Source organism: Halichoerus grypus, chromosome 10, assembly GCF_964656455.1.
Source record: "Halichoerus grypus chromosome 10, mHalGry1.hap1.1, whole genome shotgun sequence".
NCBI classification, from domain to species: domain Eukaryota; kingdom Metazoa; phylum Chordata; class Mammalia; order Carnivora; family Phocidae; genus Halichoerus; species Halichoerus grypus.
The window spans coordinates 110,456,192-110,597,019 of record NC_135721.1 but is presented as its reverse complement, the minus strand read 5'-3'; the positions used below and the strand labels follow the sequence as shown (position 1 = coordinate 110,597,019).

General features: G+C 47.0%; 5 protein-coding genes, 2 long non-coding RNA genes, 5 other non-coding genes and 3 pseudogenes across 18 annotated transcripts; 7 read left to right on the top strand and 8 right to left on the bottom strand.

Annotated features, from left to right (window-relative positions):
- Positions 1-6,695: 6,695 nt before the first annotated feature.
- On the bottom strand, positions 6,696-16,074 carry SNRPB (small nuclear ribonucleoprotein polypeptides B and B1). The gene is made up of 7 exons (XM_036093157.2): positions 15,930-16,074; positions 13,508-13,659; positions 10,971-11,082; positions 8,870-9,022; positions 8,201-8,339; positions 7,744-7,869; positions 6,696-6,974 (listed from the first exon to the last, which is right to left on the bottom strand). The coding sequence occupies exons 1-7, from the start codon at positions 15,930-15,932 to the stop codon at positions 6,964-6,966; spliced, it is 696 nt and encodes a 231-aa protein (XP_035949050.1). The 5' UTR covers positions 15,933-16,074; the 3' UTR covers positions 6,696-6,963.
- A 5,470-nt stretch (positions 16,075-21,544) lies between these two features.
- Positions 21,545-44,869, bottom strand: ZNF343 (zinc finger protein 343). The gene is given in 5 exon segments (XM_078057460.1): positions 21,545-22,429; positions 22,431-22,774; positions 28,143-28,193; positions 44,276-44,423; positions 44,675-44,869. Coding segments are annotated over 5 exon segments (1,623 nt in total).
- A 3,419-nt stretch (positions 44,870-48,288) lies between these two features.
- TMC2 (transmembrane channel like 2) lies at positions 48,289-108,977 on the top strand. Its single transcript, XM_036093195.2, has 19 exons — positions 48,289-48,322; positions 59,386-59,704; positions 62,460-62,612; positions 69,864-69,954; positions 73,177-73,258; positions 73,825-73,931; positions 76,031-76,129; positions 78,408-78,550; positions 80,411-80,558; positions 83,917-84,105; positions 86,878-87,057; positions 88,756-88,905; positions 90,948-91,076; positions 93,434-93,501; positions 94,325-94,564; positions 101,589-101,714; positions 104,384-104,462; positions 105,291-105,405; positions 108,760-108,977. The coding sequence occupies exons 1-19, from the start codon at positions 48,289-48,291 to the stop codon at positions 108,975-108,977; spliced, it is 2,670 nt and encodes an 889-aa protein (XP_035949088.1).
- On the bottom strand, positions 71,800-71,905 carry LOC118536519 (small nucleolar RNA SNORA31; annotated as a pseudogene).
- A 1,694-nt stretch (positions 108,978-110,671) lies between the features above and the next one.
- LOC144379268 (uncharacterized) lies at positions 110,672-119,344 on the bottom strand. Of its 3 annotated transcripts, none has more exons than XR_013441976.1 (3): positions 119,211-119,344; positions 114,218-114,579; positions 110,672-111,366 (listed from the first exon to the last, which is right to left on the bottom strand). It is a non-coding gene; the product is annotated as an uncharacterized LOC144379268 (long non-coding RNA). The 3 variants fall into 3 exon arrangements; XR_013441977.1 differs by having other exon boundaries at positions 110,672-111,017; XR_013441978.1 differs by having other exon boundaries at positions 110,672-112,041; positions 114,361-114,579.
- On the bottom strand, positions 118,574-119,204 carry LOC144379269 (uncharacterized). Its single transcript, XR_013441979.1, has 2 exons — positions 119,076-119,204; positions 118,574-118,827 (listed from the first exon to the last, which is right to left on the bottom strand). It is a non-coding gene; the product is annotated as an uncharacterized LOC144379269 (long non-coding RNA).
- NOP56 (NOP56 ribonucleoprotein) lies at positions 119,216-125,109 on the top strand. Of its 2 annotated transcripts, XM_036093323.2 has the most exons (12): positions 119,216-119,509; positions 119,668-119,757; positions 120,130-120,244; positions 120,956-121,117; positions 121,491-121,689; positions 122,055-122,242; positions 122,319-122,470; positions 122,645-122,745; positions 123,104-123,252; positions 123,483-123,604; positions 123,791-123,928; positions 124,644-125,109. In XM_036093323.2, exons 1-12 carry the CDS (start codon positions 119,507-119,509, stop codon positions 125,016-125,018), a joined length of 1,794 nt encoding a protein of 597 aa, XP_035949216.1. In that variant the 5' UTR covers positions 119,216-119,506; the 3' UTR covers positions 125,019-125,109. The 2 variants fall into 2 exon arrangements, with proteins under 2 accessions (XP_035949216.1, XP_077913155.1); XM_078057029.1 differs by lacking the exon at positions 123,791-123,928 and having other exon boundaries at positions 119,344-119,509.
- LOC118536516 (small nucleolar RNA SNORD110) lies at positions 120,728-120,795 on the top strand. Its single transcript, XR_004917717.2, has one exon. It is a non-coding gene; the product is annotated as a small nucleolar RNA SNORD110 (small nucleolar RNA).
- LOC118536520 (small nucleolar RNA SNORA51) lies at positions 121,803-121,933 on the top strand. Its single transcript, XR_004917720.1, has one exon. It is a non-coding gene; the product is annotated as a small nucleolar RNA SNORA51 (small nucleolar RNA).
- LOC118536515 (small nucleolar RNA SNORD86) lies at positions 122,808-122,893 on the top strand. Its single transcript, XR_004917716.1, has one exon. It is a non-coding gene; the product is annotated as a small nucleolar RNA SNORD86 (small nucleolar RNA).
- On the top strand, positions 123,322-123,392 carry LOC118536518 (small nucleolar RNA SNORD56). Its single transcript, XR_004917719.1, has one exon. It is a non-coding gene; the product is annotated as a small nucleolar RNA SNORD56 (small nucleolar RNA).
- LOC118536517 (small nucleolar RNA SNORD57) lies at positions 123,650-123,720 on the top strand. The gene has a single exon (XR_004917718.1). It is a non-coding gene; the product is annotated as a small nucleolar RNA SNORD57 (small nucleolar RNA).
- On the bottom strand, positions 125,106-130,065 carry IDH3B (isocitrate dehydrogenase (NAD(+)) 3 non-catalytic subunit beta). 4 transcript variants are annotated; one of them, XR_013441975.1, is made up of 13 exons: positions 129,986-130,065; positions 129,777-129,857; positions 129,570-129,668; positions 129,346-129,466; positions 127,628-127,688; positions 127,419-127,551; positions 127,181-127,314; positions 126,986-127,088; positions 126,743-126,889; positions 126,440-126,534; positions 126,253-126,313; positions 125,348-125,550; positions 125,106-125,232 (listed from the first exon to the last, which is right to left on the bottom strand). XR_013441975.1 is itself a non-coding variant. In XM_036093325.2 (12 exons), the coding sequence occupies exons 1-12, from the start codon at positions 130,019-130,021 to the stop codon at positions 125,155-125,157; spliced, it is 1,149 nt and encodes a 382-aa protein (XP_035949218.1). In that variant the 5' UTR covers positions 130,022-130,065; the 3' UTR covers positions 125,106-125,154. The 4 variants fall into 4 exon arrangements, 3 of the variants coding, with proteins under 3 accessions (XP_035949218.1, XP_035949217.1, XP_035949219.1); XM_036093325.2 differs by lacking the exon at positions 125,348-125,550; XM_036093324.2 differs by lacking the exon at positions 125,106-125,232 and having other exon boundaries at positions 125,249-125,550.
- A 1,442-nt stretch (positions 130,066-131,507) lies between these two features.
- Positions 131,508-134,231, bottom strand: LOC144378781 (isoleucine--tRNA ligase, cytoplasmic pseudogene; annotated as a pseudogene).
- Positions 134,232-134,242: 11 nt separating this feature from the next.
- On the bottom strand, positions 134,243-135,279 carry LOC118536483 (isoleucine--tRNA ligase, cytoplasmic-like; annotated as a pseudogene).
- Between the last annotated feature and the right edge of the window lie 5,549 nt (positions 135,280-140,828).

Here is a 140,828-nt window from a genome sequence, read left to right as displayed (position 1 = left end):
GGCAGACGCTTAAAGACTGAGCCACCCAGGCACCCCCCAGCTTCGTTTATTTTTTTTTTATTTTTTTAAGATTTTATTTATTTGAGAGAGAGAGAATGAGAGAGAGCAAGCACATGAGAGGGGGGAGGATCAGAGGGAGATGCAGACTCCCTGCCAAGCAGGGAGCCCAATGCGGGACTTGATCCAGGGGCTCCAGGATCATGACCTGAGCCGAAGGCAGTTGCTTAACCAACTGAGCCACCCAGGCACCCCCAACTTCATTTATTTATGTTCAACTGCTGGACAGTTTCAAGCCCATGAGAAAGCCTGTGGGCTCCCTCCCTTGGCATCTGTGGTCCCTCTCAAGGGCCCCTCACCACAGCCCCACCCCCTAAGCACAATCAAATGGGCCAGTCACCTCTCCCTGCTCTCTCAAGCCATTTTCAGACCTGCTTAGGAGCCTGCCTGCTCTGTCCCCAAAGCCACTTTATGTCAATAATAAATCTTTTGTGTTGCCCCTTGATGCATGTGTAGGGTCATCAGCCCCCGCTATCCAACCAAATTTGTGGGGGGGGGGTCAACATCCCAACAGGACAACACTTGCATTTTATAGATGAGGAAACCGGAGCCTAGAAAAGTTATTTCCCATCCATTCATTCAACAATATGTGCTGAGCGCACAGAGCCATGGGGAAACTAGAGGGGAATTTCCTGCCCTCATCAAAGTGGGGGAAGTGGCTCACAGAAAAATAAACATAAGCTGCTTTTAAATATATGAAAACATCACCAGCGTCTCTTATAACTAAGTATTTACTAATTAAAACAAGAGATATTTGTTTTAACTTATCATATCGAATAAGACCTAACAATGGAACATACACCGAGTTAGCAAGGACGTGAGAAACAGACGCCTGCCTACCCTATTACAGATGCTGCAAGATAATACAGTTGGAGGACTATTTACTTGGCGTATTTAGCAACATTTTAAATATCCCTCCTCTTCCTCAGTAATTTTCTTTTCTTTTTAATTTTATTTCATTGTTATGTTAATCACCATACATTACATCATTAGTTTTTGATGTAGTGTTCCATGATTCATTGTTTGCGCCTCTTTAGTACCCATCGCAGGGCTAACCCATCCTCCCACCCCCCAGAACCCTCAGTTTGTTCTTTTAGGAATTTATACACATCATACAGAGGTATGGTCCCACAGCCAAAGAGGGGCAGGGCTTGACACTTCCTTCTTTCCTTAAATAAAGTGTATTTTATTTCTGTATGGGTCTTCGTAGAAAGTTAGAACAATACAGAAAATGAGGCATCAAAAATCCAACCGACAATCCCAGCACCCGGGCCAGACTGAGCTCATATACCACGGAGCAATGCTGCCTCCTGGTGGTTTTTTTTTTTTTTTAAGTACATTCAGGAGGGGCGTGGGAGGGATGGGGTGGCTGGGTGATGGACATTGGGGAGGGTATGTGCTATGGTGAGTGCTGTGAATCGTGTAAGACTGATGAATCACAGACCTGTACCCCTGAAACAAATAATGCATTATATGTTAATGAAAAATTTTTTAAAAATTACAGATTGATGAAAATTTTTTTAAATGTACTGAATTTTCTTAACTAGGGAATGCACTCACATGGTTCATAGTTTAAAAGTTCTAAATGGTATACAGTGGGAACTTCCTTCCTTTCCTGTTCCCTTCAAACTAGATTCCTTTCCCCACAGGCCAGCAAACTGGCCAATCCCTGTACACAGACCTCCACAAATCATGTACGCATACACCTGCATTGAGGAAATGGGAGCTTCTGTCTGGTGCCTGCTTTTGAATCATGAATCGCTCTCCTAAAAACTTACAAAATTCAAAGAAAAAATATTTCTACACGAAATATTCATTACTGCCTGGTTGTAGTCATGAAAAATCAGATATGAATTCCCAAAATGAGAAGAATGAGCAGGTTATATATATATCCACCTGTAATCATTATCAAGACTTAAATAATAATACGGGGAAATGTCTGTCACAAAAGTTTCTTTAAAGACAACAGCAAAAGAGGAAAGTGATAACTTAAGAATAAAAACAAATCCCCTCCTTGGAAATAAAAAGAACACAATGATATAACAATGACATATCATTTGCAGCAGCCAAACTAGGAAAGTGTATTTCTTCTTTTTCTTTTTTTTTTAAGATTTTATTTATTTATTTGACAGAGAGATAGAGAGCACAAGTAGGCAGAGTGGCAGGCAGAGGGAGAGGGAGAAGCAGGCTCTCCGCTGAGCAAGGAGCCCGATGCGGGGCTCGATTCCAGGACCCCAGGATCATGACCTGAGCCGAAAGCAGACTCTTAGCTGACTGAGCCACCCAGACACCCCAAGTGTATTTCTTCTTGATGACAATTATCAATTTTGAGGAGCATGTTGTAAAAAGTGTAGCCGTGTGTTTTGGAACAGGGCAAATCAATGCAAGTTTTAATGAAGTTAATGAAAACATTTGCAACCTTTAACTCAGAAATTCATTTTGAATTACCTAAATATAGAATGATCTTTATGCAAAAATAGGATCATCACATTATTTGTAAGTGAAAAAGCTAAATGTCCAACTACAGAGATCTGGTTAATAGTGGTAGGTACAATGTTCACTTAATGAAACACTAAAGTCATTATGTTTGCAAAGATTTGGGGGATGTTTTTGATGTTAAAAGAAATAGGGGGGCGCCTGGGTGGCTCAGTCATTAAGCATCTGCCTTCGGCTCAGGTCATGATCCTGGGGTCCTGGGATCCAGCCCCACATCGGGCTCTCTGCTCAGCGGAGAGCCTGCTTCTCCCTCTCCACTCCCCCTGCTTGTGTTCCCTCTCTCACTGTGTGTGTCTCTCTCTGTCAAATAAATAAATAAAATCTTAAAAAAAAAAAAAGAAAGAAAGAAAGAAATAGGAAGTTGAGGATATAGCAAGATCACAAAACCCAACAAGTAGGCAAATGTTCAACATTGAATGTTCAGGGTGTTGGGACTCTGAGCATTTTTTCTAAAGTCATTCTTTAATGAGCATTATATAATAAAGTATTTTTGAAAGAAACAAGCAGAATACATAAACTACAGAAGAGTTTGCATGTGGGTCTGACCAAGCAGAATTTGGATTTAAACCCATAGCAAACCTGACGCTTGAACTCTTATCTTGTTCAGTGTTCACAGCCACAGACCAATTGACCTACTGAACTAACATTCTAGAGGCTTAATATGAAAACCAGAGTAGAGAAAAGCCTACAGGCAGGTCAAAATGCACGTTCAATCCTCTACCCAAACCTCTTGCACCACCGGGGACGTAGGAATTATCTTCAAGATAAAATAGTTGGAATGCCCAGATGTCTGACCGCAGACTTTTCCTTTTGTTCTTTCTCCCTGTTTAGTCAATGGTTCCCAAAAGCAAGTGTGCCTAGGATTTTTCTGCATAGGGTTGTATACACAGAACCATGTAGACCATACTTCAAGGTTTTAATGGATTTTCGAGAATAGTTTTGAGCAGACAGTATTTTTACTTTGCTCATCACTAGGCAATGCGTGACCCTACATTTTTCCTCCGTTGAGGAAAATATTTATTATTTGTGTGATCAAAGAAGAGTCGGTGCCTTTCAGCTCACGCTAAGAGTACCAAACCCTTTTGGGTCACGCCTGACAGGCAAATGGGAGGCTCCCCAGGGGGATGTCTCAGCCCTGCTTTGCCGTTTGTTGCTGCTCACTCGGGGCATAATGTTCCTATGACATTGTCTGAGCTAGCCATTGAATCTTCTGCCAAAAGCTGCCGCCAAGCTCACCTCCCTGATGTCCTTACTCCTCGGCCTTTTCCTCTGCTGAAATATCCTTCCCACAATAAAAAGCCTTGGTAAACTCTTTCCATGAAGAAACTCTTTTTCCCTTCTTCCTTTTTTAATTCAGGTGAAATTCACTTAACATATAATTAACCACTTTAATTTGACCATTAGAACTCAACTGTATTTAGTTGTATTCACTATGTTACACAATAGCCAGCCAACCATCTCTAGTTGCAGAAGTTTTTCATCACTAAATAAAAATCCACTAAGTAATCCATCTCCATTCCCCTTGGCCCCATCCCCATGCCCCGGTAACTTCTAATCCGCTGTCTCTATGATCTTACCTATTCTGGACATTTCAAATAAAAGGAATCCTATGATGTGGCCTTCTGTGTCTGGCTTCCTTCCCTTAGCGCAATGTTTTCGAGGTTCATCTAAATGGCAGCATGTATCAATATTTCATTTCTTTTATGGCTGAATAATATTTTATTGAATGTAATATCCCACAGTTTTGTGTATGCATTCATCCACTGATGGACAGCTGAGTTGTTTCCACTGTGTGGCTTTTATGATTAATGTACTAGAAACATTCACATACAAGTTTCTGTGTAGACATAGATTTTCATTTCTCTTTGGGTATATACTTAGGAGTGGAATTGTTGGATCATATGCTATTTCTGCTTAACTTTTTGATGAACTGCCAAACAGTCTTCCATTCTGGCTGCACCATTTTATATTCTTGCCAGCAGCGCACAAGGGGTCCTATTTCCGTATATCCTCGCCAGCAGTTAGCCCCCCCACCCCGCCCCTTTTTTCCATGAAAGCCATCCTAGTGGGTATAAAGTGGTATCTCATTGTGGTTTTAATTTGCATCTCTTTAAACCAGTGATGCTGATCATCTTTTTCATATGCTTGTTATCTATTTGTAGATCTTGTTTGAAGAAATGTCTATTCCATTCCTTGGCTTTTAAATTGGGCTATTTATCTTTTTACTGTTGAGTTGTAAAAGTTCCTTATATAGTCTGGATATTAAACCCAAATCAGATACAGGATTTGCAAATATTTTCTCTCATTCTGTAGGCTGCCTTTTCAGATTCTTGATAACATCCTTTGATGCACAAAAGTTGTTTTGCTTGTGCTTTTGGTGTCAAATATAAGAATTCATCACTGGACCCCAGGTCAAGATTTACCTGTTTTCCTCCAGTAGGTTTATAGTTTTAGCTCTTATATTTAGAATGTCGATCCATTTCAACGAGTGACGTACAGCGCAAGGCAGAGGTCCAACTCCATTCTTCCACATTAATCAATTGTCCCAGCACTGTTTGTTGAAGAGACTTATTCCAATAAAAAGTTTTAGCCCTTATCAAAAATCAGCCATATAAGCAAGAGTTTATTTCTGGATTCTTAATTCTATTCCACTGGTCTGTATGTCTACACCACACTGCTTTGATTACTGAAGCTTTGTACTAGGTTTTGAAAGCAGAAGTGTGAAACATCCAACTTTGAACATTTTTCAAGATCGGTTTTGCTAATTTGGGCGTCTAACAGCTTCATAGGGATTTGGAGGATCCACCTGTTTCTGGAAGAAAAAAAAAAAGCCATTGGAATTTTGACAGAGATTACACTCAATCTATAGTTCATTTTGGAGAGTATTGCCATTTTAACAATATTGTCTTCCAACCCATGAACATGAGTGGTCTTTCCATTTATTTAGGTTTTCTTTCAAGATGTTTTAGTTTCAGTATACAAATCTTTCACCTCCTTGGTTAAACGGATTTCTAGGTATTTTATTCTTTGGGATGCTACTATAAATGGAATTATTTAAATCTCCATTCCACATTGTTGCTGGTATAGATACACAATTGATTTCTGTGTGATCTTGGACCCTGCAACTCTGCTGAATTTATCAGCTCTAGTTTTCTAATGGGTTCTTCGGGATTTTCTCTACATGGGGTATTGGTCAAGTTTTACTTCTTTTCTAACTTGTGTATCTTTAATTTTGTATACTTACCTAATTGCTGTGGCTACAACTTCCAGTACGAGGGTTAATAGCAGTGGTTAAAGGGGACACCTCTATTACGTTTGCTGTGGGTTTTTCAAATTAACCTGTTGGTCATGTTTACAAAGTTCCTTTCTACTCATGTTTTTATCATGAAAGGGTGTCACAATTTCATCAAATGTTTTCTCTGCATCTATTGAAACGATCGTGTGGCTTTTTCCTTCCATTAATGTGTATTCCATAATGTTGAACCACCCTTACACTCCTGGAGAAATTCCTAACACCCCAGTAGTACATCACTTTTTCAAGGTCTCCTTTGCATTTAGAAATGTCTTCCCCCAGACAGTAACTTCAGAATACTGTCCACTTCATATTTCTGTACCCTTGAATATTGATGTACTAAGTACTCAAGTACTGCTCAGTGATCAACGGAATGTAGACTTTAGGTGGAAGAAATCATGGAGATCCACAACTCAAAAGTTAGGTCATATGCATGTGTGAGATGCTGGGAGAATGTTATACCAAATTGTTCCTCTCCCAGTGGAATTGGTTTTCATTTTTAGTTATCTGCCTCCTACTTTATCATATGAAAATGAATATAATCTCAAGTACTGCACAAGAGGCTATCAAGATGAGTGCCTTCCAAAGAAGATCTGCCAATTCACAACTATTACCAACACTGCATGAGTATTTACTTCAACAAACTAATCTTTGCCAGTTTGATATGTGAAAATGTCTCATAGTTCAATTGTGTGAATTCTCAGTATGCTGTGCATCTCTGCAAATGTGTAGTAAAATATTTTATAAGGGAAGCAGCTGAGATTAGCACTAGCTTTTCCAAGGAACCTTTCTTGACTCTATTAAGCACCCCATTTTCTAAAATTAAACAGACATACCAGATACACTTAAATATTCTTAAGAGTTTATTATAAACTAGTTTCACAGGCCACAAGGAAGTAAAAGGACTATGTACAGCCTTACGGGAAACAGGCAGGGATCTGAGGAGGGCCAAGATGAGTCTAGGGCCTTGGTGGGCGCATTCCCGGGGGAGGGGGCCCTGAAAGGGAAACCAGACAATCCCGTGAGACTCCGAGAACAACGGCATAACAAACGAACAGGTCTGTGGTAATCGGGCCCACGCCTCTGTGGAGCTACTTCCATAACTCTGTGGCCAAGGGTCAAAGAAGGCCTGAAGTAAGAGTAAGTTTAGTCAGTGCCTGATAATGCAACTCAAATCCCCAGCCCCAGCCCCAGCCCCCACCCCCACCCCAGCCCCAGCCCCAGCCCCCGCCCCAGCCCCAGCCCCAGCCTCCCACAGCCCACAGTCACCAAGTGATCAGAGGGACGTACTTAACATATATGCTAACTAGGAACTTCTCTGGTACATATGGGTTCCTATGCTTATAAAACCCATAAACAAAAAACCCAAACTAACTAGAGACGCAGGGGTCACCCACTATGGCTTGGTTCAAAGAACACCAATCTGGGAGGCAGAACACTAAGCTCTCGGGGCCCGTTTCCTTATCTACAAATGAGGGCTAATCTACATCAGCATTTCTCAAACTAGAGTTAAACAGATATATATAAATAAATAGTACAGCAAAGCCCAGAGCCCTCTTAATTACTAGACATTATCAAACCCTAGGGCATAAGACAATCCTAGGGACTTTGCTGGGGACTCTCAGAATGTATTATTTCGCAGTGCCCTGAGAACACTGCCTTGGACACTGAGAAGTTCTCTGGGTATAGGACCACTCTAACTGCTCTAAGGGGGGGGGGGAAGGCTGATCTTAAGAAATGCTTTTTCCCTCTTTCCTTTGTGGACAAAGTTGCCTCTGAGTTCACTTCCCTAGGCTTAAGGCCTAGAAGCCCAGAGGGTATAGTCAAAATCCAACCTTCCCTCCATTTCCCATCCCAACATGCTCTAAGGAAGTCAAGTCACTGCTGTTGGCACTTACCTCGCATGCCTGGGGGAGGGGGCCGCATCCCTGGTGGGGGCATGCCCATCGGAGTTCCTCGTCCAGGGGGGATCCCCATTGGGGGACCCATGGGAGGCCTCATGCCAGGTGGTGGGCCCATCATGCCTACAAGAGAAAATCCCCAAGAATACAGCTCAAGTGTCTGTCTTGAAAAGGTAGCAGGAAACATAACAAAGCTGTCCACCAAGTTCTGAGACAGATGGACCATTCCACCCTCCCAGTCTCTCCTAAGAAACTGGGCCTTGAGCCAAAGAGGTGGGGCTCCCTATGGCTCTTGTCCAGCTAGTTCCACGGTCAGTCAGCCAGGCTGGATCTCAGAGTAATCCTGCTTAATTACACAAACTCATCATCGGTTTCCGTCAACGTTATGTCTCATCATGAATCCAGCTCAGGCATCTCCCATTAGGTGGCCGTGGTCTCCTTATGGGCTCCTCACCTGGAGGTGGTGCCCCCCGGCCCATAGGTGGGGGAGGACCCCCACGGCCGGGCGGGTACTGGGTCGGGGCCCCCGCGATGCTGGCCGTGGCAGCAGCTGCAGCAGCGGCCACAGTCCCTCTTCCTTGCGGGGTCATCACCTACGAGGACACAGGAGCCGAGTCAGGCAGGACAGCGCGGGGTGACGCAGTATCCCACTCTCCCAACTCGGTTAAGACCGAGCAGACACCCCACCCCCTAAGCTACAACTCGCAGCATCAGGCTATGTGAAACCACCTGCCAGAGAAGACCAAGCCTGAATGCTCATTCCCATCTTCCAGGCCCGCATTAGGGAGGCCCAGTCCAAATGAGAGACAGCCCCTGCAACTGTCACTGTAACTGCTAACAGGCTCTGAGAGAGCACGGCTCCTACGCTGTCACAGAAACATTCTGCCCCAACATGCTCGGCCAAAACACCTCCTATGCATCTCTTTACTTCAACAGCAACAAGATAATTTACAATGCTAAGTTTTCCTTCTCACTTGATTCTGGGACTACATAGAGAGCACAACGAAATACTGACAGCCTGACAGTCAGAGGTCACTCCTTCTGGACTCTTCCCCAACTGTGGGCCCTCTCTCTATCCTTCATTTTAACCAGGAGAAGTTGGTGCCCTTCCCCAGCTCCTTACCTGTTGGGATGGCCCACCAACCCCTCGGACTGGCCCCGCCAGTCCTGCGGGAGCCTGGGGCATCGGAACACCAGCTGGGATTCCCCTGCCAGCAGCCCTGCCAATCCCTGGGCCCCCGGCAGCTCCAGCAAGCGGCACTCGGGCAATGCCAGTCTAAAAAATAAAGAAATACGCTAAAATGCTGGGGGCCTAGAGAGGCAGAAGTACCCTTTGGAATACCATTGCCAAGAGAGCCTCTAAGATTTATGGGGCATCAAAACAGCTTAAAAACACTACCCAGCCACCCATCTGTGTTAATACCATTCCTCTTCCACCCAAGATTATGCGTCTAGCTGTCACCCCTACAGCAGGCTAAGAGGAAGTCTAGAGATAACAAACCACATCTCAACCTATATGCATTCCTATGAAAATTAAACCAATGAAGGGCCAGGGCTCTGTTCAGAAGTGTATAGAGGACAAGAGCACTTGACCTGGCATCAAAGAGAAATGAGGTCCAGTCCCAGCTCTGATTCTCACCGGTGGGTGACAGTGGGCAAGTAATCCCACAGTTCTGGGACTGTTTCCTCATCTGTAAATGATGGGGTTATGACAAAACCAGGTGTGGTCATGAAGCCTTACGATGATCTATATAAGAGTAGCGACTTCTACTAGAAGTAGATCCAAGAGTTATGAATATAGACATATATATGCTTTAACCAAAAAATGTGGTAAATCCCTTGCAAACATTTATCATTGGAAAGGCTTCAATGTACAAGTCCAAAAAGAAGGAAATGACTAGGATAATTACTCCATCCTCACTTAAAAGAATATTTTTAACATGACTTTTAAAAAGTATACGAAAACGGGAAAAATGTTTACAATGTTAAGTGAAAAAGCCAAATAAAGCATTACATACATATCATGTGTTAAACACCAAAAAACAGACATATATGTGAAAAAAAGCAAAAATAAGGAAGATTAGCGCTTTGATGACAATGTCTTAAGATGAAAATGGAAAAACCTGCTTAGACGCTCTAAAGTCTGTTCTAAGTGTAGGCTGGTGTTTATAGAACCAAGACTGCCCAGTCAAATGCCAGCCCCACCACGTAATAGCTGGACACTCAGGGATGTTACTAAACGCCAGTTTTTTTAATCTGTTAAGTGCGAATAATTTATCTCAAAAAACTGTTTATAAGGAGTAACTAAAAGATTAAAGTGCTTGGCACACAGCAGATGCTTAATAAATGTTAACTATTATTCTCTAACAGTGTAAAATATATACATTCTGTTGCTTGGATTTAGGACTTTTTTTTTTTTTTTTTTAATTTGAGAGACAGAGCACTCATGAGTGAGAGGGGAAGAGAGAGAATCCTCAAGCAGATTCCCCAACAAGCGTGGAGCCCAACACAGGGTGGGATCCCAGGACCCAGAGATCATGACCTGAGCCAAAATCAAGAGTCGGCAGCTCAATCGACTGAGCCACCCAGGCACCACCCCGCAATCCAGCATTTTAAATTAATGTTCATGAGCCCTTTGGTTTCTTTATCCCCTCTTAACAGAGCTCCCCCACTCCTTTTATAAAGATTGATTTTATTTGAGAGAGAGAGTGCGCAAATGAGCACAAGGGGGGGGGAGGGCAATGCAGGGGTGGGCACGCAGGGGTGGCAGGAATCTCAGACTTCCCGCTGTACGTGGAGCCTGATGTGGGGCTCAATCTAACAACCATGAGTTCATGACCTGAGCTGAAATCAAGAGTCGGACACTTGACCAACTGAGCCGCCCAGGCGCTCCTTGGACTTAAGACTTTTTAAAGTCCAGCTAGAACGCCATCACATTAAGAAGTGACCAGATGGCCTTAAGTGCCTTTTCTCCTGACTCACTGTGTACATCAGTGGAGGAAGAAGGGAGGGCTTTAAAGTTGGAAACCCTCCCATCCTGGTTCCCCATCTCTACTTCCTACTTGTGGGGTAACCTCTTTGAGCTTCTATTATCAGTGAAAGGGGGACAAAAATCAGAGGATGCCTGTGAGTAATGCAGTGAAACGCAGAGAACCTAACACAGAGCCTGGCTCACATCACAGTAGGGCTCCCCCGCCTTATACTGGCCCTCTGCACTGACTTACATCTTTGGGAGGAGGTCCCTCTACTGTCATTGAGACCAGGTTCTCCCCCCGAAGCAGCACCAGACCAAGGACTCGCTTCTCTTCTCTTTCTGCTTGTTTTGAGTTCTTTGGCCTGAGGACGGGTTTAGGAAAAGAAATAAAAAAGCAAGCATTAGAAAAAGGGTAAAGCTCCCATTCACCTGTCTAGGGGCCTCCAAGATTTGTTCTACACTGTTATCTCCCAACTAACGGTACAAAAACTTTAAGACAGCTCCTCTGGATAGTCTTCACAGCCTGAACTCCTCACCCCTTAGTGGTTGTCTCCCACGCCAAGGGGATGCGCCGACCAAGAGACAGGATGAGAATTAAGAAAGCCCAGTCCTGGCTCAAATGTAATTCCTTAACCATCGGGAAGGCCTTTCCTCAGTCCAGTCTTCTTTGACATTACCCTACTCCCTCCCTTCAGCTTAAGGCCTTGTCAGTCTGAGGAGGCAGCCTGAACAACTCAGGTCCACTGAACCCCACTCAGCCCTCTTGCACGCAGCACCCTTCTACTACCAAGTCAGCCCCGCAGAATGATTCACCACAGCCCTCACCTCACCTCGGAAATAGAAGCAATAAAAGAAGAGAATTAACTACATAGAAATTACACCTCTGTCCTCAAAGCACAAAAACAGACATTCCCAATGCAACTACCACAAAAGGAGGAACGAAATATGTAGTTGACCCTTGAACAACATGGGTTTGAACTGTGCAGGGCCACTTGTGTGGGAATTTCTTGATACGGTACTGCAAATGTATTTTCTCTTCCTTGTGATTTTAATAACTTTTCTCTACCTTACTTTATTGTAAGAATACGGTATATAATACATGTAACATACAAAATACATGTTCATCTGTTTAGGTCATTGGTAAGGCCTCTGGACAACAGTAGGCCATTAGCAATTCAGTCTGGAGGGAGTCGAAAGTTATACGTGGATTTTCGACTGCGTGGGGTCAGTGCCCCAACCCCTGGGTTGCTTGAGGGTCAACTGTAAATGTAAACTGGGAAATAAATAACTGCAGCAAGATAGGGGAAGGGAAGAAAAAGTCAAAACCAATATCCTAAAAATAAAGGAAAGACAAAATGCTGATTTTTAAAAACTTAAAGGTTTCCTTTTAATGGTATTTTTTATAATAAATTAACAAGAAGGTTTCTATGGGTGGACATTTCTTCCTTTTTCCTTATCTATATTTTTTTAAATAAAAGCATGTATTGCTCTTTCATAAAAAACAAACAAAACAAAGCAAACAAACAAAACAAAGCAAAAAAACACAAACCAAAAAACCCACACACACACACTCAAAAACCCTTCTGGGTACTGAAATCTTTCTTCATATACTTTTATGTATTTTTAAAATATATTTCCCAATAAACATTCTTAAGTTATCAGAATAGTTTCATTTAAAAAAACAACAGGGGAGAACCATTTGGAATAGTTCTACGCTGATCTGCTGGCCCCTCTTTAATGTGTCCCTGGCACTCAGCCATCCCTACCACATTGTGTCCTGTACTTCTTGACCTCTTGCCACAAAAACAAAACAACAGTCCTAAAGGGAATCAGAAGGAATTCACAGCCGCCAACAACACAACATGGACCAGTGCATGTGGCAAAAGAGAGCTGAATGATCGCTGAAGTCACATAACCTCTTTGGGCCTCAGGATGCCTTGAATGTAATATGCACAAAAAGCTATAGCCCACATTTTTTAATAGGCCAGAAGCTTAAGATCTGTGAGTCTTAAGACAAGGGAGTTATCCAATTACATATGGAATTGTAGAAAAGTAGAAAATATCTCCAATTGTGTCTATAAATGCTAACAAAAATCACTAGCCCCAAACCCACACGGGAAGCTGAGCACTTACCCTGAAGAGGGTCAGAGGCTTCTTAAAGCAGTTTCAGACCAGGCTGCATTGGGAGAGCCCTTTAGGCTACAGCTTTACAAATAGGCAATGAGGGGCGCCTGGGTGGCTCAGATGGTTGGGCGTCTGCCTTCGGCTCGGGTCGTGACCCCAGGGTCCTGGGATCGAGCCCCGCATCGGGCTCCCTGCTCAGCGGGAGGCCTGCTTCTCCCTCTCCTACTCCCCCTGCTTGTGTTCCCTCTCTCGCTGTGTATCTCTCTGTCAAATGAATAAATAAAATCTTTAAAAAAAAAAAAACAAAAAAAAAACAAATAGGCAATGAGGCCAGAAAATCAAGCTCTCCCCCCTTACACACCTGTGGGGAGAACATGAGAGCCCTTTACCCCAGTACCCAGGGGCACACAAAAGTCAGAGAAACAAAAAGCCTACCAGCCCTCCTTACAACTTGTACTCAGCTAGGACTAGAGAGCAAGGCTAGTAAGGGCTAGTAAGGAAGGAGATTTCTTAGAGTCCGGTGTCCCCCTTTAAATCTGCCCTCTAACACAGGAGAGCAAACCAAGGAACCAGCTAGCTACATCACCACCTGTCGCTGGGCCCACCCACCCAATCCACTGCCCTCGCAACTCACATCCCACCCCCACGCAGCCCACTTCTCACTTGATCTTCCTGAACTCATCACAGTCACAGAGGATCAAATTCATATGCTTGTCAAAAGCCTTGAAGGTGCCAATGAAGATGCGGCCGTCTTGCAGGATGCACCTCATCCTGTAGTCGATGTGCTGCAGCATCTTGCTGCTCTTGCCCACAGTCTGCAAGGAGAAATCAGCAGGATGAGTGCAGCTCTTCTGGACCTCTGTATCCCTGGTCCTTCCTAAAGACCAGCTGTGGCCTCCTTCTCCACAAGGCTATCTATCTTTCTCAGTAGGTTCTCAGCTCTGTCTTCCCGCCACAGCCCTTCCCCAGGAATTCTCCCCCACCGCCCTGCGTTCAGCCCTGACCTCTGCCCACAACTGTGATTCCCCTTCCCTTAAAGTTGTCTTTTTCACATTACAATCGCCTGTGTCTGTGCTGTGTCAGTTTCAGGGGTGAGGGTGTGAAGTGTCTCCAAACTAATCCAATCCCCCCCATACCAGATGAGCCACCTGCCACTGTGCAGATTACAGGTGACACCCACAGCCCATTTAAAAGACCGAGTGAAAGAGGAGCTGGAATGATTGGCACTAAAGAGCCAATCAATGAGAATTTGTCAACAGAAAGGAGGTGATCAGCTTGGAGCCAAGGAGAATGGAATCCCTAAATCATAAATGTTAGTGTGCCTCCAAGACTACCTTTGGGAGGGAAACTTTCTGGCGATCAGGGTGCTCATCAGTTTGAACACACAATGGTCTTTAAGAACATACATAACGTGCTATACTTATTTATCAATCCAACAACCTTTTCTGCTTTGTAGCCTGGCTTCCAATGTAGCTTTGCTAAAAGGGAGACTAAATACATCTCACAACGCAATTTGTCAGGTGCCTTTGGCATTATATCTCTCTAGAAATAAACCACCTGGCATTTGATTTGTCTATCAGCCTCCCGTCGGTGTGACTGGTGTGGGCCAGGCATAACTCATCCAAGCGCCTTCTCTGCGCCGGGCACTGTGCTTGCCGTTATCTCTGTGAACTTGGACAAGAACGGGTTTTTGAACCTACCAATGTGTGGATCAGAACCTTGACTGACACCCTGGAGACGCAGGTTATGTGGTCCACTCTCCCTCAAATGACCATGTTAACCGGCTTGTAATCACACAGCTTCTAGCCACACAGATGTGTGACCCTTTATGGCAACAGTTACTGGTCCATCCGCCTTGTAATAGCTAAGTCTTCCAGGGTGCTCCCTGTGTAACAGGCACCGTGACGAGCACTACAGAGCTCATTTAATTCTAGAAATCAGGCTAATTATTATTCCTATTTTACCGATGTAGCCACTGAGGCCAGGAGAGGTTAATAGCTTGCCCTGTCTCACAGCCAGGAAGCTGGGTTGGAACCTGGACAGACTGAATCCAGTGCCTACTCTTCCAACCAATCCCACAAACAATTCCCTGCTTTCAGTTCACCCAACACGTACCAGCTACAGAACAGAGTGCTCTTTCTAAACACAACTAAGTTCATGTCATTTTGCTGGCTAAATCCTTCAGTAGCACGCCTCATCACCAACAGGGCTAGGTAGCATGTAAAGCCTTTAAAAACCAGGTTCCTGCCAATTCCTCCCCTGTCTCCTTTCCACCCCTTCCTCCCTTCCCCCTCCGGGAACTTTCAACAGTGCCACCCTTCATGCTTTGCTGTTGCAGTCCTTCCCATCTATAATACTCCCTTCCATCTTCGCTGGGAAGACACCTCTAACAATCTTTTAGGACTCTGCTCAGGAATCATCTACTCCAAAAAGCGTTCTCGCCCCGCCCCTCCCTCGCCGTTACTTTTACGTAATGCTTAATTACCACTCTGGATTATGGTATCCGTGTCCCCCACCAGAAAGTGAACTGGGTGAAGGAAGGAAGCATTTCATTACGTAGCCCCAGTGCCTGAAAAGTCAGACATACTCAAACACACAGCCATGCTCAACAAATGAGTTGAACTCTTCCTCCAAACATTCTCCTCCACCCACCTACTGGACCCAAGCACGCTCCCTGGTTTCGGCCACGAGTCCTCCCACCTCTTTCCGCAACTCCTTCTCAGACCCTCACCCCGTTTCACAAGCCCTCTAATGCCTGCTCCGAACCCCCAGACACGCATTTATTCTGCAAAAGTTTACTTAGCGCCTGTAGGATCCCAAGCACTGTGGCTACGGCGCCGTGGAGAGCCGCGGTTCTAACCTCGCCACCACCGAGCGAGCCCTGCCCCCGTCCCCCGGTTCCAGCCTTCCCCTCCCCCACCCCGCCGAACGGCCAAGGTCCGGCTCTCCGCTGCCCAGACGGGGCGGCCGCGGCCCGGGCCTTCACCGCCATGAGCGGCCAACCCACGACCTCCCCCAATCAGTCGCGGTCCGCACTCCACGACAGACTCGGAAGTTCCCGCGCCGCCAGCCTGTGCCTCCTCACCATGGTGGCGGTTCTGATGGCTCCGATTCCCGCAGGATTCCCTTCGGCAGAGGCCTAGACGCCCGCCACTAGTCCGCTTCCCGCCGCCGCTACCGGAAGTGCGGCCGGGAATAAAATGGGGTCGGGTAAAAGCTACTTCCGGCCCGGCCTCAGCTCTTGAGTTCCGGCCAAAACGCGGAGCTGGGAGCGTAAAGACCGCGGGGGCTTGGGGCGGGGCTAACGTCCAACTGAACTTGCCGGAGATGTTTGGTCACCTGCCTAGTTGCAGCGGGTTCCTGAGCTGCTCCTCCACGCCTTCCGTCCCGCCCCGGCCCATTACCTCTAGGTCATCATCTCCCACCACTCTCCGCCGGCTCTCTTGCAGCCACTGCCCTAGCTTTTCCGCGAACTAGCTTGCCGTGCCCCTGCTTTAGCACCTTTGCATTTGCTGTTTCCTCCGCCTGGGATGCTAATCGTCCGGCCGTGTGCACGACTCATGCCCTCACTTCCTTTAAGACTTAAGCTCATTTCCCCACCGAGGACTACGCTGGCCATCCCGATTAAAACTGCAACCTTCCCACCCATCCCTGCTTTAATCTTTCTCCTTAACATCGATCCCTAATATACTATGTATTTCTGTTATTTTCTTATTCCTCCCCATTAGAATGGAAATTCTGAGGATATAAATTTTCCTTTGTGTATTTTTCGTTACTGCAATGCCTAGAATACTGCTGAACACAAAACAAGGGTTCAAAACATATTTGAATGAATGAATGAGTCAATCAACCAATCCCATCTAGTCCTCGGACTTGTGAATACTACCTAAATGCTCAGGAATTTCAAATTTATTCCTCTAACCCTGGGCTCTTCATTTAACTCATGGCCTTTTATCTCCAGCTGCCTGCTTGACCTGGAAGTCTAATAGGTATAATAAATTTAACATGATGAAAATTGGATTCTTTTTTTTTTTTTTTTTAAAGATTTTATTTATTTGACACAGAGAGAGAGACAGCTAGAGAGGGAATACAAGCAGGGGGAGCAGGAGAGGGAGAAGCAGGCTCCTGGCTGAGCAGGGGGCCCGATGCGGGGCTCGATCCCAGGACCCTGGGATCGTGACCTGAGCCGAAGGCAGACGCTTAACCGCTGAGCCACCCAGGTGCCCCGAAAATTGGATTCTTGATTGTAGTCACTGTTCTTCCTAAACCCACTTCTTACCGGTGTTCCCCATCTCAGGAGTTTCTCTAGTTAAAAAACAAAAAAGCAAAATGACAAACTTGGAAGCATCCTTGAGTCCTCTCTTCCTCTCCCATCTCATAATTCATCCATCAGCAAATCGTGAGCACCTCACCTACAAAGTGTCTTGAATCTGACTGTTGTCACCTGCTCCATTGCTACCATCCTCCTAGCCACCATCAGCTTGTCAGTTTCCACAAACAAGAAAAAGGAGGTGGGGCACCTGGGTGGCTCAGTCGTTAAGCGTCTGCCTTTGGCTAGGGTCGTGATCCCAGGGTCTTGGGATGGAGCCCGGGATCTCGGGCTCCCTGCTCAGCGGGAAGCTTGCTTCTGCCTCTACCCCTCCCCTCTGCTTGTGTTCCCTCTCTTGCTGTGTCTCTCTCTGTCAAATAAATATATAAAATCTTAAAAAAAAAAAAAAAGAAAAGGAAGGTCATGAATTCATCTGGCCTTTGTTTGGTAAAGTGTTCCTAAGGTTCGGTCTAGATCAGGGCCTGGCAAACTTTTCCTGTTAAGGGTCAGATCAGATAGTACTTTAGGGTTTGTGGGCCACATGGTCTCTGTTGCAATGACTCAATTCAACCATGATAGGATGAAAGCAGCTAGAGACAACGTCACAAATATATGGCTGTCACAATAAAACTTTACAAATACTATTCTTCTTTTGGTTCTTTTTCAACCATTTAAAATATAAAAATCATTCTTACTTCACAAGCCTTACCAAAACAGGGGGCAGGCCAAATTTGGCCTTCAGGCCTGTAGTTTGCCATCCCAGGGTCCAAACCATTGTATTTCTGTGTCTGGGTTCAGGGCCATAGCCCCAGCTAGTATTAATAATAACTTTGACTTGCACTGTTTCTTTGGCTTATCACTGGATTCACTGAATAAATGCAAGTACGAAGTTCATGTCTTTGCCTTTGTACAAAAGCTATACACACGCACATTCCCATCTGTATCAATCTGGGTCCAAAGAGGAGGCAGAAACCACACAGTAATTTCAATGGGAAACTTAACATGAACAATTAGTATGCAGTGGTAGGAGAGTAACTGTAAATATTGAGAGAAAACCCACAGCTGGGGGAGAGTACTCAGAAGGATAAACATGGAAGGAGGGCTGCCTCCCCAAGGCTGGGGTTCAACCCTCACGGGAGAAGATGTGGTTCCAGTCCACGGGATGGTGGAGAAGTTGCAGGGGGAGGCTTTTGCACGGGCCAGAGCCGGTCTATGGCCATCAGGCAGGCCAAAGCTGGGAGGCAGGGTCACAGAGGGAGCTGGATGTGCCCAGGGAGCCAGGGTGATGTGGACACATAGTGTCTGCATCTGAAGGGCTGCAGCAAACAGACTCCGGGGCACAAGTGAGTGGAGACTGATGAGCTGGTGAGCAGAGGCCAAGGTACTGCCGTAGGTGCCGTTGGAAATGGAGGGTGGAGCGCGGCAAGCACCTAGTGCTCTGTGCACAGCTTGAGCTAGGGCAGCTAGGGGTGGCTCTTGGGGCCCCAGTGGCCCATATATGCAGAACTAAGGAGAGGGTCTGGAGAGCAGCAACCAGCAACCAGCTGCACAGGACGAAGGTCAAGTGATCTGCCTGCCAGCCAGCCAGCCCAGTGGGGCCCTAGGGTGTGTGTCCATAGGGCTGAATGGAGGGTACAGGGGAAGCGACCTGGGCTGGGCCACAGACCTGTGCTATTTGGGCTCCCGATTAAGTCACCACTGCCTGAGTGGAGAGCCAGAGAAAACATGGTGGCCAATCGATTGGAGAAAGCTGTGTCCTGCAGCTTCCTCCCTTAGCATGGGAGGAAAGTGCACTGGCCGAGGAGCTTTCTAGTTCCCAGAGGAAGCGGGAAGTTGGAAAAAGAACTGACGAGTAGCAGCGGCAAGGGTTTTATGAAGTCAGCTCTGCCTCGGAGCCTGGTCAGCAGGGTAAGCTGGGACTGCCCTGGTGATCTACATCAGCAGAGCAAAGCCTGTCCCTGTGTATAACCTGACTTTGCGAGCTCTTCCGATCCTCAGCTGTTGCCCCAACATTCAGACAGAGAGGGAATGCTTTTATCCTTTAGAACATTGGTGGATGGAACTCTAGGAATCTGGTTTGTTTTTTTCTTTTTAGGATTCTAGAATGTCATATTGCAACCTGTGCCAAACTTCTCTTTAATTTAAGAGTAAGTGCATGTTTGGCTATTCTCCAAAACAATTTCTAGACTAAAATTAATGAATAGGGTACAGGGCTAGACAAAAATCATTTTATATAAGGAGAACATGGATTTTTAACCTTTATACATATCATGTATATTAGGAGAAAATAAAAACAGCATAGCACGGTATCCTGTTACATTTCCATTAGGAAAAAGATTATGCTAGGAATCTCATTGCTGACAAACAAGGGCAGGTGTACGGCTAGGTTGTCTTGGACCACTGAGTAGAGGGATGATAGAGGGGGTTACTTAGCAGGACTGGACCCGAGGAATGGAGGGCTGAGGGAACATGGTATCGGAGCCACGTTTAGGGGTCTTTAGACCTATGAACTGACACGGGGAATAGCTAAGAAGCCCAAAACAGTGATTTCTGGCTGGAGAACAGTTTGGGCGTGGTTAAAGGACCCAATCCTGGAATCTGGAAGGCCGCAGAGGGAGTGCGGCTAAAGGGTCCCTGGAACCAGAGGACGTGAACAGAACGCCAAGGAACAGCAGTGCTTCCAGAGGGTAGAGAGGGATTCAGCAGAGACCTGAAGAGAGACTGGAAAGAAGGAAACCCTGGGAAAGCTTTCCCAGAAGCCAAAGGGAGATCAGTTAGGAGAGGCGACAGCCCTATGGTGCCCGGGGACGTGGGAAAGCCCTCTCTTCAGCTGGCATGTCTCCAGAACCTAGATCGTCCTCCCCCCGAAGAGGCTCCGATTCCCCTGTAAATCTATTAGATTGATTTGGGACTTCTTGTTTCTCGAGGGTTGAATGCATGTAGGAAATCCAGGTTGTGGATTTGAATTCCTTTCCAGACAGGTGAGAGACTAAGGTACAGAGCCTACGCTTATCAAAAAAAGATTTTACTAGCACAAAAGGACAAGAGAAACTGGGAAAGAATCGGTGTATGAAAATGAAACAACTAGACCATTCCTGGATTACTTAAGTAAAGCCTTCTACATTTTTACTGCATCTGATTACAAAAAAGGGGAAAACCGGGTCTCTGTAGCTGAGAGTGCCATCTTCCCACTCGTCACGACTTCTGAAGTCCCCTCGGGGGTGAATGAGGTAGCGGTCCGTGGCAGCAAGTCTGCCCCCTGGAGGCTGTCAAGAAGACAGCAGGAGAAAGCTGCACCCATGAGCCCTCCCTGAGTGTGTCCTCTGGTGCAAGATGAGGCTTCACATCCTGCTAAAGCCTCCCTCCCTGCCCCTGGAAAGCTTCTCCCAAAAAAGCTGTTTCCCGATGGATACTGAGACACGTTTTTCCTAAGCCCTGGCCCATCCTCCCCGTACACGCAGAGCTTCTGTTCTGTGTACTCTGGGGTTTCTTGAGGGGTGACTTACGGCCAAAACCCTGTCCACATCCCCTTGCACACCTAAGCTACCTCAGAACGGAGACAATGAAATGGAGAGTTGAGTGGTCTATCGGGGAATGAGGGCAGGACCGGGCTGAGGAAGAAGCCCACCTGCAACATGTCCGCAACCAAGATGTCATTCAGTCCGGTGGGGACCTCTGGATCTGGGATGACCCTTTGGAGTTGTCCCGGCTGAGTCAAGCGTTGCGATTTTGTTCTCCCCAGATCAATCGGTCATTGACCAGGAGCCACCGGTTGGGAAGGGGCAGTTGCCCATGGCTACAACAAGTCCTAGTGAGGAAGGCCTCTGTGAAGCCACCAGTAGGAGTCATCTGGAGCGGCAGGGGTGCCAGCCCTGAAGAGGTTATGGGGACAGAGCTCCCCGGGGTGTCCACATACGGATTGTCCTTATGGTGTGTGAAGAAGGCTGACTGAGCACAAGAGTCTCGCCCACACTCCCAGCAAGCAGCCAGCCCTCCCTGAGGGCGCCACATCGTGCCTGCCTGCCTGCCTGTTCTTCTGCTCACTGAGGTCCACCAGTACCCTCTGAACCCACGACACCTCTCCCAAGTCGGCCACTGGATGTTCGGGAAATGTGGATTGATTGCTAAAGCCCCACCCATGGTCCCTGCCTCACACAGAGCGCTTCCCACCTAAGTGCATCCTTTTTGTGCAGTGAGGGCTGACTTATGGCTACCGAGTCGCCCACGTTCCGCACAGATGATGCTCCTCTCCTGAACGTGCCTCGAAGCCTGACGAGGCCCAACACCTCTCTGAAGTGCTACTCACACTCCATGCACGGAGAGGGACTCCTCCCCATCTGGCTCTCTGGTGCAGGATGAAGTTTGACTGACTGCTCAAGTCTTGCCCCTTCTTACTGTATCCTCTGGTGTCCGATAAGATTTGCCTTACAGCTAAAGCTTCACTCACACTCCCTGAAAGCACAATACTTCTCCCCGGAGTGTGTCCTCTGGTGAACAACGAGGAGTGATTTCTGGCTCAAGGCATGGCCACACTCACCGCACAAGTAAGGCTTCTCCCCTGAGTGTGTCCTGTCGTCTATGCTGAGGGCTGACTTATCGCAAAAGCCTTGGCCACACTCCCCACAAATATAAGGCTTCTCGTCTGAGTGTGTCCTCTGGTGTTTTCTGAGGGCTGACTTATCACTAAAGGCTCGTCCACACTCCAGGCACACATAGGATTTCTCCCCCGAGTGTGCCCTCTGGTGTCTGATGAAGTGTGACTTCTCACTGAAGCCTCGCCCACACTCACTGCAGACATGAGGCTTCCCCGCAGAGTGAGTCCACTGATGTCTAATGAGGATCGACTTATTTCTCAAGCTCTGTCCACACTCCCTGCACAAATAAAGCTTCTCTTCTGAATGTGTTCTCAGGTGTCTGTTGAGGTTGGACTTCTGGCTAAAGCCTCGGCCACACCCCTTGCACACATATGGCTTGTCCCCCGAGTGTGCCCTCTGATGATTAATAAGGATCAACATCTGGCTGGAGCCTTGGCCACACTCACCACACACATAAGGCTTCCCCTCTGAGTGTGTCCGATGGTGTCTGATGAGAGTTGACTTCACTTTAAAGCCTCTCCTGCACTCCCTGCAAACATAGGGTTTCTCCTGTAAGTGGGTCGTCTGCTTTGTAACAAAGTCTGATTTCAGGCTACAATCTAGTTCGTGTTCCGTACGGTTGACCACTCCCGATCTTGAGGCTTCTCTCACTCCCCTCTCTGTTTGCCCAGGGTTTTTTTAGCCTTTGGGCTGAGATGGGCTCTGTTTCTACCACCATGGTGCCTTCTCTAGTTCTTGCTGACTGTCCTCGGGGAAGGCTGGGGAATGCGCCTGAGGTCTCTGTCTCCCCCGTCCTCACACACAAGGGTTGGGAGCCACCTTCCCTCCGGTGACCTTCTGTGTTTCCACTCCAGCAGCTCTGAGCAGAATACTGCTGCTCCTGATGCCCCGGCCCGGAATCCCCTGGATGGAAGTGATTCTCTACACATAAGCCCAGGAAGATCTGAAGCACATGTTGGCTGAGGACTTGCTGACAGGAGAAGGCCAGAAGGCAGGAGGCACAGGGCTAGATTTCTGGCTTTGGTTCTGCTGGAGAGAGAGAGTTTTCAGTTAGAGAAGTCCTACGTGGGGCCGCTGGGCAGCTCCACCTTGTCCTGGGACATCTATAACTAACTATACATGTACAACACAATTTGTTTTCACCAATAATTCCTTTACATTCATTTCTGCACATTCCATCTTCTACTGCGATCCACAAAATCCATAACAAAACTATCTTCTACATGGGAGACAGGAGCCTTTCAAGTAAGTGCTGTGTGCTATAAACCGCTTCAATCACTTTAGCCTTCCCCTTCTACTAAATGACCTAAGTCATCGACAGTCCCAGCGATACATACTGTCCACAACTCAGTTCTACTTGGACGTAACAGTCTCTGTGATCTATGTGGAAATCACCTTCGTGTCTTTTCTTATTACAAAACGAGACTGATAGACATAAAAAGCCACTTGGTCTGGAGGGCTTCCAAATGTAGGAAACGGTATATGAATCAGTGGTTAAAGAGATCGTATATGAAATAAAACTGAATGTCAGGTTTCCCATCTACATACAAATACTTGTTAGAAATGTCTAAGTGCTAGGTTCTCTGTCAAGCACTGTGGACTCAGCAGTAGACAAGAAAAATACGGTCCATGATTTCAGGATTCCAGCACCTTATGTCCAAACCAATCCCATCACAAGGACATCAGATTGGCTATAGGATTTGCTTCGGCCAATGATTACTGAAAAGCTAGTGCTACTTTCAAACAAGATTTAAGAGGCACCGTGTGGGTACCTGGGTGGCTCAGTCAGTTAAGCATCTGACTTCAGCTCAGGTCATGATCTCAGAGTCCTGGGATTGAGCCCTGCATCAGGCTCTGCACTCAGCAGGGAGTCTGCTTCTCCTTCTCCCTCTGCCCTTTGCCCCTCTTGTGCTCTCTCTCAAACAAATAAATAAAATCTTAAAAAAAAAAAAAAAAGAGGCACCACATGGTCCTATCATTGCTTTTTTCCCCTCTTCTTTAAGAACCCCATGACTCAGATGAGCCTGTTCCTTTTGTCTGAATTCCAGAAGCAAAAAAAGCTGAGCCACAGCTGAACTTAGACAACAAGCAGTATAAGTGAGAAAGGAACATTTGCTATGACAAACCACCAAAGTCTGAGGTGATTTGTTATCACAGAATTACCTAGTCTAAGCTAACTCAAAAACTCCCCCTAGGAAAGCTTTAAAGATTATTTCAGTGGAAATTGGCCCACTTATGTCTAACAATACCCAGGAAGAGGAGACATCATGAGTATGTGAAGAATGAGAGGGAAAAAAAGCTGATTTTGGGACAAAAACACTATGACCTCAATTTTTGACAAGTCTGAGAATAAACTTGTGCCATCTTAACCTAACAGAAATATAACTTAATTTGTGCTGTGTAACCTAATAGAAATATAAAGATAAAGCAGAGGTGACAGAGAAAATGGGTTTGTTGTATGTGATGTGCAAAATCATTAAAGTTCACAAATTGTTTAAGGGTGTGAATAGAGACACAGAAAAAAAAAAGTATGTGACACCAGTCCTCTAGATCAGCCCAAGAAAGGAGAAAGAAATAAGAGAAAAGCCCAAAAGAGCCCATAAGAGGCTGGAGAACTGTAGAATATTATGTGTTGAGCAAAATAATCAAGGCTTTCAGTATTGAGAATAATCTAAACCAGGTCATTTTAACATTTTCCTCTGAACCCATTAAATGCATTAACATAGAGGAAGAGAATAATAGGACAAGAGGAAACTAAAAATAAAAACACAATCTAGTGAGGCTGACTAGCTAAGGCCAAATCAAAACACACAGAACCAGACTGAAATGGACGAACCCGTCCTTAGTTAGATGGAACTCAAAATAGATGGAATCAGATCAAAACACATGGGACAAGATGGAAATGAAACAAAGAAAATGTGATTAATTCATATAAGGGAAAGAGCTATGCCATTTGAAGGAAACTGCTGACGAAACTTCTGCCTGAAACTAGTTTGTGTCTCCAAAAATGTGACCCTTCTCTACATACTTTATCTAGAAATTTAGGAATATGTAGAACGGCACTCTCTAATACCGTAGCCACTAGTCACACGGGTTTACCTGAAAGGTGGCTAGTCTGAACGAAGATGTGCTCTCGGGGTGCCTGGGTGGCTCAGTCATTAAGCGTCTGCCTTCGGCTCAGGTCATGATCTCAGGGTCCTGGGATCAAGCCCCGCATCGGGCTCCCTGCTCAGTGGGAGGCCTGCTTCTCCCTCTCCCACTCCCCCTGCTTGTGTTTCCTCTCTTGATATGTCTCTCTCTGTCAAATAAATAAATGAAATCTTTAAAAGAAAAAAAAAAAAGATGTGCTCTCATAGCACATTGAGATCATAGTGTTTTTCTTCCAAAATCAGCCTTTTTTCCTCTCATTCTTCACATACTCAGTGTAAAATACACACCAGATTTTCAAGACTCAGTACCAAAAAAATCTAATTAACTTTTCTATATTGATTACATGTTGAAACGATAAGATTTTTTACATACTGGGTTAAAGAAAATGTTATTAAAATTAATTGCATCCATTTATTTTTACTTTGTAGAATGCGGTTACTAGGAAATTTAAAATTCCCCACCTGGATCGTAGGCTATTCCTACTGGACAGCACTGATCTAGAACAACGGGGCCCTCTGTTTCTGTACGGTCCACAACTTCAGAATGATTTTTGAATTTTTAAATAGTTGGAAAAAAAGTCAAAAGAATAAGGATATTTTGTGATACATAAAAATTATGTGGAATCAGGGACACCTGGGTGGCTCAGTCAGTTAAGCGTCTGCCTTCGGTTCAGGTCATGATCCGGGGTCCTGGGATCGAGCCCCACATCGGGCTCCTTGCTCCAGGAAGCAGGTGGGGAGCCTGCTTCTCCCTCTGCTTGCTGCTCCGCCTGCTTGTGCTCGCTCTCTCTGACAAATAAATAAATAAATAAATCTTTAAAAAAATATTATGTGGAATTCAAAATTCAGGGTCCACAAATCAAGTCTTATCGGAACATAGCCTCGCTCATTCGTTTACATGTTGTCTGTGGCAATTTAGCACGCGAAGGGCCAACCCCAGAGCAGTTACAGAGAGACCATACAGCCCCACAAAACCTAAAACACTTGCCATGTGGCCCTTCACAGAAAAAGCTGGCCAACTCCTGATCCAGAGTAATGTCCCAATTGAAAGTGTTTACCAATCCAGTTTTAAACAACCGATGTAAGTAGCCCTGAAGAGCCTGGATATGTGAGAAGTTGAACTCGTTCTTTTCAGAATACACCGTTCTCTATATCAAGTTCTTCTGGGCTCCCCTAGGCTTTGTGTTAAAATCTGAGGAGCGCACAGCTGACACATAAAACCCATTCCTGGCCCTCGGACACTAGGGATTTCACTGGAGAAATGATCTGCGAATCCATCTGCAAACCTCAAGCAGTCCCCTTTGCTATAAGTAAGGCCACTGTCTACGTGTGGGCCTATTTCTGGACTCTCTTCTGCTCCACTGGTCCACCTGTCTGTCCTTAACACCAATACCCCACTGTCTTAATGACCGCGGCACCCCAAGAGATCTTGATATCTGATAATACAATTTCCCCAGCTTTGTTCTTCTTCAAGAAGACCTTGGCGATTTGGGGGCCTTTGCATATAAAAACAAACCATGATGAAAAATGAAGTACAAATAGTACCATAAATGAATCCCAGACATAATGTTGATCAAAAAAAGCCAAAAAGGGGGCGCCTGGGTGGCTCAGTCGTTAAGCGGCTGCCTTCAGCTCAGGTCATGATCTCAGGGTCCTGGGATCGAGCCCCGCATCGGGCTCCCTGCTCCGCGGGAAGCCTGCTTCTCCCTCTCCCACTCCCCCTGCTTGTGTTCCCTCTCTCTCTCTGTCAAATAAATAAATAAAATCTTAAAAAAAAAAAAAGTGCTTCTTACCCAGAAAACTGCTTAGGCTTTGCAATGTCTGCCCATAAGCAGTGGTACACAACGAGGGCACTTTTAGCTTACGCCCAATCTCGAGAATAGTGGCAGCAGGTCAATGTGCAAAAGGGGGAAATGATGTGATCCACATACTTAAATACTCCATAAACTAAGTATCCACAATTTAGATTTTTGTAACAAGAAATTCAGTAGGTATTTCACTTTAAAATACTGGAGACACATTTGACAAGAATGTTTTTCGTACCGAATGTTCCTGACACAGGGCCTGACAGCGACAGTGACGTTTGAGGGCCACACACAGCACGTTACCACTTACCACAGATATTACAGACGGAGGCAGGCGTAAGAGGAATGAGGGGTTTGCAATGTGTACCCCTCCTGAAACTCAGAACAGTACAAAGACCACAATTTTAATTCTCCATAAAGTTACTTCTTTTTTTTTTTTTTAAGATTTTATTTATTCATTTGACAGAGAGAGACACAGCGAGAGAGGGAACACAAGCAGGGGGAGTGGGAGAGGAAGAAGCAGGCTTCCCGTGGAGCAGGGAGCCCGATGCGGGGCTCGATCCCAGGACCCTGGGATCATGACCTGAGCCGAAGGCAGATGCTCAACGACTGAGCCACCCAGGCGCCCCCCTAATGTTATTTCTTATAACCTAAGCAGTGGTGCTCTGTGATCACACATTGGCCTGGGCTCCCTCAACTGCAAGTGTATTTTAACTGTCATACTAGGGCAACTGGCCTTTCTTTTGGGTATCTAATTTCCTGAAAAAGCCCAGTTGGTCTAATGGACCTGCCAGCCTCCTCTTAACTGCTCACCACCGAAATTTCCATTGTTTTCCATAGCACACTGAGGCTTCAACTTCCCTACGCTGTGTTGCAAACAAAGCCAGGCCCCTGAGGGAGCACCAGGCCAGCTCAGTTCTTAGGTCTGCCGCTCCCCCAGGGCAGGACGTCCCAGGCACTCCGGAGCTGGGAGCAAGATCAGCGGCCCCTGCTCTCAGTAACACTCCTGCTCCAAGAGAGGGGTACCAAACAGCCCATTTTTTTTTTTTTTCCTCAGCTTGCCCCTCCCGGCCTGGGATCCCTGCCCTAGGAGCAAACTGCAGAAAAGGCAACAGGCCCCTCCAGATTCTTGACCTCCTATGCCCAGGACGGAGCTTCTATCCTACAACGAGGGGCCGGTGGAGGAAGAAGACCCCAGACGGCTTGGCCACACTTGCCTGCAACATTGAGAATTGCTGGTGGCCTGTCCCTGCCGGGGGTGGGGGTGGGGGTGGGGGGGGGGGGACGACACATGAGGTCCCAGACTGAGAACTGGGGGGGAGAGAGCCCATCTTTTTGGCTGCACCCACTGGAGTAGAGAGCCTCCACGATACCGAGCTGGAGGTGGAACAGGAGGGAGCAGGCAGGGGGACAAATACCATAGACACTTGCTTTTCTTACTGAGACTTAGGAGATTTCCTTGAATAAATGTTTCTCCGCTTGCTCTATGTCCTTAGGACAATTTCCAGACTTTACATGGTTATGCTTCTTGTCATTTTGGATGTTTTGCTGGGGAGAGGGTCCACTAAGAACCTCACACCACCATTCCAGACGTGCTTTTCCTTTGGGGCGCCTGGGTGGCTCAGTCGTTAAGTGTCTGCCTTCGGCTCAGGTCGTGATCCCAGGGTCCTGGGATCGAGCCCCGCATTGGGCTCCTTGTTCAGCGGGGAGCCTGCTTCTCACTCTCCCTCTGCCTGATGCTACCCCTGCTTGTGCTCTTTCTCTCAAATAAATAAATAAATAAATCTTAAAAAAAAAAGAAGTGCTTCTCCTGTGTCCTAGGAGTCTGACTGTCAGTCCACTGCCAGGGGCTGGCCACTGGTTAGAAAGCTGGAGGCTAGCACTTTGCCTCCACTCTTACTATTACCATGATGGAACCATTTCAACCACGACAATAAAAATCACTGTTACTGCCATCATTTCTTGTCTTTACACATTTTTCCAAAGAACTCGGAGGCTCGAGAACAAGGATGGTGTATTTATCAACCTGTTGGTTAGGCTTGCAGAATCTCATCCCCATCCGTGTGAAAGAATGCATTACATTTCTGGTGGAGAAGAGACGACTGGGGGTTTGGATCGGGGGTGAAACACTGTATCTAGAGAGAGCATTCTACAGGAGTCATCCATCAAATAATGATGAATGATAATGGGATCGAGACCGGAGGGCTCGGAGGGCTGGAAAATATGCTCCCACATTTTTAGATGGGGATTTATGTAAGAGCAAGAAGGCTATTCAAGGGGCACCCGGGTGGCTCAGTAGGTTAAGCAGCTGCCTTCGGCTTGGGTCATGATCCTCAGGTCCTGGGATCGAGCCCCATGTTGGGCTCCCAACTCAGTGGGGAGCCTGCTTCTCCCTCTCCCTCTGCTCAGGAGCTCTCTCTCTCTCAAATAAATAAATAAAATCTTTTTTTTTTTTTTAAAGAAGAAGGCAATTGAATACATTAGAAGGTGCAGGAGCTGGAGAGGCAGAGCCGTCGAACTCCTGGCTCCACCATGTGGAAGACCAGTGTGGCCATGCACAAATCACACACCCCTCTGGGCCGGACTTCCTCCCTCTGAAACAAATGGTCTCACCACCACCGGCAGCATCCTCTTCCAGCTGTTGTCGAGAATTATGGAGGAAATGCTATCGTGTCTGAGACTTGTCTAAAATAATCCAGTGAGGGAAGTGAGGGGTAGAAATGACGTAAGACTGGCCATTGTCGGGGATTATTGAAGCTGGATGATGGGACCTGAGGGCCTGTTATTACTCTGCTCGCTACTTCTCTATATGTTCCAAATTTCCAGTGATAGGTGAATGGATAAAGAAGATGTGGTGTATTGGGCGCCTGGGTGGCTCAGTTGTTAAGCGTCTGCCTTCGGCTCAGGTCATGATCCCAGGGTCCTGGGATCGAGTCCCACAACGGGCTCCCTGCTCGGCGGGAGGCCTGCTTCTCCCTCTCCCACTCCCCCTGCTTGTGTTCCTGCTCTCGCTACCTCTCTCTCTGTCAAATAAATAAACAAAATCTTTAAAAAAAAAAAAAAAAAGAAGACGTGGTGTATATATACACAATGGAGTATTACCCAGCCATCAAAAACAGTGAAATCTTACCATTTGCAACGACATGGATGGAGCTAGAGAGTATTATGCTGAGCGAAATAAGTCAGTCAGAGAAAGACAAGTATCATATGATCTCACTCATATGTGGAATTTAAGAAACAAAACAGAAGAACATAGGGGAGAGGGGGAAAAGGAGAGAGGGAAACAAACCATAATGGACTCTTAACTATATGGGGTGCCTGGGTGGCTCAGTCCGTTAAGCAGACGTCTGCCTTTGGCTCAGGTCATGATCTCGGGGTCCTGGGATCGAGCCTCGTGGCAGGCTCCCTGCTCCGTGGGGAGTCCACTTCTCCTTCTCCCTCCGTGCCTCCCCCCACCTGCACTCTCTCACTCATGCTCTCTTTCATTTTTTTTTTAAACAACCAGTTTTTTTTTTAAGATTATTTATTTATTTATTTGACAGAGAGAGACACAGCGAGAGAGGGAACACAAGTAGGGGGAGTGGGAGAGGGAAAAGCAGGCTTCCCACTGAGCAGAGAGCCCAACGTGGGGCTCGATCCCAGAACCCCGGGATCATGACCTGAGCCGAAGGCAGACGCTTAGTGACTGAGCCACCCCAGGTGCCCCTCATGCTCTCTTTCAAATAAATAAATAAATAAAATCTTTAAAAGAAAAAAAAGAGAGATGCTTAACTATAGAGAACAAACTAAGGGCTGCTGGAGGGGAGGTGGATGGGGGAGGTGAGGTAATTGGGTAAATGGGCATTAAGGAGGGCACTTGTGATGAGCCCTGGGTGTTATATGCGACTGATGAGTCACTGAATCCTACTTCTGAAACCAATATCGTACTGTATGTTAACTAACTAGAACTGAAATAAAACTTAAAAAAAAAATTCAGTGATAAAAAGGTAACAAGATGTCCAGTGCACAGTATCCTTAGCTAGGGCAGATACGGAGTAAAACTTAATAGTACACTTAAAATTTTTAATAATCTGTTTTTCAAAAATACCACTTATGTTCAAGAGTTTCCTGGACTCTTCATATTAATCTCGGGTATATTTTTGAGCAAAGAAAACCCAACACACAGATGACCAAGACAGTCCTGACACAGACATGAACGACTGCCTTTCCCCTTTTCAAGAAAGAGAATATCCGCTTATTCTCTGGGACACAAGCCAGTGTTTCAGGGGGGAAAAGAAAGTAAAAGTAACCCAGCTCACCAGCATTTGGGACTGGTCCTCCATTCCTTGGAGCCAGTCAGTAGGGCGAGAAGGCAAACCTGGGGGAAGAAGCAGCAGCTCTGAGGGGCCGGGCCACCCAGGCTGCTCCCCGAGCAGCTCCTCTAGGCCTGGTGGGGAGGAAGGGGTGCCTGGGCACAGCCGTGTTCACTGAACCCAAGCCCCTGCCCCCAGCCCCGGTGCCTCTCCAGACCCAGACCAACTCTCACCTTCTGCTGGGTGATTTTAAGTCCGGTCCTTCTGGTCTCTGCGTCTTGCTCATCTTCCCTCCAGAGGCAAAACCTGCCCCCAGCCCTGCTCTCGGCGGGCAGAAGGATCAGGCAATGTTATGGCCCCAGAGTCAGCCCGGTGTCTGCAGTGACTTTCTGCTAGAGGGCCAGGTGTAAGTTACTTCACCTGAAGATCAACTTCTGCCGCCTGGGGGGACTTTTTGGAGCCTTACTTGTGAAAGCCCATCTTGCTTCCGTGAAGCCAGGACGTGTGCAATTGAGAAGCTATTCATTGCCAGGAGCTTTACTGTGGCCCCTGAGCCCATGCCTCCTCCGAAGGGGCCCTGTCCTCTCACACCTCCTCATTCAACATGGCGCCTCGAGCTCCAGGGCCTCCTTGGATTTCTTTCCGTCATCCCTTTCCAGCCTGTATACCCTCAAATCTGTCCCCTGCCACTCTTCCTTATCTGTCGAAATGTACAATTACTTCCCACCCTCACCCTCAGATTCAAACGCCACATGTCTTATGGTGGAGCCTGAGTCAGAGTGAAGACATGGCGTAACGCCTGTGGAGAAAGAGGCTCAGAATGTCTCCTTCCAGACCAATCTGGGCAACCAAACCCAGCTCCTGACTCCCCTGGCCCTAGGTTCCAGCTGTGTTCCACCCCGTGTCCCTGTACTCTGAGGACCTGGGGTCTCAACAGAGTCCTTCTTCCTTTAGGTCAGGCTCCAGGCCTCACGAGGATTCTGTGAAGGTAACCCCGACCTTCCTACCCACATGGCCTTATCAGAACTGTGCATTGGTGTCTCCAGATGAACCCAAGTGAGAGTCTTCCACCCATGTGGCCCCAAAGGAGGCAGGTGGTGTTGGAGCTGAACCACCCTGAGAAGCACCTCAAACACCCTGTCCAAGATCTCAGCCCCAAGGACTGCAGTCATACTGTTGCCAGGTACCCTTTGGAGGCTCACTAGGTCCATCCCTTAGTTCCACAGGCAGAGATGGTCACTCCCTCAGACAAATCCAACCCGGGCATCTCACCTTACTCATGCTATGTTGCAATTTTTCTCTTTATTTGTCTATCTTTACTAGATTAAGAGCTTCTGGTAAGAAGAAATACATCTCAGTCATTTTGCTAATCCTAATGAGTAGGCCTTTGTGGTAGATTTTACCATTGTTCCCAATTATTTATTTCTCTATAAAAAGACTATACTTCCCTGCCCCTGATATCAGGCTTGGTCTTGTGACTTGCCTTGGGTGGTGGTATGTGACTGAAAGGGACAGTGCCACTTCTAAGCACTACATGATTCCACCAGCTATCTTGTTCTGAGAGAAGCGTGTCCCCAAGAGGGGCGTTGGTCTACTGTAAAAGGTCATGGTGCGGAGCTACAAAGCAACTTACAAAGGAGGAGGAATAAGACTGGGGTTAAGGGGTGCCTGGTTGGCTCAGTCGTTAAGCGTCTGCCTTCAGCTCAGGTCATGATCCCAGGGTCCTGGGATCGAGCCCTGCATCAGGCTCCCTGCTCCGCGGGAAGCCTGCTTCTCCCTCTCCCACTCCCCCTGCTTGTGTTCCCTCTCTCGCTGTGTCTCTCTCTGTCAAATAAATAAATAAAATCTATAAAAAAAAAAAAAAGACTGGGGTTAAAGCTAGCTTGCTGTGTGGGGCTCTGAGATCTGGGGCGGGGGGGGTCATGTGTTTACTGCAGGACAACTTGGCCTCAGCTAATAAATCTCTATAAATCTCTGCTCCTAGTAATACTAACATCTATAAAACGAGTATTGTCCAGAGTTCATGAATCTTCACAACACAGCCAAGGGGTAGACACTGCTATTCTTTCCATCTCACAGAGAGGGAAACTAAGACACTAAGAGGTTGGTTGACGTGTCCTTAAGATTGTAGCTATGAAGTGTTGGAGCCAAGCCTGAATCCAGAATTCTCGTTCCAAAGCCCATCCCCTTCACCATGGTCTACAATAATGCCCAGCAAACAAAGGACTAAATGAAAATGCCAAGAGTAAGCAGATGTCCACAGGGTTCAGAGTTCACCCTGAAGAAGACAGGACCCTCACAGTGAAGGGGAGGGGAGGTCTGTATCAGTCAGGATGGGTCAAGTTCTTCTGTAATGATGAATACTCCCCCCACAATCTCCGTAGCTTAAAGTAACGAAAGTTTCTTTCTCGCTCCAGCTCCCTGTCCATCATGTGTCATCTGTAACTGGGCTCAAAGCCGTCTTCACTCCGGGACCAAGGCTGCTCCTGCAGCCTCTGTCTGGAACATGGTCAGGAGGAGTGATAGAGGAAAATGAAAGATGGAGAATCATACTTACAAATTTGACCCAAAATGATACCTTAGACCACAGCTCATTAACAAATCAAGTTACATGGTCACTTCTGAGTTCAATAGGGTAGGGGCACATACTTATAGGGAGAGGCCACACAGGAGGGATGCTAGGATAGCCAATGACCAAATGACACTACTACAAGGTCAAAAGGCCATAAACTGACTCTCCCCCAGCCCCAGTCCCTGCTGTCGATTGGGACTTCAGTGCGCTAGGATCTGGGGCTGTGCCCAGGACATAAAACTAAAGGGCATGTGCCAGTCCCTACACCTGCCACACCATTAAGAACAAGCAGCGATACTGACCAAGAAAAACCTAACTCAGCATAGAAAGACCAAGACTCTATCATGGGAGATCTAAAGCAATGAAGACAATGCTGCTCTTCAGAGCCTAAGGTGAAGTCTGACCATCCAGCCAAGAAGCAACACTGTAGGCAAAGGGGACAGTGCGATCAAGTGAGAGAGGGAGGGAGGGGGGAGAAGGAGAGACAGAAAAGACCAGAAGAAATGGGTGATTTCCTAGATGAATAGAAATAGCCTAAAATCAAGTAAAAAAAAAAAAAAAAGGAAAAATTGTTAACCAAAAAAGAAAACGAAAAGACAAAGACCTCTCCCAAAGGCATTGGCCTCAGACAATTAAACTGGGCAACTCTAGCAAAACTTTGAGGAACAGGTCACTCTGTAATAAAGATTAAGAGCCCCAAAGCATTAAAACATGCTTCCTAAGTCATTCATCAAGGACGCCAAAAGTAAGCAAGGGCACTACAGAAAAAAAAACCAGGGATCAATTCTACTTATAAACCTAGGTGCAGGGGGGCACCTGGGTGGCTTAGTCGTTGGGCGTCTGCCTTCGGCTCAGGTCATGATCCCAGGGTCCTGGGATCGAGCCCCACATCGGGCTCCCTGCTGGGTGGGAGGCCTGCTTCTCCCTCTCCCCCTCCCCCTGCTTGTGTTCCCTCTCTCGCTGTGTCTCTCTCTGTCAAATAAATAAATAAAATCTTTAAAAAAATAAAAAATAAAAATAAATAAAACTAGGTGCAGGGGCGCCTGGGTGGCACAGTCGTTAAGCGTCTGCCTTCGGCTCAGGTCATGATCCCAGGGTTCTAGGATCGAGCCCTGCATCGGGCTCCCTGCTCCACAGGGAGCCTGCTTCTCCCTCTCCCACTCCCCCTGCTTGTGTTCTCTCTCTTGCTGTGTCTCTCTCTGTCAAATAAATAAAATCTTTAAAAAAAAAAAAACTAGGTGCAAAAATCCTAAATAAACATGAGCAAACTGAATCCAGCTGTACCTTAAAGAAATAATAATACATCATTACCAAGTAGACTTTATCCCAGGAATGGACAAGATGGTTTAACATCAGAAAACCTACTGTGTGAAGATAACTTTAGTCTTCTTTTAGTAAACTGATTGTGTGTGTGTGTGTGTGTGTATTTGTGCCGAAATATATGTATAAACCTATAGTAAAATATTTCTACCTGAGAATCTCCTTATTCACATGTGACCCAACTGTTAACATTTTGCCGGACTGGCTTCATCACATCCATCCATCCACATAGGAGGGTACACGGATACTCGGTGTAGCAAACCTTTCAACTTCTCCACATGCATGTAAAATGTCATAAGAAAATGTTGGGGAAAAGATAGGATCCAAAAAGACTTAAATATTTACAATATATATAAATGAGTGTAAAAAACCAACTTCAATCTGCCTATTGCTATTTCCCAGAGAAATCAATTTAATTATTTTCACTGTCTTATTTTCCCAACAGTAAATAAATCTCTTACTCCATTGTAAGAGACCTCAGGAATGAGAATCTATCTATGGCTATAAAGACAATATAACATGAAATCTGCAGAAAACAAACATTTGTAGGCACAACTTGTGTCACAAAATCCTACATCTCAACACCACCACACGGACAGGATCCTCGGGCAGTGCCATTTGATTGTTAATAGGTGTCTCAGAGATGGCAAATGATACAATTTATATATGATACATCCAGATTCATTTCACTGTCCTTTTCTGTTTGCCAAGCCCACTGTGACACATCTATTTCCTTATAAAAATACAAACATTTGGGGGCACCTGAGTAGCTCAGTCGGTTCAGCGTCTAACTCTCGGTTTCCACTCAGGTCACGATCTCAGGGTCCTAGGATCCAGCCGAGTTGTGGGGCTCCCTGCTCAGCGGGGAGCCTGCTTCTCCCTCTCCCTCTGCCCCTCCCCCGGCTGGTGCTCTCTCGCACTCTCTCTCAAATAAATAAATAAAAGACACTTTAAAAAAATCATAATTAGGTCAGTTTTTTTTTAAGATAAAAAAGCTAAACCATAAGGTTTAGAGATGCATACTTAGGTGACTGACCTTAGTGAAACTCAGGAAAAGGTTACTTTTGGAAGGAAGGGACAAAGTTGTGATTGGAATGCAACAAATGGGAGGAACATCTGGGAGACCAACAAAGTTCTCCTTTTTGACCTGGGTGTTCACTTTCTTCTCATTCTATACTCTTTTGTGTGGCTTTGTTTCCTGTGTTGCGTTTTATAATCAAAAAGAAAACATATAATGGCACAAAAAATAAAACTGTGGTGTCAGAGCAGCAACAGACAGTAAATGGAACAGAACAGAGAGTCCATGTGTCTTTGGGGGTTAATGTATGGTGAACGCAGCATCTCAACAGAGCCAGGAAAGGACAGCCTCGTCCCAAAGAGTGGAGACAAGCTGCTATCTGATTGGAAGTTAGATTCCTAGCTCATGCCTTACATAAAAATAAATTCCAAGCAGTGTAAAAGCTAAAGATTAGAAACAAAAAAATATGAACATTTAGAAACATATAAGAGAATATACGGAGGACCTTGGGGAAAGACAGAAGATCTTCAGAAAGAAAAAACATATATATATAAAATCCAGAAGCCATTAAGGAAGAAGTGGATAAATCTTACTACATATCGATTAAATACTTCAGTTTAACCAAAGACACCTTTAGGAGAGGTGGGGTGGCATAAACATGTATGTATGTGTTTAATCTTTGAGTCTTTTCATAAAAACAAAATACAGGGGGCGCCTGGGTGGCTCAGTCGTTAAGCGTCTGCCTTCGGCTCAGGTCATGATCCCAGGGTCCTGGGATCGAGTCCCACATCGGGCTCCCTGCTCGGCGGGAAGCCTGCTTCTCCCTCTCCCCCTCCCCCTGCTTGTGTTCCCTCTCTCGCTGTGTCTCTCTCTGTCAAATAAATAAATAAAATCTTAAAAAAAAAAAAAAATACAGGAAGGATACATAGAAAATTAATAAAACTGATTATCTATGGGAAATAAACCTGTCTTTATTTACATTGGCATGAATGTGTCCTAGAATCCAAAAAACCAAAACAAAACTTGAAAAAATGAATTTAAATTTAGCAGGGTGGAAGGATATAAAGGGTCAACTACAAACATCAATTATGCTTACAAATACTGGTAGAAACAATCGGAAACTTACATTTATTTTTTTAAAGATTTTATTTATTTGAGAAAGCGCACGTGCACACACGAGTTGGGGGAAGGGCGGAGGAAAAGGGAGAGAATCCCAAGCAGACTCCGTGCTAAGCATGGAGACTGATTCGGGGCTCGATCTCACATCCCCAGAGATCATGACCTATGCCAAAATCAAGAGTCAGATAAACTTAACCAACTGAGACACCCAGATGCCCCTGGAAACTTACATTTAAAAAGCATTTCCCAAAGCATCAAGAACACAGATGCATAGGAATAAACTTACAGAGAAATGTTGCTGGGGCAAGGATGGTGGCAACCTGGTCTGGGGTAGTATTCTCCGTAAAGGCCCTGCCCTTATATCAGTCCTGGGATCCTAGGGAACCAAGCAAGGCCTCTGAGTCTCAAATGGGACATTGCAGGACACAAGATGTCAGAATAAGCAAAGGAAATCCGCCCGTGGTTTGGAGCTCAGAAAGCACTGTAGGAATGCAAAAGGTGGGTGGTCTGCACCTGAAGGTGAGCTGTCAGGAGCCCAGAAGTCTTCTCTTTCTCCACCCAGTCCTCTCTGTGCAAACAGGGATATATAAGCAGGTGGTGAGGATGAAAGAGGCAGCGTGAGCTTCAGGACCGTCTCCTGGCCCCCAGATACCAGGCTAGAAATCCCCAAGTTTAAATGAGGGATGCTTCTCTTCCTTTAAAGCAAAAAGAAAGGCTCAGATCTCTCAGAGAAGAACGTAAATAGCTTCTAAGGGACATAGTCAGCTGTGGGCATCAGACTACAACCTGCCCTGATATGCTCCAATTAAATAGGGAATTAATCTTTTTTAACGCCTCTTGGCCTCAAGTTGTAATATTATCAGGTATAGTTACTATTCACTAAACTCTTACTGTATACCAGAGACAATTCCAGGCACCGTACAAATTTCACCTCTTGAAGACCCCATAAGCTAGGTCTTGTGATACATTGAGGCAGTTATAAATCTTGCTCAAGTTGACAAAGCTAGAAAGTTCCTAGATCTGAACTCTAGCTGTAGAGTGCCAAGCCATTTGGGTCAGGGGTAATGTCAGCAGCGGTCCAGCCCTGTGGGCTGTAACAAGTGTTATCCACACACAGGGTTGAGGGGATGTCTATGAAACAAGACTGGCTGCCAATTAATAGATGTTGAATATAATGATAGGTCCACAGGGGTTCATTGTTCTACCGGTAGGTTTACAATTTGTCCTTACCAAAAAAACTAAAATAAAATTAAAGTCCTGACACCTGAACCCAATCAGATGCCAGAAGTGATTTGGATGGTCGGCCAACAGCCCTCAAAGGTCCCTGCCCTACCTAATCCCACTAAGTCCCACACCAGTGGTTTGACCCCCGACACACAAGGGGAAAGCAGAAAAGGGGGAATCGGCCAAAATGGCCACTCACATTACAACCAAACCCGAGATCTTTGCCACGAGGCAGCATGCCAAGACAAACCTTGGGACAACGGGTCCCAGAGAAGCAGACCTGCCCCCACTCCAAAAACTGCTTAGATGCCAAGTCCCGGCAGTGCAGTGCACCATCACTGGAGGATGTTCGTCCCAGGCCAAAACCTCCCCCACCCCCTAAAAGCCCCCAGGGACTCCAGACGCTCCCCCATAACCTCCTAAGTGTATATCACCCACACCAAGCTCACCTCCACCCACCCCCCAACAAACCAAGGCACAGGGGAGCCTGAGACGCTCCGCACACACCCCGATTACGGGCCCGGAATAGTAAGCCCCACCAAAAGCAACCAACACAAAAGTTGACATTCACGATCAGTCCTGGGTTTCCACAACTCACCAAGCTGAAGACCCAAGGAAATGCTCCCTCTCCCAAACACACCTGGGCCTTTAGGGCCCAAGCCTCACCTCCACCCCACCACGGGGGATGTTTGCTATCTGACCCTGGATGAACTCATCCCCAGGCTCAAATAAACCGTGAGAATGCACGCTGGGGCCACCCCCATTCGGAAATTGTTTGGCCCAGTTACACTTCTTACAGTCCAAATTGAGACTCAGACTCTGAAAGGGGAAATGTGGACCTAGCCAGCAGGGCATGTGGTGCAGTCTTTGCCTCTGTATGGAAAAGTAGGGTCTTAGCCTCTGGTGTGGGGAGTGGGATCTTCGCTCCTCAAACGGGAGATGGGGACTTAGCTTCTGAAGCTGAAATCTGGACTCAGTCTCTGGAGGGGGGAAGCAGGGACCTAGGTGCTGGTGGTCTCAATCAAAACTGCTTCTGTCTGGGGAAACGAGGGGCCTTTATGCCAGACCTGAAGAGCTCCCCCTAGCGAGTGAGAGCAGCAGGAAATTCTGAGATGAACGTGCTTCTGAGTTTGTTTGCAGGGGTAAAGTTTACAAAGAACTTACGAAGCTTATAAGATTTGTTTGAAATGAATGAGTGGTTTTGAGCTTGATTTCACATAAACTCTTAGATACACTCTAAATTACTCTAAGAATGTCCTTTCAAGAATGCTTGAGTGGGGCTTGTGTTAATATTAACTTTTACATATGAATTATCTTTAAGGGGCAATAAGAAGTTTCAATTGAAATGAATGAGTGATTTGGAAGTTGATTTCACCAAAAGTGCTTCGCATTGAATCTATTTACTCTAATTCCTCCTAACAAGGTAGATTAAGGAATAATGACACATTCCCTAATACCGCTTAGATTTATCTAAATTGATTTTAACTCATTTTTATTTTCTCTTTCTCACCATTAAACGTTTCCTTAGAGGGAAATGTCTGATTCTTAGTTTGTTTACAGAGATAGTGCTCACTTATACGCATAGTTTAGTTTCACTTTATTTTCACTAACTCAACATGTTACTTTTGATTTACTTTACATATAACTGTGTGATGTGAAACTGTTTTTACTTGTGACGCTGTTTTTACTTAACCTACTTAATTTGCTCCAATTCGCACTAAGAATTTTTGAGGTGACGGTGTGTTTCTGAGCTTATCTGCACATGTAGAAATTTTTACATAGCACTTTAAAGCTCATACATTTGATCACAAATGCGTGATTTTGAGCCTGATTTTGATGGGGTTTTGGAATATAGGTGAGGTTCAGTGGGGTGGAGTCCGGAGCCGAGGACTAAGAAAGAATTCTTGAGACATGTTTGGTGCAAAACGGCGGAGCTGCTGCCCCGGGGTTGTGAGGGGTGGCTGATTATATACTATGGGGTTGGGGGCGGTAAGGAAAAGGGAGGTTTCAAGAGACCTTTCATATGCTAAAGAAGACTCACAGGACACCAGAGGCCTTGCCATTGTCACGTCAAGGTTGTTCACCCCTCTAGTAAGGCATTAACATTAAGATAGTTGGGAACTTCCTGGAGGAACATTACACTCTGCCCACTTCAAGTATCTGTCAATGGGCTGCAGGTTATAAAGACATTTAATTGTATCTACATTCCCTTCTGGAAGCTAGGTTATTGATAGAAATGCTTTGTTCTTGTAAATTGCTAAGACATTTGTAAACTGAGGGAGCCTCGTGTCTTGTAGGATTGTGGTCTCTTTAAGTTAACTATTTGTTTTCCTTTCCTTAGCTTTAGGGCAGCCAGGAGTGCCTAAGGAATGTCACATACATCCTATGGGGGGGGGGGGGTTGTGGGGTGTCAGCTTCTGCTTTGTCCTCAGCTTCCCTTCTGTTCCCTCATCAATTTCACAGAGATGCAATATGTTCTAATTTCCCATAGGAAGTTAGGTTAAGGAATGCTACTTAGATTTATCTTAATTTGTTTTAACTTGCAATAAGATATTTAGTTTGAGATGTGTCTTTCTGAGCTAATTTGTTAATTTGCCTTTCTGAGCTAATATGCTCTAGCTCCTGATAAGAAGTCAATATAGCTTAGTCTTAATGTTGACATTAACTGCTTAATTACATTTATATTTGCTTGAACTCAGAGTTCAAGTTTTTTTTAATCAGAGAGAGAGTGAGCACAAGCAGGGGGAGTGGCAGGCAGAGGGAGATGCAGGCTCCCCGCTGAGCAAGGAGCCCAGTGGGGGACCCCAGGATCATGACCTGAGCTGAAGGCAGCCACTCAACTAGCTGAGCCACCCGGGCACCCTGAGAAGTGACTTTTACCATAAAAACAAAACATAGTTCTGCTAGTCTGCATCAGACTTCCAACTTCCTAATGAAAGCCTGTTCTGGGTTCTTATGTCACAATCAAAGCCATAGTAGAACTGATGAGAGAACAGAAGGCAAGCTGAGGACAAAGCAGAAGCTGACACTCCGTAACTGCCCCCCCCCCCCACCATGGGATATATGTGACATTCCTCAGGCACTCCTGGCTGCCCTAAAGGAAAAACAAATAGTGAATTTGTAGAGACCATAATCCTGCAAGACCTGAGTCTCCCTCAGTTTACTTACAAAAGCCTTAGCAATAGCTCCCAGAAGGGAATGTAAATACAATTAAATGTCTTTATAACCTGCAGCCCATCGACAGATACTTGAAGTGGGCAGAGTGTAATGTTCCTCCAGGAAGTTCCCAACTACCTTAATGTTAATGCCTTACTAGAGGGGTGAACAACCTTGACGTGACAATGGCAAGGCCTCTGGTATCCTGTGAGTCTTCTTTAACATATGAAAATCCTTTTGAAAACCTCCCTTTTCCTTACCCCCCCACCCCATAGTATATAATCAGCCACCCCTCACAACCCCAAGGCAGCAGCTCTTTCTGCCCAGGGGTCCTGTCCCCGTGCTTTAATAAACCACCATTTTGCACCAAAGACGTCTCAAGAATTTTCTTGGTCGACGGCTCCCGACTCCACCCCACTGAACCTCACCTATATTCCAAAACCCCATCAGAACGTTGATTTTATTTATTTATTTATTTATTTATTTATTTTATTTTTTTAGGTAGGCTCCCAGTGTGGAGCCCAGCATGGGGCTTGAACTCACTACCTTGAAATCGAGACCTGAGCTGAGATCAAGCATCACACACAACCGACTGAGCCATCCAGGTGCCCCTAGAAAGTTGATTTTAGTCATCCACGTAATTTGTTACTGTTTCAGGTTCTTCCTTTTGTTTTCCTATGAATTCTAAGGAAAATCTATTTGGGAAACTGAATTTCTTTGGGAATACCTAATAACCTAGCCCAGAAATCATCAGCCAAAATAAATAATCACTGACTACAGCAGCCAGTTATTAAAGCCTATTATTCTCTTATCTTGAGAAATTCTAATGTTAAGAATAAAAAATAGGGGTGCTTATCTGGCTCAGTCGGAAGAGCATGCAACCCTGTATCTCAAGGCCATGAGTTTGAGCTCCATGTTGGGTGTAGAGATTACTTAATAAAAACTTGAAAATAAATAAAAATAAAAAGCTACTTTTGAGATCAAAGATCTGAGCCTCTTAAATTATACTGCTCAAAAAAATAAAAAATAAAAAATAAAAATAAATAAATAATAAATTATACTGCTCAGATGCATCTACAGTGGCTCTAACAAGAAATGCTGACCTTGGCAAAGAATTGTGCGATTTTGAGGCTGTTTTCACATATGCCGGTTAGTATCTACCGGTGCTGCAGCTCGCCCAGTCTCCCCAGGCCTCTGCGGAGGCTGGTTCTGGTCCTGGCTCCAGGGTCGGTTCCCACTGCGTGCCCCTGCCCCTGCCCCTGAACCCTGCGGCCTGCGCAATCGCCAAGTCCCGGCTCTGGCCCACAGGGGGCGCCCGACGGACCTGCCAGGACCCGGGCAGGCCCAACAGCTTCCCGGGCCACTTCTCACGTCGCAAGCGCGCGGATGGGAGAGCGGCCCGATGGGCGGAAAGCCCCATGTGCCGGGCTACGCGAGACCCCACCCGGCTCCCCTACTGGCCCATCAGCGCCCTCCCCTACCTGATCCCTCCCTGGCCCGAGGTCTAAGGCGGGGGCATGGGAGGAGCGCGGGGGCGCGGGGAGGACTTTTAGGGGGGACCTTCCTTACAGCAGGCCCGGGAGGCCAACTTCCCCATTCTCCATTCAGAAGCTGAGTCCCTCGCTCGAAGTCTACCTGAAACCCCGCCGACCACTCCCAGTGCTTAGCCTCCCCTCTCCCTTCAGGGGCCAAGACCCCACGGTTTCCTCAGGAGTTCTGAATTGTTCACCCCAAAGGCTAATCCGGAATTTTTAACCAAGGTCAAAGTCCCCACCTTCGGCTCCAGAGACTAAAATCAAAGCCCTCCAGACAATAAAAACAAACATCAAAAAAAGTGAGGACTTATGAGCTCTTACCCAAGTGACTAAGAGAGATAAATGATGTCCCTGACAAACATAAGCATCTTACGTGAAGTCCCTCTGCGTCTTTTCCAGCTTTCTTTGCTGTGGTCCATGCTGGCCAGGCAGCATTTCAACCAACCGGTCTAGTGGTTTCCCTGGGGGGTCTTAAAAGGGAGAATTTCCTGCTCAGTATAAGGACTTTTTCTCCACCTCAACCTGTGCATAATTACCCTGCTGTTCTAGTTTATCAGATGAGCCCTGTCTCCTATAAGAGGGAGCTCTAGAAACAAAGTGGCAGAAGAAAACATCTGCGGAATGGGGCGGGGGGGGGGGAGAGATTCCCGTGGTATAAGTGGCCAAGGATCTTCAAGCTGTTAAAGCCTCCCGGTTTAGGGTTTCCTGCCCTGGGCTCTGCTCTAACCTCAGCCAGTGACCGGCAGGCCGTTTGCACACCACAGCCTGGACTTAGCGCTGCTCCGTGGAATGAGTAGAAACTGCTCCCCTGCAGAGCTAAACGAGCTGGAGGGAGCACGGCAGGGGCAGAGAGAGATGGGGCAGTAATAGGGTGGGTTGGACCCTTCTGCCACTGGGGCCACACCTCTGTGAAGCGGTTGCACACCGTAAAGGGCTTTGTGGCAGGTGCACAGAGGAACTGAGGAAAAGGGGCCGGTCTGTGCCTGATAAAAGTGGGGCCTGCCGTGCACCACGGGTCCACGCCCTGCAGCTGTGAGCCAAGTGAAGGTGGGCAGGCATTCCAGAGACCCCTCTGAACTCCTCGGGGCTTCGAGGTGTTCTGTTTATAGCCATGTTGTCTCCCTCTATGCCCAAAGGACCCTTGTAGGGGTTGTAGCCGAATTACCTCCACCCAACAGATGAAGAAAAGGAGGGTATGGAAATCTTCAGTATCTTGCTTATGACCTACACCTAGTTGGGGGCTGAAGGAGGATTTGTTACCGCCTGTAAATGGGGTTTGACTTTTCTCATTTAACGCATTTGCCTGTGAGAGTTTTCCAGTTGTTAATCACCCTTACTGCGACAGGCAGAAGTAACAGAGCCCCGGAATCCCGGCTCCCAGCTCTCTTGCCCTGACTCTGCATCCTGGGGCGGAGGCAGGAAGAAGCAGACGCAGAGAATCCGTGGCCCATAGACGCCATCTGGCTGCAGCTTTTCCCTCAAGGGCTGTGTAGGAGAGGTGCCTAGACAGGGCTCTTGGTCTGTCTGGCTCTAATCTGGCAGGAACTGCCCCTGCCCTGGGACTGCTGTCCTTCAGATCACAAACACCTGGGTGTGAGTCTCCCTTCCAGACTAAGAGCCCGAAATGGCAGAGACAACTCTCCCAGTTGCTTGCAAACCAGACCCTTCTGCCCCACCTTCAAATCCTAAATGAGAAAAGTCCAGGAACTGAGAAATACTCTGTTCATAATACACACCTGCAAATCTTGGGGAGGGGGGTGGAACATGTGGCCAGTGGCCAGATCTTCCATGGCTTCTGTGCTCCCCGGCACCACAAGCAAGCCCAGCAGTGGGTCTTCGCTGCAGCTTAGCAGGTGGAGGGCTGCGCCCGGCGGCGATCTCAGCTCACACCATCCGGCTAGGTCATTATCGCCTGTCACCGGAGTCTGCATTGTGCTGCTTTACAGCGTCCCGTGAGCAACACTGGAGGTTTTGTAAGCAGATACCCGGAGCCAATTATATATACATATATATTTTTTTTTTTTAAATGGGAGAGAGAAATTTACAATGGCACAGAAGCTTCCCCATTAACAAAGGTTTTTGAGACAAAAGCACCACTGCATTTAGATGCCCTGCAACTTTTAGTTGAAATCCTACATTATTTCTGTGGTTGTCATATTGGACTGAGGGTTTTATTTCTCGGATCAAGCCACACCCAATGAAAGAGAATGATGACAGAGCTTACCACGCTCAACCCGAGCAAGAGAATTGGTCACCGTCCTGGTGAAATATTGAGAGCACACCACTCCAATTATGGCCCTTCAGAACAATGTTTATGTTGAGTTGAATGTCCAATAAATGCAACTCAAGTCTTAAGTAGCTAAAGCCAGAGAAGTCTGTTGGAAAATGTCATTCCAAGTCATATATTTTTTTTTCCGAGTCATTTTTAAATGTCGAATGGCCAGTGTGCCCAAGGCCTTGTCGCAAGTCCTGAGAGCAGTAACCTTCAGAGTTGTGCTCTGGGCAGAAAGGACAGTAGAAGCAAAAGCAAAGGAAAAGCATAGTCCCGTCCTGAGAGCAAGGTGCATTAGTAGGTTGGAATGGGACTGATATGCAGAGGCAGAGGGGAGCTGGAGGGGGCCTTAACTGACACGATAGGGAGTTTGAGGCTGGGGGGGGGCGGTTCTGGGGCAGGGTGTTAAAGCAGGGTCAAGATGTGGTCAGACTTCTGCTTTGGGGGCTCCCCCAGCTGCCATGCAGGAGAGAGACAGTAGGGGCAGGACCAGAAGCCCGGTGCCAGGTGGAAGGCAAATGCAGGGACCTTTGGAAGGAAGGATGTGGTGTGGTCCAGATTTTTCCTGAGAGGTGAAGCGTGTGGAGGCTAGAAGCCTTGCCTAGGAGTGAGAGAAGTCACCAGGGCTGGTCCCTGTTCCCGGGGACTGTGGGGACACATTACTTATCTTAACCTCAAGTTCCTCATCTGTTAAAAAAAAAAAAAAGGAGGAGGAGGAAGAGGAGAAGGAGAAAATGAGACTATCAGCCTCAGATGGTTGGGGTGATAAATAAGTCATTTAAAGGGCTTGGCAAGTGCCTGGTAGAAAGGAAAAGAGAGATCTTTCGGAGAGCTCCCGGCCAGGACGGAGCACACGGCACCATGCAACACATGTGCGATGTGAATAAGAGTTATAAAATATTAATGACATTTCTTTTTGTCACTCCTTGAGCAAGTGGCTCAAACCCAGGTCCCTGTGCCTCACAAGCCCTGGCTTCCCGTCCCCTGCTGCTGCTTCCCAGGAACCCTGAGGGGGGCTGGAGGCTTGGAGATGAAGACAGACTCTCCTTCCTCCCTTCCTCAGGGCAGGGTGACACCCGAGGGTGTGTTCACCTCAGGAGTATTAATGTGAGTGGTGTGCAACCAATAAAGCAAAATACTCCGTGTTCAGTTTGCCTGCCAAACTTGGACTTTGAATTCTCTAGCAATAGTTGTCATAGCCTTAGTTGTGAGAGAGAAGACATTTCTGAATTCCCAGCTTGCCCCTTGTGATGTGGAGCCCCCCCCACTTCCGGCAGGGACAGCAGAAACAGCCCCCGAAGGCAGGGGTCTCTGCTTTAGTCACTGATGGGTCCCCCGTGCCTAGACCTGAGTCAAGCCCTAGTGGGCGCTCGCCATTCTCTGTGGGAAGCAGAGAAGTGGTGTGTTCCCTGGTGTAGACGGGCCAGGTGCTGGATGCAACGGCATTTCCCTCCGGCAACGAAGGTGATGCAGAAAGCCTTCCTCCTCAGACAACAGAGAAGCCGGAAGGGCTGGGAGGGTCCTCACTTGTCAGGGGAGGCGGGCAGGTGAGCTGGGAGAGCCCTCAGCTAGGGGCGGGGGGACGGCGGGTTGCTGCGGCGGGCACAAGGGGCCCTGCAGGGGTTCGCTCTGGCTGCAGGCACACTAGGACCCCCCCCCCCCCCCCCGGTGCTATAGCAAGGAGGCTACAGAATGCAGCAGAGTCCCCTCACTGCCCTGGAACCCTGGGGCTGGGGAGGTGCTGCAGGAACCATTAGGATGAGAGAGGCCAGGTGACAAAAGGAAAGTTCTAGGGGCACCTGGATGGCTCAGTCCTTGGGCGTCTGCCTTCAGCTCAGGCCATGATCCCGGGGTCCTGGGATCGAGCCCCACATCGGGTTCTCTGCTCGGTGGGAGGCCTGCTTCTCCCTCTCCCACTCCCCCTGCTCGTGTTCCCTCTCTCACTGTCCCTCTTTCTCTCTGTCAAATAAATAAAATCTTTAAAAAAAAAAAAAAAAGGAAAGTTTTAAAGCCTGAGCTGAACCGTGTGCATTTCAGCTGCTACCTACCGCATGGGATGGTTCTTGTTCCCCTTCCCTTGACCAAGGTGGCCAGGCCACGGGCCCTCCTGATAAGTAAATAACAAGGTCTAGGAGCAGGTTTATAACCATCATACTTTCAAAGTAGCGATATAAGCATAAATGATACTTTGAGAAGCCCCCCACGGTTTAATGGGCTGAGAAAATGTTTGTGACTTCTCCTGGGGACACAATCACACATTTTTGAGGGAAATGCTGAATGTCAGTTGAAAGACTAAGAAAAATGAAATTGTTATGTCCCCCCCCCCCCACTTTCTGCTCACAGGGATCCCAGGTGAAGAACCCCACCCCCTAGGGCCTGACCCGATTCAGAGTCAGGATCGACTCTGAACTTCTGGTTTCCAAAGCAGCCAGATTTGCCCTTTTGGAAGATGGGCAGCAGTGGGAAGAGCTGCAGAGTAAGTGACAGGGAGCAGGAGGGGGAGCAGCTCATCAGAGGGGACCCAGGACTCGGCATCAGGATTCCTTGGGCGCGGCCCAGACCTACTGATTCGAATGCCCGATGTCAGTCCTGGGAATCTGCATTTTAAGCAGAAGCCCCGGTGATTGATTTTCACCAACATCCTAGGACTTCCCTGGTGCCCTGTCCCGACCAGAGACTCAAGAGAGAGGGAAAGAGCCCTGGACCGCTCCTCACATCCCCCAGGGCAGGTGGCTCATGGCTGGGAGGTGAGCTGTCAGCTCCTGGCCCCTCCAGGGCCCCTCCGTGTGTAAGTGATGCCTGAAACGTGAGGCCACGCTGCCTCTTTGCTGGGGAACCTGAGCGGAGGAGTGTGTGGCCGGATTGAAGGGCTGGGACCTCCCCACCTCCCGCCCACCTCTCTCCCAACCTTCACCTACCTCCAGTTCAATCTCTAACAAGCCAAGGAGCCCTGACTGCTGGCAGGGCCCAGAAAGAGAGCCCGGCCACCATGAGGGAGGAAAGGCATCCCCGGCGGAAGGTGTGTGTGGACCAGCAAGCCGAGTGAGCCAGCGTGGGGGCTGAGGAGCCCCGCGGACCATGAGCCACCAGCTAAAGGGCCGGGGGGAGGAAGGTGAGTGGTCCTCATCTCTGAGGGGCCCACCCACGGGGTTCCTGAGCAGCAGCGGGGGACCAGGCGAGCAGAGGGGGGCTCTCGAGGCACAGGGCCCGGGCATGAGTCCAGGGCCTGCCACTTGCTCTCTGAGTGACCCCAGTCTGGTTATCCAGCCTCTCCTGGCCTCCTCTAGGAAATGAAGGCACGTTGCTTCCTGGCAGGGCCATTGGGAGGATGAAAATGCCGTGCACCACCCCGTGCTGGTGTTGAGCGGCGGCGGCCCTCAGAGCCCACCGGGGCCTTCAGCCTCCTGCTCTCTTGGTTAGAATCACCTTTCCTCAGCAATCCCCTCAGCAGACTTCTCTGTCTGTCTGTCTCTGTTTGTCTGGGGCAGCAGGGTGTGGGATGTTCTGACCTCATGTCTTCTCCAGGGTGTCGGAGATACGTCAGGACCGGGGATGCTTGTTAGTGAAATAATCGGAGCCAGGGCCTGGTCTGAGGCGGCCGTCACCAGCAGAGGGTTCCCACCATGAAACGGGGGTGACCCAGGGAGGGGGACTCCCAGCGGTCAGCCGTCTGTCACACGCCATCTCTTCCAGCAGGCCGTGGAGCGAGAGGGCGGGCGAGGAGCAGCTCTCAGGGCACGGGTGAGGCGGGACGATGCATGAGGTGGGGTGTGTGTGAGATGGGTGATGTATTCCCGGTCCAGCCACCATCGAGAGTTCTCGTCCATCGTCCTTCCTCTCTCCCTTCTTCTACCCCTCCCTCCCTCTCATGTAAAGCGCCCTGGGGGCAGGTGCTAGGCCACCTTCCCATGCGGAATGTGGTGGCCACAGCTCTTCTGTGAGCCAGAGAGGGCTTTACCCGGAGCGGGGCCACCTGCTGCGGGAGGAGCCAGAGGAAGTATAGGCAGGAGACAAGACCTTCCACTGCCGTGAGGAGGGCGGGAGCCACAGGTCAGGCATCCTACACTTCAGGTCTTAGACGTGTTGGAGACACGACACCATTTTCTCCTTGAATCACAGGCGGGGCCTACGCACCCCTCAGTAAGCAAGGAAGCAGAATCTCAGGAAAGAATGGACTTCCGGGGGTGGGGATGGAAGAGAGTCCCCCTGGACAATTCCAAGGGGGAGGGACTTGTCCTGCTCCCACTCAGGCACACTGTAGGTACATGGACGCGCTGGCCAGGATCCACCTCCTTTGTCTCCTCTGCCAAGCTCTTCCCTCCTGTCATCCACGGTTCCCCCACCACCAGAAGCCTGAGTCCTTGCTGAGGCAGCTCCATGACAAAGGGGGAGACCCAGGAGCAAGACTTGTGGAAAAGCCAGGATCCTGGGCAGGAGGGAGGGGCCAGGGAGGCACCATTGGCATCTCAACACCCCTTCCTGCACCCAGAGCTGCCCCTTGGCCATGTCTGTCCTCCCTACCACCATCCCATCATTCCTTCCCTCCAGAAATGGGGACAAGCGTTCGAAAGTGTGCCTGAGTGTGACTGGATGAGAAACCCCTTCCTCATGGGAGGGTCAGTGTTCATGGTGACAGTTGTCTAGATGTAGGATGCTCGGATCTGGTTCTCCATGTTCCATTCTCCTTATAGTTCCAGTTGCTGTCCCTTCTGCACCCAACCTGGCTCCCCTCTGCCCCAGCCAAAGGCACTGGTCTTGGGGATCACCTGTAGGCACATGGTCCTTAAGCAGGACTGAAATGGAAAGTCATTTTGCCTAAAATGCAAACCTTTTCTTCCTGAAATATGCCACTCACACACCATCTCTCTTGTCATTTTTCCTTCCCCCATAAAGAAAGAAGAAATGGGTCAGAATTTTCATTTCAGGGGTCCAGATGGTCAAGGAATACAGCAAAGTTAAATATTGGGAATCCACTAAATGAACTGAAACACAATTACATAAAGATTTTCATTTTAAATCTCCTCTGGAGTCACCTCTGAGGGGACCTGATAGCCTATTCCTTCAGCTTATAGTCTACAAGGAGAAAAAAAAAAAATGTCTGAGAATACTAAGTTATTTTCTCAAAGTAATTATAATTTGTTATTACGCTAGTTGACAAGGAGGGTTAGAACTCTTCCTCCTTCCAGATCATTTGCTAAATGTACTTAACAGGTTAAAATCACCAAGTTGGAGGGTGAGCCAGACCCCCTGGGCCTTCCAGCTTCTCCTCAGCCTATTTTCACCTTGGTTCAGGTGCGTACGCACGAGGAGGCCTGTGACATGTGAAGGAGAGCGCGCTAGGCTTGGAGGTCTTCCTAATGTAGCAGCTGCTTTCCTGGCTCCTAAATTATTCATTATGTGGAGTCCATGGAAAACTGGCTGTAAAGAAAAAAATTTAAAAAGCAGCTCATTTTCTGTGTAGAAGAGGCTTGGGGAAGATTGAAGAGCAAATTCTGGCTTGCTCTCCACATTCCATATGAATTGCGTTCCGTTGGGAAATAAGATTACAACAGGCGTTACAGCCTGTAAAAAATGCATGAACCCCCAGCTTCTATCTACAGTGTTTGAAAGAATGCTTGGTACAGCTCATTACCAAAAAGAAGACCATTTGGTAGCTGATTGAGGACACACAGAGCTCAGAAGAAGATTCAGACAGATATTGACATTCTCACCCAGTCCTTCCAAGCAATATAGTGCCAGGAGGGGATAGAGGTCCAGGAGACCCTTCTCCTTCACCCCTTGCACACACTCTCTGCACTTCTGTTCTCTCTCTCTCACTTCTAGAATTCTCCTAGGGGTCACAGCAGCAGTGACACACACTTTCTCACACTCACTCCCAGGTCTTTGGAGGGAATGGATTTGTTTATGGCTCCATCCCTCCTCCAAGATGGCAGCCGAAGCCTTCCAGAGCCATGGGGAAGAACATCTACGGGGCAAACCCATTTCTCACTGGCTTATACTGATCAGCTTCCTAACTTGGATGAGTTCTCATTATACTTAAATAATCCTGCTTCACATTTTCCGACCAAGATTAGGGCAGGAGTGGGCCAAGAAAACCTGTCCCACGGCACATACAATCACCTATCTTTGCATCTGTAAACAGCACTCACTGCTTTTCAATGTGCTTAGGACCAGTTAGCTCATGCAGTAATTGCCCCAATTAGAAACCGAGTCCCAAAGATGGTTAATGGTGGAGTCAGACCGTTGCTTGGTGCCCTTTTGTGTGCAGCGACTGGGAGCCAGTGTCCATACTCCACAACAACCTCTGCAGTGTTGCTAGCGTGATACCTGGATGCAGACCACATCCTCCAAAACAGGCTCCAGTATCACACCCTCACCCTTCAGATTTCGACCCAGCTACCCCATGGGTATAGCTCTTTGGGCGACCTCCCCTTACCACACTCCCCATCCCCAGCAACTGGATCCCACCAGAGACTCAGCTCTGCCTTTGTCACCCCTACCTCAGACCTCTTGCATTTCCACCGGGGCCCCTCAAAATCCCCTGTTTCCTCTGCCTAGAATCCCCTCACCTTGCTAGCACCACCACCCCTCCCCTTCTTCTCTTGGCAAAATCCTATCCATCCTTCAAGAATCAGAGTAAACATCAGTCCCAATTATACTTTGTCACACTCTCTGTATTTCCATGGCTTTTTTTAATCCACCATTTGTTCCTTCTTTTTAAAAACAAAAATTTGTTTATGTGAGTTATTGTCAAAAACTGGCTTCCTAAATGTCACCAATGCAACCTATCAATAAGACAAAGCTGCTTTATTGCTTACAGCAGGCAAAACTTTGGCAGTGTCTCAGAAAAGGGAAGGGAAGGTCAGAATTTCTTGAGAATTGAAAGTTTGATTTAAGGCAGGACTTCCAAAGTGGGGGGCTTGATTGGGATTGGGTAAGAATTACAGTACAACAGTCCACAATAAAGAGCAAGGCCAGGATTTTGAGGCAAAGCATTCAAAGAAACTTAGGGTGCAAATTGTCTGTGATGCCTTCCATTGAAGAGCTGATGAGTCTTTGGGGAAATCTTGCAATGGCCAATCAAGCCATTTGCCTGGGCAGGGGACTCCTGGAAAAATAAAGTCATGCTAATGAAGACAGAGGGATAGCACAAAGTCATCTTAATGCAGACACGAAGGTATAGTTTGGGTTCTCCGTGTCTGGGATGAGTGTGGGGTAGATGGTTTCAGTTCTCAGTTGGTCTTTGTGGTCATTTTTCAGCCCAAACTGAAGAATGTCAATCCAGATCTTCACCACTGTTTGAGGAATCCTAATTGCATGTCAATTATCTGTGGATAGCTATTTGGACCTCCAAATTTCTGAGGGTAATTGTTTCAACCTGTATATGAGGTTCTCCAGCTCTTTCTTCTGGATGACTCTTTGCTGAATCATTGGACACACAACGGCTGCACAACAGCGTTTGAAACTCTGGGGATCACCCATCTGAACCCTGGTATACAGACAAATGCGAAGAGAAGGATTAGGACCAGAGTTTGTATAGTTCACTTTTCAGCCAGCAGCCAAGAATGCCCAGACTAAATAAGAGAACAAATCTCATGCCCAATCGGAAAAGTCCATAGAACCAAATATGGGATCATTAATCAAAGTTCCCAGTTTCCTGATATCTTTGTTTACTTCCTGGATCTTTTTAGTAATATTAAAGATCTCTGAGAAGTCTTCAGGAATGCAAGTACAACATTCCTCTCCTGAAACATTGCACATTCCCCTAGAAAGGCCAAAATATATCAAAAGCAGCTCTGTTCTAGGCTCAGTCAGTGGAGCATGTGACTCTTGATCTTGGGGTCATGAGTTTGAGCCCCACATTGGGTGTAGAGATTACTTAAATAAATGAAACTTAAAAAATAAAAAAATCAGGCAGCTCTGTTCTAAATCATCACCTGTCCAATTTCGTAAACCTCTCAGGAGATAGGTTCTTGGGGGCATTGTCTACTCACCTGCTATTTTCTTAATCATAACATGTAAGATTCACTTCACTATCCAGACCTCTTGTAAAGTATGGACATGAAAGTCCTGAATTTCACAATTCTCCTACAGTAGTTAGGGCCGGTTCTTGAATCAGGGCCCAATTTTTCTCCTTCTTCAGTGAAACTGTCTACTAATCTTGTTTTCCTATAAGACAAACTAATGGGCTAAAATAGATCCTGGGAATGTCACAGGCAATCCTGAGAATAGGTATTAGTTTACCAAAGTAACAAGTTCCTGTCTGATTTGTAAGAGTAATAGTAGGCTTCTGTACCAGATCTGATACCAGTCACTGGGGACCACATAGTGATCTGGTTTTGGCCAAAATACTCCTATGGGATTGTGAAATAATGCTGTAATTTTTTGGCACTCTTCATCAAGAGTAGTTTGGTGTCGGGTGGTGAATTTTGTAATATTGAGATCATTAGGTGGAACTAAAGAAAAAGAAGAGTAACATGTCTTACTTGTAGATCTGTGAAAGTGAGAGTCTCCAAAAATATACCACCTGTTCCCTGATCTCCTTCCAAATTCTATTTCAGTGAAAGTTCAAAGTTGTGACAAAGATAAACTGTCACAAAAGGTCTGGAAATATTGCTTCAACAGAGTCAAGGTCCTCCTAGAATGAGATGGGGGTTTGGATTTCTCACCACCTGGCCTGTTGTGGAATTTACCATCTAATACATCGCCCAATGGTTGAGTCCAGTTACCCAATGAGCCAACTGATTTCTTACAAGGAACTGGGACCAAAGAAAGCTGAGTGGTTCCCAAGGGAAATAGGTACTTTAGCCAGTTCATGGATGAATTGTAACTGGGTATTGGATTCATTCCAAGGAGTGATTAAGGATGCAAACAACAATATTAGAAATAGAGGCTTATTAATAACCCAATTAAAAATAGCCTTAAGTTAGCACAAGATAGAATTAGATTAAAGAATAGAAAACAGAGGAATACAGGTTACAAAGTGACAATCTGTGGTCTTGTTCCATGGATTTTGGGCACAGCTGTCTATATCCAAAGACTGTCGGCTTTAACCCTCAGCCTGAGGTCACCAGTAGGGATGGTCTTCGGTAATTTGAAGATGGGGATGTCTCTTCAGATGAAGGACATGAATCCAAGAATCAAACCCTTGACAGTTTCACTACTGTGCTAGTTGTTAGCAGTATGCGCTGATGTCCTTCAATCAGGATTCTGAGACAGTCCTTTGGTTGAAGACAAAAACTCTAGCCTACAATCGAGGTTTCAAGGAACTTTCAGAGTAAAACAGGTGGTATCTGTAAGTGACAGAAACTTAAAATGGCTATGGTTAACTTATTACTGATAACTTTCAAAAGTGAAACATTTCATAGCAATAATAAAACTGACCAGGAAATTTGGTCGTTTCTATAGGATGCAAAACAAACGTAATAAGGCAATCAAAAAGTTTTGGGCAAAATGTTTATAACAATTAAGCATGTTTTTACAGACAAGGAACATTATCTCTGACTTATAAAGATGGTTAAACATAATCTTTACAGAGAAAATATCTTGAGGTATAATGTATAATTAGATAAAGACATATATACAACAAAACAAGAATATATCAAGCATATAAGAAAAAGATATCAAGAATATTAAGAGATTCAGTGAGTCCAGAGTAAGTCCTAAGCATGTGTGTTGTTTTTTTGTTTTTTTTTTGAGAGAGAAAGAGTGAGTGGGAGCAGCAGAGGGAGGGAGAAAGAGAGAGAGAGAGCACGCGCAGAGCCTGACATGGGGCTCAATCCCAGGACCCTGAGATCATGACCTGAGCCAAAATCAAAGAGTCAGATGCTTAACCAACTGAGCCACCCAGGCGCCCCTAAGCATGTGTATTTTAATAAAGCTCCATAGGTAAATCTGATACGTATCTCCAGTAGAAAAGCGATGGCCTGAAAGATGCCAGATTCAAATTAAAGACTTGATACCAAATAAACAATTTAAATGACAACTGAATTATGACTGATTATTATACTGTTGCCTAATATCAGGCAAAGCACCTTCAGGACTCTGATTATGGAAACATTACATTATCAGTTTTTGGTGTTCTGTTGTTCGGCATATACATGTTAAGAATTGTTATGTCTTTTTCGGAGAACTGATCTCTTTAACATCATGTAATGTAATGCTTCACTTTTTCCCTGATAGTTTTCCCTGCTCTAAAATCTGCTCTGTCTGAAATTAGTACAGTTACTCTAGCTTTCTTTTGGTGAGTGTTAGCATGGCATATTTTCCTCCATCCTTTTCTTTGTAATCTGTATTTGTCTTTATATTTAAAGTGGATTTCTTCTACACAATTTCTTATTGGGCCTTTTTTACTATCGACTCTGACAATCTCTTTCTTTAATTGGTGTATTTAGACCATTGTTGTTAAGGTGATTGTTGATATAGTTGGATTAATATTTGCCATAGTTGCTGTTTTCTATCCATGGCCCTTGTTCTTTGTTCCTATTTTTGTCTTCCACTCTCCTACCTTTTGTGGTTTTGACTGAGCATTTCATATGATTCCAGCTTCTCTCCTTCTTTTAGCATATCAGTTATACTTCTTTTTTTTAAACTTTTCTTAGTGGTTTTACTAGAGTTTGCAAGAGTTGTATAGTTCACTTTTCAGCCAGCAGCCAAGAATGCCCAGACTAAATAAGAGAACAAATCTCATGCCCAATCGGAAAAGTCCATAGAACCAAATATGGGATCATTAATCAAAGTTCCCAGTTTCCTGATATCTTTGTTTACTTCCTGGATCTTTTTAGTAATATTAAAGATCATCCTAGTCCACTTCCAAATAACACCCACCATACCACTTCATGGGTAGTGCAGGTACCTTATAACAGAGTGCTCCCAGTTCCTCCTTCCTGTCCCTTGAACACTGCTGCCATTCATTTCACTTATCCATAAGCTACAGTCATCCAATACATTGTTGCTAGCATTGTTTTAAACAAACTCTCATCTGTTGGATCAGTTAAGAATAAGATCTCAGGGGCACCTTGGTGGCTCAGTCGGTTAAGCGGCTGTCTTCGGCTCAGGTCATGATCCCAGGGTCCTGGGATCGAGCCCCGCATCGGGCTCTCTGCTCAGTGGAGAGCCTGCTTCTCCCTTTCCCTCTGCCTGCCGCTCTGCCTACTTGTGCTATCTCTCTGTCAAATAAATAAATTAAAAAAAAAAATCTTAAGAATTTAAGATCTCAGGACACCTGGGTGGCTCAGTCCGCTAAGCGTCTGCCTTCGGCTCAGGTCATGATCCCAGGGTCCTGGGATCGAGTCCCACAATCAGGCTCCTTGTGCAGTGGGGAGCTTGCTTCTCCCTCTGCCTGCTACCCCCACCCCCCTTGTGCACTCTCTCTCCCTGTCAAATAAATAAATAAATAAATAAATAAATAAATAAATATCTAAAAAAAAAAAAAAAGAATAAGATCCCAGATCTCAGCTTAGAAGTTTCTTCCTTCTGCGGTGCCTGGGTGGCTCAGTTGGTCAAGCATCTGACATTTGATTTCAGCCTGGGTCATGATCTCAGGGTTGTGGGATCAAGCCCTGCTGCACTGGGTGTGGATCCTGCTTAAGATTCTCTCTCTCCCTCTCCCGCTGTCCCTCCCCCTGCCTTGCTTGAAGTCTGGGTGAAGCCCACCCCTGTGCTTCTTGAATCAGAGAACTGATCACACTGTCTCTTTCACTAACTCAAAACATGCTGAGGGACAGAATCTTGTCAGTCTTATTTGCTGTTGTAGCCTGTGTAGTATTTAGTCAATGATCAACACATGTTTTGGTATGGGTGAGTGAATTAGTGAATAAAAGACCTTTGAGTTCTTGGCCAACTCAGTTGGCCAGGCAGGCGGGCACCTTGTCCATTTGAAAATGCCACCAATATCCTAGTTTGAAACCCAAAAAGAGAACTTGGAGCAGTTTCTCTCTGAACCTCAATGCAAATTCCGTTCACAAATCTAGCATGCTCCAGCTTCCATCACACTTTGACAGATATTATCTCGGTTGGATTTCCCTACCACACTTTGAGATACGTGTCTATAGATCAGGTTCCCTGGAAGCAGAGCCTGAGATAGGGATTCTTTTTTTTTTTTTTTCAGTTGGTTAAGCGTCTTATTTATTTATTATTTATTTGACAGAGAGAGACACAGTGAGAGAGGAAACACAAGCAGGGGGAGTGGGAGAGGGAGAAGCAGGCTTCCCGCTGAGTAGGAAGCCCGATGTGGGGCTCGATCCCAGGACCCCGGGATCATGACCTGAGCCGAAGGCAGATGCTTAACGACTGAGCCACCTGGGCACCCCTGAGATAGGGATTCTTGAGCATGCAATTTATCAAGGGCGAATCTCAGGAGGTGTGGAGTGAGGGAAGCAGGGCAGGGCAAGAGAAGGGCAAGAGAAGCAAGGATGTGGCTATGGGCTGACTCAAAGAGAGGAAAGGGATGTAAATTTCTGGACATTTCCCAGCAAGATAGTTCCCATCAACCAAGAAGGGAGAACCTGTGTGCTATTAGGGCCACCACACACGGCAGCTAGGGGAGGATGGAGTGGCCAGGTAATGGGGATCTGGGTGGACCACCACCAGCACTTACTAGAGTACCTACAAGGAAGCTGACTCAGAAAGAATAAGCAACCTGCCCAGAGCTACCCAGACAACAACCATCAGAACCAGACTTCAAGCCCAGAAATCCAGACTCTGAATCCCCAGCTCAGTCTGCCCAAATCCAGCCCCATTTATCCTTGGCTAGGTCTGGTTGCTGTTTGACAGGGTGGCTTGTTTCTCGGAGTGTAAAATCTCAAGGGTCAGGGAAGCAGAGAGGAAATCTCTCTGGGGCCACCATATTACAGGCACAACCTTGAGAGGCTGGGTAAGGAGGAGGGTAGAGGTGAGAATTTGGGAACCTGGGACTCCACATCCCAGACTCTATCACTGCTGCTGGGAATGGCAGGTGGCAAACTTCTCCTCTGCTTTGCCCAAAGTTGGGGCTTTGGCAATGCAGCTGGGAAAATCTCCCTGCCCTTAGCAGAAAAGCCTAGATGGGGGCCCGTGTGGGCAATGAGAACGAGTGCCCTGCACAATACTGTTTCCAGGCACTGCCCACTCGGATGTGGGGGCTCAGAGTGCAAGAGTGGCAAGGCAGGCTGGAGACAGGAGGGGAGGGGGCCTTTGTTGAGTACTTCCCACGGGCCAGACCTTTTACTGCTGCTTTTAATTAACCATCCCCGCCCCTCAGCCACATAAGGAAATGGGAGCTTCTAGAGCCATTTTACAGATGAGGAAGCTGAGGAGCAGAAAAGTAATTTATCTGTGGTCACAGAGATAAAAAATGATAGAAATGATCTTTTCAGGCAAAGCAGTCTAGCTCGAAACCTGTGTTTTTCCTATAAGCAAAAAATATCTTATTTCTGGGTAAAAGTATTAGGGTAATGACATCCATTCTCAGATGTCAGTCATTGTTCTAGTCACTGTTCTGTGTTCATTAACAAGCTAATGGAGTAAGATGAACATCCCCCATGATAGAGATGAGCTGAGACTCAGAGCAGTCAAGTAACCTGTTCAAAGACCCAGCTAGCAAGCGGTGGAGACGTTGGTTATTAATACCAGAACTGCATGATAATTTCCCTGCATTTAATTTGTAAATGCTTATACAAAGAGTTGTACTTAGTGTAGCTGTTGGGCAAACTGTTGAGGAAATTTCATACTGTCGATTCTGTCCAACCAGGCCATTGGCCAATGCCACGAAGTCATGGCTTACAAACATACACACACACTCAAAGGCAGGGACACGTCAGGCAGCAGCTCCCGGGGAAAGGAACCTGCCCAGCCCTTCCTTGCCCGTGGTCCGGGCTTGCCAAACAGAGAACCATGCTTGGCTGGCCCCGGGGCTCAGGAGATGACTCAGTTCTGACCCCAAGGAACTACACACCCAAGAAGAGGAAAGGCATGTGCCTAGATTTCTACCTGAGGTTTAGGCAAGAGCGTGGTAATGCCAAGTAGTCAGAGGAGGGAGACATTAATTCTCATCCCAAACCAGAGTCTCCAAAGAAGTGGCCTTTGGAGCCAACAAGCTCCAGGAAGCATCTTGGACATCTGATTCCTCACAGCTGGGGGCATTTTCCTGGGGTGGAGGCCAGCGAGGCCAGAACTGTCCCTTTCCTGTCCCTGCAGGTGACAGGTCCGGGAGGAGACCCTCAAGGAAGCAGGCTGCCAGAGCCGAAGGTGCGGCGGGCAGGCGTGGAGCTCAGCCTGGCCAGAAGGAGCCGGCCGGGGGCAGCCCAAGGCCAGGGTCTCCCCGGAGGAAGCAGGCAGAGCGCAGGAGACACCTAGAGGAGCTGGGGGAGCAGGGGCGGAGCTCCGCAGAGAGGACCTTCGAGGGCAGGAGGAAGAGAGATGGGAGGGCTTCCCTCAGGAAGCAGAGAGCTCCCCCAAAGAAGGAAAAGGAGGTGTCAAGGAAGGAGGAGATGTGGAAGCGGCCGAAGAAACACAGGTATGTTGTGATTCTGGTTCAGGTGCGTTTTTTGATGGGCACCCTCCTCTCCTGTGGCCCCTCTCCCTCCCCTGATGAAGGGCTGAGGTCCCCTCCCCTGGTATAGGTGACCCCACTCTCATCTGCTTCTGTTTGTCCCTGCCCTGTCCACTACCCAGACTTCCCCATCTGGGGCAGAAATGGGATGAGGATCTTGGTCATCCCAGGCGGACTGGCCACTGGGTACTCTCAGAGCCAGGGCCCCCTGTCTGGCAGGAAGCACTGAGGGGGGAGGTGACATGGCAGCCAGGTGGGATAAGATCCCAAGTCTCCTGAATCTCAGCTGGTGGCTCACCACAGCTCTGGAAGAGGCACTGAGAGAAATGAACAAAATTGGATTTAGCAGTCATCATAGAACTTAAGCACACCATTTCCCCAATCTGGACCTGTGTCCTCTTCTGTGATATGTGACTTCGATCTAGAGGACCTTCATGGATTCCAATCAGTTCCATTCTTGGCTACAAATTTTGATGGGACATCAGCTTCTCTTGGCCTCCCTTTTTGGCTTTACTCATTTCTTGGGATGTTTTAAGAATCCCTGTTGATAATGGCTGGGGAGGCTTTTGAAATAGTTGAAGGAATTGGTGTTATGGTGAAGATGATGTTCCTTCCCACAGGGCTCTAGGCTCTTCCACCGGACCTCTCCACCTTTACAGTGGGAACTGTGGCCCTCAAAAGGGCCCACTGATTTTTTCTGTCACCCATGCCAGCCATTCCTGGCTTGGTTGGGGCTTTTGTCTACTGTCTGATTGTCCTTGGACATCAGCTGAAGGGGTAAAGAAAGCATGGTGCCCTTAGCAATTTAAAGAGAACTTGAATGCACGTTGATTGGGCCCTGGAGTGTCCTGAACTTTAGAGGGAGGCTGCCCCCCGCCAAACAGACCGCAGATATCTGGATGGCAGATGCAAAGTCAGCTGAGTGCAGTGGCAGGACATAGAGAGACAGAAAAGACTCAGTCCTGTTCCCAGCTGCTGACAGTCTAACAGTGGAGATAGGCCATGGGCATCAGTCATCACAAGACAAGGCAGAAAGCAATATGTATCTGAGAAAGGATTTAATGAAATGCCTTCTTGGGGGGGCACTGGGACATCAAGGTTCCTCCACGGAGAAGGTAAGCATTCCAGCCGGTCGTCAAAGTACAGGTGGCATTTGAACAAGCAATGACCGAATGCTCCCCAACCCCAGACTGAGGGAACCCCTGTGGAAAGACTCAAAGGCAACCATCATGGGATGTGCCCAAGGGTTCCCAGCAGTGAAGGGTTCGAATTCCTCAGAAATTAAGACTCACAGGCGCTGCTGTAAATTGTTCTCTAACCCAAGCCCCCATCCTGGTGTTTCCGTTTATGGAACTTGCTAAGAAGGCAGCTGGGGCCTGGCTTTTTCCTGCACCCCCCTCACCTCGGGGGGCTGGTGTCCCTCCCAGAGTCACTGAGTCTGCGAGTGAAGGATGCTGTAAGGAGCACACACAAGAACTAGGATTTTGTGGAAGGCGAACACATCATCTTGTCTGTGAGATGCTGAGGCTCCTCACATGGGGAGAAGGGTTCCAGCTGGAAGCTGCCCCTCCCTGTGCCGTCCAGTACCGTCCCCACCAGCCGGCGTGCTGAACCCTTGAACTGTGGCCAACTCGACCAAGGCGCTGAATTTCTAATTTCCTTTCTTTTTAATTCAGTGTTAATACTACTGGGTTGACACAAGAGTTTGTGAATTTACTTAACTCGGACAGACAGCTGTAGCTTTGAGATCAATTTAACTTTGAAGCCGGTGCATTTCCTCTTAAAAATAAAAGGCGGGGCACCTGGGTGGCTCAGTTGGTTGAGCGACTGCCTTCGGCTCAGGTCATGATCCTGGAGTCCCGGGATCGAGTCCCACATCGGGCTCCCTGCTCAGCAGGGAGTCTGCTTCTCCCCCTGACCCTTCCTCCCTTTCATGCTCTATCTCATTCTCTCTCTCAAATAAATAAATAAAATCTTAAAAAAATAAAAAATAAAAGGCAAACTGCTTTTGTCAATGCAGATGCAAATGTCAAAGGGAAGTGACCTTTTGCTACTTGACTCATTTGTTGGGAAACTTTTAAGTATGTCTAAAACAACCTGGGTATGTGAATCTACCGTTTCAACTACAAATTTTATGAAATCCCAGATACGGATCAAATATGTTCGAGGAAAATTTAATGTCTGATTTGACACGCACAGTGGTTGTGGGATGAGCACCAGATTTTGAAGACAGTACAAGAAGAATATAAAATATCTCATTAATAATTTTTATATGGGTTACATGTTAAAATGACAATTTTTGACACATTGCATTCAGTGAGATGTATTATTAAAATTAACTTGCCAATCTCCTTTTGTCATTTTAATGTGGTTACTAGAAATTTTTAAATTACAACACGTGGCTCGGGTTATATTTCTACTGAGCAGAGAATTGTGCTTGAATGTGGTGGGTGCGGAGGACTCAGAGAAATGGAGTCGGAGGAGGCAACTGTCCCGGTGTTTTGGGCTACAGGACAGAGCGGTGGCTTCTTCTGACAGGCGAGGGGCGTCACTGAGGGCTTCTGGGCAGGCACGGGCCTCTGAGGGGTGGTCAGGGCTGGGAGGGCCAGGGAACACAGCCCACCCGCCTTGCCTGTGGGCTTCTCTGCATTCCACAGAGCACCTGAAGACACTTGCCAGCTTTTCACTCTCCCTTGCTCTGCCCTGGCTCTGCCTCCAGACCACCCTCCTCGGCCTCCAGTGCTTCTGGAGCGGAGTCTCTGTCAGAGGAGGAACGGGCCCGGATCCTGGAGCAGGTAGAAGACAAGAAGAAGCTCATTGCCACCATGCGGAACAAGCCCTGGCCCATGGCAAAAAAGCTTAGGGAGCTCAGGTGAGTGGGTGGTGGTCGACCAGGGCCTTTTGATGTCCAAAAGGCTCAGGTCCTTCCGATGGCCCCAGAGCCCCTTCACCTTCTCAGCCCCAAGAAGACTTGACAGGAAGGGGGATTCACCCTCCCGCTCTGCTTTGGTCCCTTCGCTCCCCAGCACAAGCACAGTGTGTGAGTGGGGGGCTGTTAGAGCCCAGAGAAGCCTGAGTGGGGGGCTGTTGATGGAGGCCCTGCCATTGGCCAGCACCAAACAGGGTCTGGCGGGAGAGACAGAGGATCATGGCGGTCTGGCCTGGAGCCAACCTTTCCGCGCTGCCCGACCTCCCTTGGTCCCGCACCCCTTCCCCTTCATCCGGTGGCTTCTGTGCCTCCCTCACAACCCAAGACAGACATGCCTTCCTTGGGGGGCTTTCTGTGACGCCCCCCCACCTCAACAAGTTCAGAACTCCCTCGGTGTTCTTTAGGCCCCCGGAACGGCTCCCTGTGGAGCACACTCACCTGTGTGTATGGGGTGGGGGGCCGGGGGAGCAGGGAGTGGGTCTGTCTCAGCTACTCTCGTGGCCCGAGTGCCTGACCCCGGACCAAGCTTGCCATGATGCTCCGTGAATATTGTTCAGGCCTCATACCCAAGGCCCTGACTCCTGTTTTCAGCCCCGGCTTCCATACAAAAGGCCAGCACCCCAAGCATTTTATGAGTCTCACGTCCCTGCTGCGGGAGTCACATTGCTTAACTTCTGGTTTTCTACTTAAAAAAAAACTCAAACAAAACCCTCCAACATTACCATTTCCCCCCAAGTTCCCCCCTGGCTTTTCTGCCACAGGGCTGGGGGGGCACTCCCTCTCCCCTTCCCTCTTTATGAAGCCCTTTTCCCTGGCTCCTCTCACACATGAGTTTCCCATCACTCAAGTCAAATGCCTCACCCTCTATTACGTCGAACAATTTGGCAGCTGTGTTTGGACACATTGGGCCTCACAGTTTGCCCCCGAGAGGCGCCGCTAAGACGCTGGCCGCACGGACACGGGACAGGGTTCTGGCAAACAGAGCCTACTCCATGCCAGCAAGTTATTACATCGTGTCCTACGCAGCCACAGGAAGAAATGCGTCCCTGTGGTGCTCACCGGCCAGCGCGGACCCACAGCGCTGGGCATGATGGGAGTGCTCTGAATCCGAACTAATACCGCAGCCGATAGCCGCAGGTGGCCAGTAAGCACTTGAAGAGTAGTGAATGTGACCAAGACACAGATGGTTTTGGTTTTATTAAAAATAATAATAATAATAATAATTTGTTTCAATTAAATCATCCCATGTGGCTAGCGGCTACAGTTCAGGTGGCAGGGACAGCTCTAGGCAGTGGCTGTCTGCCTTCTCAGCCCCTTTTTCTGAGACTCCTCTCTAGTCCGTCGGGGCCAGGTTCTTCTTCCTGTCAGGGGGGCGCAGAACAGCCATCTGTCACCCTCGCAGAACCTCACCCCCACTCAGGTGTCACCTGAACACATCTTTTATTAACAGTGGAAAAAGAGCGACTGAGGTGCTTATGGAAATGAGATCTCCCACCGGCTGGAAGTTGCAGGGACTGGGAAAGTTCCTGAGGGCTGTCCAGCTGCCCAGAGGAGAAGTCTGACATCTCCTCCAGCCCGAGGGCAGAGCTCCTGCTCTTGGGGTGAGTGGGAAGTGGCTAAAGCCTGGGAAGCCAAACAGACCCATGCATCTGTCCCTGGGCCAGGGATCCTCAGCCAACACTGGCCTCTCCCTGGCAGGCCTCCCTCCTTCCTCTTCCCTCTCCCAAGGCTCCTCCTCCCAGACTCAAAGTCTAAGGCCAGGGAGCCTCTGCATCTCCAAGCAAGCTGGCGCCTCTGCCTAGATCTTTGCTTTCTGCCAGCCCACCCTGGCTAATTCCCACACACCCCATAAGACTCGGGCCAATGTCCCCTCTTCAGGGAAGCTCCCCACTGCCCTCCCCGCATTCAGGCTGAGTTATTTATTGCCCCTCTGATCCCCAAGGCACTGTGTCCTCACTCGACTGGATGCTCTGCTCTGCAGAGCATTGTCTCATTCATCTTTCACGATTCTTTCTTTTTGATAAATTGCCTCCACTTGCTGAGGGCTCCCTGTGTACCAGACACCGTTCTGAGTGCTGGTGTGTGTCACAGCCCACTTAATCCTTACAGCCACCCTGTGATACAGGGACTATTCTTATTGTCCCCCATGTACTGATGAGCAAATTGAGACACAGAGCAATCAAGTCATTTGCCCCTGGTTTGCAAGGTGAGTTAAGTGGCTCAGTTAGCGTTTGAACTCAGGGATTCTGGCTCCGGCCTGCACTCTTCATTGGTAACCGTTTCTCTAGAGTTACTAAACATTCTAGAATGTATCCCTTTGCATCCTCTATGATTTCCTTTTCTGGCAGTGAGGTTTTCCATTGCAAACAGCATTCCCAGACTATATCTTCTTTTTTTATTTTTATTTTTTAAGATTTTATTTATTTATTTAGAGAGAGCTTGGGGAGAGGCAGAGGGAGAAGGAGAGAATCCCAAGAAAACTCGCACTGAGCGCGGAGCCCGACCCGGGGCTCGATCTCACAACTTTGACATCATGACCTGAGCCAAAATCAAGAGTTGGACGCTTAACTGACTGAGCCACTCAGGCGTCCCTACATCTTTTTTTCAGAAGCAATGGTGTGGAGACCCCAGTCTCTGGCCCACTCAGGCGGCTGGCTGACGTGGGCATAGTTGTTGGGACAACCGAGGAAGGGCTGTAACGCATGAAGAACACCGATGGTGAACTGGGGCAAGCCTGCGCTCCCACCCCTGCCGCATCCAGGTGGCTTTGGCTGGCTAGTCAGTGCCGCTCAGGATGATTTCCTTCCCTTAAGAAGCCCTCTGAGCCTCACCTTCCTCATTTACAAAATGGGAATAATAATTAATATCTACCTTGTAGAGTTGTTTGGACCAATTCAAAATATTTATATTAAGTGTCCAGCACGTGGTGTGCAATTGGTAAATAGTAGTTCTTGCCATTATTAAGGCTTGACCATCTTCTGTGCCAGACACTGTGGGGAGGAGAGAGGAGGAGGGGAACAAAGATGGATCAGAGAAGATATTGCAAAAGGTATCATTAAAAACACAAGATAGGCCATGATGTTGGCAAAAGAGCTTCTAGTGCCCATGAGTCAAGGATGTTTGCTTTAACCATAGAATTAACCAGGTGTGTCCCTCAACTTTATCAGAAGCCTGATATCTTAGAAAATTACCCAAGCTGCTTGCTTTCTTCAGAGAGATCTGAAGAATTCCACTTCCAGGAAGATGGGGTAGATATTCTTCTGCCTATTTTTCCCACTAAGTACAACTAAAACCCTGGACATTATCTGTAAAGCAAACATAAGAAGACTCAGAAAGGTGGACAGAAGAAGAGGGTCTCGTTAAGGACCTCAGGACCAAAGGATTGATCAGGCATTGAGTTCTGGGGTTTTCTTCTTGCCCTCCATGTCCCAGACTGGATATTAGAGAAACTGGCAACCCAGAAACACGGACAGACACACACAGACAAAAAAAACACCTCAAGAAAAATCTGCTCTCTCGAGTCAAAGGACCAGGAAAGGGACAGTCTGGCAAGACAGAAAACTCTTAGGCATTAACAATCCTACTCTAGCCAAGCCCCACAAACAGAACAGCAGCCCCATCCCTGCCCCTGGCAGCAAAGGCCAAGTGGGGAAGCCTAGATTTCCTCCTTTGCCAGGTTATAAGTGGTGCCCCCAGGGCCCCCACCAGAGTGGTATCAGAAGAGGCTGAGTGGGGAGCAGGGACTTTCCTCCCCACTGGGCAGTAAGGAACCCTCCCTCTCCCTCTGGTGTCTGTGCAAGTCACAAGGCGAGTCTGGACATTCACCACCACCTGGCAGTAACAAGGCATCCCTCCTAGCCAGGAAGATGTGAGGAGAACCTGGTTGGAAGCCTGAACTCCCATCCTTGCTCAGCAGTAATGAAGAACTCCTACCCAGCCTCAGATGCCAAAGCGGGCCGAGTGAGGAGCATGGACTTCCACCTGGAAGTAACCAGACAGCATCCCTTTCACTCACTGAAGCAGTGGCAGAGGATTCTGCTAAAGCAGAAGATTTCAACAAGATCCAGAGTCTTATAATATCCAAAGTGTCCAGGCTTCAACTGCAAATCACCCATCGTACCAAGAACCAGGAAGATCCCAAGCTGAATGATAAAAGACAACGAAAGATGCTAACGCCAAGATGACATGGGTGCTGGGATTAGCTGGCAAAGATTTTATTATTTTTTTAAAGATTTTATTTATTTATTTGACAGAGAGAGACACGGCGAGAGAGGGAACACAAGCAGGGGGAATGGGAGAGGGAGAAGCAGGCCCCCCGCAGAGCAGGGAGCCCGATGCGGGGCTCGATCCCAGGACCCTGGGATCATGACCTGAGCCGAAGGCAGACGCTTAACGACTGAGCCACCCAGACGCCCCCGTCACTGGCCATCCTAACCATGTTTTCCAAACTTGTGTTCACTTTACTCACAAAGAGGGTCTTCCAGGAGGAAACGTGGGGGGGATTCTGAAGTGTGGTCTGGGTTGTGTCTGCGCCTGAAAGCCTTTTCTTCAGTAACTTCCTCCTCTGCTGAGTGCTGGAGGGGCCTGAGGGGTTAATCATCACCTGCCAAAAGTGACCTTGAGATCCACACCCCTAAAAGCTTCCTCAAAACAGGATGCTTCCTCTCTTGCCTTTTCACTGCATTTACCCCACACCATCAGGTTTGAGGAAAAAAGAGAGGCGAGTTTGCAGGAAGTTCCCTTTTCAAAGGACACTTGGTGACAAGGAGGGGACAGAAGCACCTTACAGAAGTAAGATTTGCAACAATCGGGAAGCACAGGGCAGGAGCCAATGTTTCCAGAAACCAAATACTCTCTGGTAAGGAAGAATGGGACAGTCTGGATTATAGGTAACACGTTTAAAAAGGAGTTTGCTGAAAAAAGTTAGTTGTTACTATTTCCATATCTTCACTGTATCCAGAAAAGCTTGCTGTGTCCACCAAAATTCTTAAACCAAGTGGGCTTTTCATAGTGAATGGTCCTCAAAGTTTGTACCCAGTGCTGGGCACGGCCCTCTGCTCTCCGGAGGGCTCTCTGGGGGTCTAGACACAGAGTCTGGATATCAAGAAGAAAAGCATTTGCTGCGGGCCCAATGGCTCAGGAACATGAGCTGGCTCTTTGGAGAATTCTCACGTGAAGTCCCCAAATCTTAAAAGCTGGCACATTTAAAGATTTATTTATTTATTCTAGAGAGAGAGACTGGGGAGAGGGGCAGAGGGAGAGAATCTCCAAGCAGACTCCCCACTGAGCACAGAGCCCGGTCAGGTGGGGCTCGATCCCACGGCCCAGGAGATCATGATCTGAGCCAAAACCAAGAGTCGGACGCTCAACTGACTGAGCCACCCAGGTGCCCCAAAAGCTGGTGCATTTAAACTCACAAACTCCAAGGGCTTAGGAGCCTCTGCTCACTTGTAAAATACAGGAAGAGAACAAAAACACAAATTTCATGAAAACACTTTTTTTGTGGCATGGCTGTGTTGGTAGCCACAGATAACTAACTGCTAGGACACGTCCTGCCTTGGGGGCAAACAGGGAGCTGATCCCATTAAGGAGCCTTAATCCCCTACAGACCAGCTTTTGACGCCGGGGGCTCGGGAGCTAGACTGTCAGCCTCATTAATAGGGAGACATCGGAATAAAACCAGCTTCAAGATTAACCTGAGGTTAGAATGTGACTTCGACGCTTGATCTGCCTGCACATACACTTTGGAGGTGGGATAGGGATCGTGTAGCAAACAGTGGGGGCTGCAGCCCTAGCCCCGACACGCAGCTCCACAGCGCCCTCTCCTGGCCACCCTGCAATGAATCCTCCTCCATTTGTGCGGCTCTATCCAGGGGCTGCTGAAAAACTGGCTCTCTGGGGGCTGCGATGAAGGGGGCCTGATTTGCAGCCTTTGCTGATTTCCATGGTCTAAATACTCCCACCGTGGCCAATTTCAAGCTACCAACAGTTTAACAGCTGGGTGGCCAAGTTCCTGAATATTTAACACTGGGTACTCAGGAGCCCGTTCTCACCAGCCCCAGCACACCACCCAGAATACGTAATAGACAAACTGATCCATGTGTTTCTCATCCAGCCTTCCCGGGATATATTCACTCCCTCATTCAACATTCATGCAGTCCACAAATGCCTACTGAATGCTGTATTCATTTTCCTTTTCTTTACTGAAGTAGAGTTGACATACAGTATTATATTCATTTCAGGTGTGCAACAGCGTGATTCCACTTGTGTATACATCACGCAATGCTCACCACAATAAGTCTAGCTACCATCTGTCACCATTCAACGTTATTACAATATTATTGGCTATATTCCCTAGGCTGTACTTTACATCCCCATGACTTATTTATTTTATAACTGGAATTTTTTACCCCTTCGTCCCCTTCACCTGTTTTGCTGTGTCTGTTTCTATTGCTGCTGCAACAAATGGGCCACAAATATAACTGTTTAGGACGATACTCCTTTAGCTACCAGCTCACAGTGGGCTGGTCAGAAATCCAGCTGTGGCATGGTTGGATTCCCTGCGCAGGGTCTCACCCCGCTAAAATCAAGGTATCAGCAGGGCTGAGGTTCCCTTGTGGGGCTAGAGGTCTTCTTCCAAGCTCGCTGGTTTTTGGCAGAATTTGCTTCCTTCTCTTGCTTTCCATGTGGCTTTCTCTTGAGGGACCCAGCAACAGAGGGTGGAGATTCCTCTTGCTTCTAATTTCTCTGACTTCCCCCTCTGCCACGTCTCTCTCTCTCTGACTCTCTCTCTCTTCTTCTGGGTTTAAGGGCTCATGTGATTCCTCTGGGCCCTTCCAGAGAATCCGGGATAATCTCCCTATTTTAAATTCCGGAATTTTCATTCCATCTGCCAAGTTCCTTTTGCCATTCATGGATGTGCCACCAGGGGGCGAAAGTCGTGGGGGCCAAAATTCTGCCTACAGGTGCCTACCATGTATTAAGCACTATTCTTAGCATTTGGGAAACTTCCATGAACGAAACAGACAAAATACCCTGCCTTCACGGAGCTTACATTCTAACTAGGGGTATAAAAACACTCAGGCTTTCAGCCACATACACACATGCTCTCTCATAGTTCAGATTTCTTTTCGTTTGGTGTTAATTGAAGTTCTGCCTCTACCACCGCCCCCCCCCCTTTTTTTTCCTAACCAGGGAGGCCCAAGAATTTGTGGAGAAGTACGAAGGAGTCTTGGGAAAGGGGAAAGGCAAGCGACTCTATGCCTACAGGATGCTGGTGGCTAAGGTAGGTGGTGCAGAGGCAGTAAGCCAAACCCTCGGAAGGGCTTGCTCAGCTTCTGAACCCCGGTGACCATCACAGGCACCTGCCCAGGCTCTCCATTTCTGTTCAGCTCCCCCAGAATCCTCAGTGCGAGGTCAAGCTGACCAGCATATTTGTCCAGGAATAGAAACTATCTCCTGTCAATTTCTCTCCATTTATCTGCTAGGACTGCAGTGTATCTGAGATTTGTTTCTTCTCCAGTGAAGAACTGTAAACTCACAAAACTGATGAGGTTAAAGCACTGAGATCTTATTTCCCAAGCCCCAAACCCAGACACATTGTTTGATAAATCATCCATTTTTATATAACACCTGGATAGTTTTTCATGTATTCTTTGTTCATTGGGGTGCATTTGAGTTTTATCTTTTTCTTGGGGGATGTTTGGATATTTCATATTCTTCCCAAAACCCATTCATTCCATTAAGATCTTCATATGTATTATCAAAAAGTTGCAGATGGTGGTCCCATAATTTTTGGAATTACTTTCTGTATATGTTGGGTTTGGGTCTTTTTTATTCCTAATACTATTTTTTTTCTCCTTTTTTCAGTTTTATTGCTTGATGACTATCCATGGGTCATTTTATTAATTTTATCTAGAAACTATTTACCACTTAACTGCATGCTTACGTCTTTTTTTTTCTCCAACTGAGGAATGTGCTCTTCAAATATACCTTCAATAAATAATTCTGTTTAGCAAATAGTTCTAGCTTCTCCCCTAGGAAGAGGATGGCTGTCAATCCTGTCTGTGTTTACCTTCCTTCGTTGCTTTAAATTCTTTGTTTTCTCTCTTTGCATTCTCAGAAATTTCTCAGGTTTATTCGCAATATCATTGAATCCATTTTCTTCTGTTTCAATTATAGTCTTTATTACATCTAATGTTTATTTTCCTTCGATTACTGAGCTTTTAGCTACCTTGTAATCCTTCCACACTTCACTTATGTTCTTTTTAAAATCCCAAATTATCTTTTACTTAGAAACCCTATTTATTGTATCCCAGTAAGAATGGTGAATGATTTCTCAAAATTAGTTATGTAGCCTAAATGCTTTTCAAAAATTGCAGAGTCTTGTCCCCTTTTCCTTGTTCTGCGATACTATTTCTCAGACCTCACTGGGTGTCTCAGTCATTCAGATCTGGATTTCATTCACAGAATGCGTAGCTTGCCCACATCTTGTTCACCCACTATCTGAAATCCTTTTTCTATATAGAGCTGGAGAACAAGACAACTTGCACATTTAATAACCCAGTCCCAGGACTGCAGCTACCATCTCATGTGGCTCTGAGGAAGGGAGCTGGGGTCTTCTCCTGGCCACACTCCATCCCAGTTTTCTGATTCTCTAAACCAATGAAGGATAAGAGCTTCAATGCTGAGCTTCTCCAAGACTTTCTCGGCCTCTGCCCCACCTCCAGGGCATCACTTTTCAGGCCAAGATGCCCACAGCCTCGAGGGGCTGTCAGATGGTTGCCAAGTGATCAACTAACTGGCAGGCTGTCCCCAGGAGCCTCCCTTGGCAATGTTCATTATCCCTCTTGGCCCTCGTTCTTGCAAGTCTATATCCTGTACTGATTTTATCAGCACACTGACAGGGGATCCATCCCTCGGGGGGAAGACTCATATTAATAAAGCTTCTGAGACTGATAGGTAAAACCAGGTGCTGGATTATTAATTTACAAGGAGAAATAACCATGAGAGAACTGGCAATGTGAAGAGTTCACATCAGCTGCACCTTTTATTTTTTTTTTTTTGGAGTAAAACAAGATTTCATTGTTGACAAGGTTACTTCTGAGTTGCAGAAATTCTTCTGGTTTTTCCGTGTACTCCCCCATTCAATCTTGACTGCCATAATGAGACAGACAGAAAGCGCGAGGACACTTTTTTCTTGCATCTCTAGTGGAAACCTTAGCAGCAGACTGCACCTTTTATTTTTTGATAGTAGAGTTACTTTATGTGGGTAGCTAAACCATAATCCCAACTCCTATCTATTAACTTGCAGCCACAAATCACTACCATAGAATCCAAAATACTCACAGCCCAGGTGATGGGCAATGCTTCCTTTATAGACAGACTTACATAGAAAGCCAAATAAGCCACCAACAATGAATTTTGAGCGTGGAATCAGAGCTAGGGAAGGTAGATAAAGCAGTGGGACTGGAATGCCCAATGCCCACCATCTGTTATTCTCCACACCCCTTCCTGTTTTAGGGATAGCTTTGCCATTGTTATCAACCAGGCTTTTGCTTACACGTTCCTCTTCTCTATTGTACCTGTGACTACTGTCCTTTTCGACAGGTGGCTTCCTTCCTTGTATAGCAATCATCCCATCAAGATACTTCAAAGCCTGCAATTCTGGAAACGTATCTGATCCCTTCAGATAAATTTTCATTTTGAGCCTTTAGTGAATTTACACGGGAAACCTCACTTCCTTCATGAGCAAGTTCTTAGACCTTTGTAATAATAGAAACTGATCTTAGGATCTTCTCCCCACTACCTCTTTGTCCGCTGTTTTTTATGAGTTTTTTATTTAAGTTCCAAATGGATGTATTTCCAAGGAGTAGGGTTTTTGGAGAACAACCCCCTTGAGATTGACAAATTTTCACCCAATCAGTAGACAGACAGCTACTCAGGTTTCCAACTGGTACAAACTCTGAGTGTTGGAGCTGGGAAGGGACCGTGGAAAGAAGCAAAATGCCTTCCTAACTCCTTTCAGAAAAACAAAAACAAGAACAAAAAAAACAGGCTGTTGTTCTCACCAGGAAAAGAACGGAAGCCATGGGTTGAGGTTCTACCAATTCCAACATGGCTGGGCGTGCACAACAATTCCTATCAGATTTAGGCACTTGGCTGTCTGCCAAATGTGGATGTGAGAGTTGTGAGATTTCTTTTCCCCCTTGAATGTTTGTTTTAAGATTAAAAAAAAAAAAAAGTTGCATCAGAGGTTGCTAACCCAATTTGATCCCCCAAGCCAAAAGTATATACAGAATTCCTAAGTTCATATATACACTGTCCAAACGTGAAATTTTATCAGCGCTACAGACAAACACAGGCATTATGCTGTGCTGGCTTCTCGCTCACCCCGCTCCTGAACTTTGGTGTTCACACGTCAGCATCAGCATGTCCCCCCAGTGTGTCCCTCCAGGCCCCAAGGCAGCACGTTAATGAACTGAGTATATTACCTGTTTAATTTCAGAAGTGGGTCAAGTTTAAGAGAGACTTTGATAATTTCAAGACTCAATGTATACCCTGGGAAATGAAGATCAAGGACATTGAAAGTGAGTATTTTGGCGTAGCTGTGTTTAGCTGGTTTACTAAAGAGCTTTCCAAGGGCTTGGATTGTGTTCTTGACCCGCTGGTCAGACCATTTCACAGGTCCTGTGGTGTTAGAAAACAGAATGGGGGCGCCTGGGTGGCTCAGTTGGTTAAGCGACTGCCTTCAGCTCAGGTCATGATCCTGGAGTCCCGGGATCGAGTCCCGCATCGGGCTCCCTGCTCGGCGGGGAGTCTGCTTCTCCCTCTGACCCTCCCCCCTCTCATGTGCTTGCTCTCTCTCATTCTCTCTCTCTCAAATAAATAAATAAAAAATCTTTAAAAAAAAAAAAAAAAGAAAACAGAATGGGCTTTGAGCTAGTCAGGCCAAGATTTAAATCGTGTTTCTTCAATTTCTGATTGCGGGAGCATAGGTAGTTTGGTTAGCCCCACATAGCCTCAGGTTATTTATCTGGACTATCCGTTCCACAGACTGACGTGCAAACTGAATCCATCACACTCACGAAGTGCTTGGTCGTGTTACCTTCCTCCATCCACAACATGTAAATCCTGCTGCCTTTTCTTATGCCAGGTCACTTTGGTTCTTCCGTGGCATCATATTTCATCTTTCTCCGATGGATGTACGGAGTTAACCTCGTCCTTTTTGGCTTAATATTTGGTCTAGTTATCATCCCAGAGGTAAGACAAGAGCTTCCTAGATCTTTAGGTAGTGTTGAGGCTTATTATGACCACCATCCTCATTTATATTAATCAAATACTCTCTGTTTGACAAAGAATTAGTCATTCATTTTAAGTTCTCTACTCCTATTCATTGCCCAGATAGTTCAGGGCAAAGAATGGAACCAAAACACTTGTGTTCCTTTTCTTTTTTTCTTTTTTTGGAGTGTTCAGCTTTTTTGAGGGCATGGGAGTCTAGAGGGGAGCCCTGGGTGCCTGGGGATAAGGCCTGGCATCAGCCTGGAAGGGCAGTGGCCCAATGGGCAGCCAGGGATAGCATTTCCACGACCTGGGTTTTCTTGAAAGTGGGACTCTCAGCTCCACCCCGCCCAAAGCCTTTGGGCCCAAACATGGCGGCATAGCAGGGATGATTGCAGTAAGGCTTGCCTTCATGCTCAGCATGGCCCCCTGACATCAGAGTCTTTCCACATTTCTCACACTTCCCGAAAGGCTGATGCCAGTTCTTCCTCAAAGAGGTCACCTGCTCAGCCATGCAGCCTGGTGGCCCACCCAGGGTCTCAGGTGGCCCCTGTGCCCCATGGGCGGGGAAGGGCACCTCCAATCCCCTAGGCCAATCCAGCCAAACAAACAGGAGGGGGGTGCTCAAAATATTTGTGTTTCTAAATTAAGAAGTGGATCCTACATTTTTCTATCTTTTGTTTTACTTTAAGATCAGTGGAGAATTAACATCTTAGTAAGTTTTTTTCTTTACCCTGAAAAAAGGGAGAAATAGAATGCGTTGTATCATAATTTATTTTTTTTAAGAACCCTGGATTTAGGGATGCCTGGGTGGCTCAGTCACTTAAGCGTCTGCCTTCGGCTCAGGTCATGATCCCAGGGTCCTGGGATCGAACCCCACATCGGGCTCCCTGCTCAGCAGGGAGTCTGCTTCTCCCTCTGCCTCTATGCTCTGTCTCTCTCTCAAATAAATAAATAAAATCTTAAAAAAAAAAAGAACCCTGCATTTAAATAGTATTCCTCACTATTCCCCCAGATATAATCTTATTACGGATGTAGGTGCATCCCTGCCTATAGATGAGTAATTGAGAGACAGAAAAGGAATAAGCAACTTGTGCAAAGTCACACAGTAAGTTTGTAGTGAATGAGATCCCAGGTCTTCAGAGTGTTGGCCTGGGATCTTTTCCAAGGGAAATCTGACAAATTAGAAGATTTCTGTGAGGAACACCATCAAGCATTACAGGACCAAAATACGACTGAATACACAGGAGGATATGTTCTTAGAAGGGAAAACTTAATATCGTAAAAAAAGAAGTCAATCCTTCCTAAATCAGTATGTAAACTTCATACAATTCTGATTTTTTTTAGAATTAAGGATGCAAAAACAGGCATATATATTAGGTTATTAATAACAGAACTATGTACATGTGAAGAACTGGCAATATTCTAATGTCCAACAACAGGTGATTTGTTAAGTAAATTTATGATAGATATATGGGATTAAATATTTTGAAGTCATTTTATTTTGAGACATACCATAGGCCATAAAGAATTGGTCATAAAATTATATTAAGCTAAATAATCAGACTAAAATATATATAAAACTCAGAAGCAACCATAAGGAAATATATGAATATCTAACAGTCATTATCTTTGGGATATGGAGGTGATAGGGAATTTTTTTTTAAGATTTATTTATTATTTATTTATTTGAGAGAGAGAGAGCACAAGCAGGAGGGGCAGAGGGAAAGGGAGAGAGAATCTCAAGCAGACTCCGTGATGAGCGCAGAGCTGGTTTTGGGGCTCCATCTCATAGCCCTGAGATCACGACCTGAGCCAAAACCAAGAGTCAGACGCTTGAATGACTGTGCCACCCAGGCACCCAAGTGATGGGGAATTTTTTAAATGCTCTTCTGTACTTTTTCACATTTTCTACAATGAGTATGTGATAGTTCTAAAACCAGGAAAGTGATTAATGTTATCTAAAGAAGAAAGTAGGTATTTCCTGCTCTGAGAAGGGAAATGTTTCACCCGGTATATGAATGTCTCCATGTGTTTGTATTTTCTGCATGCTTCATCTTGTCGTTCTGTCCCTACACAAGGTACTGATGGGCGTGCCCTATGGGAGTATTCCCAGAAAGACAGTACCTCGGGCTGAAGAAGAAAAAGCCATGGATTTTTCTGTCCTTTGGGATTTTGAGGTACCATCCCCAACATGCCAATGCACTTCTATCATGTGATTGTAAGGCCTAAAATTTGCATGGATAAGTGTGAAATATTGCATTTAGTCATTGGAAAACCGGTAGCGCTTAACTCAAATGGGGTCCACATATGCCAAATGAACTAGCCAACCATGTCCTCCTAAGTCCCCTTCATGGGTCCTTTCTGCAGCCACACACTGTTCCTTTCTCTCTGCCAGATCCATGTAAGTGATCCTATAGGATGGTTTTCTCTCCTCATACCCACAGGAAGACTCCAGGGCTATCACCAGTTCCGCCATTCCCAAGCTTCACATGGCATCCTCAACTGAATATCCTATCTGCTCCTCAAATTCAACATCTACCCAGCCAAACCCACATTGCGTTTTCCCATCTCCTTTACTGGAACCACCCCATTCACCCAATCATTCAAGTGTGAAACCTGAAAGTCATCCTACACTTCTTCCTCTTCCTCACTACCACCCCCCACACACACACACACAACCAATCAACCACTAACTCTATCTTGATTCAGTCCCCCTTTCTCTATCCCTCTTGCCTCTTCTTTGAATCATGTCCCCACCGTACCAGGACCATGTCAGAATCTTCTACCTCTGCTTCCTGCTTTGACTCGGCTCCTAAAAATCTTCATTCCCTCTGCTGCCAGAGTGATCTTTCTGAAATGCAAACCTGCCCGCATCGCTTCCCTACATCTGATATTCATTTATTCCCATTCCCAAATGGAATAAAATCCAGTGTTTTAAATCAGGTTTAAGAAAGAACTGTTCACCACCTGGCTGCTCCCTCCCTCTCCAGCTCCATTTCTGTCTCAGACCTCATACTTTAAGTTCCAATATTTATCAAGTTTGGGGGAAGTCCCTGAATGCATCACATACCAGTGCCCCACTGCTTTTGCTCAGGACACGGCTTGGAACACCCCTCCCTCCTTCTGAGTCTCCTCACCCCTATGCCTTTGGGGACCTCGGTCTGCAGCTCTAAGGAGTTCCTGAGGCTGGGAAACCTGGCTGTGATGGTTCAGGCAACAGGTCATTGTTGCTGCCATCGTTCATGCTCAGGTTCAAGTTCAGGTCAGGTTCATACTTCTCAGGTATGTGTGGAAGTGAGATGGAGTATTTTTCCAAGTCATTTGGAGTAAGGGTATTCCAAATAACTACTACACTTCTATACTACTAAGTATTATATATGCTACTACTACTGTGTACTACCACTAAGGATTTCTTTTATTCTTTATTTTGCTCAAGGACCCCTATGGAAACATCCTATCTGCCCAAAACAAACTGAATTTATTCAACAATAATCCTCTGTTTTGTTGTTGTTGTTGTTGTTGTTGTTACCAATGGTAAATTTTTTTCTTTTTTTTTAATGTGTTTTTTTTAAAATAATCTCTTGGGTAAAGTAGCATCTGTCAGAATTCTCTACTGCAAAGTTAGTATTTTTCTCTTTTCAATTACTCAGTATTTTGGGGAGTGCAGTGGATTTTAATGTAACAAGGTATGACAAGTTTATTATGTGATTCAGGTTCCACATTACAACTAATAGGGGACGACTATTTATTATTGAGTTTAGGTATATCAAAGAAGAAACAGCCTCAAGTATATGAAAAGACTATTAAGATTTGCCTCCCCTTTCCAACTCCGTATCTGTATGAGGCCAGAATAATCCCGTTTTACCTTCAGCAAAGACGTAAAAGAAACGCTAAAATTCTAAGCTAATATTACACCTGAAAACTCTGATTATACCTAAACCAATTATACCTAAAAACCAAAACGAAACAAAACTTAAGATTCAGATTAGACTGTAAGCCTTGTAACCATATCATTTTCTTTGTAAGTTTTGTACTGAGAAATCTCACAGACTCCCGCCTACTTCCAGAGTGTTACAGTAAGACCCTGGAAATGTGAGGGGGAAAGAATTTGGAGCTCTTTGCGCATGTGCGCGCACACACACACACACACACGCACACACACACCTTTACCCCTAATTGTATCTGGAATGTTAGCAACGCTCTCCTTCTTGTTCTGTATCTGTATGCATTCTATATCATGGAGAATAAAGAGAATGAAGGAGAGACGCGGAGACATGGATAGACTCTGGAGCAACTGGGGGAAGTTAAAGGAAGAACAAGGACACCCAGAATTCTTCCTTTCACCCCTCAGACTCCCATTAAACCCCTGAGAAAGAAATCCCAGGTAGAATGAAAGTGTCTGATGACCATCTGTGCTAAGCTTACAAACCCAGAGCATTTGGACCTGTCCCACAGGGTTACATCAAGTATTCTGCTCTCTTCTATGGCTACTACAACAACCAGAGGACTATCGGGTGGCTGAGGTACAGGTTGCCCATGGCGTACTTTATGGTGGGGGTCAGCGTGTTCGGCTATAGCCTGATGATTGTCATTAGATCGTAAGTATGACCATCTCTTTTACAGGCTTTTCATTTTCTTCACACAAACAGGCCAGTCTGTGCCTCCTTACCTTCCTGTGGGGATTTAGAGAGAAAACAAGGAGACATATAAAGCAGATATGGATTGTCGTATGTGATATAAAAGACATAAACACGGGGCGCCTGGGTGGCTCAGTCGTTAAGCGTCTGCCTTCGGCTCAGGTCATGATCCCAGGGTCCTGGGATCGAGCCCCACATCGGGCTCCCTGCTCAGCAGAGAGCGTGCTTCTCCCTTTCCCTCTGCCTGCCGCTCTGCCTACTTGTGCTATCTCTCTGTCAAATAAATAAATTAAAAAAAAAAAATCTTAAAAAAAAAAAGACATAAACAGGATAATACAGGAAGTTTTGGGAAATGGGATAGAAACATCTTTACATGATGCTGAGAACTGCCAGTCACACTGTAAGTCTGGGGCACAGCATTTTACACAAAAAAGGAGCATGTGCAAAGGCCCTGAGGCAGCAAATACCCTAGTGAGTTCCAAAACCTGTCAAAAGGCCAGTGTGGTTTGAGAGTGAGCAGGTACCTGGTAAGGTAAGGCTGGAGAAGTCTTCAAAGTCTGTTTTTGCTTTCCCCAGAGCTCAGCTTCCTCAGAAAAACTCTTCTGCTCCTCTTTAACTCTAGCTTGCATGTAAAAAACACAAAAGAACATATGTGGTGTGATTAACCATGGTGCCCTCTCTGGCCCCAACTCTACCTGTCTCTGTGGTCAGAAACAGCCTTTTAATATGTCTGTGTCTCTTAATTTATATCCTCTGAAGAAAAACTTTGGCCCATGAATTGCCTTCTTCTAAGCCAGGGGACCCCAATCAGCACAGGCTGGTGCAGGGTGAGGAGGCACAGTCTCCCGCACAAACCTGACTACCAGGGCCCACCCCCCTTCAGCAGGGCCACATGAGGTCATTCCTCCCGGAAGAGCACAGGTAGCTGTGTCTGCAGGAGAGGAGTAGAGCAGGGGTTAGAAACTCCAAAAAAGCAGCGTGTGGGCTTAGCATGGCTTTCTGTCACATCATCTCAGGGGAAAATGTTACTGTTCATGACGGAGTGCCCAGCACATGATAGTCACCACTGGATGCTGGGTGGCTGCCCAGCCAGATCTATCAGGGGAAATAAGCTTGGTTTTATTCTTAGCCCTCATGTTGTTGCAATGTTCCCTGTTATTATCTCAGATAAGTATAGGGATACAGAAGGTTTCCCTGATGAACCAAAACTCTGAGTCAACTAAGCCCATGGAATAGCAAATCCCAAAAGCCAACACATAAGATAGAGAGGCACAAACTCTCCTGTACACATGCTGTATCTGATAGAGGACCTGCTTGGAATTCTGATTCCCACAGCAAGGATGAGGATAGGTAGGATAAAATGGGTGGGTAACAAGGCAGGTCCAAGGGACTTTCAACCAAGTTTGCTTAAGAGAAGGATGTACATGTCACTGGTTGCAGTAACAACTACCTCAAGGCTTATTGGATTTCATATCAGAAAATAAATATCTTTTCTGTTCAAGGAAATAGGTGAATTAGAAGGGGTTGTTCCTGCTTGAGAATAGAGTCCCCATAAAGGGTTCTCAAACAACATTGGCAGATGAGTCAAGCTACAGGAAAACAGATGTCAGGGTAGAAAACACGGCTCAGTGGTTCATTATCCAGATGATACCATGCGTGCTTGCTGTGGACTCTGATCTGGGTTGGAAGGCACCCTGGCTATCATTAGTTCAATTCGAATCATCTTGGCTCTTTCTCTTCATTGGATGCCTGCTACCTGTGCCCCAGACCAGCTGAGGCCAAGGTTCCCTTGGGCTAACAGCAGTGGTATGTACCCTACAGGATGGCCAGCAATACCCAGGGCAGTGCAAGCGACGGGGAGAGTGCTAACTTCACATTCAGCTTCAAGATGTTCACCAGCTGGGATTACCTGATTGGGAATTCAGAGACGGCCGACAACAAATACGCCTCCATCACCACCAGCTTCAAGGTAGGCGCCCCAGGGTAGTTCCCACGTCCTGGGGGAACTTTGGGTCCCTCTGCTCATTAGGAGACTTCACCTAATGAGCATGGGGCATGGTAAATAATATCCCCAAGTAATTTGTGGAAAGAGCTTTACCATCAGAGGTGTGATCCTAGCTCTCAAGCCTTCAAGAAAGAATGCTCATGGCTGTTACCCACCATCTGTTTCCTAATATGGCAGAGAATCACGGATGCTGGGACCTGGTCCTGACTGTTTCCTCGTGGAACTCTTTTCTGCCAGAGAACCTGGAAGGACTCATTTGGGGCTGCAGTTCTCAACCTTTGATGCATGTTTGAATCACCTAAGCAGCTTTAAAAATCTTTTGGGCCCAAACCCCCAGACATTCTGGTATAATTGGTCAGGGGCTGGGGGATTCCTGGCATTGAATTCTTTAAAAGCTCCCTGAGTGATTAGAAATCCCAGAAAGAGTTGAGAACCCTGGTTTGGGTGGGTGGGGGGAGTCAATTAAATGTGCAGCAACTCCCGATTTAATTATCTCATTAATTTGTTCATGAAAGATATGTGAAGTGGCCTACACATCTCTATTTTATAAAATAAAAGCAAACCTAAGGGTAAACAAATCAATGAAGGCAGAAACTAGTATGCTGAAGTGCAGCACACCTTATTTTTTCCTCCATGTCTGTAAAAACCATCCAGAGTTCTTGATAGTTCAATATTTCTCCTGTCTGATCAGTCAGACTTTCTTTCCCCCAAGACCTGCCAAAGGTCAGATTTACAACACACTTAATTGTCTTTTCTTCTTCCTTCTGTTCTCTTCTGGGCCTTCCTGGTAGCTACCCACTCACCAATGCCTACAAATGGCAGGTACGCCCACCAGGAGCAGAGCTTGGGCTCAGCAGCTCACTACATGGGTTTCGTGAGCCTACAGTCCTGACAGCTTGGCAGTGGGTAGCACAGGGAGCTGGCTGGGCTCTCCTCTCTTCTCCTTCTCCCAGGAATGGGGCGGCGGGGGGCAGGGCGCCACTAGCAGAGCATCCAAGGGCAGGAGAAGGGTCAAAGGGGCTTTGCCTCTTCCTCCAGGCCTACCCAAGAGAGACAAAAAAGTCATGTCTATGAAACACTTTGAACATCTGGCAAGGTGAAGGCTTTTTCTCTGAGTCTATTAAAACCAGAGATAATAACCTTATATAACAGGGCACATATGAAAACTGCATGAGCTAGTGCATATTAACTGCTTGATAAATTAGTTAAACCTGAACCTGAATACAGTAACTGTTCATTGATTAGAAAAGTCTCCTTCCAGGTACTTTGGTAATCAGGAGACCTCATTTACTCTCTTGGGTCTGCCACATACTATTTCTGTCTTCATAGAGAGTTACTGATGCAGGATGAAAAGTTTATAATAAAAAATCTAGGGGTGACTGGGTGGCTCAGTCGGTTAAGTATCTGACTCTTGATCTCAGCTCAGATTTTGATCTCAGGTCATGAGTTCAAGCCCTGCATTGGCCTCCATGCTGGAAATGAAGCCTACTTAAAAAAAAAAAAAAAAAAAAATATATATATATATATATATATATATATATATACACACATATATGTGACTATTGTATTTTTATATAAAACAGCAAACCACTAGAAAATAATTTTAATCCTATTTACAATAAAATTACATAAATCACATAAAATTCTTAGGCATAGAGTTAACAACAACAACAAAAACAAATATACAAGACTGCTACACCAAAAAATATAAGGCATTTCTGAAAAAAATTAAGAAACCCTAAATAAATGGAGATATACCATGTTCATGGATTAGACAGAGATCAACAAATTATGGCCCAGGGGTAAATCCAGCCTGCTGCCTATTTTTGGAAATAAGATTTTATTGAAACAAAACCATGCCTATTTATTTCCATATTGTCAGTGATTGCTTTCATGTACTATGGCATAGCTGAGTAGTTGTGAAAGAGACGACATGGCTTGCAAAGCCAAAACTATTTACCATATGGCTCTTTAAAGAAAAAAAAAATTTATTTATTTGAGAGAGAGAGAGAGAGTACAAGTTGGGGGAGGAAGAGGGACAAGCAGACTCCGCATTGAACCTGGAGGCCTACTCAGGGCTCGATTTCACAACCCTGAGATCATGACCCAAGCCAAAATCAAGAATCTGACGCTCAACCAACTGAGCCACCCAGGTGCCCCTACTATATGGCTCTTAATAGAAAATGTTTGCTGGCCCCCAGATTAGAAGACTCAGTATTGTTAACATTTCATTTAATCTATTTGATCTATAGTTTTAAAACAATCCCAGTCAGACAGTTGCTGAGATCTCTCTGGGCCATAGTATCTATGACATGGGTGATAATAGAAACTACTTCATTGGTTTGTTACTGGGATTAGGAGGGATGATGCAAAGCAAGTGTTTAGCACCACATCTGGCATACAGTAAGTATTCAATAAATCTAAGCTTTTGTTATCACATGTACCAAAATGGCAATAACAACAAGATATATCTTCTTTTTTTTTCAAAGACTTTATTTATTTATTTAACAGAGAGAGACACAGCGAGAGAGGGAACACAAGCGGGGGAGTGGGAGAGGGAGAAGCAGGCTTCCCAAGGAGCAGGGAGCCTGATGCGGGACTCGATCCCAGGACCCTGGGATCATGACCTGAGCCAAAGGCAGATGCTTAATGACTGAGGCACTCAGGCGCCTCAACAAGATCTATCTTCTTAAAGAAAATAATACTTGGGGTGCCTGGGTGGCTCAGTCAGTTGAGCATCAGACTCTTGATTTTGGGTCAGGACATGATCTTGGGGTCATGGGATCAGGCCTCTCATTGGGCCCCACGTGGGGCTCCGTGCTGGGTGTGGAGTCCACTTGAGATTCTCTCTCTCCCTCTCCCTCTCCCTCAGCCCCTCCCCACCTCTTGTGTGCTCTCGCTCTCCCTCTAAAAATAGATAAATAAATCTTAAAAAAATAATAATAATAGGGGCGCCTGGGTGGCTCAGTCGTTAAGCGTCTGCCTTCGGCTTGGGTCGTGATCCCAGGGTCCTGGAATCGAGCCCCACATCGGGCTCCCTGCTCCGCGGGAAGCCTGCTTCTCCCTCTCCCACTCCCCCTGCTTGTGTTCCCTCTCTCGCTGCATCTCTCTCTGTCAAATAAATAAATAAAATCTTTAAAAAATAATAATAATAATAATAATAATAAAATAATTCCCCATAGGGCAAGAGTGCTCTGCCCTACCTCCTCTGTATTATTTCATTTATGAAAATATAGTAAGTAGTCATCTCAGGAAGCCAACAATGATGGTTCCCATTGGTTCCTGGCCTGTCATTATTCACATCTTATTTCCACACATTAAGGAATCAATAGTGGATGAACAAGAGAGTAACAAAGAAGAAAATATCCATCTGACAAGATTTCTCCGGGTCCTGGCCAACTTTCTTATCATCTGCTGTTTGTGTGGAAGTGGGTACCTCATTTACTTTGTGGTGAAGCGATCCCAGGAATTCTCCAAAATGCAAAATGTCAGCTGGTATGAAAGAAATGAGGTAAAAAGGACATCTCTGTAGAAGTGAATACTGAGGGCAAACATGGAAATTATACTGGTTCCTATGCAATTCAGCTGAATTATTGAAAATCTGGATTATAGGACATGTTTTAAAAAGTGAAATTACATCCCTTTCCAGTTAAGTTTGAACAAAGAGTCACCTCTTATTAGGCTTTTATAGGTTGTCAAGGCTGGATTATAATTAGCATGTCAGTCAACTGAATAGTAAGTTGTCTTAGCACCCACTATTAAAAAGGTGATTCTTTCTTCACAGCTCTACGGTGCCATACATCATAAATCAAGTATCTGTTAATGTGTGAGTGTGATTCTGGGCTCTCTATTCTATTCCATTGGTTTATTTATCTGTTCCTGCACTAAAAAATACACTGATAAACTATGGCCTTGAAGTATGTCTTGATATCTGGCAGAGTGAGTTCTCTTATCAAGATTCACAATAAAACTCATTAAAGTTTCATTGTGATTATATTGAACCCATAAATCTCTTGGGAATTTAATATCTTTAGTAGTTGGCAAAATGGCTACAAGTTCTTCCCCTTCTTATAATCCTATATTTCTTTGCAATATGATTTTCTAGCTTCTCTCATGAAGAGGTAGAATCTATTTCCCCACCCTTGGAATCCAGCTAGTTTAACCATGTGCGTTGCTTTAGCAATGAGACAATAGCAACCATGATATAAGCAGACTTGAAAAATGCTTGTGTATTGGAACTTGCCCTCTTGGAAACCCTGAGACCTCCACCATGTGAACAGTTCCAGGCTAGCCTGTTGAATGATGAGAGACACATGGCCCAGTTAACTCATCACTCTCCATGATAGCCAGTCAACTACCAGACATATGAATGAAGCCATCAACCATCAGCTGACCATAGATACATGAATGAATCCACGTGAGGCCAGCAAAAGAACTACCTACCTAAGCCCAGAGAAAAAATACGGACCCACAGAATCATGAGCTAAATAAATTAAATAATAAGAAAATCTATCTCTTCCCATGAAGCAAAAAAGGGTAGAAAAAGAAATGTGCAACTGGTAAGACAAATGGAAAGCATAAAATCAGATAGAATTAATGTCAGTGATTACAATAAATGTAAATGGATTAAAGCTACAGTTTAAAAGCAATAATAGGGGCGCCTGTGTGGCGCAGTTGGTTAAGCGTCTGCCTTCAGCTCAGGTCATGATCCCAGGGTCCTGAGATCAAGCCCCACATCAGACTCCTTGCTCAGCAGGGATCTGCTTCTCCCTCTCCCTCTGTGCTCTCTCTTTCACTCTTACTCTCTAGTAAATAAATAAAATCTTTTAAAAAATAAAGGCAATAATAATCACCATGAATTTTTTTAAGCTACATGCTATTTACAATTAACTTATCTAAAACATCGGGTCACCAAACTAATAGGGGGATACAAAAGATGCCTGAGATGGATTCTGCCCTTAAGTGGATTGCAGTTTCCTTAGGAAGCAGACTTGACAAGAATAAAGCAAAACACAAACAGCAGTGGGCAGGAATAGTGATCAACTAAGACATTTTGGGTTACAGAGGTGTGGCAGGTGGAGAGTTCTTTGTGAGCTGGAGAGGCAGGGGGATTTTGTGGCAAAGGCAGGAATTAGGCTATGCATTAAACAAACATGTGAAGAAGGGCAGTGGTGGATGTGGTGCGGCGATGGCCCTCCAGATGTGAAGCACTGCATGAACAGGTGTGAAAGTGATAAGAAGGCAAGCCAACAGTCAGTGTGATAGAGTATAAAGGAGTCAGAACCAGCCCAGAAGATCTGACCCACCTGCACTTTGGTCAGCAGTTCAAGGATTTACTCTCCACTAAATAAGCAGTTTTAGTTACCAAAAAAAAAAAAAAAAAAGTTCTACCATGATCAGGTTCAGTTATACGAGTCAGGATTCTCCCAAAATTGGAGACAAAATTTAGTGCTTACCAGGCTCTAGGCTAGTAGACTTATGTCCACAATCTCTTCTGACTCTCACAACAAGAACTGTCATTCCCACTTTACACATGAAGAAAAAGAAATTCAGAGAAGTTATATAACTTTTCCTAAGTTACAAAGCCAGCAAGTGATAGAGCTGGGGCTCAAACCCAGAGAATTGACTCCGGATGCCATACTCTTTCCCACATCCCTCTGCTGTTAGTTCCCTTCTGTGATCTCAGCTTCCTGTCTTCCATGTTCCTGAGATAAGAGCTACCATAGTGACTCTTGCCCAGCTCATGACTTTTACAGAACACAAAGCACTGTTCCATATGTTAACTCATTTATTTCTCAAAGAAAATTTGCTATTTTGGGGCGCCTGGGTGGCTCAGTCGATTAAGCATCTGCCTTCAGCTCAGGTCATGATCCCAGGGTGCTGGGATCGAGTCCCGCGTCGGGCTCCTTGCTCAGCCAGGAGCCGCTTCTCTCTCTGCCCCTCTCCCCCACTCATTCTCTCTCTCTCTGTGTGTCTGAAATAAATAAATAAAATCTTTTAAAAAAAAAAAGAAAAATTGCTATTTTTATCAATACTGATAGCAACAATCATGATGGCAACCAGTCACAGAGTTATGATATGTGGGATATATGCTGACTGCTCCAGGCATATTGGTGCCTTAGCCAAGGTCACACAGCAAGTTGTGGAGACCTGAGAGCATCTCCAGAGGCAGAGGAGGGGTCAACAAGGAGATGGAGATGCATGGCCCTGGGGGGTACAGAGATGGTGGCGAAGCAAGTGATATTGATGGACACGAGTAATCCAGGCTTTCCTGATTTCTCAGGTAGAAATTGTGATGTCCCTGCTTGGTATGTTTTGCCCGCCTTTGTTTGAAACCATTGCTGCCCTGGAGAATTATCACCCACGCATTGGACTGAAGTGGCAGCTGGGACGCATCTTTGCACTCTTCCTGGGGAACCTCTACACATTTCTCTTGGCCCTGATGGATGATGTTCACCTCAAGGTAAAGACCACAAACTCCCCCAATCCCTGGTGCCCACCAAATTTCCTTTTTCAACTATAATTTCCTTATGCATAATTCCTATTAACTAAAGAAATTTTAGAGAATTGAGAAAAGTACAGTGAAGAAAAAGATATATCTATATCCCCGGAATCCTATGAGCCAAAGACAACCACTGTTAATATTTTGCTACAGGTCTTTACTGTCTTTTTTCTTAGGTAACCTTTTTTACATCATATACATGTCATTTGGTATCCTTAATATTTTATCTGCAGCCTTTCCTATATTGCATCACAGCTGCCATAAATGTTTACCAGCCAAGTAAGTGTCCATTGACATGATATGTCATGGTTGACCCAACCTTCCATCACCGGTCACTAGATGGTTAGGGAGCACCCACTATGCCAGGCCCTGAGGGTACAGCAGACAGCAAGACACAGACCTGTTCCAAGGGTATTCACATCTAGGCTGGGAGACAGACTCATTCAATACAGCATGCTGTGGCATGTGCTTCAGTGGGGGCAAGCTAGGGGAGCATGGCAGTCCACAGAGGGACTCCAGATTTCCCCCGCCCAACCTGGGGAGTCTTACCAGGCATTGGAAAAAGCAGAGGGAACAGCTGGTGCAAACAAAGAACTGCAGGATGCCAAAGATTGGAGTGGAGGGAAAAAGGGGGAAATGAACCTAAGGGAAGGGTCAGATGATGATGGTCCTCTTCCCCACCCCTTCCTCCTCATTATTTAGCTGTATGAACTTTTACCTGAGTTTAACAGAAAACTATTGGAAGATTCTAAGTATGGAAGTCACTCGCCTACCCCTCCACCTTCATCTCTGGTTTTCCTCCTACCCCAGTGAGCTGTTCCCTCCTGAGCCTCACATTTCCTCCACGGGACAGAATTTTCTCTTGCCTGTCTCTCCACGCTTCTCCCCATGTCTGTCTCGTTGACTAACCCTCCCTGAGGTTTTGTCTCAGATGTCATTGCTTCCAGGAAGTTCTCTGTGGCCCCATGGTCTGGTGTGGATTTCCTTGGTCCCCAGAGAGTATTTCCCATAGCTCTTATCACTCTATTTTATAATTGTTCATCTTTGTCACCTCCTAGACTGTGAACTTTCTGAGGGAGGCCTGTCTCTCTTTTTCACTCTTGTGTCACCACTACCTTACCTGCCCAGAATAGACCCTGAAAAATATTACTCTCAAAAGAAGAATGAGGGGCGCCTGGGTGGCTCAGTCAGTTGAGCGTCTTCCTTCCGTTCGGGTCATGATCCCGGGGTCCTGGGATTGAGCCCTGCATCGGGGGGGTCCCTGCTCAGCAGGGAGCCTGCTTCTCCCTCTCCCTCTACCTGCCACTCTGCCTACTTGTGCTCTCTCTCTGTCAAATAAATAAATAAAATCTTTAAAAAAAAGAAGAAGAATGAATGAATGACTGGAAGATGGTTGGATGGATAGATGGATGGATGGATGGACAGATAGTAACTTAGAAAAGAACTTCATGGAAAACACCCAAGGACATCAGCCAAATGCCCCCCTCTCCTGTATAGACTGAAAGGCTGGGGAGGGCATTTCTGTAGAGACTGCTGAGGGGTAGGGCAGAAGCTATGTGGTAGAATGGTGGCATGTTCTGGCTTTAATTGTTGTTCCCGTGGAAACAGTTGAACCATCCCTGGCTCCTTCCAACCCCACATCTCCATCTTCCATTCTAGCTTTCTAATGAAGAGACTATAAAGAACATCACTCACTGGACACTGTTTAACTATTACAACTCCTCAGGTTGGAACGAGAGTGTCCCCCGGCCACCCCTGCACCCTGCAGATGTGCCCCGGGGTTCTTGCTGGGAGACAGCCGTGGGCATTGTGAGTAGTTATGCTCTCTTGCAAAAGTGATCTCTGTTCTCAGTTCTTTGTTATTTCTTTCATGATGTTTCTATTTTTAAGCCACCAAAATGTCAAGCCAGTATTTCTTAGGAAACGTCTACCTTTTCTCTTTCTCATTTTTTTTCAGCATCCCACATATTTTTCCACATGCTCCATTCATCAGCCTAATACCACTTGGATTCATTTAGAGTCTTACTGCAAATTTCACTGAAAGCCTGAGTTTTTCCACCTCGAAATAAGGAATAAATACTCCTAAAAATTGGATGCAGGATTTGTGTATATATGCATCTGTGCATCTTTGTAAAGAGAATTAATGGTTTTCATTAGTCTCAAAAATTAACAACTACCATTTCTCCTTATGCACTGTCACCATTATTCCTGTAGCTTGCACAGTATGGACTTCAAAGGCTAATGTTCTTTGCCTTCCTAGGCAGAAACTTGAAGAATTCACAGGTAACACGGGGATCAGCTGCCTTCTCTTCCTCAACTCCATCTCCTGCACAGGGTTTTCTTTCATATGCCACCACACTGAGATGCAGAGTTTATTACTTCTTCATGAGTCCCCTGAAGAACCCAATCACACAGAGCACTAGAAAGCAGTGTTTTTAACTGAGGATGGTGAAGTACAATGAAGGAAGAGATTACATCACATAGTCCGTCAAACCCTGCCTATAAATCCACCAGCAGATATTTTCCTGTAGCAGAGTGTCCTTCTCCCAGGGTCCTGGGGGCCTTTTCTCCCCAGTTCCTCCATGGAGGGCTCAGACTCACCATTTCTGGTCTCCTCCAGTCCACATTCCCCCATACTCTTGAAATCCTCCTCTTCATTAATGTACAAAGCAAACTGGCTTCCCTAACTCCTGCATTTCTAAAGCCATCACAGGGTATAACAGAGAGAGAGTCTTCAAGTCAATAAAACCCACCCTCCTTAGAAGGCAAAAGAGAGTTCATTACCTACGTGGTTCCTTCGGAATATTCCGCAATAGGATTTCTCATTTCCTATCTCACACCCTTGAAAAGCATCTCTCTTGCCCTCCTTCCTGAATGCCCATCACTGTTCCCAACACTGATTAAAGCTTGTCTCTTTCTAACTTGTCAGTAATGATGGGTTTGAGTTGTTACATCCTGCTCACCTGTATCCTCCACCACCTCCACCCCAGGTCCCAAAGCATAACCTTACACAGAAGTAGAGGCCTGATACATGTTGACTTGTCTGTTACTTAGGAGCATTAACTTGAATTCTTATTGAAGGATAATCCTGAAAACTCAACAGCCGTTCATCCAGCAAATATTCATTAATCATCCTGAAGGATACAAAAATGAATAAAGCAGACCCTGGGCCCTCTAGGCACTCCAAGGCTATTTGATAGATGTCTTAAAGGTTGTGATGATCCCTGGTAGATCTTTTCCATTTTTTTTCATTAATAAATTATATACACTCTATAAAGCAGAGAAAAATTTTGCTTTTGGCTCTTCCACTATGTGGCTCATGAAAAAACCTGCACTATTATCTCTGTATAACAAGCCAAAAATCCAATTAGCAGGAGATGAAGAATGCTGGCTCTTGTCCACAGGGACGATGGTTAGATTCAGTCTTAGCTAGGGGCAGCTACATTTCAGAGGAGGTGGAGGAAGCAAGGAGGGAGCCTTCAGATACCCTCTCTGTGCAATAGTGCTGATAACTACCCTACGTTGGGCACTGCCAATGTGCCAGGCAATTTGCATGCATAATCACTAAGCTTCCCAATAACCCTGCAAGGTTGATATCATTATCAGCTTTGAGAGGCTCAGAGACTATTCCAAAAGCAACATGATTTGTAACTTGTAAGGCTGGGACCTAAAAATAAGCATTTTCCAAAGCCTGGGGTCCTTTTTCTGCACCACCTCTCTGCCACCAAGAACCAGCAGGTCACAGAGAAGATTCGGGTGGGTGGGGAAGACTTTGCATGGCTGCAGTCAACTGGGAAAAGTGGACAAGGTTTGACCCTGACCATGACCTTTTCCTGTGCTCCCCCTTACAGGAATTCATGAGGCTGACGGTGTCTGACATGCTGGTAACGTACATCACCATCCTGCTGGGGGACTTCCTGCGGGCTTGTTTTGTCCGGTTCATGAACTACTGCTGGTGCTGGGACCTGGAGGCTGGATTTGTAGGTCACGGTTTCATGAACATCCCACAGAGGGGCGTCGCAACCATCCTATCTGATATAGTCAGATGCATTCCTGGGCATTCGTTTGGATAATTGATGTCACTCTCTGCTCTGCAAAGTAGTGAAGCATTTCCTCTGTATTTCCTTTCAGTGTCCTATTTGCCTTCCTAGAAGAAAACTCCACTTTTTCCCCATGTAATTAACAATGTGACCTTCCTCTCTGGGAAATGGAGGCATTTGGCCTTGAGAAAGGTAGTTCACATGCTTCGGTGCTAAGCAGACGGTAGTAGAGAAATGCCAAAGTGGCATCAACTTTCATTAGGGAAGGCAAAGAGCACCATCCTTTGGAGTCCACACTGAGCAAATGATAGGAAAGGTAACCAAAGTAGATAAGGCAAAATGGTAGTTCTTTTTTTTTTTTTTTAAGATTTTATTTATTTATTTGAGAGAGAGAGACCGCGAGAGCGAGCACAAATGGTGGGGGCAGGGAGCCTGACTTGTGGCTCAATCCCAGGACCCTGAGATCATGACCTGAGCCGAAGACAGACGCTTAACCGACTGAGCCACCCAGGTGCCCTGGAAATGGTAGTTCTTAATTTTTGAGATTGTAATGAAATCCTGGGGTGGGAGAGGGCAGATGTGGATGTGAATGTTTCAGAAAGTCTTGGAAGAAACCAAGAACACAGTAACCATTGGTGCTGTCTTCTGGATTATGCTTTGAGAAACCTCTTTGGACTTATTCCCTCCACCTGGGATACTCTTCTCTTCAACCCCCACCCCCGACCTGGGAAACTGCTCATTCTAAATGTGTGTCATTTCCTCTCTGTGGTGGCCTTCTGTGATATGGCAGAATGTCTGGCCTCATCTGTCCTGTGTGTGTCTCTTCCACAATATCTCATTCCCTGACCCTATTAGTCACTGTTGTTTGGGGGGCTGGGGGACACTTCCCCTTAACTGAGCTCCATATCTTGTTTACCTGTGTCATCTTCATCGTGGCCTGCAGTAGGGTAGCTGACCTAGGTAAGGGCTCCAGTTCAGGTTTCTGTCATATTTTTTTCCTCTTAGTCACCAGCCACAATTTTACACGAGCCTACTCACCTCCTCCTCACAGTGAGGAAAACTTCACAATCTCATCTGAGAACAAGAGTGAATGAACCTCATGCTCAAAGAGGATGCCATCTTTTTTTTTTTTTTTTAAAGATTTTATTTATTTATTTGAGAGAGAGAGAGAGAACATGAGAGGGGGGAGGATCAGAGGGAGAAGCAGACTCCCTGCTGAGCAGGGAGTCCGATGCGGGACTCGATCCCGAGACTCCAGGATCATGACCTGAGCCGAAGGCAGTCGCTCAACCAACTGAGCCACCCAGGAGCCCGAGGATGCCATCTTTAATAGGACAACAGGAAACTGCTAAGATGTCATTGCCCTCAAATTAATTTATAAGTTCAACAAGATCCCCAAATAATACTAAAGTTCATTCTAAAAATAAACATGTGGAAATAGCCAGGAAAAATTGTAAGACAGCAAAATGAAAGGGACTAGACCTACCGTTATATTAAAATATATTATGAAGCTATAATAATCAAAACCGGTACTAGGGAATAGCCAAAGTTATCAATGGAACAGAATAGAAAATCCAGAAATACAATCTATATGAAATAATCTATGTGGAAATTTAGTTTAAGATAAAGGTAGTCTTTCAACCCAGTGGGAAAGGAAGGATTATATAACAAAGGGTGGAGACAACTTGTTGACCACTGGGGGAGGGACTATATCTCTCACCCATTTCACCTAAATACACAAATTGTAGATAAATCAAAGTTTTCATCACCGAAAAATGAATCAAAAAATGAAATCATAAATTTCTAAAAGAAAGCATATATAAAGTTACAATCTTGGGGTAAGGACAATTTTTCTAACCAGGACACAAAACCCAGCAGATGAGACGTTTTAAAAAATATTTTTAAATGTTAAATTTTAAATGCCCAAGACTTGGGGCACCTGAGTGGCTCACTGGTTGGGCGTCTGCCTTTGGCTCAGGTCATGGTCCCGGGGTCCTGGGATCGAGCCCCACATTGAGCCCCGCATCGGGCTCCCTGCTCGGCAGGGAGCTTGCTTCTCCCTCTCTCACTCCCCCTGCTTGTGTTCCCTCTCTCGCTGTGTCTCTCTCTGTCAAATAAACAAATAAAATCTTAAAAAAATAAATAAATAAGAAACAGAACCCTGAAGCCAAGGTTTCTCTCAGGTCACTAGTGTAGGCTCTTTGGGCTAGAGTGGCCCTGGCTTAGCCAGTTGACTGGGAATGGGGCCTGGCCAATGCCTAACAACTTCCTTTCTCTTTGTCTGCCTCCCCCTGCAGCCCTCATACGCTGAGTTTGATATTAGTGGAAATGTACTCGGTTTGATCTTCAACCAAGGAATGATCTGGTGAGCTATGCATTTTGTCTGGGGACCACCTCTTTGGGGGAGTCAGAAAACTGGAATCCCAGGCTTGGCCTCCCAACTAGCTGGGGGAAGTGGCTGGACAAATCCTCAGGCCCCTCCGCACTGCCTCCTTTCAGATGACAAATAGAAGGCAGGACGAGATGAGAACCAGGACCATATCCGGCCCACCCATGTGCTACCGTGGACAGAGAGGAAAGGAGAGGGACAGAGGAAGATAGAAGGGGAATGAGAAGGAGGAAGGAAAAAAGGAAGAAGTAGAGAGGGGAGGAAGGAGGAGGAAAAAGGGAGAGAGGGAGGAGAAGCAGAGGAGGAAAGGAAAGAAAGAGGAAGGAGGGAGAAAATAAGAAGGAGAGGAGGAGGAAAGGAGCCAAGGAGCTCCCTCCTCTGAGGCGGGGCTTAGAAGAAAAGGCTGCATAATATCAGCCAAAGACTTTTAAGAGGCTGAGGGCTCACTGCAAGCCAGTGTCCCATTCTCTTCATTTAAGAACTTCAGATACTTTTCTGAGCAGCACTGCTATTTTAGGGGGACCACGGAGAAAGAGACAGGAGGCCAAATAATTTGCCAAGTGCCTCGTGGTCAGAACCCAAGCTAAGTGGTGCTTGGAGGTCTCCCTCTCCTGAGGAATGAGTGGCTATGGCTCGGTGATAAATGTCCTGATTAAATGGGAGACCCCTGCCCTCGGGACCTGCAGGGAAAGCATCGAGGCCTCATGCTCCTAACCCATCGATCCCATTTCCTCCTGTCATCCTTCCCTGGCCTCTCTTGCTGTGGGGCCAACCGGGTGTGTGGTTTGTACCCTTCCAGGATGGGCTCCTTCTATGCTCCAGGACTGGTAGGCATCAACGTGCTGCGCCTGCTGACCTCCATGTACTTCCAGTGCTGGGCAGTGATGAGCAGCAACGTCCCCCACGAACGTGTTTTCAAAGCCTCCCGATCCAACAACTTCTACATGGGCCTCCTGTTGCTGGTGCTCTTCCTCAGCCTCCTGCCAGTGGCCTACACCATCATGTCCCTCCCGCCCTCCTTCGACTGCGGGCCATTCAGGTGCACAGTCTCGGTTGCATGGGAGCAGCTCTTCTCCCAGAGCGCTGGCTCAGAAGTCCTCTCCTAGCGTTACACCAGCCTGCAAAAGGCCATGGAGCTCTGGGCAAATCATCAGAGCCGTTCAGTGGCGTTTTCTGCAAGGATGGAAATGTTATATCGCTGCGTGATCCAGTATGGTAGCCCCCAGCCGTGTGTGGCTCTTGAGCACTTGAAATGAGGACCGAGAAACTGAATTTCTTTATTTCATTATAATTCACTTTAATGTAAATAACCACCCATGGCTGATGGCTACCATATTGGACAGTGCAGCTCTGACCTTTTAACATGTGGATAATCTATTGCCTTGGGTTTCCTTACCATGGGATGAGTAACGGGGGGGGGAGGGCGGGGGGGGATACTCTGCAGATGAAATAACCATACATTTATCAGTGCCATTCACATGGGAAGCAGCGACTGAGACTCTTGACTGGGTCCCCATGCTCTGCAGGGCATTTGTCAGCACTGTTGGTTCAGAGTATAAGTCAGACTAGTTTAGGAGACTGGGCATTGTATAAAGAACATATAAATAATGATGTAAGAAGGTATATTGAAAAATAATATGCATCTGCTGCTCTCTTTCCCAGCGTGAGACCCTCTGCAAACAAAGCCATCTCTCTACTCTATAAGAAGGAGTTCTGTGGTTCAAGCAGTTTGGAACATGCTGCCCCTTTTATCTGCCACCTTCCCACTTAGAAATGCTCAAGGCACACTCTTTTTTAATGGATCGGAAGAATCGTGCAGTAAGATAATGTGTGCAAGCCAGCATTTCCATTCTTGACCACAGACTCTTTCTTCATGTAACACGCGTCCAGGGCCAGGAGTGGGGTGAGGTTGGTGAGGCACCAACTCTGAGCTTGCATGATCCTACGAATGAGTAGCTCCTTCCACGTTGTGCATCCTAGGGCCTCACCCAGCTCACTCTAGTCCCAGCTCTGTGCCTACTGTTGTGGATCAACACATGGGGAAATGCTGATCTGGTACTTTCCTGTTTAGAAGGGACTTACCTAGATAAAGCCCTGTGGTGGGTGCCCCCCAGCAAGTGCCGTGGTGCTTGGAGACGTTAGTGGAGTGCTCGTGGCAGAGTGAGATCTGGCTGCACAGGGGTTCAGATGGAAGGAACAGGGCGGTGGGGGGGAGGGCCCTAGATCTAGAGGAGAAGAATGTGCTGAGCTGTAGAAGGCGTGGGATGCCCGGCTGAAGGGAGAGCCACATGATAGAAATAGTAGAAGCCTCTCTTGACTTCTTCCTAAGCAAGGTTTGGAGGGCTGAGCTCTAGGTGCAAATGCCAGGGCCCCTTTGCTCAGGCTGCCTACCTGCCCCCAGACATGAGTGGGCCTGAGCCATGCCTGGCCCTTGCCATCTGCCCTACCCTTGCTTCATCTGCTACCCCGAGAGGCCCTGACAGCCTACAGCCAGAGAGCAGGGAAAGGAACCTGAAAACGGAACTCAAAAGGAAACATGGCTGCCACCACTTTCCTATCACCCTTCTGATCAAAACTCACCAGCAGCTGTTCTCTCTCTTACTTGCTTCAGGTGTTTTCTCAAAGGTCACCTTCTCAATGAGACCTTCCCCGGAGAACCTAACTAAAATGTCACACACACACACACACACACACACACACACACACTTCTTATCATTGTTTCTCCTTATTGCATCTCCATATCAACGTCTAGAATGCCAGGCCTTTTGCTTATTTATCGTGTTTGTTGTCTGTCTCCTTCACCAGGACATAAGGTCCATGAGGGTGTGATTTTTGCTTCCTTTCTCACTGCTTTATACCCAGTGTCTAGAAGAGACCACTTGATTTATGGTCAGTGCTCAAACTAGACCCTTCACATCACAAAAATTCACTTTTACAGGGAGGGACTTAGGGTTTCAACCAGATCCAGACAGACATCAATGGATGAGATGGGCAACATTGCGTAACATAGAGTTTTCGTAACTAAGGTTTCACTGAGGCACAGCCACACCCATTTGCTTACATATAATCTGTGGTTGCTTTCTCACTACAACAGCACAATGGAGTCGTTCCAACAGAGACCATCTGGTTCCCAAAGCCCAAAATCTTTATTATTAGCTCTTTCCAGAAAAAAATTCTCAACCCCCTGACTCAGAGCATAGACTCCAGAGTCTTCTATCTCAGTCCTTTGCCAGCTGGGTCATCTCGAGAAGTTACTTAACTCCCTACACAAGTTAATTGCCTATAACATGGAAATAATTGTAGCGCCTCCGTCATAGTGTTGTTATGAGGATTTAGTGTATTAGTTGCAAAGTACTTAAAGGAGAGTGCTAATTTCCATGGTAAGGCATATATACGAGTTTGTGAAGCCTGAGCCCTGCCCAAGCTGGGGGTAGCTGGTACTCATAAACAAGCTTATAGGTGCGAAGCATTATCTACATCAGGGCTCAGCTACTTTTTTCTGGCAAGAGCCCAATGGTAAATATTTTTGGCTTTGGGAATCAGGAGAAAAAAGTCAAGAATATTATGTAAATACTTATATAATTAGAGAAACAAATGGCCACAAAGTTTTTATTATTTTTTTGAAAGATTTTATTTATTTATTTATTTATTTGACAGAGAGAGAGACAGTGAGAGAGGCAACACAAGCAGGGGGAGTGGGAGAGGGAGAAGCAGGCTTCCCACTGAGCAGGGAGCCCTACGCGGGGCTCGATCCCAGGACTCCGGGATCATGACCTGAGCCGAAGGCAGACGCTTAACGACTGAGCCACCCAGGCGCCCCCAAAGTTTTTATTATTGACAAAATTCAAGATATGATCATAATAGAGTATAATTTTTTGTAATATAGGTCTACCAATGAAAAGAATTCTTGGGGGAAAGGCGGTGATAATATCTCACATAACAGGGGCTCAAAGTTACTGTTTCCTGTCATCAAACATCAGTTTTACTGCTCAGAATGCCACCTTTGCTGCCTGGGTCCATCATTGTACCAGACATGACAACACATCTCCTACCCTAGAAGAAAAATTCCCATGAAACTTTACTACTGCTAAGTCATTGAACTGCTCTGCAGTAGAGCAAGTCAGAATCCTCAGCTTCCATTTCTGACAAAATGTACAGATCGGAAAATGATTAACTTATGAGAGCTAATGAAATTCACCATTGACACTATTGACTGCAATTGCACGTGATAGATTCAAATTTTTTCCGCAAATTACCCACTGATGAATAAGATAGTGAATTACCATTGTCTGTCCACACCTAAAATTTCACAAGCTTTGTAAATTTGTCGAGCTAAGCCTTCTTCTGCCCTCTGTACATTTTGACCTTTGTCAACTGTAGCACATCATAGCAGAGCCACTTCACTTCAGTTGTACCAAATTCCATTCCATTCAGTTGTACTGAATTAATGTATTCTCAACTTCTTTGAGAAAATTTCACCCCTATTTGTTCCACATAGTATATTCATAGTAATCAGTTCTTCAGTCACTTCAAACTTGGCATTAACTCCCCAAATAAACAACTGAGCAGCATCAGTAACATCTACTGACTCATCAAGAGCCAAGGAAAACCACTTGACATCATTTGCCTCCCTTTGAATACAGCGTTGTTCTCAATGTCCTCAACTCTTCAAGCAGCTACTTTTGCTGGAAATTCTCCAAGTCTTAAGCAAGTTTATTTTCTCCGGATACATTTCTTCGGCTCCTGCAATCAAACACAATTTAATTACTTCACCACTGGTCAGTGAGGAACATCATTTTGGAAAGTGGAGGAAAGGGGAGTCCTTGTTATATAGAGAACAGAAAGCTTAGCTGAATGATGTCCTACAGGTGTATGGAAATCTGAATCTGTAAATAATGAACTTGGATGTTTGGCTAAGGAGATTTCTAAGCAAAGTATTGAAGGTGCAACCTGGTTTCTTCCTGCTGCTTATACTAAAATGTTAGAGGAAAGAGACAAATTGAGAAAAGAACTGATAAGCTAAAAGGGACTAGATCTTGATGATTTGGGAAATTCTCAGCCTGTCCAGGTTGCAAAAGACACTCAAAACAGATTCACTGTCAGGAAAGCATGTTCTAAAGAAAAAACCAAGGGGCAGGCTGGGCAACTTTTTGCTAGTGCCTCTGAAGGATCAAAAAAACCTGCATATTCACTCACACAGACGATTTTCTTAAGCTTGTGACTGTGATCTTCTCAACCATCTCAGCAGAAGGCAAACATAGAGATAGAATTCTCCAGCAAAGATCTGCGAGGGACCCTCTTGTCTAATGGACTGAATTCCCATGACATACATGGAAGACCCACCAGGTATTTAAGAATGTCATATGGGCAGTAACACTGCCAACTTTTACTGTAATGGCTGACCCACCATTGTATTTTGGGAGTAAATAACTTGTTTTCTAGTCTCATGAGTCCACAGAGAGAGAAGAATTTTGCCCCAAGATGGATCATACCCAGAGTCTCATCTATACGTGATTTAGATAGTGAAATTTGGGACTTTTGTGCTGATGATATTTAGATGCGATTTTGGACTGTGGGTTGATGCTCTAATGGGTTGCAACTTTGGGGGATGTAGGGATGGCGGTGAATGTATTTTGCAGGTGGGATGAATGTGAATCTTCAAGGACCAGAGAGCATGTGGTGATGGGCTGAATAATGGCTCTTGAAGATATTTGCATCCTAATCCCTGGAACCTGTGGATGTTATTTTATACAGCAAAAGGGCCTTTGCCAATGTGATTAAGTTAAGGATCTTGAGATGGAGAGATTATCCTCGATTATCCAGGTGAGCCCTAAATCACAAGTGTCCTTATAAGAGGAAGGCACAGGAGATTTGACTGCAGGAAAACAGAAAGTGATGTGACCATGGAAGGAGAGAGAGATTTGAAGATTCTAGCTACCAGCTTTGAAGATGGAGGAAGGGGCCATGAGCCAAGGAATGCCAGGAATAAATCGCTAGATGCTGAAAAAAAGGAAGGAAACAGATTCTCCCCTAGAACCTCCCTCTGAAGGCAGTGCAGCCCTACCAACACCTTGGTGTCAGCCCAGTAAAACACGTCAGACTATAAGAGAACAAATTTGTGTTGTTTGAACTCACCTGTGTGGCAATTTGTTATAACACCCACTGGAAACTAATACGTCATCTAATACATCATGATTCAAGGACAAAATAACCCACACTTAACTGTGACTTAAAAGCATGACATGTGAAATTCACTTTTCTTGTTTTTACATGACAAGTTGGCACTGATAAGAATAAAAAAGGAATTAATGGAATGTCATAATATGGTGATAAGCGTGGCACTTAAAAGCGCTAAGCACTGAGATGGCCACTGAGATGGTCTCTGGCACAATTATTTCTTGTTAACCCCTAGAGCACAAAAGCAACCACAGACCATATATAAATAAATAGGCATTGCTGTGTTCCAACAATATTTTACTTAGCGACACTAAAGTTTGAATTTCCTACTTCAATTTTTTTTTTTAAGATTTTATTTATTTATTTGACAGAGAGAGACACAGCGAGAGAGGGAACACAAGCAGGGGGAGTGGGAGAGGGAGAAGCAGGCTTCCCGTGGAGCAGGGAGCCCGATGCGAGGCTCGATCCCAGGACCCTGGGATCATGACCTGAGCCAAGGCAGACGCTTAACAACTGAGCCACCCAGGTGCCCCTCCTACTTCAATTTTTATATATCTCAAAATATTCTTCTTCTTTTCCCCCAACCATTGAAATACATAAAAACCATTCTTCATTTTCAGGCCATAGGAAAACAAGTCTCAAGCCAAATCTGGCCCATGAGCCATTATTTGCCAATCCTTGATCAATACTTTACAGAAGAGAAAAATGAAGCTTCTGGCTGCCACATTTTGGAGGGCACTTATCATTTGATGGCCCCATACACAATGCTTTATATAAATTTGTATCTCCGCCCTCTAAACAATCCTCTGAGGCAAATACAATTATTATCCTTATAATACCATATTATACTATATAATTATTATACTATATTATACAGATGAGGAAACTGAGACAGAGAAATTTTCAGTATCTTGGCCAAAGATATCAAACCTCTGCAACACTGTCCAATAGAATTTTCTCTGTGATGAAAAAAAATTCCGTATCTACTCTTCGAAAATAGTAGCTACTAGTCCCATGACTATTGAGCTCTTGAAATGTGAGACTAAAAAAAAATTGAATTTTTAATTTTACTTAATTTTTTAAATCAATTTTTTAAATTTTTAATAGCTACACTGGACAATACAGCTCTAATGAGGAGAGCGAGGGAACGGATAGAAACAGGCAGAAAGAAAATAAGTAAATTATCCAGGGTGTCCCACAGCTAATAGATGAAGAAGCAAGGATTTGAACCAGGAATTTCAAGCCCTAAAGTCCATTTCTTGGCCCTGAAACCACTAACCAAAGCCTGCAGGGGACCATAGTCTCTGGGCAGGCATTTGTGGAAGTCAGTTTGCATAATGGTTCTTGGGTATTTGAAGAAAATCAAAATTGCCCTTGCGACCTGTCCAGGAGCCTGTCCTAGGTGATCCAATCTCCTGGAACTATCATCTGAAGACGAATTGTAGGTATTTCTGAGCGGCCCCATGAGGTTGTCTCCCACATAAGCCTCTGGAGAACTCTTTCCTTCCCCGGGGGCCCAGAGGGAGCTCCATGTTGATCTTACAACCACCGGGCAGGCAATTTTCTCCCAGGAGAGTAGAGGAGAAAATCCATTTTCATCTTGCTGAGGAAGGTGTCAGACCCAGGAGACCAATGTAGGCTGAGAAGTTCTGAGGTACCAAGGACATAACGCTGGCCAATCCCGGGGGGCTGACTACCTATAAGACAGAGCCAAATGGCAGCCCCATGGGGCATGTTTTACGTGCAGTTCCTTTGGAGCAGAGCTTTGGTTCTTCCAGGAAAGCAGTGGCGAGTGGCAGCTTGGGGCCCACGGGGACATGGGCACAGCTGCTCATGCCACACGAGCTTCGTATTGTGAGCTGTCATGTGTTCTCTCCTCTTCACAGTGGGAAAAACCGAATGTATGACGTCATCCAAGAGACGATTGAAAACGATTTTCCAACCTTCCTGGGCAAGATCTTTGCTTTCCTCGCCAACCCTGGCCTGATCATCCCAGCTATCCTGCTGATGTTGTAAGTTAGCGAGGGCCCGCGGCCCTGCCTCCTGGCAACCTTCCCTTCATTGGGGAAGGAGGGAGGGAAGGGAGATGGGGAAGAGGACAGCAAGGTCATTACCACTGGGATGACTTTAATCCTGCTGGGGAACTCTGGGAAACAGTGGGTCTCAGAGTTATCCTGCTCAAGGGTGAGGGATGGGGTATCTGTAGACCAGCGTCCATCAGTCACTGGTGGGTGGGACTGGGAAACCTAAAAGGGAAGAGGGGTGGGTTAGTTCCCCGGCAATCTGGGTCAGCTGCGTTCCTGCAGGGGATGGAAGGGAAGTTCCAGGCACACAGGTGAAGGGAGCACACCGAAAGACAGGGTCCGAGGAATAGGGATGGGCGCTGCCATTATCTGCAGCACTCTCCTAAAGGCTCACTAGAAATATCAAAGACCTGTGCACTCTGGGTCTCTGAGAAAGCAGAGGGGCTGATTCAGCCTGTCCCTGGGTGCGCTGGAGCATTTGGTTCTTTCCCCACTCTCCCTCTCACCAAAGACCGAGAAACCCCTAAGGATGGTGGGTGGGTTGGATGATCTCTGTGTCCCCAACACCAGCCCAGGCCTAGGGCAGAGGAGGCAAATAACACATGTTCAAGGAAGGAACAAAGGGAAGAAAGAAAAGAAAAAGGTGGGAAGTGAGACTCCTGAATTTGAATTACCGTCATCGAAAATGTACTATTGAAAATATTAGGGGTTTTTTTCTTTATAAAAACCTGTTTTGGCATGCTTTTTTTAAATTGTGAAATATTCCTAACATACAGAAAAGTACAGACAACCGTGAACAGGATCACAAGAGTCAACAGATGTTACTAGTTTGCATTATTTGCTTCAGATCTGTCTCTTTACCAGAAATAAAATGTTACAGATACACTTCAAGCCCGCTCCCAATCCTGCTCTCTTCCTCCCTCTCCAAGCGTTTCCACCCATAGTTGGGTGTTTTCATCACACCCCGGCTATCCTTTTCTGGGCTTTAAATTTTTTCAGGAATGGTTCACTTTCTTCACTCAACATTATGTTTGGGAAATGTATCCATGTGGATACACCAGCGCACACTTTAATGGTTCTACTCTGCAGTGTGATTAAATCACAGTTTCTTGGTCCCTCTGCTGAGAGGTGGTTAGGTTGTTTCCACTTTTTGGCTATTGCAAATGTGGTCCTTGTGCAAATGTGTGAGGACTTCTCTCGGACAGACCTGGGAAGTGGAAGTGCAGGGTCATAGGTATGTGTTTCTCCAATCCTTCTAGAGATTGCTGACTTGCTCCCCCAAACAGGTGTATCTCCTTACACCCTTGACTGGAACATCTTCTGCTCCTAGTCCTGGCCTGAGAAAGGACTGGCATGATAGTGACAAACCTGGACTACCCCTTGACTGTCTGAGGAAATTCTGGAACCCAGACCTGACCCTTGCAGGTGGCAAAGGGAAATGCTAAATTTGGGAACGGAGGGACAAAGCCACCCATGAGCATTTCCTCCTCTCTGACTTCCAAGTCCTCCCTGATAAATGGGTGGTTAATTAGGAGAGAAGGTAAGGCCTGGCCTTCGGAGTAGGAGCCTTGCAAAACAGATCCTGCTGCCTCCACCCATCCTCCCTGACTCCACCTGAGTCTCTGTTGCTGGGGGCTCACATGACAGCCTCTGACCCACACTCTGCCCCAAAGACAATGGGATTCCTCCTCTCTGGCTGGAGAGAGCTCGTGGACTCATTGAAGTGGCTCTGGGGGGCCCCGCCTTGAAAGAAGGCTTAGAAGACCCAAGCTGGAGCAGCTAAGACTTGAAATCCAGGGAGAAAAGTGACAAAGAAGGATGAACCTCAAAAGCTCCCAAGTAATAGGTCAGCGAAGCACCCAATCCAGGTGGCACCTTGGCTTTCGTGGCCCCTCCCCTCTCAGGAGGTGCACCCTGGTCATAGCCCCCGACCTTAGTTCCTGTGAAAGGGAAGCCTCCAAGGACACCCAGTGGGAGCTGGACTCTGAAAACCAGCCCAGGGCCAGACATCCCCATCAATGCTCCCTAAGCAGGGACCTCTGGGCCTTCTGCACTTGTGCTTCTAGGCAAACTTGGGGCAGGCACCTAGCACCCAGACCCTCCTCTCTTAGCCCTTGATGACTGGGGAAGGAGCTTCGGCTTTAAATGTGGACTCCAACAAGTACTGATAGATGGGGTGACCTTGGACAAAGTACTTACCCTCTCTGAGTTCTAGGATACTGATTTGGAAAGATGGGAGACATCCTTTCTACTTCACGGGGTGAAAACCACTGAGATATGGAGTGGGATGCACACGACACAGAGCCTGACCCAGGGCAGCTCCCCAGGAAGCATAAGCAGCTTCTTCTGCTTTCAAGAACCCCTGCCACTCCCCCACCTCTTCAGACTTCCAAGAAGGATGATTCCTTTAGCCAACCTTTACTGAGCACTCCGAGAGCTAAAAAGGTGTATGTCATTTCCACATTTAATAAAATAGAAAGCAGGGTGTCCAGAACCTTCTCTACATTAAGTGGGGAACTTAGAATCGTAGGATATCTCTCCACCCTGCCCAGAGGCAACCTACTCCAGGAAGCCTGCCTTGATTCCTCCAGAAGGGGTCCAGCTCTTGTCATTTTCCAAGACTGCAGTATCACAGGAGGGTCACTTTTCTCTTGCAGCCTGGCCATCTACTACCTGAACTCAGTTTCCAAAAGCCTTTCCCGAGCTAATGCCCAGCTGAGAAAGAAAATCCAGGCGGTGAGTCTGTCGGGAGTTTTCATTCGAAAAGATGTCATGGTTTTGGTTTTTGCTAATTTGCCCTGTGAGCCCAGTTGTATCATCTAAATGGCTTCCTTCTAAACCAGATCCAAAACTATCTGTATCTGTAGGAAGCCTTGTAAGATTGAACAACATGCATTTATATTTTGAGCATATTCGGGGGGCACAATAATGATGGCTTAAATTTGGAGAGGTTGCTAAAGAACAGGAGAAATTCAAAGGACTCAAGCAATGTTCATACATAGTAAAACCAGTACCCCCAATAATACCTACAGATTAAAACTAATACTATAAATACTAGAGAAAATATTGTCAGAATGACATAGTGCTCGTCCCCACAGCCTAACGGGTCTCTTAAGCCCCCGGCCACACACAGGCAGCTTCTCTCCACACCAGCTGAGTTCTGACTGCTCTCTTCCGCTCTCCCAGCGTCCACCCCCCTCCTACAAGCGGTGAAGGGCAGACCCCACCCCACTCTAAGCCCTGTCCTCCTTGCTCCTCACTCCCTCTTCTGGAACTAATCCATCTGCCTCGAAGCCAGCTCCCCCTCGGCACCTCCCTCTGTTAATCTCACCGTCCTCCTGCCCATATACAGAGAACCTTGAAATGCAGGATTGGCAGGGTTTCTGTGCTCCCCTGGCCAGATGTTCCTTCAAATGCTGTGCAAAGCTGAGTCTTGGGATGCCCTCTCCAGGGAATGGTAGTTACCAAGAACCGAAGAGAGTCCTTGTTCCCTAGATCTCACCATCCTGGGCTCTGAGCCTCAACCACCCATTTCCCTGAGAAGGGTTCATTCTTTTTCTGCAGCTCCGCGAAGTTGAGAAGAGCCACAAATCTGTCAAAGGCAGAAGCACAGCACAGTCAGAGGACACAGCTAAAGACGCTTCCCAAAATGCCACCCAGCTCCAACTCATCGAAGAAGGTAAATTCTATTGCATGACGATTCCTTTTTTTTTTAAGATTTTATTTATTTATTTGAGAGAGAGAGACACAGCGAGAGAGAGAGCACAAGCAGGGGGAGTGGGAGAGGGAGAAGCAGGCTTCCCGTGGAGCAGGGAGCCCGATGCGGTGCTTGATGCAGGGCTCGATCCCAGGACCCCGGGATCATGACCTGAGCCAAAGGCAGACGCTTAACTACTGAGCCACCCAGGCGCCCCTCATGACGATTCCTTCTTTACAGGGCCACATGGAAGGGTGTAAAGAGCATCTGCTGAGGAATCAGATGGAGCTGGGATGAAGTCAGAATTCTGACGATTAGCTGTGCGAAGTCGGGCACGTTAAGCCAAGACTCGATCATAGATCCTACCTCATGGGGTGGGGAGAATGAGATAGGATTCAGCAAGAGGCGAGCTTCACAGAGTCCTGGCACACAGAGAGAGAACCTGTGACTACGAACTGGGGCGTCTGTGACATGCAGAAGCATCTCCACTTCTCCTGCGGGGCTGTCTCCCTCACCTCTACCCACCAAGTCTCTCGCTGCGTTTTCTAATGTGACTCTTGACATTCGCCACAAGTGAGCCTTCTTTTCTGAAGTGATTTCATCTTCTTCACTTTCTCTCCTGAGTCTGACAGTCCCCCTCTGATATCCTCTTTCCATCTGGCTATTTTACCCAATGGAGGAGCACTGCTGGTGTCCCACCCAGATGCCTCTAAGATGCTCTGAGGGTTGGCTGACGGGGGTCACAGCCACCTGGGGATGGAGGAGGTATTTGCTCTCTGTGTTGTTTTGAATGTTTTCTTTAGGAGGAGAAACAGATTTGAATCCGGCAGCCACTGCTCCTACTGGAACCAGTTTGCATTCTCTTAAAAAAGAGAAACACTGGGGGCGCCTGGGTGGCTCAGTCGTTAAGCATCTGCCTTCAGCTCAAGTCATGGTCCCAGGGTCCTGGGATCAAGCCCCGCATCGGGGTCCCTGCTCAGTGGGAAGCCTGCTTCTCCCTCTCCCACTCCCCCTGCTTGCGTTCCCTCTCTCCTGTGTCTTTCTCTGTCAAATAAATAATATCTTTAAAAAAGAGAGAAAGAGAGAAACACTGGAATATGTAGAATAAAAGGATGAGAAATGGCCACATGTATTCCAAAGAAAGTGTCACAGGGCTTCAACGGGGCGTGGTCACAGACTATCTTCACCTTGAGAGAGGAAAGTTCAAATCAAAAGAGACCCCATGTCCCAAAGCTTGTTCCTATTGTAAAATTAAACTGAATCAGCATGCTGTGATTTTGGCCTCTGATGCCAGAAGTGAACAAGACGCACAAGACGCACAAGACATGGCTGACTGTTCAGGAGTTAGAATTTTTAGTGCAGAAATTGTATTATTTATTCGATGACTTTATGACATCGAGGCAGGACCACAAAAAACAGAAACAAAGAATTTAAGCTGCAAGATGAACGTCCCCTGTTGGGTTATTTTTCATTCTTGAGGTCCAACAGTGACAGAAGTGCCTATGGAAGCAGGTCAGGAAGAACAAGGGACACCATGTGCATCCCTGGCAAACACTGTGTTGGTATTGGAATACTTGTCAGTATCAGTATGGATATTGGAATAGTAACGAATTACTACTGAATAGTTAGTAGCAAGTAAACAAATGGATGTTGCAGAAAGAGGACAAGAAGGCTGTGTCACAATAGAACCTGTCCCTAGCGAGTCTCCCAAAATATATGGAAGACATTTTGAAGCTACAGACATTCTTACTGGTCAGATCGGCTGGCAGTCCGTTGATGCCCTCCAAGACTGGTGGAGGGCTGAAATGCAGAAGAGTGACTGGCTGGCAGCTTATCGTGACACTGAAGAAAATATTTGAAATCACCTAATTGTCCCACATGGGGCAGGAAATGGAGTACATGCAATGTTATGTTGTAGTATCACCAGCAAAAATGAGAAAATGGAATGGACATATTTGGACACTGGTGGACTTGTGTATGGAAGGAAAACAATAGGTGTACAAGATGTTTTCCATGAGAAACCAAGGAACTTACACTGGTTTGACAGTGGTTGGCTCACGTCCCCACAGTCCCAATGTGCCCGTCCCCCGGACGCACTCCTTCCCTGCCTTGCTCTACTGGGCTGCTACTTTAAAGTTTGCCCTCTCCAAATGTGAGTTTTTAGTACAGATCCAAAGCTCTTTCGATTTTGTGCTGCTTACCTCAGTACTGCAGTGTCTGCTTTTTTAAAATTTCGTGGGATCTGAATACATCAGTGGGAGTAGGCTGTGGGGGAGAGCCTAGGAAGATGGCCGCCGGTGGCCTCCGTGGCTGCCCTCACTTAGCTTCTCTTCTCCAAGTAGTCGCTAGAATGATACCAGTTACTGTAACAGGCCCAAACAAATGACTCAAACACAATAAAAGTTTACTTCTCACTCAACGTAAAGTCTAAATTGGGTGTTTCCACTTGACAGCCACTTTCTTCCCAAGTGACGTTGCCGCAAGGACGCTGGCTCCTTCCACCCGGTGACCCCGTCTGCCCCAGACAGGTGCAAGGGGAGGAGCCTAGAGGAAGTGGGGCACGTCAAAGCCCGGACTTCAGTCATAGGCCACATTCACCCACCAGGGAAACCCAGTCCTTTTCTGTGTCCCAGGAACTGGGGTTGGTGAAGAGCAAGCCGTAATCACCCTGAGGTCAGTTAGGGGAAGGGAAGGAGACAAATAAACAAAAGCGCTGGAAGTTGGATATGATTCCATGCAGGTTACACAGCCCCTTCCAGCATCCTATGTGACCCTGGCAGCATCATATGCCACCTGGGAGCATCATATGCCACCTGAGAGACTGTTACGGTTGTCCCAGCTTTATACTCCAGAAAACCGAGGCTCAGAGAGTCCAGTTTAAGGCCAGAGTTCAAAACCTAGCTCTCCAGGGCGCCTGGGTGGCTCAGTCGGTTAAGCGGCTGCCTTCAGTTCAGGTCACGATCCCAGGGTCCTGGGATCGAGTCCCACATCGGGCTCCCTGCTCAGCGGGGAGCCTGCTTCTCCCTCTCTCTCTGCCTGCCGCTCTGCCTACTTGTGTTCTCGACCTCTGTCAAATAAATAAATAAAATCTTAAAAAAAAAAAACAAAAAACCCAGCTCTCCAGCCATCAGACCCTATTCCTCCAGCAGATCTGTTTATGCCAAGGCCAGGCCAATGTGCCCCAAGACACCCGAGCACCGTCTGACCATTCCCACCTCGCCAAATGGGACTGAAATCCACACACAGAGCAGGGCAGCTCCAGAGGCTCCCGTTTGATACCAGGAAACTGAAGCCAATTCCCCCACATCCTCATTCTTGTCTTGGTTCCTTTTCCAGGGACCACGCCTCACCCTGCCAGCCAAAACCAGACCCCAGACAAGAAGGATCAGGATCCTGGGACCTCCACTTCTGCCAGCGGGACCACACTGCCTGCCTCCCGGCACCTCTCTGGAGCTCAGCCTCCTGGTGTCAGACCAGATTCTGGCCCAGCTCGGCCTCAGACTCATCCTTGGAGGTCAGCCTCTGGAAAGAGTGCTCAGAGACCTCCCCAGTGACCCCTGGGATTCACACAAGCACCATCCTGGGGCTGGTCCTTCGGCCCCACCAGCTCACACACCCAAAACGATAATATTCTCTCTTCCTCCCTCTCCTCACACACACGCACGTTCTCTCTCCTCTCATTGAATGTGGGAATTTCGATTACTTAGTCTCAGGCACTTGTTGGCTATCACTAGGGGAGGACAATGGTTTTTGTCCACTCTTTAAGGGAGCTGAGTCTCCCCACTCCCCATAAACTGCCCTTTCCAGTATCTTGGTTCAGGCAGCTCTGGACCTTGCACTCGCCGTGGTTCCCTCAGCTCCAGACTTTGGGATGAGGCAGCAGGGCCACGACCACCACCGTAGACTTTTTTCATGGCCCCCATGTTGGGGCACTGGTTTCTGCTAACCTGACTAACTGGGAGGAGGATGCAGAGCGGCCCACATTCCCAACCATCACCTCTACCCAAAGGAGATGAGGTGGTTTAAATAAAAGGTACAAGAAGCCACTGAAAATAAAGGTAGTGAACCAAAGTCCAGCCACGGTGAGTAGGAAGATGATTATCCCCCAGACCCCAGCCTGGGGGGAACTGAGGCCATTAAGCAGCAAAAATGCACTGGAGCCTTCTAGCAGCAAGGCAAGGAGCACGGGTTTCTTCTAATTGAAGACAACGTAGATCGCTCAGGGCAGAAAAATCCTTCGTAAGCACCAAATTTGAAAAAGGAATTTGATAGTCTGCTTATCGTGGAAGGAATGTTGAAGATGGTTTCTCTGAGGAGTTTGGCAAAGGGTGCAACACAGAGCCTTGTCTCTGGTGATTCTACGTTCAACTAGTGTTAGGGTGCGGTTCTGTGCAGAATGTCTCCTGGGGGGCACAAGCCAGAGAGGCCAGACCATTGAGAGGGCCTTGGCAACAAGGACAAAGGCTCAGCAGCATGCAAGTCACAGTCCAAGACTCTGACGCGGCAGGTGTCCTGCAGGTGGTTTCTTCCTCTCCTCTGCCCCATGTTCCCAGACCCCGGGGTGCAATATAGCTTCAAGATCATCTCAGGCCATGCCTCTGAGTGTTCTAAAGAGAGTCCTCTCCCCTGCCCACGGCCCACCCTGGCCCCAGGGGTTTTCAGGAGAATCCCCCACACCCTGGAAGTCAGGCAAAGTCCTGGTGGGGAGATGGAGATTTTACAGAGATTTCATAAACTATAAATTAAAGTAATCCCCAGGTTCCCTCCCAGTTCCTCCCCCTTCCTGACCCAGCACCAGCATTTCACACATGACCCAGAATGGGATGGGAGTGGGGACACGTGACCGGGAGAAACAGATCCGTTCTTTCGCCCCCGTCCATCCCCAGGTGAGGCTAAAGAAGATGTTGCAGGTGCCTCCTGTCTGTGGATCTCAGGTCTAACCCCCAATTCCAAACTCTTGTGTGTCATATGCCTTCTTCTGGGAGGACACACATTGGCCCTGAGCTTACCTGCCGGACACCCTGACACTGGGATCCAGGCAATCTAACCCAACCAAGCAGGACTGGGAGGCCCAAAAATGGTCACCACGTGACACCTGGCCTTCAAGACCACCTGCCTGGGTAATGCCAGCCCCTGGAGAGGGGAATAAGAGGGGCCTGAGTCACCAGCCTCCTAGTGATTACTGTCAGGCTTCCGGTGGCTACCAATATGCCTGAACACCCACCATAAACACAAACACATGATCCTGTTCTGGTGATGCACAATTTTATGTGAGGGAATGTCTTCGTTGTCTATTTCTGCACAACAGATCATCCCCCCAACTTAACAGCTTAAAGAAATAAACACTGATCATCTCACACAGTTTCTATGGGTCGACAACTTGGGAGTGGCTTTGCTGGGCAGTTCTGGTTCTGGATATGCAGGCACTGGAAGATTTGACTGGGACTGGAAGATCTGGCCTCGGGATGGTTCATACACATGACTGTTGGCAGGAGGCTTCATTCCTTGCTGGCTGTTAACAGGAGACTTTGATTACTCCCCACAAGGACCTCTCCGCAGGGCTGCTGGGGTGTCTTCACAACTCAGCAGCTGGTCTTGCCCAGAGCAAGTCACCCGAGAGAGAAAGAGAGAGCGAGAACAAGGGGGAAGCCACGTGCCTTTTATAACCTAGTCTCAGAAGTTACAGCCTCAATCCTACAGCTTTCTATCCATTAGAACTCAGTCACTGAGGCTAGTTTACACTCAAGGGAAGAAGATTAGGCTCCGTCTCTCGAAGGGGGTTATCAAAGAATTTGTGGACATAATTTAACAGGAGGTTTCCTAATTCAAATAACTGCAAGACCTCTCTCAAGACAACTCTAAAGATTCTTCAAGTGATGTCGATCAGAGAATTAGTTCATGGTGGCTCCCAGGACCCTCAAGCAACAGGAAACTTCCAGTGAGCTAGGGAGCCAGGCAGAGGAAGAAGACATGGGTAAGAGAGGAAAGGTGTTGCTGTGATGTGGCTTTACAGGGGGGATGTGTCATCAGAGGGCAGTCCCATCAGCTCTGCACTCTTGGATTTGACCTGCCAGCTCATTCCATCTTAACACTTAGCAATTCAGCCTATCCAGGAGCCGCCAGGCATGAAGATCACTCTTCTTTCCTCCCTCCCTCCCTCCTTCTCTCCCTCTTCCTCTTTCTTTCTTTCCTCAGGTCAGCTAAGAATGATTTGACAATAAATTTAACGATTTATCCAGAGAACTATAACTGGTGTCTTACTGATATTACCCCAGTTCATACATTTCTTATTGGGGGGAAAATGAAACAGACACTGGATTTTCTCTGTCAGAGGCTATGTCTGCAGTCAGATCCTTTCATTTCTAATAAGCAACACACCCAATGTGCATAAAGAACTCCACTGTACACAGACTCATGTTAAGTAGGACTACACCTTTGGTGAAAATCAAGGGAGAGTGGCGCCTGGGTGGCTCAGTTGTTAAGCGTCTGCCTTCGGCTCAGGTCATGATCCCAGGGTCCTGGGATCAAGCCCCGCATCAGGCTCCCTGCTCCGCGGGAAGCCTGCTTCTCCCTCTCCCACTCCCCCTGCTTGTGTTCCCTCTCTCACTGTGTCTCTCTCTGTCAAATAAATAAATAAAATCTTAAAAAAGAAAAGAAAATCAAGGGAGACACCGGGCTTGCATACTCACAGAAACTGGGGAGTGAGGCACCAGCCAGTAAGGGGAGCTGGGCCAGGTACCGACAGGGTCCACTATGCTGGTGACTTTCTTTTTTTTTTTTTTTTTTAATTTTATTTATTTATTTGACAGAGAGAGACACAGCGAGAGAGGGAACACAAGCACGGGGAGTGGGAGAGGGAGAAGCAGGCTTCCCGCGGAGCAGGGAGCCCGATGTGGGGCTCGATCCCAGGACCCTGGGATCATGACCTGAGCCGAAGGCAGACGCTTAACGACTGAGCCACCCAGGCGCCCCTGCTGGTGACTTTCCATTCAGTAAATGTACCTCAGATATGCTCTGTAAGGCCCCACCCAAAGCTGGGGCACCCAAGTTCCTGGAAGGGATCATAAGAAACAAACCTGCATTGCAGAAAGAGACACTTGTCTCTTTTGACCTTGGCAGAAAGTGGGGAGAAAATTCTCCCTTGAGAATTTATATCCACAAGGCAACCCTCACACAGAGGACCTAAATTCCCACACCAATTGTGTGTTCCAAAAACCTCAAATGGAAAATTTTAATTTAAAGTACTCTTAGATTAATAGTACCTCCAAGAAAGAGCGGAAGGAAAGCAAAGCAAAAAAACAACACAATGAATAGAAAGTGTGTAAAATGATAGAAAAAGAACATATCAGGGGGCGCCTGGGTGGCTCAGTTGGTTAAGCAACTGCCTTCGGCTCAGGTCATGATCCTGGAGTCCCGGGATCGAGTCCCGCATCGGGCTTCCTGCTCAGCAGGGAGTCTGCTTCTCCCTCTGACCCTCCTCCCTCTCATATGCGCTCTCTCTCTCTCTCATTCTCGCTCTCTCAAATAAATAAATAAAATCTTTAAAAAAAAAAAAAAGAACATATCAGGAATGAAAATAAATGCAAATAGACTAAGCTCTGCAGGTAGAAGACAGATGATCAGATGAATATTTTATAATCCCATGCGCTGTTTCCAAGAGATCCCTTTAAAACCTACAGACAGAGTCAGTAGGGACTTTATCCCTTTTTGTTCCTAGGGAACAAAACTAAAATACAATCTTCAAAGGCAAAATCACCAGGTGTGTGAGTGCTGTCCAAATTTTGTAAGTTAGGCTTGTTTTTGAGTGTTGAGATTGCTAATTAAAGACAGCTCTCTGCAGCATTGTGCCAGATAATTCATTCTTCGATGCAGTATTAGTTTGGAAAATGTGAAGAAAGGCCCAAGATCATGGTTGGGGTTGATGAGGTATATAGAGCATACAGACATCTTTATCACTGAACCATGTCTGCATAATGAGCCATGGAAACCTCACCTCCAGATTCTCTTATAAAGATTCTACGAGTTGACACAAGTAAGACTAAGTGTCAAGCACCATGCTATGTGCTCATAAATAACAGATATGATCACAGGCACAGGTAAGACCAAATATTCCTCAGGCTCAGATTCTGAACGCAAACAACACTGGCTGAACAAAACATTTACCCTATAATCCTAATTACTCTGGGCTTCACAAGCTGCACCCAAAAAGACAAGGAACACTGAGCTCAAGGATCGTCCTTGGATGCTTTTCGTTCTTCTGTGTCTATGGGAATAAATATTGTATATATATGTAACTCATTACCAAAGACTGTTGCAGGGGTTCTTTCCATGATTGAGAAAAGGGCCAAGGAATTCCTGGAAGTTTTTCAAATTCTATGGGAGGGTTTTCTATTCTAGAAATGAGTGTAGAGTGCCACCATCTTGTGGTTGTTTCACACAATTTCCTTTCCAGAAGCTCTCCCTACTCCCCGGAATTTAAACAGCCCATTCCATTTCCATAGATCCCCATTAGTGTTGCCATGAGTAAAAACTCTGGGTTAATTTACACCAAGATGACACAGTGAGCCACAGGCTGGGCAAAATAAAAAAGGACTAGATGCTATAGAGTATGATCCTTCCCAGTGAATGGACAGTTCTATCTACACAGAGAAAGAAAAGGCCCCAGGTGCAACATGACTTTCAAGGTTGAACCTGGAACACGCCCAGGAAACCCAAAACTCCCCATTCAGACCTGCTGCTCATGCAGGACACTTTCTCAGCTGGAACTTTCTGGGAAATCTGTCTTGCATCTCACCTCCAAACTAGTCTCCAATCAAACTTTGGGTGATGGAAAATAAGAGTGTCATCCTGGCTTTCATTCAAGGCTTCTTAGGTCCTAGATCTTACATACTAGATCCTCCAGTCTTTTGTCCAACTACTGACCAGGATGAATCTTACATTTCTAGCAGTTCCTTCTTTTGTTGCTGGCTTTTGCTTCCATGCTCGTTCCATCCTAGAGCTCTAGATGACCTACACGTTCTTCTGTGACTACCTAGAATTCCTTCTAGCCGTGAAGTCTTCCCCAGGAACGCTGGCCCAAGTGGTCTTCTGGTCAGCCTCTCACACTACTGCACCTCCTCGCTTGCTTATGTTCAGTCTCCCGGGATCAGAAGGTCCCTGAAATCAGAGGTCACAGGTTAGTATCATCACTGTGTGTATTACTCTCCCAGATCTCTGCATCGCTGACTCCCTTGCTTAAGATCTCTGCTCAATGTTGCTTCTTCACTGAGGGCCTGTGTAAAACCATGCCACCTTCTGTGACACGTCAGCACCTGATGCACTACACATTTACTTGATTTTTTTTTATCTCCTAGAATGTGAACTCCATGATGGCAGTGACTTACTTGGTTTGTTTACTACTGTATCCTAGCACCTAGCTTTCTAAGTGACATACATACCTACCTGGCATGTTATAGGCACACAAAAACCTTCTTTTTTTTTTAAAGATTTTATTTATTTATTTATTTATTTATCTATCTATTTATTTATTTATTTGACAGAGAGAGAGAGAGCACAAGCAGGGGGAGTGGCAGGCAGAGGGAGAAGGAGAAGCAGACTCCCTGCGGAGCAGGAAGCCAGATGCAGGGCTCCATCCCAGGACCTCGGGATCGTGACCTGAGCCAGAGGCAGATGCCCAACCAACTGAGCCACCCAGGAGCCCAAAAACCTTTCTTTCTTTTTTTTTTTTTAACAAATGGAAGAATTAACTCATTCTGTAGCTTCTTGAATACCCAGATTCCTCAACCTGACTCCTGAACATCCTGATTTCTCATCTGTAAAGGATGCTGGATCACACAGTGTCCAAGGTGCTCACTACTTCAAAACTTACCTATGTTCTCAGGAGCCCAAAAAAGACTAGCTGAATTCGTTTGTTTAGTTCGGGTTCTGAGAAGATGAGTGGAGGCAGCTTTGGTCTCATTTCTCTGCTCCCTCCTCCCATCACCTGCCACCACTCCATCTTCATGTCTGTGAGGTGTCTTCAGAATAAAAGGAGCGCCCAGGGCCTAATGCACATATAATGATGTCAGCTGTTGGGGCCACCCCAGTACCTAGAAGACTGAACTGGAATGATACAATCAGGGTAGTAAATCTGAAGTTAGGAAGCTCACCAGCTTGGGGCACCCCAAGCTTTTTCATCAATAGCATCTTGCCTCCTTCTCTAAAAGGTAAGCAATGTCCTTCACAGTGCAAAGTCAGACATTACCAGGCAGTGATGGGTGGCCGAGGTTTTTCAAAGAAAAAGAGAAGGAAATAACACCTAGAAAGCAGCAATGGGAAGCAAGGAGGACAGCAGCCTTTATCACCAACCCAAATAATGTGTGGGTCATCACAGCATTCATAGCAGAAACCAGAATACATGTAGAATTGAATTAGAAGGAAAATATTGCACACCAAAATTTGCAGACTACCACTAAAACAGTACTTCGAGGGCAATGCATATTTAAGAAGAAAAGTTTAAATTAATGAGCCAAACGAGGTACCCATAATTGGCAAGCTTACATATTTTCCAGGTTCCAGCAACGTTTAATCAGGGTGAGAGACGATGAACCGTGCATCTACTACCACCGGCAGTAGAAAAATGGAATGCATCACTGTTTTACCGTGTAAAACTAAACTGTGCTAGAGGTGATCTGTCTACACGGGTGAGTTAGTGGCTGAAGTGGTAGAATTAAGTTATGGCAGCGGGGTGTATAAAAACATGCAGTTTCGGTAGATTCTATGGGAGGCAATGGGAGAAGTGGGACTCACCTGAGAACAGGTGCAAGGAAATGTCGTCATGCTATTTATCATAAAGGGACAAAAGAAGAAGACGAAACACCACTAACATTTGTTGTGTTCCTACTATCTGCCCAGTTCCACCCCGGTGTCATACCCAGTCCCGAGCAGATGTTCAATACAATGTTTGTTGAAGGGATAAGTGAATCCTCAGTGTTCATTCCGCAGAAGAAATGAAAGCTCAGGAAGGTGGGTGATTCACTTAGGTCACATTGTAAGTAGTAGAACTGAGGTCTGAATCTTGGTTGACAGACTGATTCATATGTATTGCTGCTTAACAAATCATCCCGAAATTTAGTGGCTTAAAACCACAATATATTATTTCTCACAATTCTGTGCATAGGTGGGGCTCAACTAGGTGGTTCTTCTACTGGTCCTGTTTGGAGTTGCTCATGTGGCTGCAGTCAGATGGTGGCAGGGGCTGGAACACACAAAATGTCTTTACCTAAACGTCTCCTTTCTTGACAGGGACAGCTGCAAGGCTGGGCTCAGCTGAGCTGCTGGGAAAACTGGACCTGTCCATAAAGTATCAGGGCCTCTCCTTCTCTATGTGGTCTCTCCAGCCAAGTAGCTGAATTTCTCATAAGGTAACTCAAGGCTCCCAAGAATGCAAAAGGCTGAGGCTTGGCACGGGCACAGAATCACTCCTGCCACATTCTATTGCCTAGAATGCATCACAGACCCAGCCTGGTTCCTTGTGGGACTACACGAGGACCTAATGTCAGGAGGCATGGATCATTGGGGGTCATTTTTGCACACTAGCTACCACGGGTGATCCTGAGACACCAAGCCCTTAATCTTCCTATGACTTCATGCCACAATGAGCACCTACAAACCGAACATGATTGGATACTCTGCTTTAGGAAGATCATCCCCAGCAATGGAGAGGAAGGTGGCTTAGAGAAAGGGAAACCAAAAGTTTTGCAAAAGTCCACTTTGGTGGTGAACTGAACCTCGGTAAGAATGAACCCAGCCCAAAGGGAAGGTATGGTCTCTAATATCACACACTGCAGAAATGCCCATTGCGGTCAGGATCATAAAGTATTGGGGAGATAGCTTAGTACAAGAGGTGGAGGCGAAGAAGCCAAAAGAAGATTTTTAGTGTTTACCCCACGTCCCATCTAATCAGGAGTGTATCTCACCAGTGGAAGTGCGGTTTTCTTCTGTCATTTCTGAGTTAGCATACTACTTCAGTACAGCTCCTATATAACCAGAGGACTCAGCTCTCTCCCAAGCATGACTGGCTATCTTCCAGCTCAGTGACTCTCTGCCTTCTTGTATTTAATCCACAGAAATGTATGTTTATGTAACTTATATATATACTCTTAAATTTGTATGTGTACATGTGTATCTTACATTCATATGTATGTTTAGCTAAAGCAAAAAGTTTTGCAGATCAATACTGTATGTGACATACTCTTATTTCCTATTCTCCTTCATCCTATTTTTTTTAATGCTGGCAAAGAATGTCTAAATTAATTCTGCAATCCATTAATGGATTCTGACTTCTCCTTTGAAAACTTCCACTTTAGTAGATAAGCACCTGTAACCCCAGGAATATTTAGCATTAAGTACAGAAATAATGAAAAAAATCAGTCATAGCATTAATATTTCCCATTACATTTTGGAATCATCTGCTTAAGTTGATATTTATAATTTAAGAGAATTTAACATATTGATGTAACAGATTAATTTTGCAATTCCACTTTAAAGTGTCAGAGTAATTGATTCAGACCCATGACCTTATGTAAATATATGTAACAGAATTTAATCACATTTTAAGCAATATTGAGATTATGAGATTTTAAGATTCACTGTATTAAGAGTGAGCTCACGGGGCGCCTGGGTGGCTCAGTCGTTAAGCATCTGCCTTTGGCTCAGGTCATGATCCCAGGGTCCTGGGATGGAGCCCCACGTTGGGCTCCCTGTTCAGTGGGAAGCCTGCTTCTAGTTCTCCCCGTCCCTCTGCTTGTGTTCCCTCTCTTGCTGTGTCTCTCTCTGTCAAATAAATAAAATCTTTAAAAAAAAAAAAGAGTGAGCTCACTACTTGAATTTTGTTTACCAAATAACTGAATTGCTTAAGAAGAAAATATGTTAAATGTATAAATTCACTTTAGTTATGAGGATATACAGAATAAAAATCCCCTTAAAATGATTTTATAAGGGGCGCCTGGATGGTTCAGTCGTTTAAGCCTCTGCCTTCAGCTCAGGTCTTGATCCCAGGGTCCTGGGATGGAGCCTCGCCATGGGCTGCCTGCTCAGCAAGGAGTCAGCTTCTCCCTCTGCCTTTCTCCCTGGCTTGTGTGCGCGCGCTCTCTCTCAAATAAATAAAATCTTTGAAAAAAAATTTTTTTAATTACCAGTATATATACCACTGTAGGATATACAAGTTTGGGGTTTATAATTCTAATATTAGTTATTAAAGCAAAGATAATTTCAAAATAATCGCCAGGATGCCCGAAACCCGCCCTCGAGGACATGGAAAAGGAGCTCCAATTCCCTTGGAGCTAACTGGGGGTTCCACTGGGCGAGCAACACGTGGCCCTTCCAAAGGAACTGGTTCTTCTTGTAGAGGAACCAGAAACCGACCTAGGAAGAAGTGAGATCGTCATTCTTTTCTACTTTATCGCCTATAATAAACATTTAAAAAAAAATAAAATACAACCGAAAAGCGCGAAGCGGGCCCCGAGGAGCCGTTTCCTCGGGGTCTGCGCCAACGCGCCCCAGGCCCCGCTTCGGTCCGCGGGAGCAGGGTGGTCCCCGAGTGGGAAGCGGGGACGAAGGGGTCCCGGGGGGCGTGGGGCGCAGGGAGCGGTCCCCGGCCTCAGGTCACTCACGCCGCGGAAAGTGGGCTCGGCAAGCTTCTGTCCGGGAATGGTAGCGGAGAACCGCGCGAGGCCTCCCGCCCGGCGCTTGCCGAGCTCTGCCATCCAGAATTCCTATAATGAAGACCTGAGGGGTTGGAATATTACCCGGGAAAGCGCCTCCCCGACCCGCTTTGCGGCCTGCAGGGCCGGGCCCCATCCCGCGCGTCCCCGGCAACCACGCAGGCGGGCGCCACAGCAGAAGCCGGAAGGCCGCCCGCGCGCCCGCGCTCCCCCTCCCGCGCTCAGGGCGATACCACCGCGGCGGACCCCTCCGGAGGCCCGCAAAGGTATCGTCCCCGGCCTCTGATTGGCCGGCGGCGCGGGGGGCGTGGCCTCCGGAGCCCGGTTCCGCGCGCCAGAGCCCGCTCGCCGCATTGCGAGCCGGGCCAGGAGCGGGCGCCATGGTGAGGAGTGGTTGCGGGTGGGATGAAGGCCGAGGTTTGGGCCTGAGTGCGGGCGGGAGCCCGGGCCGGGGTTGGGGCCGGGGCCAGAGCCTGCCCTGGGAGCCGGGGCGGGCGAACGCGGGGACGGCGCTCATGCTTGCACCCCGGCTCTCTTCCAGGTGCTGCTGCACGTGCTGTTCGAGCACGCGGTCGGCTACGCGCTGCTGGCGCTGAAGGAGGTGGAGGAGATCAGCTTGCTGCTGCCGCAGGTGGGTGAAGGCGGCGGTGGGCTGGCCGGCCGCGCCGCAGCCCCTCGGGCTCCGGGGCCCCAGCATGCACCGCGCGCTCCCACGTGGCCGGCCGTGCACTGGGGGGTGCGCTGGGCCCGAAAGGTCCAGAGCCGGGGGGTCCTTACCCGCGTTCGTGACTAGGGTCGCGTTGGGAGCATTTAGAAGTAAGCCCCCCGGACTCCTCTCCCGTACGATGAAGCCGACCGGGATTTAGGGCCTATCTATAATCGGCTCATTTATGAAGCGTGCGGTTGGTTCTCACCTACGACCAGGGCTGGGAGCCGCTGCTTTACTGCGCCCTAGAGGCAAGAGCGAGGGAAGAAAACCACTCATGCTCTGTTCTCCTCCAAGGTAGAGGAGTGCGTGCTCAACCTGGGCAAGTTCCACAACATCGTTCGTCTCGTGGCCTTTTGTCCCTTTGCCTCGTCCCAGGTTGCCTTGGAAAATGCCAACGCTGTGTCCGAAGGTGAGTCGGCCACAACCGAGTATTTTAGGGAGATGAGCGGAGGTTTAGTTGTTGCTGATCTTATCCTCATGGGGGGGCGGTTTGTGATTGCATTTTCCTTTCCTTGGCTAATTTGTTGTAAGTCAGGTACGTGTTGGGCAGTATTTGGTGTGTACAGGATGTGGTTTAAAACAGAGCCCAAGGTCTGGGGAATATGGTATACTACATGTTTAAAGTGCACAATCCAGGACCTAGGCTTTGTGGGTGGTAGACGATTCTTAAGTGCAATTTGGTAGGTGGTTCTTTGGTCATTGTTAAAGTTAATTGGAAAAGGCAATTCTGATACAGAAGAGCCAAGAAAAAAGGTTTGGCCCCAGGACGTGTAAGTCAAATACTAAATACTTGTGTCCATAGTGCCCCTGGGTATGTGTAAGGTTTCAATTCTGCACTTCACACACGTGCTGTTGGACCAGAGTCCTGTTCCTTCCATGGTTGGTGCGGGCTTTGCAGTGATGACTTGAGTCTGTCAATCCCCTGAGTGCAATCGCTGATGTCTCCATGTCGCTGAGCGAAGCCCGAAGCAAGGAAGGATGTAGGCATGCCATCTCAGCATGCTCTGTGGGACCAGTGTGGGATCAGTTTGTCATGTAATCAGCGGTTAAGGGGACAGATCCCTTTTATGATTTCAGCATTCTTCAGCATGTTAGTGGGAGCTCTGTTCTTTGCCTTGAGGTGTTGTTCATGAGGACCTCCGCCTGCTCTTGGAGACTCACCTGCCATCCAAAAAGAAGAAAGTCCTCCTGGGGGTTGGAGACCCCAAGATCGGTGCTGCTATACAAGAGGAGTTAGGGTACAACTGCCAGACTGGAGGCGTGATAGCTGAGATCCTGCGAGGTGGGACCATCTATTAACATTCTTGACATCTTTTTTTTTTTTTTTTTTTTTTTTAAAGATTTTATTTATTTATTTGACAGAGACAGACACAGTGAGAGAGGGAACACAAGCAGTGGGAGTGAGAGAGGGAGAAGCAGGCTTCCCGCAGAGCAGGGAGCCCGATGCTGGGCTCGATCCCAGGACCCTGGGATCATGACCTGGGCTGAAGGCAGACGCTTAACGACTGAGCCACCCAGGCGCCCCCATTCTTGACATCTTTGAGGGGGGATCTGGAAATTTAATCAGGGCGCTTAAGGTCGCTTCTGGGAAGCAACCCATGGGTGTCGGAGCTGGCTTAGAGCCTCCTCTTGCTCACTGTCTTGCCCTCCTCCAGGGGTTCGTCTGCACTTCCACAACCTGGTGAAGGGTCTGACTGATCTGTCTGCTTGTAAAGCCCAGTTGGGGCTGGGACACAGCTATTCTCGTGCCAAAGTTAAGTTTAATGTGAACCGGGTGGACAATATGATTATCCAGTCCATCAGCCTCCTGGACCAGCTGGATAAGGACATCAATACTTTCTCCATGCGTGTCAGGTAAAGTGCCCAAGCGACCCCTGAGAATGGGGTCTTTGGCCTGTGGTTTAGCGAATTTTGAATGCTGAAATCAGGACTGGCTCCTGTGGGTAGAACAATGTGGGGTGGGGCCAAGCCTCCCAGTGCTTACCACAGGCTGTGTTCTTACACTGACTGTACAGAAAGTGGAGGTAGAGTAAATCCACCCATATACACCCCAGCCCAGGCTTTTTGCCTGGTCTGTATTGTGAATGGGGGGACATGGAGTTGAGGTTTTGAATTGGACTTGATCCCTTTTCTCTGGGCAAAGAATAGATACGGAGAGGGCTGAGGCTGTAGCTTTGAGACCTAGCCGCTGGGCAGGGAGTGATGGTGGCTCTTTGCAGGGAGTGGTATGGGTATCACTTTCCTGAGCTGGTGAAGATCATCAACGACAATGCTACTTACTGCCGCCTTGCTCAGTTCATTGGAAACCGAAGGGAGCTGAATGAAGAAAAGCTGGAGAAGCTGGAAGAGCTGACGATGGATGGGGCCAAGGCTAAGGCTATTCTGGATGCCTCGCGATCCTCCATGGGTCAGTACAGCCTAGTGGCCAAGACAGTTTGGGGCTGTGACTATCTGGCCCTGCGTTCACACTGGGTGTCCCTTAGGCATGGACATATCGGCCATCGACTTGATAAACATCGAGAGCTTCTCCAGCCGTGTGGTGTCTTTGTCGGACTACCGCCAGAGCCTGCATACATACCTGCGGTCCAAGATGAGCCAAGTAGCCCCCAGCCTCTCGGCCCTAATTGGGGAAGCGGTGCGTCATGGGGAACACCAAATGGGGCTAAGGCGTGTTACAGCATAGGTCCATACTGCTGTATTTCCTGACCCACTGTTCTCTTCCCCACTTGTACTTGATGGGGTGCAGCAGAATTATGCAGTTGGTAGATGGGCAGTTGCAGCTTCTCTAATGCCTTGAATCCTTTTCCAGGTAGGTGCGCGTCTCATTGCTCATGCTGGGAGCCTCACCAACCTGGCCAAGTATCCAGCGTCCACAGTGCAGATCCTGGGGGCTGAAAAGGCCCTGTTCAGGTACCAGTGAGGGCACCTGCCCACACTCAGGTGCCACTTCTGGTGCCCACTGCTTGTTTGGGGATCACAGTGATGGCTGACCAGGGCTCCCTGACCCGTACAGACCTCTGCTATGGGGGTGATGGCCAGTCCTGGTGTCTGAGTGATTCCCAGGGCCCAGCAAAGGGACCAGATTTCCAGGTCAGCGACATTGGATGCCTTCCCTCTGCCTCTGGGAGCTGTGGGTTGGCATGAGGTGGGGTTAGCAGCCTGAGGCTCACTCTGGACCCTGAGGGTACAGGGGAGGGGAGGAGCTGCCTTGGCTAGTAGGGTTGAAATTTCTGATCTTAAAACTCCCCACTAAATATTCTTCTCCCAGAGCCCTGAAGACAAGGGGTAACACCCCAAAATATGGACTCATTTTCCACTCCACCTTCATTGGCCGAGCAGCTGCCAAGAACAAAGGCCGCATCTCCCGCTACCTGGCAAACAAATGCAGTATTGCCTCACGAATTGATTGCTTCTCTGGTATGGGTGGGGGGGGGCTTGGAGGAGAAAGGGGCTCGGGGGGAGGGAAGGCTAACTACCTAGCAGCTTCTACAATGATGGCAGTATTTTTCGTCAACAGCAGTTCACCTAGTGAGTGTTGATACTTTGGGTCTGAGTGAAGCTGAGGGTAGAGGGAAAACGGGCTGGGGAGTAGCTGGCCCTGGAGGGGCTGACAGGCTTTGTTTATCCACACACACACACACATCTAGAGGTGCCCACAAGTGTATTTGGGGAGAAGCTTCGAGAGCAAGTTGAGGAGCGGCTGTCCTTCTATGAGACCGGAGAGATTCCACGAAAGAATCTGGATGTCATGAAGGAGGCAATGGTTCAGGTCAGTTGGGGCTTTGCTGGGTGGGGGAGGACCAGAGCTGGCTGTTGGAGGTGATGAACTGGCTTAGCCTGACCCTGTAGAATGGAGGTGAAAAACTGATTTAATGAGCCTGATCCAATGAAGCCAGAAGGGAGGCCTGGACAGCCTGAAGTCTTCAGGGCCTCTTGAGCACCTTTCTTTGGCCAGGCAGAGGAAGCAGCTGCTGAGATGGCTAGGAAGCTGGAGAAGCAGGAGAAGAAACGCTTGAAGAAGGAGAAGAAACGGCTGGCCGCCCTGGCCCTCGCATCTTCAGAAAACAGCAGTAGTACCCCGGAGGAGTGTGAGGTCAGTAGGCAGACCAGCCCTTAGCCCAGGGTGAAGACCCTGGATGTAGGATTCTCGACAGCAGGACAAAGGATGTGCTACCTCAAGCCATGGTCTTGAGTCCAGGCTTTTGGACTGAAATAAGGACCTGAAACATCTCAACTACCTCTTGGTTCTATAGGAAGGAGATAGGTGCTGAGAGAACTGGCTCAGGAGCTCAGAGAGCTGGTTGTAGCACACCGGGTCCCTGGGCAAGTGTTCTGTCCTCGGCTGCCTCCCAGGAGTCCTCAACCGGGGGTAGTGTAAATCCCTGCTCTGCGCGTTCTCAGCCTGTGTCTGGAGGCGGTGGCATTTCCTAGTGGGGCTTGGGGCAGGGAGGTCTCCATGATGCTACCTCGGGGTTCTCCCCGCCCCCCCCCCCCCCCCCGGATTTTCATGGAGTGCCCAGTTTGTCAAGTAGTTTCTCAGGGTCCCCTTTGCAACATGGCATGATGGTTCTATTGTGGGGTCTTCTATAAGCTATTCCATGGGCTTAGATAACACATTCTCCCTTTCTAAGTGGGAGTCACCTTTGGGGTGGATTTCCAGTGTCTGTTAAAAACCATCCCAGAAACACTGGGCAATTTTCACATCATTTCTACTACTTTCTGCCCCAACTACTTAGTTGCTGGAATTTTAATAGAGGTGTGTGTGTTCATACAATGGATGAGGGTTTCATGCCCATTTCATTCTTCAGGAGACAAGTGAAAGACCCAAAAAGAAGAAAAAGCAAAAGGCCCAGGAGATTCCACAGGAGAATGGAATGGAAGACCCATCTGTCCCTGTCTCCAAACCCAAGAAAAAGAAATCTTTTTCCAAGGAGGAGCTGGTTAGTAGTGATCTTGAAGAGACAGCTGCCAGTGTAAGTCTTCCCAAGAGGAAGAAATCCGCCCCCAAAGAGGAACCAGTTACTGATGCTGAAGAGGCAGCAAATAGGAGCATCCCCAAGAAAAAGAGGAAATTCTCTTCCAAGGAGGAGCCACTCAGCAGTGGACCTGAAGAGGCTGCTGGCGGCAAGAGCAGCAGCTCCAAGAAAAAGAAAAAGCTCCAGAAGCTATCCCAGGAAGATTAGAATGGACGTTTACCTGGTGGGGGGCATAACCCACATGACCTTTCCCAGCCCATCCCTTATATCCCAATAAAAACAACTTCACAAGAGTCAATATATATGTGTTTTATTGAACACCTTACATGGGCATGGGTGGGACCTATTGAGGCAGAGCACCAATGACCGCCTCAGTGAAGTCTTGGCAGGTGGCATAGCCACCCATGTCAGAAGTTCGAACCTGTAGGGGAGAACTGCCATCATCCCTGCGGCCGAGGCCCCATCCCTAACCTCTCCCCCACCCCCCACCCCCACCTGATAACACCATTCCCTAAGGAAGCCAGCCCCAGGACAACCTAGGCTCTGCCCAGATGATTATGGTCTAAAGGTTTAAGAACTCTTCTCTGGTCCACTGTACTGAAGGGAGGTGTAGGTAGTATGGTCCTTGTGAGGTTGGAGGGAATAAAGGGGCCTAGCCCCCATGGGGGTGCAGGTGGCCGATGACAGACTTGATGAAGTCGGTTGTGGTGCTGTAGCCGCCCATGTCTCGAGTCCGCACCTACAGCCACCATCGGCAAGAGCCGTGGGGAAGAAGAGAAGAGAGCCCATGAAGGGGGGATAGGGCAATGTGATGGAAATGGAATCCAAGAAAGGATGGCAAGGCCAGGAAGAAGATGCAATGCAGCAGAGTCGCAAGGAGGTGGCCGGGTATGCGAGAGCGTGGGCCCATCTGCTCCCAGCTGAGAGTCAGAACCACTCTCAGAGCTATGCTGCGGCCTGGGCAGGATGGGAGGGAGGCTGAGCATGAAGTGAGATGGGAAATGCAAATCAGACAGGATGAGGATGCCTTGGAGGAAATCAGACCAGCTGGGAGGAGAGGCGGCCAGGGAATGCAGACAAGGATGGGCTTCCAGGTGTGGAGAAGGTGACACCTGTGCCGCGTCCTGCCTGCTATCTCCCTCTGCTCCTCCATGCCCCGTGCGCTCTCCCCAGAAGAAGAGCCCCAAGTGCTGCATTAAGATGGCCATAAAAGAGCCAATGGATGGAGCAGGAAAGAGGGAATAGCAGACGGGAACCAAGAGGCAAAGGAGAGCCAGAGGATGAAACAGCCAGGAGAAGGGAGGTGAAGAACAGCCCTGAGAGCCACAGGGGAAGATCAGAGAGCAGAAGATGTTCTGGGGACCTGGAGGAAAGGAGGCCCCAATTCAGTTCCTCAAAGAGGAGTGCCAAGGCCCTGAAACCCACAGCCTTTCTAACTCACCTTGCCAACTTTGATCACCTTCTTCACCGCATCTGCAATCATGTTGGAGTGATACTCGAGACTGTCAAATGTGGACAGGAAGGAACTGAGATTCTCCCCACATCATTCCCAATTTCCTCAGCTGTCCTCCCCCTTAAAACACCCCGCCTCCGGCCCCAGCCCACCATGACCTACTTGAGATACCTACTTGAGATGCCGCAGCATGTTGGAAGCTGAAAGCAGCATGGCTGTGGGGTTGGCTATGTTCCTACCCACTGCCTGGGCAAATGGGTGCCGGGCCCCCTGTGAAGAGAGGGCACACTAGAGTCACTGGGGGCAGACATTATGCAGAGGCTGGGGGCAGGGAAGGGCATTAGGGAAGAGAGATCGGGCCAGGGACATTGAGAAAAGACATGGGGGAGGGGGACACATTTGGAGGTAGCTATCAAGGGACCTCAAGTCAGAAGACAGGCATGCAGAGAGGGCCGGGGGGAGAGGGGACCTCACTCACCGTCTCAAAGACTGCATACTCTGCACTATAGCTCTCACCGGGGACCACACCAGCTCCCCCAACCAAGCCAGCAGCCAAATTGTCAATAATGTTCCCGTAGAGATTGGGCATCACCAGCACATCAAACTGGTAAGGATTCTGGACCAGCTAGGGGGCAAAATGTGGGCACGTACAAGAGAAGTAAGTTCTGCTTCCTTGCCCATCCCTGACACCATGAGAGCAGAGACATGGGGAAGACACTACCTGCATGCAGCAATTGTCTATGATCATTGTCTCAAACTTGATTTTGGGGTACAATTCAGCAACTTCCTCACAGCATTGCAGGAACAACCCATCCCCGAGTTTCCTGTCCGTGGGCCAAAGGGAACAAATTCAGTCAAGAGAGTGCAAAGGGCTACCTTCCCAGGAGCCTACCCCATGCAAAGCCATGTCCCTCACATGATGTTGGCCTTGTGGACAGCCGTGACCTTGCCCCGCCCCTTCTTGGTGGCATAGTCAAAGGCAAACTTTGCAATCCGCTGAGATTTGGTTCGAGTGACAATCTTCAAGCACTCAATCACACCCCTTGCACTCTGGGTAAGAAGAGAGAAGCAGGCAGGTGACCCTGGAAAGAAGGGAAGGAGCTATGCCGCTCTCCCACCTTCACCCCTGGCCTCCCCAATTTCTAGGGCCTCACCTCATGTTCCAATGAGCTGTATTCCCCTTCTGTCTGCTCTCGAATGATCACCAGATCTAGATTGTTGTGTCGAGTCTTGTACCCAGGAAGTGATTTCACATGGACGACATTGGCAAACAAGTCCAACTTACGCCTGGGGGTGGGGCAGAGCCATGAGCACCACGCCTGGTGCTCCAGGACTCCTCTGACCCATGGCCCCCACCACCTACCTCAGCCGCATATCGTAGGAGGCTAGCTCCCCCTTATACTCCATCGGGGTATGGATCTTTCCTGCATAAACAAAGGGGTCAGGGTCGGGCACAGGCCAAGCCCAAGGGAAACCAGATCAGTGTCTGATCCTCTCAGTAACATGATGTAACCCAGACTCTCATCTCCCACTCCCAAATCTGTGACTTTTAAGTGCCTCTGGAGGCAAAGAAAAATGCAGTTAAAACCAGTGTTTTATTTTTAGCCACCATATTTAATTTACGTTGAAACTTAAAAATGATCTAAAAGGACAGAAAATGTCTTCATGTGATCAAAGAGCCTGGGTTTAATAGGCTGAGAAACAATGCTAAGAGATCTATGGCCTTTCTTGATGTTTCTATGATTACCTACTTGACATTTTTTTCAACCAATACTTAGTGAATATTGACCACACGTCAGGCACTAGGGATATCAACCAAAAAACACAATACACAATTCCTGTCCTCAAGGGGCAAACAACACGTCGGGGAAGACAAATAATACGAAATACATGATAAATACCATGGGCGAGGTATTAACGCCATGCACAGGAGCCCAGAACAGAAATTCCCTCCGGTGGCATCACGAAATGACACACGACAGCGGGCATTTCGGCCAAGCCTTAGGTCAAGTGAGTACAGTACGTTGACTAGTGACCCCAAAATGCTGCGTCCATGCCCTAACCCCCAGAACCTGTAAATGTGACCTTATTTGGGAAAAGAGTGTTTGTAGACATAATTAAGGATCTTGAGATGAAATCATCTTGAATTAGGGTGGGCCCTAAATCCAATGACAAGTCCTTCTACAGGAAAAGAAAGAGAAACAGATACACAGACACAGAGCGGAAAAGCCATATGAAGACCGAGGCAGAGATTGTAGTGATGCATCTATGAGCCAAGGAACACCAAGGAACACCAGCAGCCACCAGTAGATGGTAGAAGCCAGGAAGCATTCTCCCTTAAGCCTTCAGAGGAAGCCCTTCCAACACCTTAATTTTGGGATTCTGGCCTCCAGAACTGTGAGAACAGATTTGTTATTTCAGGCCACTAGCTTTGAGGTAATTTGTACAGCAGCCCTAGGAAACTGAGAGGATCAGTACTGAGAACTAGTCTAACACGCAGCATCAAAGGAAGAACATTCTGGGCAAAAGTAATGACGTAAGTCAAGATAGTACATGTATCTGGAAACTAACGGTCCAATGTGACCAAAGCACAGAACAAGTGTTAGGGAAATAAAAGCCGAAGAGCTGAGAGTCAGCTTATGAAGAACTTACTTTCCTATGCTAAGGCTGAGCCTGACAAAGTCATGTTGGTCTTTCCAAAAGAAAAGATGCAGAAGATGGATTGTAGGGGCAGAACAGGAAGCCCGCCCCCCAAAAAAATCTAATGAGATTAAAGCAGAGAAGCAAAGGGGAAGACAGAAGAAAAGAGGCAGCTAGAAGTGGCATTCTAGAAACACAATTAACAAGATTTGATGACCCATGATGTAGCCCCGACAGACTTCAAACCCTTAAAGCCTTCCTGCCGAGACAACTCACATGATCTCTCAACTCCTGAGTTAACAGAAGAAACAAATGGCCACAAAATAGTGATGGGAACTTGGGGGACGTAATGTGTTAGTATGTGCGGAAAAAAGCTTAAAGAACATTTGCTCATGTGATTTTAAAGGGCACACGGGTGGAGTAGCAAGGGGGCACACATACCAATGATGGCCACCTTGTTCTCCTTCATGGAACTCAACACCTGCTCCAGCTTCTCCTCCGATGCCATATTCTGCACCTCGCTCAGGTGATGCTCCTGGAACTCCACTGGGACAGAGGCAGCCTTCAGGGGCACGTCCCAAAAATCTCTGGGTCAGGATCGACTAAATCCGGACTTTCCAACCCACCCCAGAGTCCGTGCTAGCTGATCCCCCCAGGGCACTCACCTTGAACACCTCCTTGACAGCGTGCATCAGTTCAGGCCCCACGCCGTCTCCTGGGAGCATCGTCACTGGAAAGGCTCCCTCCACCCTCATGTCCTCAGCCTGGAAGCGGTGTCATGAGAGCTAGAGCTGGGGCGGGAGCACAGATTCCCGGGGAGAGGGAATGAGGGGACAGGGGAGTGGACGGACCGGAGTCGAACCTGCCCTTACCTGGCTCCGCGGGGCGGCGTGCGCCACGGCCGAGGTACACAGGCTCCTCCATGCCCCGGGGTTCGGGGCGGCGACCAGCGCCTGCGACACAGACGCACACGCCCGTGAGGTCGGGTATGGGAGTCCCAGACCCCGAACACTGCAGTGAACCCGGTACAAACCCGCCGCTCCCTCGCACGCCCCCGGCCCGACCCGACCCCGGGCCTCACTCGGGTCAAGCAGCGGACACCTATGCGAGCTGCCATGTTCTCAGCAGGAAGTCCCGGCGGAAGTGACGCCGAAGCCGGCGTGGCCCGGCACCCCGACTTCCGGTCCGCGGAATACAAAGGTGTGTGGCAGTGGGCGGTCCTCACTTCCTCGGACCAATGCCAGCTCTCCTCTCATGGGTCTCTTGCTCCTTCCTCGTCTTCTGCTTATCCTTGCCCTGGAGCCTGACGGGACACACAACCGCTTTGTCTGTTGCTTTGTTTTCAGTCTCCGTATTTAATTTATGTTGAAACTAACGCTAAAGAAGAATATGAGATCTCATATTATCCCTATGAGCTTGGTGAGCTTTCCTGGCCTTCTCAGTCCCCAGGAAGGCATCTCTCACTGATACTGCCTGAGAATGGGGAAGTCTAGTCAGGACCCTTGAAAAGTTCCTCAGTCTCTTGGGCGGGGGAGGGACTGTTTAACTGTTAAACAATCTGTTTAACTGTGAAGGAGCATATAGTGTGAGGCTGAGTCACTTGAATGTCAGTTTCCTAGGCCTACAGATCCTCGAGTACGGGGGCTTAACCTGGGGTCCACAGAGCCTACAGGTGTCCATGAATACAAATCAGTATCATGAACTTGGATGGGGAAAATCCAAAAATCACATCTTTTATTCTTTTTTTTTTTTAAGATTTTATTTATTTATTTGAGAGAGAGAATGAGAGAGCATGAGAGGGGGAGGGTCAGAGGGAGAAGCAGACTCCCTGCCGAGCAGAGAGCCTGATGCGGGACTCGATCCCGGGACTCCAGGATCATGACCTGAGCCGAAGGCAGTCGCTTAACCAACTGAGCCACCCAGGCGCCCTCACATCTTTTATTCTTACCTCCAACTGAAATTTAGCATTTCCTTTCATCATGAAAGGTAGAATGAAATTGTCGTGCTACCTGTAGTACCCTCGACTTCGTCAGGAATAGAAATTACATTTCATTCCACATTTCACTTAGGCCCTCCATGGCCTAAACTTCCTGGCATCTCTCTGGCTCTTGGAGGCTCCATTTGTCCACAGACAACGCACCAGAGAAGCGGGTAGCTGTGAGCAGTTAACAGCTAACACCCGAAGTGAGGAACTGGCTGCACCAGCTGGCAGAGGATTTGAACAAGGCAGCTACCACCCTGTGGAGGTGAGAATGAACATGGTTCTCTGGGACATGATGAGGAGAGCAGGCATGTTTGAGGAGTTGATGTACAGTGAGGACTGGTGAGTAAGATTGGTGCAAGTCTCAGGACTGAAAGAAATAGAGAGGGGTTTATGAGCAATACCGAGGACCTTGTTGGGATGGTGATGTGAATTTATCATGGTATGGTACAACTGTGTGTGATTTCTTGGAGAAAGCTAACTCTTGGACTCATCCAGAAATATTATTTTGTCGGGCTCCCTGCTCAGTGGGGAGCCTGCTTCTGCCTCTCTGTCTGCTGCTCCCCCCAACTCGTGCGCTCTCTTTCTGCTGTCTCTCTCTCTCTCAAATAAATAAAATATAAAGAAAGAAAGAAAAGAAAAGAAAACATCTGTGTTTGGACCCAACTGCCGGAGCTTTAATGTAACAATCTGGGATGGGGCCCAGATACTGGTGTTCTTCAGAAGCTCCCTGGATGATTCTAAAAATGGACCAGAATTGAGAACCAGTGGCTTACATTAATCATGACCCTTCACTTGGGGCTGGGCAGGTGTCTCAGTTAGGATTAGATTCAGGTGCAGGGAACAATGCACAACATAACCATGGCCCAAATAAGGGAGGGGTTTATTTCTGGCTCCCATAAAAGTTCAATGATAGTTGGATCAGGGCAGGGTCAGCCCCCTGCAGTGTCAAAGGCTCAGATGCCTTATGTTGTTGCCATTCCTTGCAAGGCCTCCATTCCCGAGTTCATTCAGGTATGTGCCAGGGTAAGGCTGCCTGAACCACATTGATAATGAACGTTAGAAGTCTGCTGTTGGCCGGAACACAGAAACATACATCTTCATGTTCAAAGTCTCCGTGGGGATTTCTTAATAATTTCATCTGTGAGTCTCATTCAGAAACAGCTTTAGTGGGCGCCTGGGTGGCTCAGTTGGTTAAGCAACTGCCTTCGGCTCAGGTCATGATCCTGGAGTCCAGGGATCGAGTCCCGCATCAGGCTCCCTGCTCAGCAGGGTGTCTGCTTCTCCCTCTGACCCTCCCCCTCTCATATACTCTCTCTCTCTCTCTCTCTCTCTCTCTCTCTCTCATTCTCTCTCTCAAATAAATAAATAAAATCTTAAAAAAAAAAAAAAAAAAAAAACAGCTTTAGCTTCCTGCTCTGAAGGCCAAACGCCTTGGCTGCTCCAACAGAAGACCTTGGCGGGCGAGTCAACTCTACCCAAGTGGGGTTTCCAGTAGGAGAGTACCCACTGTTCTATTAAACACTCTTGCAGGCCTGTTCAGGAGCTGCATGTTGATGCACTTGCAGAGATCAGTGCCTGGCTGTCCACCACAGCACGGGCAGACCCTGCTCCCATCCTAAGGGTTTTTCCAGTGAGACTCAATAAGTGGGTTTGGTTTCATATTTCTGTTTCACCATGGAAGACAGCCAGCTCTGTATTTTTTACACCAGAAATACCAGTAACAACACTTCAGCTTTAAAAAGTGTAATCTACTATTTACTTTTGGATTTTCTGGAAGCAATCCTCCCATCTTGCTTACTGCCCCTTGTACAAATGTTAAGATCGACATACCTACAAGCAGGGCCAGGCAGGGATGATCCTCTGGTGAGTGTAATTTCCAGTTCAGACCCCTTTAACTGTGTTTGTTTAAATATTTATTTATTTATTTGAGAGAGAGAGAGAGTGCAAGCAGGGGGAGGAACAGAGGGAGAGGGACAAGCAGACTATCTGTACTTAGCATGGAGCCTGATGCAGGGCTTGATCCCATGACCCTGAGATCATGACCTGAGCCAAAATTAAGAGTTGGATGCTCAACCAACTGAGCCACCTAAGTGCTCCTAATTTTTTTTTCTTGAGTAAGGACTTTATCTGATGTTGGAACTGGATATGGTTTCAAGGAAGCCTTTATGGTGGCAAGTATGAACTCCATGTGGCTTTCAATAACATTCAGATACTTCCCTTCAGACTTTGCTTCATAATAAACTATTATTTCATCAGTTACAACCAGATTGCACTTTTTGTGAAGTTTCTGGTTGTGAGCTACTCCTTCATCCATATAAGAGAACTAAAACCTGAGCTCCGAGTGTGCTTCAAACTGAATCATCCCTCCTGTTGTCTGATCAAAGGTGTACATGAGACGAATGTCCTCTTCATGCAGTTCGTGCCTTCTGCAACAATGGTCCCCCTCTCCTGGAAGCGCTCCAGCTCCTCATCCCTCAGCTGCTTGATGGACACATCACAGCCTTCAAGTTTCCCTTCAGAGGCTTCCCCAGGACCGTGGGATCAGGATCTGCCCTTAGGTGAATGCCATGTGTGTATTTTGTCTGTAGATAGCATCACTTTTCAAACACTCAATTCTTCAGTGATAGACTTCTCCAAAGACTTGATCTCAGTAAGAGCTTCTGGATCCTGACGGATAACCATAATTTCTTTCAAAGGATACTTTATCAGAATGCTTTTGGAGTCTCAAATCACTCACCTACATTCAATCACAGACCACATCCAAGACACTGCACATTCCATTTTCTTGTCAATCAGCTCCTCTCAAACATGGGGCAGCGTGAGGTAGTGGATGCTGAGTGTGTCTGTGTCCTGGACAGAAATAGGGTCAGTCAGCATCTTTAGATTCTGGTACATCAATTCAGTAGGGAAAGTGTATAGGGGGCCATAAGTCTGCACAGGGAAGGCAGGACACTAACAAGGTCTCCAGGGCCATAACATAGTCCTCCACCCTTTCATCTTCTCCGGTTCCTCCTGACATACCAGTTGGTCAGGACATCCATGAACTTGATCAGGCAAAGCACCACATATAGAACCTGTAAGCTGTCATTTCGGTCTCAAAGAACCCAACAAGTGACTGCACGAAGGACAGGACCCACCGGTCTGTGATGTTAGCACTTTCTTAAACCATGTTCTCATTGTAGAAGAATTCCATGTCTTCCTTCTTCTGCAACTTCAGGACGTTCCAGATGAAGGAGCAAAAGGCATTGTACCAAGGGAGCCACACATCCTTCAAGACATCACGCACATCCTCCTTCTTAAGGCAGAGGTTTTTTGCTCTCACCACAGGCGAGTTAATCAGATATAATCTGAAGGATCTTGAACATCCTTGTATTTCTGGTGAGATTCAAAGTTGGAAAGTGGAGTGTTGCATGCAGTAGAGAAGGGTATAACTTTCATACCTCTATCCACAAGACCTTTATTGTAGAGTTGTTTGAAGACCCAACAGACAAATTCCATGAATTGTGGGTACAGACTGTTGTAGTCATTGTCAAGGTCAATCCACTGGACAACTCTTCTAACAGTGGACTTCCACTCAGTACAATATCTTATCACAAATTGCTTGGCACTGGGACACCTGGGTGGCTCAGTCATTAAGTGTCTGCCTTTGGCTCAGGTCATGATCCTGAGGTCCTGGGATCGAGTCCCATGTCGGGCTCCTTGCTCAGCGGGGAGCCTGCTTCTCCCTCGGCCAGATGCTCCCCCTGTTTGTGCTCTCTCTCTCTCTCTCTGACAAATAAATAAATAAATAAAATCTTAAAAAAAAAAAACAAATTGCTTGGCACTGATGGTTATGCTCTACAATCCCCATTTTGGCTACATCCTCTGGTCCTCTGGTTCCCAGTGTCTTTTTTTTTTTTAAGATTTTATTTATTTATTTGACAGAGAGAGACACGGCGAGAGAAGGAACACAAGCAGGGGGAGTGGGAGAGGGAGAAGCAGGCTTCCCAAGGAGCAGGGAACCTGATGTGGGACTCGATCCCAGGACCCTGGAACCATGACCCGAGCCGAAGGCAGACGCTCAACCGACTGAGCCACCCAGGTGCCCCTCCCAGTGTCTTATCAATATCATGTTCCACAGGTAAGCCATGACAATCCCATCCAAATGTTCTGTCAACATGAGACCCACTCTGGTGAGCATATCTGGTAACTATATCTTTAACTGTCCCTGCAAGTGTATGTCCATAGTGAGGCAGTCCACTTGCAAAAGGAGGCCCATCATAAAATGTAGATTTGGGCCCATGTTTTGATTGCTTTAAGCATTCCTGCAAACAATTAAATTCAGACTAGAACTGCAAGATTTTCTCTTCTTTGGCAGGAAAACTCGTGTTTTCTGGAACTTGCTGAACCATGTTGTTGCTGAGGGGCCCCCAGGCCAGGGCGCCACAGAAAGAGCCACGTCCACATCACTGCCAGGGGTCCTGAGGTGATATGTTCTCCAGTATTTCTGCTAATGCTGTTATGGTTTTGTACATTTATATGGTTTATATGGTTCAGATTTTATCTGAAATGTAGTTTTGTAAAAGGTGAAAGATAAATACCTAACTTTATTTTTTCCAAAAATGTTAGCTAATTGCCCCGGTATCATTTATTATCTTTTCTCCCAGATAAGAAATTCTACCTTTATCAAATGCTAAATTTGCACTTATATATTAGATCAAACCATGTGCAATTGTTGATCTCTATCACCTCCCTCAGCTTTCTCAATTATCCCAGTCACTACTAGATGTCATATTATATATTTGTTTGTTCACTTGTCTCTGTCTCTCACTTGAATGTAAGTTCAGTGAAGGCTAGAATTTTGTTATTTTTGTCAACTTCTGGCTCATAGGTATCTGCTCATTGAAATAATGAAATTTATCCCTGAGTCTGTTATTATACATTGATGAGCTTTATAATGCTGGGTCATCCTTATATGTTAGAAAAGCAGGCTTGGTTATGATATAGTATTCTTTAAGTATACGGCTCTATTTGCTCTGCTAACCTCTATTTAAGTCTTTTGCATCTGTGATCCTAAAAGAGCTCTTTTCCTTGTTTCTGCTCCCATCAACCAGTCTGGGCGTCAGGACTGAGAAGAAGGGCTTTTAAAAAAGAGACAGGTGGGGTGCTTGGGTGGCTCAGTCAGGTAAGCATCCGACTTTTGATTTCAGCTTGGGTTGTGATCTCAGCTAGTGGGATGGAGCCCCGAGTTCGGCTCCATGCTTGGAGGGGAGTCTGCTTGAGGTTCTCTCTGTCCCTTTCCCTACGCCCCTCCCCTATGCCTCTCTCTCTCTCTCAAATAAATAAATAAATCTTTTTAAAAAATTAAAAAGAGACTGGCATGGCCTGGAAGTGGACACAGGATAGGAGCTATTGGGAGAGCTTGGAGTGTCCCTGCACATTCTTTCTGGGTATGCCAAGAATGTGAGGTCCCTAACTGTTCTTTGTGCCATTTCTCAGGCTTGTGCTTGCAGAGCAGCTTTGAGGAATGTAGTAATATCTCCCTCCAGGACAAAGAGCAGGCTTGCTTATTTTCTGCTATAAAAGAAGTGGGTTCCCCAGGCTCAGTTGTCCTCAGATGCAACACAAACCTATTGCATGCACAGCATCCGCCGAGGCCCCCCACATTGCCCCTGTGGGACTTGGGGGGAAAGGGAGGCAATGTAAACATTCTGCTTATGCTGTTTGCTGTGCCAAGAGTAATAAAGTCCTTAGTCTTTGGCCAGGAATCTCATCTTGGCCAGCCTCCATGAAACAGTAAGAGGCCAATTAATCACTGATCATCAGTATAAATTCAAATTCCAGACCCTGACAGTTTTGGCAGTGAGGATGGGATGCTAACAGAGACATGGCCTTTCTGGAGCAGGAAGGACCCTGTGGACCTGGCATATGTTAGTGAATCATCTTCCCGAAAAGGTGAGCGGCAGGGTGAGGGGGGCTCGAGTGAGGATCTCACAGTGGCCTACCTGTTACTGAGACAAAGCACGGAGAGGTAGGATTGAAACAAGCCCCCGGAATTGTGCTTTGGTTCCCCCTTACTCTCATCCGTGCAGGAGGTGGATGGGACATTATGACAGTGGGGCAACAATATGGATGTGGCTGCTGAATCAAAGGACTCCAAAAGCTGAAATAACCGGTATCAGTCAGTATGTTTGAAATAGAACTTTAGGTGAACCAAAAGCTTTACAAATGTATTTGGGTGAGCCCCGCCGGTGGCCATTCAAACCCAAAGTGACCAAAAAACTTTGCTTGCTGTCACAGACCTGCTCTGTCCCTCTGTGTGCCCCAATCCCTCTCTTCCCTCAGCTGCTTTGATGAGAGAGTGGAGTATGCTGGGAACTTCATGGAGGGAAGGGCCTCAAACGTTTGTAGCTCTATAGGACCCAAGCGCCCATGTCACCACCTTACCATGTCCTGTGGATAGATGCAGCCGGGGTGGCTGAAGGCACTAAGGAATGCAGTGTGGAACAGGGGTAAAATGACCCCGGGCTCAGGTGCTCCCTGGACTGACACTAGAGGTACACGGGGGAGGGGGCAGTGGTATGTCAACTCTAAAGCCGGAAGCCAAGAGAAAATAAAAGCCTGCCGGCTGCCCCCACTGCTGCCCCATGGGCTAGCCTCCCCCCGCCCTCCAGCGCTCTCTGCTCTTCTCCATCCCTCCTCCGCACCCCTACCTCCCAGAAACCCCCCAACCTTCCCACTCCTCTGCCTTGGAATAGCATGATCTCCAGACACCTGGGTGGCTCAGGCGGTTAAGTGTCTGCCTTCAGCTCAGGTCATGATCCCAGGGTCCTGGAATCAAGTTCTGCATGGGGAGGGGGGGGAAGGGGCGGTCCTTGCTCAGCAGAGAACCCGCCTCTCCCTCTGCCTGCCACTCCCCCTGCTTGTGCTCTCTCGTGCTCTCTCTCTCTGACAAATAAATAAAATCCTAAAAAAAAAAAAAAAAGGAATAGCATGATCTGTCTCCTGCAGCTGTTGCGACAACTCCTGATTGGCACACACTAAACTCCTTGGTCTGTTTTTTCATAAGGTAAAAAAAATCACCAAATTTCAACTGCTGGGCTCTGAGCAACGTTTGCAGTAAGGAAGGGAGATTAAAGCAGTCCTATAGCTGGGACCTTTGGGCCAATTCAGTGTTCTGCGTTGGGGGTGCCACGGCTGAAAATGTAATTGGTATTGATGCTTGTACAGGCTTGTGCTGGGAGTGCTCCTACTTGTCAGCACACTTGCCCATTCGGAAGCTGCTTCTTGTCCACAAGTGATTCCTGAGCACTTGGAACGGTCTGGAACAAACTATAGGCTTCCAAGAGGAGAAAGGTGAACGGGAAAAATAGCCTCTGTGGCTGCAATTACGCAGAGGCCATTTTTCCAGCACAACAGCGCCACCAGCCGGCCACAGTCAAGAAGTACATCTTTTTTCTTTTTTTTTTTAACGAACCTACTACTTTGTTACTGACCCATACACGTCCTGTCACTTTCCACCTGACGTCCCTCGTTTTGGGATAGGTCAACTTGGATTTAGTGGCTATCAAGAGAAGAGAATAAAAGGCCTTCACAATCAAATGTAAATGCTTTATTCAAGAGCACAGCTGGCCCATCCCGGACATAATCTGAATTGTACATGAAAGGGTGGTGGCAATCCCTTTGGGGAGAACTCCCTTCCTCACTTCATCACCTGAAGCATCACCTGCTAGCTCAATGGGGCCCTCAATTCACAGAAGGTCCCCCCAAGTGCCTGCCTGGTTCACTGGTGGTTTGGTTACCCTGACACCTGATGATGTCCACACTCAACCTCCGCACCAGCGAGGCAGAATCAAAATAGCCATGTTCATTCTGCTCGATGTGCAGAACTCAAGGCAGTGGTGATAGCTCTAGCCGATACTTCCCCTGATGAAATGTGGCCCATGTTTGCCTTTTGTGTTGTTGTCAATGACCTAGCTGTCCTGTTGGCGAGACTGGCAGATCAAAGACATTTTTCTTGGGAGCTGCAAACCGTGGAAACAGATCTGCCAATCAGACACCTGGGTCATTCATGGAGATGCCCATGGTAAGGACCCTTCTCTAGTACAACCTTCCGGATTCAGGCTGCCCACCCAGCCTGCCCTGGCCATACAACCGGCTCCGCTGCCTGGATCCATCCCTGCACTAGGCATGCAGCACATGCACCATTGTGGACAGCGCACGAAGTAAAGAACTGTGTGTTTCTGATGCAGAAGCCACCACTACATCTCAAACCTGTAATGCCCCCCAGAAGTTGGGCTGTCTCACGGTAAAGAAGCCACATCGCATGGGGCATCGCTCCTGTCTGCTCCTAGATGACTGACTACCTCAGACCTTTGACCCCCTCTCTGGACGATCACTGGTGCCTCACTGCTGTGGGTCCATTTTCAGGTTATCGTGTTCCTCCCTACTCTGATCAGGAGACTGGCCACACCGCTGTGGCCCTCGTAACTAAGCCCTGTCAAGTTTTGGCTTTTCACACCATCTACGGTCTGACAACGATGCACCCTTTGTTGCGAAAGCCACCCAACAAGGAGCCAATAGTCAAGGTATTTGATGGCCATGCCATGCTCCCCACCATCTGCAGGCATTCCATATTATCAGGCATTGGAATGGCCACCTCAAAAATAAACTCAAAAGCTACCTCCCTCATCTCCTTTTGGTCCACACACCTCAGTGAGACAGTGTGGTCACTGAGCACAGTTGTCCCCAGGCAAGAATCATCTCTCAGCCATTTCTTCCGTAATGATCAGGACAAAAGGGGTGGGTTATATAGACCTTTTCTGAAGATTTGGGATTCTGACTACTCCTGGGCATAGTGCTTCCTTTTGTCCCCCAGCATCAACCCCAGGCCAGCCTAGCTGCTGCAGCCTCTGCTTATCAGCCTGGCAGAAGGGAGTGGGGGATTCAAACTTCATTCTGGTTTAGCCACCTGGACTCTCCTGATGGATTTACCTGATCCTAGGTCATAAAGGTAATGACCACTTGGTTGAGTGCACTGCTTGCCAAGTCCCCCTACGCTGGCCCACAGAGGCCAAGGTGGGAGATATAAGGGGTCTCTGCACATTTTGTGCCACTCACACCTGGCCCCGCCAGATAACCGTCAGGGTGTGAGTAGGGAAAGACTGGAGAAAAGGTGAAGTGCTCGCTACTGAAATGGGACACTCTGCTCCCACAGGTAGGGAGGCCGGGTAGCACCTTAGATGCCAGGAGGTGCAGGGAGGGAGGGGTGACTGCCGTTCTCTTTGTCCCCCCAATCCAGCACTGCAGCCTAGCAAAACCATCACCTGGTTTATACGAGTTAAGTTTCAGCTGGCAGCCTGACCCCTTCTGGGTTTGTCGTCCTGTCCACATGCTATGGAAACAGCAGACTCACATCTTCCGTGGCTGGTCCTGGACTATTCAGTTGTGCCCTTTGCCACCAACGGCAGCTCTGGAATATGGAACCTCCCGTCCCCTGACCTTGTACAAACACCCCATCCAACACAACCTTGTTGCAGTCTGACTGGTACAAATGCACATATTTTGCCTGGCACCCAGGTGGTCTTGGTTCATATATGGTAACCGAGGCTGCACCTATTTGGTGACCTTGCCCATGTGGCTTAACCAAACCTGTGTACTGGTGATACAAATCAGAATTCACCACAAATCTTGAACTGGAGTAACATGTGACTCTTCGAGGCATATGTTTGTATGTGGGCCTTGGAATGTCTCTCCATTAGGGATGGGGATTACTTTTTGGCCCATCTACTACCTCCTATAATTATTGGCCGTGACATAAAAGATCAGCAGATTAGTCTAAAACTCACTTGTGAGAATTGTAATGGATTATAACCTGGGTTTAGACTATATCCCGACCTTCTGAAATTAGACCTACTGATCCCCTTGGGACTCATTCACTGGTGACTGAGTCTGGGACCCT

Bases quoted from the DNA above. Each gene is read 5' to 3' on its own strand.
- SNRPB (XM_036093157.2), bottom strand. The intron at 9,023-10,970 runs GTAAGTCAGTGC...TTTATTTTTTAG, and splicing joins AGGGACCTCCTCCCAAAGAT to ACTGGCATTGCCCGAGTGCC. The intron at 8,340-8,869 runs GTAAGGAGCTGG...GTGTCCTCGTAG, and splicing joins TTGGTGGGCCATCCCAACAG to GTGATGACCCCGCAAGGAAG.
- TMC2 (XM_036093195.2), top strand. From the start codon at position 48,289: ATGAGCCACCAGCTAAAGGGCCGGGGGGAGGAAG. The intron at 76,130-78,407 runs GTACCATCCCCA...CCTGTCCCACAG, and splicing joins CTGTCCTTTGGGATTTTGAG to GGTTACATCAAGTATTCTGC. The intron at 78,551-80,410 runs GTAAGTATGACC...TGTACCCTACAG, and splicing joins CTGATGATTGTCATTAGATC to GATGGCCAGCAATACCCAGG.
- NOP56 (XM_036093323.2), top strand. The intron at 122,243-122,318 runs GTCAGTACAGCC...GGTGTCCCTTAG, and splicing joins TGCCTCGCGATCCTCCATGG to GCATGGACATATCGGCCATC. The intron at 122,746-123,103 runs GTACCAGTGAGG...TTCTTCTCCCAG, and splicing joins GCTGAAAAGGCCCTGTTCAG to AGCCCTGAAGACAAGGGGTA.
- IDH3B (XM_036093324.2), bottom strand. From the start codon at position 130,021: ATGGCAGCTCGCATAGGTGTCCGCTGCTTGACCCGA. The intron at 127,552-127,627 runs GTAGGTGGTGGG...CCCCACCCCCAG, and splicing joins TCCTACGATATGCGGCTGAG to GCGTAAGTTGGACTTGTTTG. The intron at 127,089-127,180 runs GTGAGGGACATG...GCCCACGGACAG, and splicing joins GTCCACAAGGCCAACATCAT to GAAACTCGGGGATGGGTTGT.